This window comes from Strigops habroptila, chromosome 6 (genome assembly GCF_004027225.2).
Source record: "Strigops habroptila isolate Jane chromosome 6, bStrHab1.2.pri, whole genome shotgun sequence".
In the NCBI taxonomy this organism is placed as follows: Eukaryota; Metazoa; Chordata; class Aves; order Psittaciformes; family Psittacidae; genus Strigops; species Strigops habroptila.
Genome location: NC_044282.2, coordinates 67211482 through 67314618, shown reverse-complemented (window position 1 = coordinate 67314618; position 103137 = coordinate 67211482). Strand labels below are relative to the sequence as shown.

The window sequence follows — 103137 nt, the reverse complement described above, 5'->3', positions numbered from 1 at the left end:
GGCTTCCAAGTGATGTGCAATGACCGCATCCAGCAGCAGGGAACAAGGACGGGTTCCAAAGGTGAAAAGCTACAATGGCCTTCCATAGCGAGTGCAATGATGGGCGTCACAATGATCACGATGTCTGGATACCACGGTGACGAGCGACGGGGAGCTCAACGGCGGGCAGCAATAAGGAGCTCCCATGGCGACTGAGATGAGAGGATTGCACGGCAATGGCCAGGAGGGACTGCAACCGTGATGCGCGATGAGAGGATCCCACTACAATTGCAAAGAGGGACTCCCACAGGGAGGTGCGACGAGTTCTCCAAGGCAAGAAGTGACTGTTGGCCCCCATGATGACTGCAACGACAGACTTCCACGGTGATTGCCATCAGGGAATCCGATAGCAAGGAGCAATGGTGAGGTACTCAGAAACATGCAATGAGGGCCTCCAATAGCGACTGCAGTAAGAGGCTTCCAAAGTGATGTGCAATGACTGCATCCATCAGCGGGGCACAAGGACGGGCTCCAAAGGCAAAGAGCTAAAATGGGCTTCCATAGCGACTGCAATGACAGGCTTCACAATGATTACGATGTCTGGATTCCATGCTGAGGAGCGACGGGGAGCTGAACGGCAGCAGCAATAAGGAGCTCCCATGGCGACTGAGATGAGAGGATTGCACGGCAATTGCCAGGAGGGACTGCAACCGTCATGCGCGATGAGAGGATCCCACTGCAATTGCAAAGAGGGACTCCCACAGGGAGGTGCGATGACATACTCCACGGCAAGAAGCGATGATGGGCCCCCATGACGACTGCAATGACAAGACTTCCACGGTGATTGCCGTCAGGGGATATCATGGCAAGGAGCAATGGCGAGCATCTTCAAAAGATGCAATGAGGGCCTCCAATGGCGAATGCATTAAGAGGCTTCCAAAGTGATGTGCAGTGACTGTATCCATCAGCCGGGCACAAGGATGGGCTCCAAAGGCGAAGAACTACAATGGGCTTCCATAGCGAGTGAAATGATAGGCTTCACGATGATCACGATGTCTTGATAACATGGTGAGGTGCAATGGGGAGCTCAACGGCAGCTGCAATAAGGAGCTCCCATGGCGACTGAGATGAGACGACTGTAAGGCAATTGCCAGGAGGGACTGCAACAGTCATGCGCGATGAGAGGATCCCACTGCAATTGCAAAGAGGGACTCCCACAGGGAGATGCGATGACGTATTCCACGGCAAGAAGCGATGATGGGCCCCAATGATGACTGCATCGACAGACTTCCACGGTGATTGCCGTCAAGGGATACCATGGCAAGGAGCAACGGCGAGCTCCTCGGAAAGGTCCAATGAGGGCCTGCAATGGCAACAGCATTAAGAGGCTTCCAAAGTGATGTGTAATAACTGCACCCATCAGCCGGGCACAAGGATGGGCTCCGAAGGCAAAGAGCTACAATGGCCTTCCATAGCGAGTGCAATGATAGGCTTCACGATGATCACAATGTCTTGATAACATGGTGAGGAGCAACGGGGAGCTCAACGGCGGGCAGCAATAAGGAGCTCCCATGGCGACTGAGATGAGAGGATTGCACGGCAATTGCCAGGAGGGACTGCAACCGTGATGCGCAATGAGAGGATCCCACTGCAATTGCAAAGAGGGACTCCCACAGGGAGGTGCGATGACGTACTCCACGGCAAGAAGCGATGATGGGCCCCCATGACGACTGCAATGAAAGACTTCCACGGTGATTGCCGTCATGGGATACCATGGCAAGGAACAATGGTGAGCTCCGTCGAAAGATGCAATGAGGTCCTCCAATGGCGACTGCATTAAGAGGCTTCCAAAGTGATGTGCAATGACTGCATCCATCAGCAGGGCACATCTAGGGGTTCCAAAGGCGAAGAGCTGCTATGGCCTTCCATAGCGGCTGCAATGACAGGCTTCACAATGATTACGATATCGGGATCCCATGCTGAGGAGCGACAGGGAGCTCAAAGGCAGGCTGTAATAAGGAGCTCCCATGGCAACTGAGATGAGAGGATTGCACGGCAATTGCCAGGAGGGACTGCAACCGTGATGCGCAATGAGAGGATCCCACTGCAATTGCAAAGAGGGACTCCCACAGGGAGGTGCGATGACGTACTCCACGGCAAGAAACAATGATGGGCCCCCATGACGACTGCAATGAAAGACTTCCACGGTGATTGCCGTCATGGGATACCATGGCAAGGAACAATGGCGAGCTTCTTCGAAAGATGCAATGAGGGCCTCCAATGGCGACTGCATTAAGAGACTTCCAAAGTGATGTGCAATGACTGCATCCATCAGCGGGGCACAACTAGGGCTTCCAAAGGCGAAGAGCTAGGATGGCCTTCCATAGCGGCTGCAATGATGGGCTTCATGATGGTTACGATGTCTTGATCCCACGTTGAGGAGCAATGGGGAGCTCAACAGCAGGCTGCAATAAGGAGCTCCCATGGCGACTGAGATGAGAGGATTGCACGGTAATTACCAGGAGGGGCTGCAACATTGAGGGGTGATGAGAGCATCCCACTGCAATTGCTAAGAGGGACTCCCACAGGGAGGTGCGATGAGGTGCTCCATGCCAAGAAGCCATGATGGGCCCCCATGACGACTGCAACGACAGACTTCCACGGTGATTGTCATCAGGGGATCCCATGGCAAGGAGCAACGGCGACCTCCTCGGAAAGATGTAATGAGGTCCTCCAACGGCGATTGCATTAAGAAGCTTCCAAAGTCATGTGCAATGACTGCATCCATCAGCAGGGCACAACTAGGGGCTCCAAAGGCAAAGAGCTAAAATGGGCTTCCATAGCGACTGCAATGACAGGCTTCACAATGATTACGATGTCTGGATCCCACGGTGACGAGCGACGGGGAGCTCAAAGGCGAGCCGCAATAAGGAGCTCCCATGGCGACTGAGATGAGAGGATTGCACGGCAATGGCCAGGAGGGACTGCAACCGTGATGCGCGATGAGAGGATCCCACTACAATTGCAAAGAGGGACTCCCACAGGGAGGTGCGACGAGTTCTCCAAGGCAAGAAGTGACTGTTGGCCCCCATGATGACTGCAACGACAGTCTTCCACGGTGATTGTCATCAGGGGATCCCATGGCAACGAGCAACGGCGAGCTCCTCGGAGAGCTCCAATGAGGGCCTGATATGGCAACAGCATGAAGAGGCTTCCAAAGTGATGTGCAATGACCGCATCCAGCAGCAGGGAACAAGGACGGGTTCCAAAGGTGAAAAGCTACAATGGCCTTCCATAGCGAGTGCAATGATGGGCGTCACAATGATCACGATGTCTGGATACCACGGTGACGAGCGACGGGGAGCTCAACGGCGGGCAGCAATAAGGAGCTCCCATGGCGACTGAGATGAGAGGATTGCACGGCAATGGCCAGGAGGGACTGCAACCGTGATGCGCGATGAGAGGATCCCACTCCAATTGCAAAGAGGGACTCCCACAGGGAGGTGCGACGAGTTCTCCAAGGCAAGAAGTGACTGTTGGCCCCCATGATGACTGCAACGACAGACTTCCACGGTGATTGCCATCAGGGAATCCCATGGCAAGGAGCAATGGTGAGGTACTCAGAAACATGCAATGAGGGCCTCCAATAGCGACTGCAGTAAGAGGCTTCCAAAGTGATGTGCAATGACTGCATCCATCAGCGGGGCACAAGGACGGGCTCCAAAGGCAAAGAGCTAAAATGGGCTTCCATAGCGACTGCAATGACAGGCTTCACAATGATTACGATGTCTGGATTCCATGCTGAGGAGCGACGGGGAGCTGAACGGCAGCAGCAATAAGGAGCTCCCATGGCGACTGAGATGAGAGGATTGCACGGCAATTGCCAGGAGGGACTGCAACCGTCATGCGCGATGAGAGGATCCCACTGCAATTGCAAAGAGGGACTCCCACAGGGAGGTGCGATGACATACTCCACGGCAAGAAGCGATGATGGGCCCCCATGACGACTGCAATGACAAGACTTCCACGGTGATTGCCGTCAGGGGATATCATGGCAAGGAGCAATGGCGAGCATCTTCAAAAGATGCAATGAGGGCCTCCAATGGCGAATGCATTAAGAGGCTTCCAAAGTGATGTGCAGTGACTGTATCCATCAGCCGGGCACAAGGACGGGCTCCAAAGGCGAAGAACTACAATGGGCTTCCATAGCGAGTGAAATGATAGGCTTCACGATGATCACGATGTCTTGATAACATGGTGAGGTGCAATGGGGAGCTCAACGGCAGCTGCAATAAGGAGCTCCCATGGCGACTGAGATGAGACGACTGTAAGGCAATTGCCAGGAGGGACTGCAACAGTCATGCGCGATGAGAGGATCCCACTGCAATTGCAAAGAGGGACTCCCACAGGGAGGTGCGATGACGTACTCCACGGCAAGAAGCGATGATCGGCCCCCATGACGACTGCAATGAAAGACTTCCACGGTGATTGCCGTCATGGGATACCATGGCAAGGAGCAATGGCGAGCTTCTTCGAAAGATGCAATGAGGTCCTCCAATGGCGACTGCATTAAGAGGCTTCCAAAGTGATGTGCAATGACTGCATCCATCAGCGGGGCACAAGGACGGGCTCCAAAGGCGAAGAGCTACTATGGCCTTCCATAGCGCCTGCAATGATGGGCCTCATGATGATCACAATGTCTGGATCCCATGCTGAGGAGCGATGGGGAGCTCAAAGGCAGGCTGCAATAAGGAGCTCCCATGGCGACTGAGATGAGAGGACTGCACGGTAATTGCCAGGAGGGGCTGCAACTTTGAGGGGCGATGAGAGAATCCCACTGCAATTGCTAAGAGGGACTCCCACAGGGAGGAGTGATGAGGTGCTCCATGCCAAGAAGCGATGATGGGCCCCCATGACAACTGCAACGACAGACTTCCACGGTGATTGCCATCAGGGGATACCATGGCAAGGAGCAATGGTGAGGTACTCGGAAACATGCAATGAGGGCCTCCAATGGCGACTGCATGACGAAGATTCCAAAGTGATGTGCAATGACTACATCCATCAGCGGGGCACAACTAGGGCTTCCAAAGGCGAAGAGCTAGGATGTCCTTCCATAGCGGCTGCAATGATGGGCTTCATGATGGTTACGATGTCTTGATCCCACGTTGAGGAGCAACGGGGAGCTCAACGGCAGGCTGCAATAAGGAGCTCCCATGGCGACTGAGATGAGAGGATTGCACGGTAATTACCAGGAGGGGCTGCAACATTGAGGGGTGATGAGAGCATCCCACTGCAATTGCTAAGAGGGACTCCCACAGGGAGGTGCGATGAGGTGCTCCATGCCAAGAAGCCATGATGGGCCCCCATGACGACTGCAACGACAGACTTCCACGGTGATTGTCATCAGGGGATCCCATGGCAAGGAGCAACGGCGACCTCCTCGGAAAGATGTAATGAGGTCCTCCAACGGCGATTGCATTAAGAAGCTTCCAAAGTCATGTGCAATGCCTGCATCCATCAGCAGGGCACAACTAGGGGCTCCAAAGGCAAAGAGCTAAAATGGGCTTCCATAGCGACTGCAATGACAGGCTTCACAATGATTACGATGTCTGGATCCCACGGTGACGAGCGACGGGGAGCTCAATGGCAGCAGCAATAAGGAGCTCCCATGGCGACTGAGATGAGAGGATTGCACGGCAATTGCCAGGAGGGACTGGACCCGTGATGCGCGATGACAGGATCCCACTGCAATTGCAAAGAGGGACTCCCACAGGGAGGTGCGATGACGTACTCCACGGCAAGAAGCGATGATGGGCCCCCATGACGACTGCAATGACAAGACTTCCACGGTGATTGCCGTCATGGGATACCATGGCAAGGAACAATGGCAAGCTTCTTCGAAAGATGCAATGAGGTCCTCCAATGGCGACTGCATTAAGAGGCTTCCAAAGTGATGTGCAATGACTGCATCCATCAGCGGGGCACAAGGACGGGCTCCAAGCCGAAGAGCTACTATGGCCTTCCATAGCGCCTGCAATGATAGGCTTCACGATGATCACAATGTCTTGATAACATGGTGAGGAGCGACGGGGAGCTCAACGGCGGGCAGCAATAAGGAGCTCCCATGGCGACTGAGATGAGAGGATTGCATGGCAATTGCCAGGAGGGACTGCAACCGTGATGCGCAATGAGAGGATCCCACTGCAATTGCAATGAGGGACTCCCACAGGGAGGTGCGACGAGTTCTCCAAGGCAAGAAGTGACCGTTGGCCCCCCGATGACTGAAACGACAGACTTCCACGGTGATTGCCGTCAAGGGATACCATGGCAAGGAGCAATGGCGAGCTTCTTCGAAAGATGCAATGAGGTCCTCCAATGGCGACTGCATTAAGAGGCTTCCAACGTGATGTGTAATGACTGCAGCCATCAGCGGGGCGCAACTAGGGCTTCCAAAGGCGAAGAGCTACTATGGCCTTCCATTGCGGCTGTAATGATGGCCTTCATGATGATTACGATGTCTCGATCCCATGGTGACGAGCGACAGGGATCTCAACGGAAAGCTGCGATGAGGGGATTCCATGGCGAACGTGATTAGAGGCTCGCACAGCCAGGGAAGATGAGGAGAATCTCATATAGCAGGGTCTGATAATGGGCTCCAGCAGCAAAGCACAATTAGGTGCTCCCACGGCAAGGAGTGATGAGGAGCTCCAACAGCGACTTGTGACAAGAGCCTCCGACTGCAATTGCGGTCACAGGCTCCAACAGCCACACGCCAGGATGTCCTCCCACAGAAAGAAAGGATCTTGCGGGTGGGCAAGGAAAGGCTCCTTGGACAAGGGCGAGGAAAGGCTCCTTCTATCCCGTGCAAAAAAGGGCTACCACACGGCAGGGGAAGGAAGGGCTCCAGGGGGTGGTGCAAATGATCGCTCCGCAGGGGCTTTACAATACAGAAGAATTACAAGAAAGAAAACAAAATACACGCAATTCATACAAAATGCAACACAACAAATACCGTACCAGACAACACAAAGCACGTTACCAAGAAAAAATAGGAAGAATACACAATACAAATTGAAATACAAAATACTATATAATGCAAACAATACATTACGTTAAATACCAGACCACTGACTATGATACAAACAGTAAAATCAATACCATTCCATAAAATACATACAATGCACACTGCAATATCCACAATAAGGCATCACGCCCCACCACAAATAAAGTATGGTAAAGCATAAGAAAATAAAACACACAATATACATAGGCATACAAGGCATAGCAAGACAATACAACACAATGCAAGAGAAAAAAACCATACGTACAATACAAGGAGACCAAACCTTGGAAGACACACCCTAACAGACAAAAGACAACACATGCAATACATACAAGACAATGAAAGGAACAGAACTAGTAAGTATACAAAACATCAATGACAATATACCGTGAAGACCCCTTCCGCTGCTGCAGGATGAACTGGTGCTCCTCCACTGCAGCTCCATGAACTGCTCCTCAGCCACAACATGGCTATGGGCTCCTCCAGTGCAGCGCCATCAGGGGATCCTCTGGTGCTTCTCAATCAAGGGCTCCTCCCGGGCGGTGCAATGAACGATAAGCACCACACCGTACAATACTCTACGGTACCACACCACACGGACAGTACAATACAGAAGAATGCAAAGCAATATATACCATCCAAAACGTAACCCTATACCACACCACATAAGAGGAAACTGTACCATATAATACATACCATAAAATATGGTACAAAATAATATACAAAAGGCAGTAAAATACAATACAGGTAACAAGGGTCACAATACAAAAGGCAATACCTGGAACGCAAAAGACAATACTTACAATAAATACATAAAACCCCATCTACTTCAGTACAAAATACAATCAATACCGGACCAGAAAACACAACGCATATAACAGACAATACAAAGCACGTTACCAAGTATGTTACAATAGAATATCATGCATATGACCAGTGTCAGACTGTACAATACAGTTACACAATACAAAACTACAGCACAATACAAAATCAACATGAACAATACACAATGCAAATTAAAATACAAAATATGAGAGAATGCTAACAGTACCTTATGATAAATATGAGACCACAAAGTATGATTCAAACAATACGACCAATACCGTTCCATAAAATACAAACATTGAACAATACCAAGAACAATACACCATACAAGTGAACAACTAAAGCACAGTAAAGCAGAAGATAATAAAACACAGGATATACAAGACATACAAGACAATGCAAGAAAATATACCAAACTTACCATACAAGAAAAGACTAACCTTGGAAGACATAGCCTACAACAGACACACAGACAAAAGACAACACATACAATACATACAAGACAATGAAAGGAACAACACTACTAAGTATACAAAACACGAATTACGATACACCGTGAAGAGCTCTTCCGGCACTGCAGGATGAACGGCTCCTCCAGGGTAGCACAGTAAAGGCATGCTCAGAGCAGCACAATGAGGGGCTACTCAAGAGCAGCCCAATAAATGGCCCCTCCGGCATGATGCAATAAAGGTCTCCCCTGTTGCTGTGGTATGAGGGGCTCCTCTGGGGAAAGTGCAAGCAAGGCCTTATCCAGTGCAGAACAAAGAAATACGCCTCAGGGCAGGTGCAAAGAATCGCTCCTTAGAGGTGCTCCGCCAGGGCACTGCAAAAAGGAGCTCTTCTGGTCAGGTGAAGAGATCCAACGGCATGGTGCTACAAAGGGCTTCTCCAGTGCACTGCAAAAAAAGGACATTCCCAGGCGGCACGATGACAGGCACTTCCGGCAAGCCACGATGAGGAGCTCCTCCAGCAAGCCACAATAATGGGCTCCTCCTGCGTTGTGCCGAAAATGGCTCCTACTCGGCGGCGTGATGAAGGGCTCCCCCAGGACAATGAAAGGCTCCTGGGGGGCGGTGCTCCTCCACTGCAGCTTCATGGACTGCTCCTCAGCCATGACATGGCTCTGGGCTCCTCCAGCGCAGCGCCGTGAGGGGATCCTCTGGTGCTTCTCGATCAAGGGCTCCTCCCATGTGGTGCAATGAAGTATACAAAACATAAATTACAATACACCGTGAAGAGCTCTTCCAGCGCTGCAGGATGAACGGCTCCTCCAGGGCAGCACAGTAAAGGCCTGCTCACAGCAGCACAATGAGGGGCTACTCAGGAGCAGCCCAATAAATGGCCCCTCCAGCATGATGCAATAAAGGCCTCCTCCAGCGTGATGCAATAAAGGTCTCCCCTGTTGCTGTGGTAGGAGGGGCTCCTCTGGGGAAGGTGCAAGGAGGCCTTATCCGGTGCAGCACAAAGAAATACACCTCAGGGAGGCTGCAAAGAATTGCTCCTCAGAGGCTCTTCTGTGAGGCACTCCTCCAGGGCACTGCAAAAAGGAGCTCCTCTGGCCAGGTGAAGAGATCCAATGGCATGTTTCAAGGAGCGGCTTCTCCAGTGCACAGTGCAAAGAAAGAATTATGATCCACATGAGACCACAGAGTATGATCCAAACAATACGATCAATACCATTCTATAAAATACACACACTGAACACTATAATAAAGAATAATACATCTTACAAGTTCACAACTAAGGCACAGTAAAGCAGAAGACAATAAAATACAGGGTATATAAGACATGCAATACAATGCAAGAAAAAATACCAAACGTGCAACACAAGGAAGACCTCTGATGCCTCTGGAAGAAGGGCTCCTCCATGTAGTTCAATGAACACTAAGCAGCACACCGTACAATACCCTATGGTAACACACCACACAGACAGTACAATACAAAAGAATATAGGGCACACAAAATGACAGATGATACATGATACAAAATGTAGACGAGATGATACTCAATACCATACAATACCTAGAATAATACACAGTAAAGTACATGTGTGACATACCATACAACCTAATACCGTAAAATAAAAAAAAAGACCTCAGAATACATACCATACAACACAACAAAAGGAAACACAAACAGATATCTACAAGACAATCAAAGACAAAACACAAAAGATCGTAAACTGCCATGGAGCTGTGTACAGCTCCTGCACACTGCAACAATGAAGGGCTCTTCAAGCACGTCATGACGATGGACTCCTTCGGAACAGCGCAATGAAGGGCTCCTCCGCTGTGCTGCAATGAACAATACGCAATAAAACCACACCACAGAAGACCGGACCGGACCATACATACAATACAACAGAATACAAACCATACAAAATATAATACCAGACTAGACAGTATCATAATAAATGACAACATACAAAAACACACCGTAAAATACAGTACAAAATACTGTACAAAACCAAATGCACTCAAGTACAATATAGACAAAAGGCACTACATGCAAAGTGCTCCCTCCACGAGGCATGACAAGGCACTCTCACAGCAATTGCCATCATGGGCTCACACAGCAAGGGGCAACAAGGAACTCTCATGGCAACTGCGATCAGAGGCTCGCACGGTGACATAGGAGAAGAGGATCTCATGGCAAGACACAAACCATGGATCTCACAGCAGACCGTAAGGAGGGGCTCCAAGAGCAGAGCGCAACGAAGGGCTCCCATAGCAATTATGATGAGGTCTTCCACAGGAAGGTGCGATGACGTGCTGCCACAGTGTGGAGCGGTGATGGGCTCCCGCGATGACTGCGACAGAAGGCTCCCATGGCTATTGCAATGAGGAGCTCCCACGGTGATTGCAAATAAGAGGCTCCTAAAGTGAGGTGCAATGACGGGGCTCTGGAATCAAGGCAGAAACAGCTGCTCCCACTGTGAGGCGTGAAAAGGCACTCCCATGGCGTTGGTGATGATTGGCTTCATCAGTGAGGGGTGACAAGGGATTACAATGAGAGGTTCCAACGGTGAGACGCGAAAAGATTGCAAGAGACTTCGAACGTGATGTGCAATGACCACATCCAGCAGCAGTGAACAGGGACGGGCTCGAGCAGCGAACAGCTACTATGGGCTTCCATAGCGACTGCAATGATGGGCTTCATGATGATTACGATGTCTGGATACCATGCTGAGGAGCGACAGGGAGCTCAACGGCAAGCTGCAATAAAGAGCTACCATGGCGACTGAGATGAGAGGACTGCACGGCAAATGCCAGGAGGGACTGCAGTGATGCGCGATGAGAGCATCCCACTGCAATTGCAAAGAGGGACTCCCATAGGGAGGTGTGATGAGGTGCTCCACGGCAAGAAGCAATGATGGGCCCCCATGACGACTGCAACGACAGACTTCCACGGTGATCGCCATCAGGGCATCCCATGGCAAGGAGCAATGGCAAGCTCCTCGGAAACGTGCAATGAGGGTCTCCAATGACGACTGCATTAAGAGGCTTCCAACGTGATGTGCAATGACCACTTCCACCAGCAGGGAACAAGGAGGGGCTCAAACGGCCTGGAGCTACTATGGGCTTACATAGCGACTGTGATGACAGGCTTCACGATGATAACGATGTCTCGATCCCATGGGGACGAGTGACAGGGAGCTCAACGCAGAGCTGCGATGAGGGGATTCCATGGCGAACGTGATTAGAGGCTCGCACAGCCAGGGAAGATGAGGAGAATCTCATACAGCAGGGTGTGCTGATGGGCTCCAGCAGCAAAGCACAATTAGGTGCTCCCACGGCAAGGAGTGATGAAGAGCTCCAACGGCGACTTGTGACAAGAGCCTCCGACTGCAATTGCGGTCACAGGCTCCAACAGCCACACGCCAGGATGTCCTCCCACAGAAAGAAAGGATCTTGCGGGTGGGCAAGGAAAGGCTCCTTGGACAAGGGCGAGGAAAGGCTCCTTCTATCCCGTGCAAAAAAGGGCTACCACACGGCAGGGGAAGGAAGGGCTCCAGGGGGTGGTGCAAATGATCGCTCCGCAGGGGCTTTACAATACAGAAGAATTACAAGAAAGAAAACAAAATACACGCAATTCATACAAAATGCAACACAACAAATACCGTACCAGACAACACAAAGCACGTTACCAAGAAAAAATAGGAAGAATACACAATACAAATTGAAATACAAAATACTATATAATGCAAACAATACATTACATTAAATACCAGACCACTGACTACGATACAAACAAAATCAATACCATTCCGTAAAATACATACAATGCACACTGCAATATCCACAATAAGGCATCACGCCCCACCACAAATAAAGTATGGTAAAGCATAAGAAAATAAAACACACAATATACATAGGCATACAAGGCATAGCAAGACAATGCAAGACAAAATACCATATGTGCAATATAAGGAGACCAAACCTTGGAAGACACACCCTAACAGACAAAAGACAACACATGCAATACATACAATGAAAGGAACAGAACTAGTAAGTATACAAAACATCAATGACAATATACCGTGAAGACCCCTTCCGCTGCTGCAGGATGAACTGGTGCTCCTCCACTGCAGCTCCATGAACTGCTCCTCAGCCACAACATGGCTATGGGCTCCTCCAGTGCAGCGCCATCAGGGGATCCTCTGGTGCTTCTCAATCAAGGGCTCCTCCCGGGCGGTGCAATGAACGATAAGCACCACACCGTACAATACTCTACGGTACCACACCACACGGACAGTACAATACAGAAGAATGCAAAGCAATATATACCATCCAAAACGTAACCCTATACCACACCACATAAGATGAAACTGTACCATATAATACATACCATAAAATATGGTACAAAATAATATACAAAAGGCAGTAAAATACAATACAGGTAACAAGGGTCACAATACAAAAGGCAATACCTGGAACGCAAAAGACAATACTTACAATAAATACATAAAACCCCATCTACTTCAGTACAAAATACAATCAATACCGGACCAGAAAACACAACGCATATAACAGACAATACAAAGCTCGTTACCAAGTACGTTACAATAGAATATCATGCATATGACCAGTGTCAGACTGTACAATACAGTTACACAATACAAAACTACAGCACAATACAAAATCAACATGAACAATACACAATGCAAGTTAAAATACAAAATATGAGACAATGCTAACATTACCTTATGATAAATACGAGACCACAAAGTATGATTCAAACAATACGACCAATACCATTCCATAAAATACAAACATTGAACACTGCAATACAAAGAACAATACACCATACAAGTGAACAACTAAAGCACAGTAAAGAAGAAGTCAATAAAACACAGGATACACAAGACATACAAGACAATGCAAGAAAATATACCAAACTTACCATACAAGAAAAGACTAACCTTGGAAGACATAGCCTACAACAGACACACAGACAAAAGACAACACATACAATACATACAAGACAATGAAAGGAACAGCACTACTAAGTATACAAAACATAAATTACAATACTCTGTGAAGAGCTCTTCCGGCGCTGCAGGATGAATGGCTCCTCCAGGGCAGCATGGCCCCTCCGGCATGATGCAATAAAGGCCTCCTCCAGCGTGATGCAATAAAGGTCTCCCCTGTTGCTGTGGTAGGAGGGGCTCCTCTGGGGAAGGTGCAAGGAGGCCTTATCCGGTGCAGCACAAAGAAATACACCTCAGGGAGGCTGCAAAGAATTGCTCCTCAGAGGCTCTTCTGTGAGGCACTCCTCCAGGGCACTGCAAAAAGGAGCTCCTCTGGCCAGGTGAAGAGATCCAATGGCATGTTTCAAGGAGCGGCTTCTCCAGTGCACAGTGCAAAGAAAGAATTATGATCCACATGAGACCACAGAGTATGATCCAAACAATACGATCAATACCATTCTATAAAATACACACACTGAACACTATAATAAAGAATAATACATCTTACAAGTTCACAACTAAGGCACAGTAAAGCAGAAGACAATAAAATACAGGGTATATAAGACATGCAATACAATGCAAGAAAAAATACCAAACGTGCAACACAAGGAAGACCTCTGATGCCTCTGGAAGAAGGGCTCCTCCATGTGGTTCAATGAACACTAAGCAACACACCGTACAATACCCTATGGTAACACACCACACAGACAATACAATACAAAAGAATATAGGGCATACAAAACGACAGATGATACACGATACAAAATGTAGACGAGATGATACTCAATACCATACAATACCTAGCATAATACACAGTAAAGTACATGTGTGACATACCATACAACCTAATACCGTAAAATAAAAAACCAGACCTCAGAATACATAGCATGCAATACAATAAAAGGAAACACAAACAGTAATATACAATACAATAAAAGACAAAACACAAGGGATTATAAACTGTCACGGAGCTGTGTACAGCTCCTGCACACTGCAACAACGAAGGGCTCTTCAAGCATATCATGACAAAGGACTCCTTCGGAACAGAGCAATGAAGGGCTCCTCCGCTGTGCTGCAATGAACAATATGCAGTAAAACCACACCACAGAAGACTGTACCGTACCATACATATAATACTATACAAACCATACAAAATATAATACTTGACTAGACAGTATTATACTATACTACACCACACAAAAACATACTGTAAAATATAGTACAAAATACTGTACAAAATCAAATGCACTCAAGCACAATACATACAAATACATGCAAAAGGCACTACATAAAAAGTGCAATACAAAACACAACATACAAATGACAATACAAAATGCAAAACACTGTACAATACAAATAATATGAGACATGATCACTGTCATACTATCAAGAGAGTACACAATACGGACCAAACAACATTACAATACAAAACAGACAATACGTAAAAACTCAATACAAAATATCAAATAAAATCCAAAATTTTATAATGCAACCAATACAATAAATACCGTACAAACAATAAAAACACTACAAACAGTATACACTATAGTATACATAATATACCACACAACACAACTGAAGTACAATGCATACCACACGTACAGTAAAACACAACACGTACAAGACATTGCAAGCCAAAATACAACACCTACAGTACATACAAGACAATAAAAACTAGAACACATCACACAACATGCAGTACAAACCATACCATATGATACAAACTATGGTACGATACAAAACACATCATAACACCAAGAACTAGACAATACAATGTGCATTCTCATACAAATACAGCCAAATACATGGAATCAAAACAAGACCATACAGGCAATACAGTAAGCACCACACTGCAAATACAATACATATAACCCATAACAAACAGTGCAAGAAAAACTATCAGACCTGCCATAGAATACAAAAGACTAAACATTCCATATGTACAATATGCACAAGGCATCAAATACAAGGCAAAATACAATACAAACACAATAAATACCAAACCATTCAATGCAAAACACCACAAAGCACAATCCAATACAAAATACAAAACACACGAGACGATAAAATACAGACCACAGAATACAATCCATACCCTACAATCCATGCAACACAATGCAACACACAATAGAACAATACAGACAAGACTAAAGAGCACCTGCAGTGTGCAATACAATAAACAATGCCGAAGAAACTATAGGACAACACAGTACAGACCCTGCAATACATACCATACTGACCAGGTAACATAATACACAGAATACACAATACAAGAAAACATGCAATTAAAAAAAAAAAAAAAAAACAAAAACTGAAAACACACACACACACACACAAAAAAACCCCCACAATACATAATACCAAACTCAAGAAACAATGCAACACAAAATACAGTAGAACACACAACAGAATACAACACATAAAATAACAAAACTACAACACAATACAGTGGACTACATACAAGAAATAAAATCCAGTACACCACCTATAGCACAATAAATCCCATATCATACAAGACAAACTGCAATACAATACAAAGTACAAACAACACAACAGAATACATACAATAAATACCATACCACACAGTGAAAGGCAACACATGAATACATATATATACAGTACATAACATACAACACACAAAACTCAAAACATACATCAAAAGATACAAGACACACAACATACCCTTCAGGAACCACAGCACAACACAAGACAAAATAAGAAATACCATACAGCTGGTAGCGCTCCATCCCACGACTCCTCTTGTGGGACTCAGTTCACCAAGTCTCCCTAATATCAAGGAATGCACAAGAGCATACAGCACATATTGGTGATACCCTGGTATAAAAAACTCTATGACACTATAGAACAAGACAAGACAAACTCAAGTACAACACAGCCCTAAACAGTGTCAAAATGAGATGCTACAAGCCTTGATGCTACAAGCTACAAGAGATGCTACAAGCCCTAAACAGTGTCAAAAGTTTACAATACAATTCACAAAATACATCACAATAGAAAAATAAGTTTCCATACAAAACACACAGCTAAACTTTGCAACATGCAAAGCAAAATTAAATACAGTACAAAGAACACAAAATATTCCACAACATTCAATACAATACCATCCCATACAGGACCTGAAATACCATACCATACAGACAACAAAAAAATACCAGCAAGGCAGTCCAATACAGGAAATACAAGCAATGCAACAACTCCCAGACAACAGATACATCAGATACAAAAAAACAAATACCATGACGTCCACTACAGGAGCTACATACAGTACAATACTTTTAACTAACACAATATGCAAACTCCAATAAATACCGTATCAGGCAATACAGATAACATGATACCACAGACACAGTACAGACTAGACAATAAAGCCCAGACCACTTGTACAGTGCACAGTACAATACAAAACAGAATACAATACATAAAATGGAATTCAGTAAAGTCAAAACTTAGAAGACAAAACTAAAAATACAGTATAAACTAGAATACCAAATACAACATGAATGCAATACAAAACACAACACAAAATACTATACGTACAACACATACATAAAAAATTATCCAAACAGTAAAAACAATAAGATACATGATACATATGAAACATAGAACACAAAACTTACCATACAACACATACAATAAATACAAAACCTTTGCATACAAGCCATAAAAGACAACATATACAATACATACTCTAAAAAACACAATTAAACAGAAATATACACAATACAAAATACAATACATACTATACTACAGATACCACACGATACACACCAGACCACATAACATACAACAATGAAGTGCTCCTCTGGCAAGGCACAAGGAAGGGCTCCTAATGTGTGGCATGCTGAACAGCTCCTCCGGGGCAGCACAATGAAGGGCTCCTCTGGTGTGAGGTGATGAAGGCCTTCTCCAGGATGACATGCCAACAGGCTTCTCCGAGCAAAGCAATGAAGGCACCCTCCAAGATGGCCCAATGAAGGCCTCCTTAGTAATGACGTGATGCAGCGCTTGTCCTGCACAGCATGATGATGGGCTCCCATTGGTGCAGTGCAGTAAAAGTCTCCAAGAAGAGATGGGCAGCATGATGAAGAGCTCATCTGGGACAGCACCAGAGTGGGCTCCTCCGGGGCAATGCGATACAATAAATACTATACATTAAAGGCCATGCCACATACACTATGCACAGTACAATACAAAACAGAAAGATTATATAAAATGAAATATACAGGAAATACAAAACATAGAAGACAAGAAATAAAATTGAAAACACAATACTGAAAGATGAAATAAAATGTAACATGCAATACAACACAAAATACTATATATACAATACATATAAACAATACAATACATGCAATGTAAACAGTAAGATACATATGATACATACTATACAATACATACCTTACCATACATACAAGACCAAATTTTAGAACACATACCATACCAGCCCAACACAATGAAGGGCTCCTATGGGGCCACACGCTAATGGACAACTTCAGCACTGGGCAACAAAGGGCTCCAAGAAGACCTGGGCAGCGCAATGAACAGCTCTTCTGGTGCAGCGTAACAATAACTCCTCTGGTGCAGCAAAAGGAAGAGCTATTCCAGCATAGCGTGATGATGGGCTCCTCCAGCAGAGCATGATGAAGGGCTCCTCTATGCTGATGCAATGATAGGTTCCTGCAGGCACTATGGTGAACAGCTCCTCCAAGGTGGTGCAGTGAAGGGCTCCAAATAAAGCCAGGCAGTGAAGCTCTACAGAAAAACGGAACGCAGTGGAACACTTAAGTAATGCTAACCAGGGAATCACCCCAGAAACACCGGGCAGAGGAGGACTTCTCTGGGGCCAAGCAGTGATGCCAGCGTCATGTGATGATACATTCTAACAAAAGCTCGGTGAGAAAGCACTGCTAAAGAGATATACAGTCAAGTTCTCTCAAAAATCCTGGTCATGAATGAGCCACTCCATGAAGCTAGGCAGAAAAAGTCACCTGGTGAAGGACTCTCCAGTAGCTGGGCATTGCAGTGCTCCTCCAGGGCCATGTAGTGATGCAATCCTTAAAATGCTTCCAAACTCTTGTAGGTAGTCCTAGAAAGCAGCAGTGAAATAGTTATTTTTATTCTTATTGAGGAATTCCCAGACAACAACTGTACAACATTCCTGTCAATCTTCTGCAGATAATAATTCCTAACAAGCTGTGTGGAAGTTCTTGAATATATCCACATTCATCATCTCCTAGGGGTTCCTGGGAAATTCCTCATTTCTCAATGCTTTTGCTCTACTAAAGAACCTGCACATTCCCGGCACGGAAACATAGCATGCTGGCGTTTAGCCTAGCTGCACATAGGGACACCTCTTCCCAGATTCCTGGCTATTGCACAGGGATGGGTCAACTCAGTGGGCAACCTCCCGTAATGCTTCCTAGAGCTTTCAGTCTTCACAGGTGGCACTTGTGCAGGTGCACAACCCACTTCTCTGCCTTTGAAGAAACATCCAACCCACAGAAGGACCCTTCTGGCCAAGATACAATGTCGCTCCCAAAATATTCCCCTTAGCCACTTCAAGTGATCACCTGGAGAGCTCCTATTTTGTCCGGGAACTCTGCTCCTGTGGTCACTCTTATCTTGCCCTTGCTGTTTGCCCACTACACAAGAGATGCACAACCAGCACAAACTCCACATCTGTGCCAACTCAGAAGACTACACTGAGCTCTCCAGGCTGAAGCTAGAAGACATCAGACAGAGCTCCCTGTACACAGGCGACACACTCTTTGTAGAACACAGGCACAAGGGTGAGGCAAGATAAGACTTCTTTCTCTCTTGGTGTCTAGAATGCATCCTGATGGGCTAGGGGAAGCAGGGCAGACCTTCTTCATTGGCTGTACCCACATGCAGGGAGCTTCTACCCCTGCCATCTCCTGCCTCCCTTTCCTCCCATTCCCCCACCTATCTTCCAGGCATCCACATGGACACCAAGGACATCAAGCACTATCCAGAGGTAAAAGCCCCAGGCCCTGGTAGTATTCTCCTCAGGAAAATGCAAACAGCAACAAACATCCTGCTGCTTCACACCATCGAGCTGGTGGCACAGTCAAGGCTTCAGCTCCTGTGACCACAGGATCCTTCCTTGAGGAACATGGGCTGCTGGCCCAGAAACAGGGTGCCCTTGACTGAGCAGGCAAGAGAGAACTCTGCTTGCACTGCAGACCAGACTATGCCTGAAGCAGAGAGTGCCACATACACCAACAGGAAAGCAGGAAAGATTACTGAGCTGAAAAGACTTGAGCCAGCCTTGATCACTAAACAATAGATTTCCTAGTGTTGCCAGAGTTTTGGAATTATTTTTATTGTAAGTTCTCCCTTTCAGATGATAAATCATAGATAGAAAAATGAGTATTTCCACATTTTAAAAGCTTGGTCAAACCTTTCCCTTTCATTTTAAAACCATCTCTCTGCAATTTCATCTTGTGTATTTGCATGAATTACCATGGAACAAGAGCCAAATCCTCCTTTGGGGGACTGTACTGAGGTAACAAGCTGGAAGAAAAAGGGGGTGGTTTCTCTATGTTAGTGGTACAAATGATATGGAAAATGAATTCAGAACTACTCACGTTTCTTGTAAGAAGGCTTAATAATTTTGTATGTAAGGGACTGTGCTAGAAAACTGGATTCTTTGAAGTTGAACGTGAGCCGGGTGAGTTGAAGCAAAGGTGAGCCAGCATGGTCAATGCATGTTCTACTAGCTGAACGAGATACACTTTATAGATCTGTATGAGAATGAAGAACCACCCACTATAGGAGATCAGGTCCAAGACCATCTAGGGAACCTGAAGGTGCACAAGTCCACGGAACACAATAAGATGCATTTGTGGGTCCTGAGGGAACTGGCAGATGAAGTGGCCAAGTCATTATTTTCCAATTATAAATCAGATGTGGGTAACTAGAGAATGAAACACCACGAAGTCTTAACATCCCTGGCAGTGTTCAAGTCCAGGCTGGACAGGGCTTTGAACAACCTACTCTAGTGGAAGGTTTCCCTGCCTATGGCAGAGGGGTTGGAACTACATGAGCTTTAAGGTCCCTTCCAACCCAAATCATTCTATGATTCTATGTTTCCCCAGGACAGCACTCTCAGGACCAATCAGGTGCAATATTTCTCTGTGAAGATCCACAACAACTGCAAACCTTGCTACTGGCCTCCCTCGTGGGAACAAATTCTTCTTGCTTGTTTTTCCCCCATTGAGAGATGCTACCACAAGCACCAGATCTAACACTGTACTTATCAAGGAGAAAGGGGAGTCCCTTCACCCTACTAAGTTCATTAATCTTGGGAAGGCAGAGAGGAAGGAAAAAGGAGATTACCCTTCAAGAATGCAATAAACTTTGAGCCATCGACCGATCTAAGAATACAGATGAGATTTTATGAAATACGTCAAGTGGAAGGTGTTATTGTGTTGAACGTTGCTCACTTTTGAGCAAAAAGGAGTGTTTTTCAAATCAAAGGGTATTCTACAATAACCTACAACACTGCTAAATTTCTCCTTTTTTTTGTGGCTGGGTGCAAACAGACCTGTCAGACAGATGGGAAGTGTCAGGGACTGGCACTTGGACAATACGCATCTAGGAAAAGGCAGGTGCAACCGTCATTTCTGCTGAATCTTGCTAAAATCAAGGCTGTTGCACCTGGAAGAGCTGGGTGTGGCTGGTTAAAACCTCCAGACAAGAGAGAAAGAGGCAGAGAGAGGTGCAGAGAGAGGCAGGTTTGGTTCCCTGGCGAAGGGTTTTAGTGCATCAGCATCCCAGTGGGAAGACACCAGTGAGAAAAGACACAACAAAAGCTGCAAGAACCATGAAAACAAATGCTCCTGCATAAGGCCATCACACTGCTTTCTGAAACGGAAAGTGTGTCTGTGGTCCATGAACATGCACCAGCCGCAGAAGCTTCGTATGTTTCAACTGTGTCCCTAGAGCAACATGGATCCTCATGGCAGGATAGTAAGAAGGAAAAGGCAGGAAGTAAGAACTGTTAAGAGGGAAGAGGAGTACAGAAAAATTAAATTCCATTGAAAATTCATTCATTTTAAACTCAATTCACATTAACTAATAATTTAAGTTCCAATTGCCACAAAAATACTAAAAAAAAAAAAAAAAGAAAATCTGAGATTTCATGTGTATTCAAGCAATCACAACAAAAACAACAACAAAGAGGGAATGGTGAGAAAGGAGGTAAACGTCCCCATTTCACACAGCTGGGTACAAACAAACCCATCAGATACACAGACTCCTGACACAGGGAGGTGTCAGGAACTGGTACTTGGAGGATACGCACCTAGGAAAAGCTAGGAGGACGAAAGGCTACACTTGGCTTTCAGTCAGGTAAAGGAACTGAACATCTGGCTTGGACAGGCAAGGCAGCAGCCGCATCACAGCATGAATACAAGGTACCGCTGCACTAGTTTGTGAAATTTGGACTAGGTGTCACCTACACAAGGCATTCATTCCTACCAAGTTTTATTTCAGTTCAACTTTTCACCTTCAGAATACTCCTTTGCAACTTGAGTTTCTTACCCACAGCTGGAAAGTCACCAAAGAACTGGTCCCAGCTGTATACAGCAGAGAAGTGGACTTAGTAAGCAGCCTGCTTCAGTCCCCTTCACTCCAAGCTCAGCAGAAGGTGCTGCAAGAGACAAGCTGCATTACTACAGCCCATTCCAGAAGAAAAATAAAGCAGAGATTCATGTCTGGGCTGTCAAACGTCACGCACCAGCAAACTCTACAAATGGGTACTTAGAGGGAAAATAGTGAGCAAGCCAGTGCACTTTAGTCTAGACCCTCAAGACTTTCACGTGTACAAGGGTGGGGAGACCTCTCTGGAAGTGAGCCACCTCCTCCCCCTGCAAGCAGCAGAGAGGGAAGAGCAAAAGAAACCAGACCACAAGTGGAGGCATATTTGCAACAATGGCTCTGAAATGAAGACTCCACATCAGCTTTTCAGTCAAGCACCCCAAAGGTGGGTGGCAACATAATTAAGCCCACTCAGGCAGCTCCTGCTTGGCTTGGGGTGGAGGATGTACATGGCCATGGCTATTTCCCAAGGCCAGGACCCTTCTCCCCATGCCCAGCACAGGACAACCACAGCTCCCCGAGCACAAAGCTTTGCCTTGGTTCTGCCCCACAAACCCCGCCCCCCTGGTGGAACTGAGTGCACAGGCCAGGCCTCATTTATTCAGCACAAATACTTCACTCTGAAGAACAGGATTTGAACGTGCTTCCACTTCTAAACCTTCCCATCTGCCCCTTCTGTCAATGCTACAGCCATATCAACTCTCCCAGTTTCCCACTGCCAAGGTGGGGCTGCAATGATCTCTGTTCAGGTGGAAACAGGCAGCACCCATGGTCCCAGCTTCTGACTCCAGGGCTTAGCCTCTGAACGGCTGGAACCTCACACTTCACCCAGTGGCACACCCATCCTCCACAGCCTGGAGCACACCTGGCGCCCGTTGCATCGCCGGGTCTTCACTGCAGGGCTGGGCACAGGCTCCACACCTCTAAGCAAGCTGTCTGTCGCCTGTCGCCTGCCGCCTGCTTCCCCGCAAGAAAGCAGCTCTCTCCCCTCGGCAATACCCCGGGACAAGCTGTCCGCCCCTCTCACCCTCCGCCTCTCCCTCCTCCTTCTTCTTCTCTTCCTCCTCCTCCTCCGGGCAGCGCCGCTCCCGCTCGCTGGAAGAGCCACGCGCAGCGCTCTTCCGCCGTTGCCTTCAACGCCCGCCCTCGCCTCGCGCCGGCCGTTATCGACCGAAATTTCTGGAAGGCGCGAGCGCACCCGCCGCTGGGAGAACGGAGGAAGCCCCGAGGGAAGGGGCCGTCGACAGCAACGGCCAGACGCGAGAGGAGCCCGACAGAGCTGCCCAGCAGGCAGCGCCCGCCTCCACCTCTGGCAGCAGCAGGGACAGGGGAGAGAAAGCGGCGCCCGAGACAAAGCCTGCCTGGGGACCGGCCCCGGCGGCAAAGCCTGACAGGTAGGGCCCGGCTGGGCAGGGCCCGGTATGCCGGCACCGCAGCCCTGGCCAAACCTCACCTGAAGCGACGCCCGGGCGAGCCCCAGCTCCGCGCCACAGACCTGCTCCGGCCTCTCCCAGGGAGCGCTCGCTGAGGTACCTTCCCCGGAGAGCAGCTTCCCCCGAGGGGGCTCCGCCACAGCAGCCCCGGCTGCCCGCAGGGATACCCCGACCTCTCCGCTGCGGGGCAGGGCAGGGCAGCACTGGCGTCCCTAGTGACCACGCGGGCCCTCAATTCTGCAACAAAGCATCGCCTCATTGGCTGGCAGCCTTGACGCCTCTGGGCGCAGCCAATGAGAGCGTCCCGGCACCCGATGCTAAGCGACGTGGATAGCAGCCCCCGCTGGGCCCAGCGCCTCGTGCCTGGCCCCGCCCTTCGCCAGCCCCAGCCTGTACCGGTACCGGGGGTTGCGCAGACCCGGGTGCTGGGCCCTGCACTTGGCCCTCTTGGGCCCAAGCTTGTCCAGGTCCCTCTGGATCATCCAGTTCCGACCCCCTGCCACGGGCAGGGACACCTTCCACTAGAGCAGGTTGCTCCAAGCCCCTGTGTCCAACCTGGCCTTGAACACTGCCAGGGATGGGGCAGCCACAGCTTCTCTGGGCACCCTGTGCCAGCACCTCAGCACCCTCACAGGGAAGAACTTCTTCCTCCTTTCTAATCTCAGTCTCCCCTCTGTTAGTTTAAAGCCATTCCCCCTTGTCCTTGTAAAAAGTCCCTCCCCAGATTTCTTGCAGGTCCCTTTTAGGTATTGGAAGGCTACTGTAAGGTCTCCCCAGAACCTTCTCTTCTCCAGGCTGAACAAGCCCAACTCTCTCAGCCTGTCTTCACAGGAGAGGTGCTCCAACCCACTGAGCACATTCCTGATTCACTGATAAAATATTCAGTAACTTGACATATGAAGGTCTGCTGGGTGTCTGGGTAGTCTCATCTGTACCTCAAACAGAGTAGGGTCGATCAACATACCAATATCCTGGAGACACAAGTTCATCCCTCCAGAAGAATAAAAATATATCCTGCTGTTATGGAAATAACAGAACTGGAAAACACACTTTAACAGAGATAGCTTCAACCTACGAGTATAGAGCAGCTCAATTCCAGCTTTGACTGTTCCAGTGTATCAATAATAAAACTTGATCTAATATGCAAAACCAAGAATTACTTCTAAATTTGCTTTTTTGTGATATGTATCTGGGAGCCTCCAGTGATAAAAGAGGCTATTTCAACTTTTAAAAGTAAACACTAGTAGCTCCTAAGAGCAGTTTAAACAGCCATTCACAAAATAATGCTATGATAGAGAGTGCTTCAGCTTGAGGAAGGTTATGGTCACAGAAACCATCAGACACTGTAAAAAACACCTACTAGATTCTTTCTGTATGAAAAAGCTTTAGTATCCAGTATGCTGCTGGCCAACAGAAGCAGATGTTCTGCAAATTTGAAACGGTTGCCCATCATGAATGTTTATATTTTTGATATCTGGAATTTTTGAGTGACACTTCTGACACACAATTGGCAAAGATGATTCAGTATCCTAAAGCAGCCCAGTGCCAGCCTGCAGCATTGGCCATTTAATTTAAACAGAGAACATTTTGCTACCCTACTGAAAAGCTTGAGTATATTTGGATGTCGGTTTGCAACCATGATTGAGCAGATGTTCACAGGGGAACAGAGCCATGCAAGAATGCTTACCCTGCTGAATTTCAGGATTGTGTACAAAAACAAGTGCCAAATTCACATGGCTCCAGACATTTGTCCTGAAACATAGTAGAACTTTTTTAACTTACTCTCCTGAAAGCTCAGGAAAGTTGTAAACGCGCTGAAGGCAAGATCTTCCAACAAAGTCCGTAGAAATCACAGAGACATAGTTACGTGTTTTTCCCACACTATGTTACAAGTTTAATTGTGCAAAAATACAGTCACGAAGACTTTGGATTTGTTGTGAACTGAACATAATTCCAGCGATGTACAGGCACGGTAAATGATACTGCTGTAATGAGAGCAAATACACCATAATTGTTGTGGAGACAACCAAGTGGTTCGATACACTGAGATACTGTTCTCAAGTGATTTAAACAACCTGTATTTTAACTACTGTACACCAAAAGAATCAAAGAAATGACACCTAAAAGGAAAGCTAGGAGCAGAATTAAGACTGCACCAACTTAAAAGAACATTAAAAACTGGTTTAGGCAGATTCCCCAGCAACGGCCAAGTAAGTCTGCGATACTGCAGGTGTGAAGCATAACTCCTCTTCATTCAACACAGTGTATATATATAGCATTTCAGCAAAACAAAAGGCTTTCCTAATGCAAATATTTCTTTTAATGATAGGATGGTGAAGCATTAACAACCTTTAAAATTTTATTTCAAACTATGAGACACCAATGGTGTTGCAAAACAAATAAATGAGGGGGGAAAAAATAAAACAAACTTTCAGAGCTCAGTCCTCTGGCTCCACCACTTAACAACACAGAAAAAAACACCAAAATAATACATATGGAAATGAAAGGCTTTGCTGAATCCCTTTGCCCCCATTAAAATCTTTCTGTAGTGCCTACATCACTGAGGAAAAATCAGTTTTCAAAGCAGTTCCTCTCCTTGCACATCTATGTTTTAACACAACCAGATCAGATGTGTAATGTTGTTCCGTGCAGCTACTTTTTGGTCTTAACAAATCTATGTGCTTCTTGCAAAAGTGTTTCAACATCTTCATTATCCTTGTCTTCTGAACTTGGTTCCCAGTCAGAGTCTTCATCAGTAGGTTCACACTCCTCTTCCTCATCATCTATAAAGCTGTCATCAAGGTCATATTCATTTGGTTCATCATCACTGGCACCGTCTTTCTCCACAGCCCTTTTTCCTGTAAGGACAAAAATGTCACATACTCATGTATCATAAATACAGAGCTACAGACGTTCCAGAGATCATATAGTTAGTCTCTCTCCTCAACAGGAGAAAGAATCAACTAAAGCACTCCACCCAATGCTGATAATTTTGGGTTTGATTTTCAAGATTCTCATGAAAAACTGTACCATTGCTCTCCGACCCCTACTGCAGCACTTACCCATCTGATCACTTAAAGTTTTCCTTACTGGCTTTTCTTCCAGCACTTGGAAAATAGTATCAGGCCTCTTGATAACATCTTCTGATATCAGAGAAAACCAGCATCAGATAATGTCTTCTGATCACTTTCCTTTTCTCAATGAGTGGCGCACACAATTTTCCTAGTTGTCTTCCTGCCACTTCTGTACCTAAACAATTCATCTACCTTGCCATTTATTTTGACCCGAGACTTTCTTCCTTCATCCATCCACACTTACTTAGGGCTATTTTACACTCTTACTCTGGCATAGCTTTTAACTCGCATTCACTTCTTTCCTGAGCTTCAGGTGAGATAAGGGAATCTGCTACATCACTCGCCTCCTATGTTCTCAACTTGGATCCCTGCTGGATAGTCTGTGCTTCCCTTCTGAACACGGGTTAAGGAAACAACAAAAGCAGAACACTTTTTCCTGAGCTGGGTGCAACCTATTTTGCAGTCCAGTCTATTCTATCACACTGCTTTCTAAGCTGTTGTCCATCCAGCTTCTTCACAACTTACATTTTGTGCTCAAATCGGCTTCTCTCTTCACAGAATTTCACAATACTCTGTATTGACACCATCAAAGACTCAGAAACCTCTGTTTACAAGAAATGGATACTGTTCCAGCATGTTCCTAAACTCTTCAGACAGCTTGTCTTGAAGTATTCTTTTAACTGCTCAAATACGTTGGCACATTTAAACCCATTCCCCAAGGCAGGGTAATTCTGCTATTTGAAGAAGTCTTATTTATCTAACTCGTCAGTGTCTATAAAAAGCTGCTGCCATAGCCGCATTGCCTTCCCTTGTTCATCAGTAGCTGTGAACCTTTAACAAGTTTATTTCCACTGCTTCCTGATTTTGGTAGGAGTGCATAACCCTTGCTTTACAAGCCTATGCTATCTCCCTTTTTCTTACATGACCACAATTCCTAACTGGCCAAAGTCTGTTAATACTGCAATAATGTTATTCTGCCCTTAAGTCATACCTCTGAGTAAAACGATTGTCATTCCTCTTCTTCCCAGCCTCCCATTTTTGCATTCTTATCTCATCTAGAGATAAATTATCTGTATGAGCTCACTGACAGGTTATCTGTTGAGCAGTTCTTATCATTCATATGAAACTATAAACATGTTTGGTTTTTTTAACTTAGCTACAGACCCCAGTCCAAATCATCAATGTTTATATTAACCATAAGCATTTCTTAGCAACCTCTTGAAACCTCAGGTCAGAGCTCCAGGCACTCAAGCTATGTGTATCATGCACAAACAAGAACACCAGCACCTTAGACACTCAAATCACATGCTCTACCAGTTATATTTTTCTACTAGTGGGAGTGTTACTATTCCAGACTTATCTTACAGACTGATTAAGACCTTATACTCTATAGCAACTCTCACCCAAAGTTATCAAAAGCACTAGTCAAGTTTCTCAAAGATACACAATTTTATGGGTGAATTGTCTACAGAGGCACTGAAAGACCTCCTAGAATAATGTCAGCCATGTGACACAGCCAATAATGTAACTGAGAAATATCCTATGGCTGGCAACTGATATTCTTGCAAGGACTGACTCTGCACCACCTAGCTCAAGATCCTGAAAATGCCAACTATCAATTTTAGCTGTAATCCACTGTTACGCTTGCTAGCTTATTGTTTACCTGACTTGAGGGGAAATTAATCACGCCTATGCTTACCCATACCAGCAGAGTTTCTTACAAGAACTGCAGACTGTGGTCCTGCAGAATTAATTATGTCTTGGAGGGAAGAGGTCAAAACAAAGATGCTAAATACAATAAGAACAAAATCCCTCTTCTCAAACTAAATTCACGAGAATAATAAGCCCAAGACCTCCTCAGCAAAGCAAAGCTCTTCACTTTCACAGCACTGTGGGTGGTATTTTATAACAGAAGTAGGAATTCTGGCAAAAGACTACTTCCATATTTTTCCTACAAATGTATAAGGAGCATATGATGTTTCTCATCCCTGTACATCAACAGATTTCAGCAGTGAATGATGCACTTCTTTCCATGTCTTCCCACTCCACCTCTTTCCACTATAGTTGAATTCAGCCCCACTGCCCCTAAAGCTGCTCATTAGGCACAACTCTGCCTTTTCCCTATTACTGTATTTATAAAGATGACCTTGAAGCTTTCTCTGAAAGCATCTCCTTCATGTGGGGAGAAAAAGCCTGCCAAATTTCAAAGAGTTGTATTTGCAAGTGAGCTTATCAACTTGTTAGAAAACCTACAAAGTGTGTAGGAGAATCCTCCATAGCTGCAGCAGGTCAATCAGCTAAGTAGCAGCAGTGCAAGTGAAGTCATTCAGTAGTGACAATTTAATACAGCGTAACTGACCTTTTTCTTTTCTTCCTCCCTTACAACTATTCCCCCAGTAATTAGCCTTCTATGATTTCTCAGAACACAGACCACAGTCTCTACAGGCAATCTGTAATCCCTCTGGTAGCAATTAGACTAAATAGGTTAAAACCCAACCATGTCAAATGCCAGGTAGACAGTACCTTTCTTTTCTTGGCTGGTGGAGTTTAAATACACTTGCACAGAATAGTGTACTTAATAGAGCAGTTGTTGCAAACAGCATGAAATAAAGGTTAATGGAGCCCTGACTGTCTGTGACCTTGCATGGCTTGGTGTGACTGCCTCAGACATGATGGTGCTGAGCACAACCTTTTAAAAGCTTTGTCCTCAAGAGAGCTAAGAAACCGGTCAACAAGACCGGTTGGGAGAAAAAAAAAATCCAACCAGTAAACGTGATCAGCACTTTAATAAATTCCCTTCTTTCCCCTGTGTGCAGAATATCAGTTCTTCTCTGGTTCTTACTTAGTATGAGGAGTTGAATTTGACAAACTGAATTTCACTTCCATGTAAAGTTTTACATGCTTACAAGAGAAGCACTTTGCCAATGTAGTCACGTTTGGTTGACACCCTGCGATGAGCTGCACACACAGGATCTATCATTTGGGTAAGGAAGGTGTTCTTATGAAAGGCACAGCTACAATTTAAAACCTTCAAGATTAAAATTAGACTTCAGACATGCACACAGTCCATCTTGCCTCATTATAAAATCTTAACCCCTCACTGTTCTTACAATGCTATTAACAATTCTCACCATGCTGGAATACACATTTCTGCAAGGGAACAGTGATCAGGGTGAGGTTGGTACTTCGCATCATGGGACGTGGCAAAGCATACAGGTAACAAACAAGCTTCAGAATGTGCTAGTTCACAGATACAATCATATCAAGCATTCAGTGATGGCAAAAGTGCACATATACATGACAAGGAAATGAGATGGGAAAGAAATTTCTCAGTGGAAAGTATAAAAGCAACCTCTTAAATCCATCCACAACAGAAATGGAGGCAAAAACACTTTGCCTAAAAAACTAACTACAGCTATTGCACTTTTATTTATTTTCTCTAGAAAGCAGGTATCTCTAATTTGAGGGTTTCTTTAGGAAATGCCCAGCCACACCTTGATGACCTCAAGAAAGACAAGCCAGTTCCCATTTCCATTTGAGATGCAGCCATTCCACTTCCTCATGCGCTGTTCAGGCCAGTGAACATGAAGATGGCATATCATCAGACTTTCAGACTGCTCTAAAAGCTCACTCTTAAATTACTTTAGAAAGATAGGAAGCTTCACATTTGGAAGCTGAGACACAAAAGAAGCCTAGAAACAGACCTAAAGGATATTTAAAACTGGAATTTATGCACCTGCAACACGTAAGTGAACACCGTTGGCAGCAGCAAAGCAACCTTAGGTGCGCCAGTGGTAAATGGGGAGATACTCATCCACAGCATTACAATTTACATTATCGAGACTACAGCTTGCCTGTGCTACTAATAATCCTCACTAACAAGAAGAAACTAAGGACACATCTGTAGTTTAGCATGAAAGCTGCCCTCAACTCAAAGGCATTAACCTTCTTCTACATTTTAGTCCTAACAAGCCAGTATCTTAGCTCACAGTAAGTATATGAAAAGCTCATGACCACATGCACAAATATCACTTGAAAGTTATTTAAAGTTCAGTGCAATGCAGAAGGAATATCTCAATGTTTCAAGAGGAATCAATCTTTATGGGGCAATGAAATACTGGATTCCTTTCATCCTATTACGACCCCTGTGTAAGGAAGGAAGAATTGATTCAGCCACATGCGTGCCTCCTTAAAACATTTGTTTTCTTGTCTGCTTCTAGGGAAGTACAGGTATGCTCATCCAGGAAGCCTGGCACAAATTCAATTTCAACACTCTTTCTTGTAAAAAAGCAGGCAGGGTTTCACTAAAATAACAACTACTTTCTCTTCAGGTAAATATTACCACGCACCTCCAGCACTATTAAATGCCAGAAAACCAATGCAAATCTGTGGTGTCTCATGCTGATGTTCCCGTTTATAACATTAGAACATACTCACCATTTTTCGAAGTTTTTTGTCGGGTTGCTCTTTCAGTTACTAAAGAAAAGAAAGTTATTAGTCAGGACAGAGCACAACCTAGCATATGAGTTATTTATCGAGTTTGATACAACAGAACACTGACCTATTAAAATTAATGCTGCAATGGTTCTGCTGTATCTACAGTATGAAAACTACTCTGCTGCCCAAAAAACCCAGATGAACTGTTCTTACAATTATGAGCCATGCCATCTGCAGACAAATGTCATCAATACTGGTTCAGGGGGTTTTTTAAGCAGAAAATTGACATATCAAAGCATTTAAGTATTTTACATCATTGCTTCCATAGATGCAATTTTTCCTTAGTAATATCATAATCCAGATTCTTTAAAATAAAATACCTTATCATTACATTTCCATAACTGTTCTGCTCTGAACTACTGTTTATTGCATTGGGATTTCAAGTGGAAAAGATCTCCAAGTCCAAATAATCAAGAAAAAGCACAAAAAAATGAAAAGTATCTCTTTGAATTCTTTAAGAACAGACAAAATGTAAACAGTATATTCCCCTGTGTTTTTCAACAAGTCTAATTACTGGAATATAAAAAAGGAGTAGAAAATTCTTTAACAGAAACTCAGATTAATTCTTAATTATATTCCCTCCAAGGCTCAAGAGAACATATATGCAAAACTTTGTTCTCTCAGTAAGAAAACCACTGTTTAAAAATAAATTAAATAAAAAATAATGACAGATATGCTTGTAATGTTTGTTTTAAAGCATCACAAGACTTGAAAAATTGTATGTTACCTGAGTATTTCCTATCAAAAGAAAAATAAGAATAAAAAGTAAGTATAAAATCATAAGATATAAATCTTTATAAAGCATAAAATATTTATGTGTATATATTTTGCTATGGGGAGAAAAGCTACAGAAATAATTTACTGCAGTATCCACTTGAAATGTTGAGAAATACTTCAGTAACACCTAGATACATTCCCTCTTTTCATTGTAATACTTCAGCTCTGAATGGAGGAAGCAGAATACAGACATCAGGTAATACCACACTATACTGTGTTTAATTTTCAATAAAACCTATAACTCATGAAAAAAGCTACTTGCCACATGGCATTTTTGCCAATTCTTAAGATACAAATCATCCAAACTATGTCAGTTGTGTCTGAGCCAGCCTACCTCACTTCAGTTGAAAAACGTGTAAAAGTGAGTGCAAGTCTGCAGTGGCCAAGCAATCCTCCATACCACAGACAAGGGCAAGACCTCACAACTGAGAAAAGAAAGGGTGCAGGGCAATACAGAGTAAGCTGCAAATGCAGTGTTATTCACTTACAGCAGATGAAAGCATTTTATTCCAAGGGTTTTTTTGTATCTGTTGCTGGGGTTTGGGGGTTTTCCCCTTGACTTTGAGCTATACTGAACAAACTTTCTTACCTGGAGGTGCAGAGTGCTTGTATTCTAGCTTGTGCTGAGGATTCTTCCTGCAAAGAAGAAAACCATACAAGCTTGATTCACTGCATTGTTCCACACTTAACAAGACCAAAACTCCTTAGTATTTTGGTCCAAAACTCCTTGGTGTTTTATGGATCATTTTCATTACTTTTTAAAATAAAATTCTGTGATCAGTGCCCTACTGCAGTGTCTCAGCTTATAGACTGTAGAGTGAAAAAAAAAAACCAGGTTAAGAAAGCGTTCCTCTTGTTACAGCATTAAAAAAAATAGATGGCTGATGAAAACCAAGATATGAGATAGTCTCCAAAGTTGTAAAATTAGATGCATTTGTTCAGTGAGATAAGAACTGATCCATGTGACATGCTTGTAAGTTGAGATTAATTTCTGCAACTGCAGAAATTTTTTGTATATTTTACAAAATACCCTTGCTGTGACGACTGCCTCTAGAACTAGTTGCTTATTTACATTCTCTTATTTTTTAAAAACAGAGCATAGTGACTCCTCAGTAGAAAAACCTGGTTTTATCTCAAATAACTTGTGACAAATTCACATACTTCAACTTGATTTACGATTTTATAGCTACTGCTGTCTCTTAGATTATGTGTGCATTATAAGTGATGTTTATCTGAATAAAAAAAAAATGGAAGTACACCTTCCTCTAAATACACTGTACTGAAACAAGAAGAATTGCCTATTTCAGTGGTTTACAACTATCATCAGCATTAGACCATTCAATACCAACCCAAGGCACAACGTCTTGATCATTCAATTATGCTCCCTTCAAGTAGTAGCCAACAGATAAAGACAACAAATGTAACACAAAACCCCTTCAAATTACATCTGTTCTTTTGTTGAAAGAATTATCATTGCTTCGTGGGTGCCTCCTTGCCTCTACCCACCAAAGAATGAAACACAGATTAAGAAATGATCAATTAATACAACACAGAGGTGGTCCTATCTGGAAGGAAACAGTTTTGGTTTTGGACAAAGCATCTCTTGTATTCCTGAAAAGGATGTTGGTGATTTCATTACTGGTATAAAGCCAGATTTCTCATCCCAAGTTGAGAAATTAATCTCATAGATGCTTTTCAGAAGAGAAATACTTTCTCTGCGTTAGCTGAATATAACATGGCTTTTTCTCAAAAGTTACCCTCTTTTGCTACATTTCAGAGAGAACACACTCTTCAGGATCACCACACTCTCCGGGAGACACAGGAGAAAACGTTTCTGCTCAGGCACAATCTTTATTCACAGCAACTCTTAGTTTCAATATACCCCCACGGAAGTGCTGTTGCCTCAAAATATATCCTTTTGTCCATTGCATCAATTACACAGCAGTCATTAAACTCTGCTAAATAAAAGTGTAAACCCTAGATATTTGGAAACAAATGGAATAAAACAATCTTTTGAGGAAAATCTGTAGTGTTTAACAGAAACAGCAGTAAGCCATAAACTGCATTTTATTGCTGTGACTAAATTATGCTAACAAATCAAATATTGATTAAAATAGAGTTTTTGTATAAAATCTCAATACTTTATCAAAATTTAAACTATAAGTTACATATCAAGAACATATAACGATAAATTATTGATTATATAAAAGAAGAACAGTTTACTAGATGTTGACAAGTGAAAAAGTGTTGATCTTTAGGTCACTGAATAGTTTCTAAAAGTCAAGTTTCCATGTTCACCAGCTCACCCAGACTTTGGTGCTTTATAGGCAGCAGTCTGTCTGCAGTAAATTTCAGAAGGCTACAGTCAAGATTTAACATCAAGAATTACTCTTTATTCTATTGTCATTTTGCAGCTCCAGGGGAGAACATTCTTAGCCTGTAAAACAAGATAAGCCATTTTATACAGCATTTCTTACCTGTAACAAGCTGTTCCATATGGACATTCAGGCCGGTTATCGTTGTTATCCTGAGCTACAATCTCTGTTTCATAATAGTCATCATCATTAGGGTGACTGAACTGCTGAAAGTGAATGGGATTCTTCCTGCAAAAAACCAAATATCGAAAACTGACCGTTCCATTTAAACACAAGAAGTGAAGATAAGAAAGGTGTTACTGAATCAGTGACAACTCATTTTTCTGTGGTTACACGAAGAGGAGCTCTTAATGTTTAACTTTATGCAGAATGTAAGACCTACTTTCAGGATAACAGAAGAAAAGTTTTGTCTCAGCATATGTTGCAAAAGAGGGTAAATCACAGATTTTCCTATTTGCCATCAGCTTTAAGTTTCAGACCCCCAACACATACACAATCAACTGATGTAGTCTTAATAGCATGAATCTTACTCAGTGGCCAACTTGCTGAGTCACAACTCCCTCTGGAGCTATTGAAGTGCTATGGAAAACACGAGTGAAGTCTTAACTCAAGCTGGAAGAGCCAATGCACAGCAGATGAACAAGTGCCGTATTTAAAGCCTCCCCACACCCTCGAGTGATTGCCTCTTAGCTCAGGCTCTATTATTTCTGTTCTGTATGGGAGTTAATACCAACCTGAATACTTAAAATGACAGAATATTACTCTAGATGGAGCAGCCTGCTGGACATTACATTGATTATGCTGTCAAGTTTGCCTTGGCTACCATGACATTTGAAATATCAAATTACAATGATGTATCATACAACATAACAAATCTGTATGCAGTTGAGTCACACCAGTGTCGGTGATGACAGCACATTACCAGCATCCACAACTTTTTGCTCTACCACATTTACGCAGCTGAATCCAAGGTGAGCAAGTACTGAATACAAATATACACATCACTGAAAGAACAATTCTTCCGCTTCTAGACAATAGCTTTGATTGCACACCATACCAGACAAAGCAGCTATAAACATCACTTACAGAAGCGTTTGCTTTATAAAAACTTCTGCAAGTGATGTTAAAAAGAACACAGAAAAACACATTAGGACTTCAGGAGAAACTCAGGTGACAGATCAAAACATACTACAAAGAATTCTGTCAAAGTGAACATACTGGTATAGCAAATCTACTTTTTCCCCTATGATTTCTTTTAAGGGCACCTTTTTTCCAAGCATAATATTTAAAAGCAAGAAATATGAGCTATTTTAATAAATTATTTTCCAAAAGACATCCACAAAATACTCTAGTAATTTACCACACTAATTCCCAGAGTACATAACCTTCAGTGTGTACAAATTTTAAAAGTGAACTGCTTGCCTCAAGCAAGAGGAATGACAACTTTGAACTGCAGAGTAATTACTGCTTTAATTTACACTTTTTACAGCGGCATTTAGAAACACAAAGCCAGAAACATTTATGAGGGAGCTACATAACAGCTCCCTCATTGATCACAGACATTCTTTCCTTTAAATTCACAACGACCTCGTAGGAACTTTATAGGCAACAGTAAATACTAATTTCAGCATTTCAGCTACTGCTATAAGAAATAAAAGCTTTTGTTACAGCTTTTGCAAAATGATTACTTAAGCATTGTGAGCAATACTGGTCATTCAGACCTCCTTTTAGGCATTAGAAAAACTTAGGTATTAATACTTTAAATCTCCATTTGCCTGGTATCTTTCACTCAGGAAACTCAGCAAGAAAGCTACAGATAAACTCTTTCATGAGCTACTTATGAAAGATCGAATGTCTCTTGGATCTATTTACACAGGTGACAGACTTACAGTTCCGGTCTCTTCTGTTAATTTCTGCAAACTATTGGGTAAGTAAACACGGTTTCACTAAAAATCATAGAATAGTCTGTGTTGGAAAGGACTTTAAGACCATCTAGTTCCAACCCCCCTGCCATGGGCAGGGACACCTCACACTAGACCATGTCGCTCAAGGCTCTGTCCAACCTGGCCTTGAACACTGCCAGGGATGGAGCATTTACCATTTCTTTGGGCAACCTGTCCCAGTGTCTCACCACCCGCACAGTAAAGAACTTTACTGTAAAGTAAATCATTGCAAGGTTGCATTTACCAGTCTTCTACGACAATTTCTCAGGAAATATCACTTCTTACACCAAATTCAGACTGGCTGCCTACTTTTTTTCCCATTTAAAAATAAATGAGATGAAAACAAGTCATTGTAGAGACTACTTGCTTTGTTTTCTGAATGTATAGAGGTTACTTATTATTAGCAATTCTAGCAAGAATTTTCAGTATTTGAAACACAATCCACCTTCTCAAAGGGATACAGAAGCAACTAATGTTCTGTGAAATTGTGGATGCCCCCTCTCTGGCAGTATTCAAGGCCAGGCTGGACCGGACTTTGAGTAACCTGGTCTAGTGGAAGGTGTCCCTGTCTGTGGCAGGGTGGCTGGAACCAGACAATCCTTAAGGACCCTTCCAACCCAAACCATTCTATGATTGTATTTAATTTATTCCTATAGTAAGATACATGTAGCACCATAGTCACCAAGGAAAGAAGGCCTAACAGCTGTTGATTAGCCAACCTATTGTATTTTAGGAGATATCCATCTCCTTTCAAAAATAAAAAAACAAAAGGATCTTGATGTATGCTCTCTATCACAGGGCTTCAGGATTCTTTGGGCCAGTTGATGATACTCCTCAAATTATACGTCACCTATGAAGTACTTTAAACATGTCCTACTTCAGATGCTCAAGACTATTAGAAACATCATATTTTATCTTACCATTACCTGGAAAATATGTACTTATTCCACTCCTACGTGTTGTCCAACAATAACCATCAAAATAAATAGAAGCAGAGAAGTGTATTGATTATATTAAGCAAACATTTTCCTTCCTTGCAAAAATCTAAAGCCTCTTCCTTTTATTAAGCATTTGGCTTGAGGGTTTTTTATTCTTCTTTTTTGGGCACAAGGGATTTGAGTGGTAAGAGCACATCTATCACGCTGTAAATCGCGCTCCAAAGCTAATTAGTTTCACCACAAAACCTCACTGCACAGGAATATGTTATTTGTTTGATCAAAACAAAATTACACTCACATAAAAATCAACAATTAAATAACTATTTTAACAATAAAGTCTTATGACAATTGCCTTCTCAAACATACTTACTGCAACTTCGCTTTTACAGCAGCTCTGAATTTGTGTACTTACCCTTAATGATGCCAAAAATTATGCAAATAAAAGTTATGCAAATAAAACTTATGAAGTTCTTCAGAATCAATGCAGTTATCTCAAGCAGAAGTTGCATATTGGCCAGTGAAACATTTAAGACAGTTTTAAGGGCTATTTTCTCAGCTGCTAAGGAAACTGGTAGTGAAAATGTAATGAATTACCAGCAGTAGTTATAAAACCATAGAATTCAAACCTGAAGTTATGTCACAACTGCATGTAACATATTTCTAAGGTCTAAATTGTAAGTCTTATTAGAAGACAGGACTCAAAAAAAAGACAGATACAGGTTTTTAGCTGCCAGATTTATGAGCTTAAGGTGAAAGGAAAAAATACTTACCTTCATAAGCAAAGAGCAAAGCATTTAGAAGAATGCACATACAAACCCAAAGGCTGGTTGAGCGTGCCCTGCTTTGACAGTTCTGAGAAAGATTTATACACACTCAGCCAGCAAAGAACAGGTCTACCACACCCCTTCTATGCAGCCCTTGAAAAAGAGGGGCGGGTTTGGATCTATTTTCATTTCTAATTCCCTATTCCTCTAACTTCAAAAAACAAGCAGCAGACAAGAAAATGAACACAAGAGAGTAATGAAAGAGTAAGCACCTTGACGACAAACATAGCCAGATATAACACACACAGAGCACTTTGCCTCCTAAGAGCAGTTTCTTTCAAGGTGGTAAAGCTTCAGGCTATCTCAGAAAGAGAATCTGACACTGAAGGGCAATAGAAAGAAGCATCCCTGGAGTGAGAGGTGTGCATCAAGCTTGAGTCTTTCAAAAGCAGTGTTTTCAAGTTAATAAATTAAGAAACTGAACTATGGGTTACAAAGTTATTTCCTAAATGTTTAAGATGTTAGAGAAATCTAGTAAAATTAACAGAACATTTAATCTTTCAATTTATGCCATTTTATTAAGCATGTACCAAACGTTCCGGAGTTCTATCCAGAAGACATGTATATCTTAATAGGAGCATACAAAATAAAGACTAGAACACTGAAGAGCATTTAGTTATTGGATAAATGACATTTTATGAGTAAGGAACCTCATCTAGAAAAAAAAACAACAACTTTAAGGAAATGTTATGGTTACTAATGCAGTACTCATTTAAGATGTTGACTTGTTAGAATATGTTCTTGTTAGAAGACAACTTTCACAAGGTTGAAGTCATAAAGGAGAAGGAAACCAACTACCTGTCGTACTCAAAAGAGCACTCAAAGCAACTCCTCTCCCTTTGCAACTCTAAAACCAGTTTTTGCCCCAGGAAAACACTATGGAATGGAAAGCTGTGCATATGCTATCAGTGTGTTCCTTCAAAGCACCCACTCACATTACACTTAGGTACATGTTGTTAAAAACATGGATAACTGCAGTGACTTGCTTTAACACAGCTATCCCATCAATGCAGAAAGACTACTTACTTGGTGGTCTTGCATAAAAAGCAAATATTAAGACAGACTACAAAGCATATTTCTTTTGCTGCAAACAAAGAACTCTAGTCTCCTGACATTTCCTGAAGATCAAAGCTGATGGTTTTGGTATTTCCTACTTAGAAATATTCTCTTGACAAAGTACAATTTCGTTATGTGTGATTTCAGAACATTCTTTTTTCTTATAAGGCAACACTTTACAAAAGTATTGCTGCCAAACGTTTTAGAATAAAAACCCAAGAAGAAACGTGCACATGCCAACTCCTATTTCATATTACCTGTAACCAAAAATCTGCCTTCCTAAACATTAGGAATACTTCAGCATATCAGAGCATTAAACCAGCTTAGCCCACACATATAGGGAAAAACTTGTCTGAGCAAAATTAAAGGTAGCTGGAGCAAACTAGAGGCTGCATTTGTACTACTGAATCAGCTTAACTGCCTAATAAAAAAACATGTTCTTAACATAATCATTAAGGGCAAAAATTGAGATATGTGAAACAAAGCTACATGCAAAATGGAAGTCTGATGTGTTCATTAACACAACAGCTTTATGCTATTGATATATACAGTTATCTGCAGCATTAGGCACACCTCATATATACAAGAACCCATCTACTTGTGGTTCTTTGTTTTCTAAACCTCACTGATTTTTCCCATTGCTCAAGCCCTTGGGGGGAAAGAAAAAAAAAGAAAAATAATTGTTAATAACAATAATAATAAATCACAGGACCCCCCTGTTTTCTAGATTAGCCTTATCTTTTGTACTTATAATGAACATGGATTATCTAGAGCTCAAAACCTTCTCCTAAATGCACTTCTCAGGTCACTGGTCATTTGCCAGCACTCAGCGCTAGTGCTTTGGAACTTCACTGGAATATTTGTATCACACAAAACATTTGTGTATTTCACCATAAATTGAGAGGTAATGAGTAGGAGAAGAGAGAGGAAAAAAATATATTGTTCTTCGCTTGAAATATTACCAAAGACATTAAGCAGATAAGGGTTAATATGGAGTTTGTAAGTATTCCTTGTTCTGGTTTTAGCAGGGGGACTGAAAGCTTAAAAAAAATAGGGATGACAAATATTTAAAATATTCAGATCACAAAGCATATAACTTGGAACAAATACAAGCATCTTTCATAGAAGTTTCACAGAAACTCATAGAAGTTTCACCTCCTAATAAAACAAGCCTGCAGGGTCTCTGTTGCTCATTTCAACCACCTACATCTCTTCTCCCCCTCGTACGTGTATCATACACACATGGTTTTTATTTCTTTTCTTTTTAAAATGGACCTTTTCTTGTTATTGTTTCTTATTTCCTACACCACTTCATCTTTTAATTTGCTGAAGTACTTAATCCCGTTTGGGTTGTATTAGCATTACCTGCTAATGCAAGACATCCTGGCTCCTCTCATACTTTAAGAATTCTTGTTACGTCATTTGTTTCTCATCAGTCCTCTGTTTACCAAAAGGTTTTTTTCAAATCAAAGCTTGTAACAACTTTACTGTTTTCTCTTCCATAGCTAATACATTACTTCTTAATAATAAGCCATCTTAAGCTAGTTTTAATTTTGCTTTACCTGTAACAGCCTGATCCATACATGCAAGGTGTCCTCTTACGCTTGATCTGTTTGGAGCTTTCTGAAGCATCTGCACTTCTGGTTGAATCAGAAATCTCAGTCTCGTAATCCAGATTTGCATCAGGCTCAAGAATCCCTTCCTGGGCACCAAAATTTTGGGAAGTCCTGCCCCAGTGAGCTTGTTGGCTTGTAGAACCAGTAATCTGCGCTTTGTTTTCTGCTTCCTCAATTCTATTTTCTTTACTGGAGATCTGACCTACTCTTTTGGACTGTTTACTATGCAGCTGCCTATCATTTTTTTCCAGAGAACTTCCATGGTTTTTTGTTCCAGTGTTGCCATTTCCTTCCATGTTTCTCATGGTATTCTCAAGTGGAAATCCAGATGTATTCTGTGGAACAAGGTTACATTTTGAAGAACCTGAAAATTTACACTCTTCAGAATTAAAAGCTTTAAGGTCAAACTCTGCCTCATCATTTTCAAAATCCGAGAATCATAGAACGGCCTAGGTTGGAAAGGACCTTGAAAGATCATCGGTCCAGCCTTTAAAATCTTCTCCTCCACTTTCCAAACTCCAGTTAGCTGCTAAATGAAAGACTCAAGTGAAGTACACATGCATACTTTGAAGAAAAATTTATCCAAGAGCTCTCATCCTCAGCTTTAGTTCCCTCACACTGGAATCAGGCTCCTCTTTCAGCTCCTCAGTTTGTGAATAATCCAAGGACTTTAGTTTAAATTAATTTTTGATTAAAAGTACTGTTCCTGAAAAATGAATGGGGATTATATGTGTGAAGATATAGTAGAATCTAGAAAAACATACATTCCTATAAAAGATTCAGTTTTAATCCCTTAAGTACCAAGATATATGGAATATATGTATTTATCTACGTATGAGAGATACATGGGAATTCATGATATATGCCTTGAGCTTAATCCCACCCCAATACATCTTAAATGCCTCAGCTTGTGACTCTAAATCATAGAAGCTTGTCAGTAGATACCATCTGAAGGCAAAAACTTCAGTTTTGACAAATACTGTATTTTAAATTTTGGTGCACGTATAAGAGACGTGTGCTTTAAAAAAAGAATATGAGATACATAACGAAGAAAGGAACATTGTCCCAACAACTGAGGCATTACCTGAAAGCATACCTATATTGAAGGCTGAACTACTTTGAAACATTATAGAACTATTCAAAAGTCTCTGCTTTCTACAGTTTATTATCTTAAGTTCCCCTCCAGTAAACTTAGTTTACACAGATGTGTTTGGCAAAGCTTGAAAATCAGCTGGTGGTTTCCTATTTGATTTTGTTCCTTTTAATGCAAGCCCTGTAAAATGGTTAAGCAAAAGCAGAGACAATTAGATTTGAGCTGGAATGTGATTAAGAAAGGGCAAAGTCCACATTAGTATCAAATGATCCTGACAGCAGCATATTCAGTAAGTCAACTGGAGACAAAGATGACTCTTTTACCGAGACTCACAAAATCAGGCTCAGCAAACAACTGCAGCTTCATTCACAAAAGGAGGACTAAATTATTCAAATTTACGACTCCCATTTGCAACTCCTCTACTACATACTTCAATCCACTGCCTCTATTGTATGTAACGAGATCAAGCACTTTCACATTTATTAGGTACTAGCTAAAACCAGGTTGCAATCAAGGAAAACCAAAACTGCCGGCCCCGGTTCTAGCATGTATGTGACTTCATTGCCACCTGGCGGCTGCTGGCGCTTGGAAGAATTAACACACTTTTTTTACTTCGTACCCTACAGAAGATTTTCTCAATCGCCTTAAATATAACAGCAGGAGCGTGATTTTGATATCAAAACTCCAATATTATATAGCTCTCTCTGATTATTACTTTTGTTTGCACTAATCTGTTATTTTTTCTGCAAAGTTCTGAAGGCAATTTCTTACAGTGTGCTTGAGATAAAAATGACTGATTAAATTATTAAGAGAAAATAAGTAAGGCTTTATACTTACAAATTGCAAAATGAAGTAATTCATTATGTAGTCACTCACCTTGTAATTTGACAAAGAGAAAATAGCACTGCAGCTGGTATTAATGTACCTAGTCAACAACGAAGCTCACCACTCTATTCAGATAAAAATACCACTATCTTACATCAAAACCACCCTGGGAGGGTATGCTCTCCATGAGTAGATAATTTCAATTATCCTTAAGATTAATTAAAAAACCAAAACCCCAACAGTGTCAAAATCAATTATGCATATCAAATAATAGTATTTCATCAGATCCTAGAACAGATCCAGGCAATTCTAATGCTAGGGATTAGGAAAACCTCCCAGGTTGTTCACTTAAAGGAAAAGTCAGTGAAAGCCTCAGTCTGCTCTCACCAGAACATGGTTTGTTTGTTTTTGAGAATCATCCTTCTCTTTTCATTACTAGCAGGGTGCTATCATCAAGTCTTTAACTGCCTGTAAACACAGCTGTACTTTGAGGACACACAGGGGTTGACCAGCTGGGCTGAAGTATGTGTTTGCTCATTGCCACAGCTTATTTTGGATTTCAGGTGGGGTTTTTTTTTCCCCACCTCCTTTTTTTCCGCTCAGATTTTAAGATAGTGGCATAAGCACACTCCATGCTACCTTTCTTCAAAACATGGCAGTTTCTGAGCCACATACCCTGATTTTCTGACCATAAAGCTTCACCAACAACAATGGCACTACTTTGGACAAAGTCCAGTGTTGCATTACATCAGTGTCATACCATCACCTATTCCTAAAGGTTTCTCAGAAAGAAGAAACCATGCACCAAGCCACTCCTAGAAACAGTACGTTGGCCTATGTCTTCCAGCCTCTTGCTGTAAAGCTGAAAGTCTGGTATTTCTGTTGGAACATTGTTGGAACATTTGGGTCCTAAGTCCCAGATCCTGAGAAGGGAGTGTTAGAAACCCAAGACTCTGAAGGCTTCCATGATCCTTGCCAAAGAGCTGGCCAATGGATTGGCATTTCAAAACAACTGTTAACGAACAAATCACAAGCAGAACACAGTTCTGCTGTAGACCCAACCTTCAACATGACATTGCCAACTACATTCTCACTTTTTCAAATGCCATGGTTCTGCCCTGAGCCAGTAATTACCTGAGATGAAGGGACAGGGATAGAAAGACAGCTCCTTTTCTTTTGATCTGCCTCTTCACCTTCAAAATCCTCTATAGTTTCTTCAGAAGCTAATCTTTTTTTCTGCTGCACATTTACTTTGGATTCTAATGACTCCATATTACTTTCTCCCCTTCCTTGGCCTTTTTTCATTCTACTACCTTAAAAGAAAAATAAAAGGATACTTTTAGAATGCAATTTTACAGGAAAATCCTGACCATGTTAGAAATCTAAAGCTACAGCAAAACAGAACACTGGACGAAAGCATGAGAAATAGCAGCAGCTGTGCATATGCTGTTTCAACAATGTGTATGTCACTTCCCACTTACAGGAGTAAAAAAAATATGTTTTAGAATAAAACACATGCTTGAGGGGGAAATTTGGAAGAAAACAATAAATGTGTGGTAAAGGATATTTTGGACTGAATTTGGAGGAAAATAATAAATATGTGGCAAAGGATGTTTTGGACTGACTGTATCAGTAACACTGACAATTTAATTTACACAAGGGAAACTCATCAAGTAAACCACATGTCCAAGAACAACATTTACCACAGTACTGTCATGTAAGTATCACTTCACACTACCAGTTTATACACACAAACATCAATTAGGACATGGCAAAATCAGTGTATGCCCACTTGCCTAGTCAACCACATCATGGCTGATTATTTCATCAGCCAGAAACCAACAGAAAGGCAGCAAATGTCATGTCTCTCTGGAAAGCTTCACACTTCAGAAAACTGTAAGATCTATGTACTGAAGCAGTATTTTCTGGATACACAGCTGGGAGACAGCTAAGGCCATTGTCCTGGTTTTCTTATAGCTCCATCTGCTGCAAAACGCATTCAGAAGGAAGATACTTGATGCCATTTTGCAAGACTTCAAAAACTCTTCTCCTTCAAAAAATACTGACATGCCAAAGTCATGTGTATGAAGCAAAGAATTTTTCCAAATTTTAACGACCGATTTCAAAACCACAGATCAGTGTTACCTTTCCAGTAGAAGACAGACAAAAAAACCCAAACAAATAAAAGAGCAGCCTTTTAGTTTTATTCTCTACCTTTCTACCTTCCCATCCAAAACAATCCTAAAAAGATGCAAACCATTTAACAATTTTAAGTAAATATTTTAGATTTGCAGAAGAGATCAGCTGTTTTATTACAGCAGTCCATTCTAAGCTAGAATCATTATTTCACATAATGACTTTTTAAACAGCTCCAATAGTGGTTGTGTGTATCTTTAGCTCCCTCAAGGTCAGGCCTTCAACAGCACACAGCTGTTGCCCTTTCCCTCACAGCTCCAAATCTCCTACATGACCAAAATCTTCAGTCTTTGATACAAACCTTATATGCACATATATAACAAACACCATAGTACCAGTGAAGAAAAAACAAAAGAACAAACAAGCAAAAGAACACAAACCAACCTCCAAAAAAACAACCCAAACATAAAGAAAACAATCACATTAGTGAAGGACTCAGCCAGTGGAAGTCCTCTTGTACATGCAATTTTTACATCTGAGGCACTAAATCAGCAGGGAACAGTCTAGATTTGGCAAGGGAAAGAAAGGAGAAAGGAAAAGAAAATAAAAAAAAAAGTAGTTTCTCAGAATTAGCTTTTGAGGAAAGGAACAGGCGGGGTATGAACTGGCATACAGCAGATCTGTTTAAAGCCACCACTGTCCAGGTCAATCCATCCAGACACCTGAATTAACTAAGAGATAAGAAGCAATTGGTCAGACACTGAATGAAACACTTCTGCAGGGCTGCTTGGGCATCAAGAGCCACATTTCTCCCTTACACCAGCTTAGCAGAAATAGAAGATGGGGAGAGAGGCATTAAAGAACAGCTGTTGGACACAGAAGAGCAGAGAGGCACACACCAACCATAAGTTCATACACTTAGACTGACTACGGAAGGAAAGTCAGCAGCATCTAAACCACCTCATACCTCACCACAGGACCACAAGCAGGGTGGGGCACACAGAGAACGACAGAAACACTGGGGTAGCATTGTTAATGTACATATTCATTTTCCTTCTCTCATTTCTTTAGTCCTCCAGTTCCATCAATAAAAGTCATCAGAGCAATAAATGCCATGTGGCAAGTTTGTGACAGAATGTCTAATGGCAGTTTTAGAAGCCTTAACAAGCTCCCAGGACCAAAAGCAGACATGCTAGAAAGTCTTCTTGGGATTGTGCCAATGCGGCACCCTCGTGCCTCCCATTGATAGTGACTAAACACAGTATTCTGCTGCTGTTACTGCTGATACACAGCAGCAGGAGGTTATCACGCATTCAGCAATTTCCTTTTGTGGGAAGGACAAGAGGGAATGCAATTCTATTTTGGCCTCATATTGGTATGAAACTACTATACTGCTCCTCCTAAGAAGTAACTTTGGACTAAGTGATCAGGTTTGATGCAGTCACAGTTAAAGAACTAACACAGACAATAATAAAATAAACCCCTACTTTTAAAACCTGTGAAATTAGAGGAATCTAAATTTAGAAGAGCAACACATCAGTGACTTAAATATAGAGAAGGCTTGGAATTAAAGCTACAGAAACTACACAGAATTTGCATACTGAACAAATGAAGTGAGTCTATAGGATAGGGCTCCAGAACATCAGGTACTTGGCTGCCCAAAGAGAGTGTATTACCTGACATTAAAAAGAAAATTAAAAAAATAAAAAAGGAACATTAAGAAATCAACTGATCACAAAGAACTCTGTCACGGCTGTAGGACTGATGACAAAGGAGACAACAGAAGTCAGTCTCTGTCAGCTGCCAAGCATGGAGCATGGAAAGAGAAGTAACACATTAATACTCTCTACTGCCACCATTATAACTGAAGAAAATTATATCAAAGCACCTAAATGTATATTGGTATGCCAATGTACGACACCACGAACCTACCTGCTTTCGGTACAGGCTCAGAAATTCTCTGAACCAGGAGATCTTTTTCCAGCATCCAAGATGGAAGCACTCTCTTTCTCCAGGTAGATTTTGACTGTTCACTTGCGTTATCATCAAAAAGAGGAACCTGAAACAATATTTACTATTTAGTAACTTTTTCCAGTTACTGAAGAGAGGGGAAAAAAACCCTAAATCACCAGTTTGTACACAGTTATGTTCTTCAAACACAGCCTGGATAACTACCTGCTTTTTGGATGGTGCTCATTGCCTAATTTTTTAAATTTTTTTCTACTCCACTCAGAAAAATGACATCTGTAGAAACCTTCATGCAAGGGAAAAATAACCTCCTCAGACCTTTGGAATAAATATCTAAAAGGCTACAAACTGAAAGTTTCATAGAAGAGCTTTACCAGCATCTTGCTACAGAGTTTCCATATGCAGGGATAAGAGAAAGAGCAGTTTAACAAACAAATGCCTATTTGTCAAAACAAACAACACCCACCACCCCCCCCAGACTCAAACAACCAAAAAACCTAACCAAACAAACAAGAAAAACGCAACAGAAGAGTCTTGCTAGCATTCTTTCAATTCCTTTCTCCAGAAAAGAAACACACTCTAACTTGTCTGTAAAAACAAAGTAAATACACCAGTCACGTTCAGTACATACTTACTTACTCTAAGTCATTCCATCAGTTTGAATCTCTACTTACTAAAAGGTAAGTGTCTATCCCAGAAATCTCAGCTAAAGTAACTGCTGACATTTCATTTCTTGTATGTAGTTATTGTTATTATCTACTATACAATGATGTTTACCAGTGTGTTCAATCTAGCACTATGTTGGTAGACACACAACAGAAGAACTAAGAAGAATCCCACTGGCTCCATACACTATTTATCAGACTGTCTGAAAGCCATTTGACTTGGCAGTGTTTAAAAGAGGAAGATGCTTGCTCTGACAACTCTGTTTTACTGGACAGCATGCTGGCTGCCAGAGAAAAGCTGGAAGGTTCTTTATCTGTGTGTTTGGTTGGATCTTGACAACATAACTCCATCACAGCTGTACAATTCCAGTGAAATAGGCTGCTCGTACACTACAAACTGATCCTACTTGTAGCCAGCACAAGGCATCACCATGGTCCAGCTACAGGCACTCCATATGTACATTTCAGAGGCTTTTAGACTGGTTGGAAGAACTGGCATCCATTCCTCTAGGCCTTTGCAGGTACAGACACAGACTAGAGCCCAGAAATGGACTTCGTCCTGTAGTACTGAACTCAGCTACAATATTGTTAGGTCAAAATATTCCTGTAGCAGTAGCAATTTTTGTATTTTTGAGAGAACAAATTACTGCAGCATAATTATTGTAAACATAAATACACAATACAAATATATTTATATACTTGTGTAGCACACAATCCTAATCAATAAAACAACAGATATTTTGAATACACAACTTTGTCGTAATTTACTTCTCAGAGAAAAAAGAAGTGGGTTTAGAACACACAACACCTTTTCAATTTTCAACACATGCCTACAAGTGTTAAAATTTAATTTAAAAAATTAAGCACCCACCGAATGTCTGGAAGTAGCAGCATTTTTTGTCATTTTTGCAGCTCCTGTATCTCAAGAGTTGGAACAAGCTGGTTTTATTAACTATGGACTACAAGACGTCTCAACTGGGGGAACACTCGGTGTTTCTTATGCATCGGCCTCCTGTTTTTTTTCTAACAAAGCAAAATAATTTTTAGTTATTCAAACTCATCATAAATATAAACATGTACTTATTACTCAAACACAAAAGTTGGTCTGAACATTGACCACTAATACACTTCTAAACTGAATGTAACATACTCTTACATCAACTTAGAGGGAAAACAAACACACCTGCCTTTTTACCTTCCACTAGAAATATTTTGAACAAAAGATTTTCCAATCCCTGATGACCACCACTCTAGTGGTTTGGGTTTTAAGTACATAATTTATACTAGTCACTGCCACAACAAAACTTTGAGAAAGCTGAAATTACAGCTTAGAATTTGTTTTTCTGTAAATCTCTGCAAGTTCCCAAAATTGGATTCTACACTAAAAGTCAGATAACAACATTAAGACCCAGTTTTCAGGATCAGCCACACAACGAATCCTGCACTTCTTGGCTAGCCCTCACTAAAGGCTACAATTCTGCAGCTCTGAGGTGCCACCACGCACTCAAGTGCTGGTTTTAAAAGTGCACCAAAACTGCAAATGTTTTCCCTTCAACCCTTTACCCTTCCACTAGTCAATTCACATTAAAGCTCATCCAGTTCCAACCCCCTGCCACAGGCAGAGACACCTCCCACTAGAGTAGGTTGCTCCAAGCCCCGTCCAACCTGGCCTTGAACACTGCCAGGGATGGGGCAGCCACAGATTCTCTGGGCACCCTGTGCCAGCGCCTCAGCACCCTTACAGTGAAGGATTTTTTTTCTTAATATCTAATCGATATGTTTAATTACTGCCGTATTCACCGCACGGCACCCCTCGGGAGCCGCTGCCGCCCCTTCCACAGCTTCCTGCGTTACACGGCAGGCACACACTGACCCGCCGAACTGCTCGTTGCCTCCCGAAGAGGTACACACGAGACCAAGCTGTGCCCCACACACAGGCCCCTCGGGGTGCTTCCCGAGAGGTTTCGGTTCTGCACGGGCTCCAACCGCGATGGAGCCGCGGGCCCCGCGGCGTGTGCCCCTCTGAACACGGTGGATCGAGAGACGAAACCACCCTGACCAGGGCAGGGAGAGCACCTCCGCAGGGCCAGGCGCAGCGCCCTACGCCACAGGGCAGGCCGGGGCGGGGGGGGGGCCGCAGCCGGGCCGCCCGGAGCGCAACCCGCGAGGGGATGTACCGGTAGCTGGGTGCGTTCCGGGGCGGGACCGGCCTCACCTCGGGTGTGCCGGGACGGGGCAGGGCCCGGCCACAGCCGCCACCACAGCTCTCCCGAGGGCCGCTGGCGCGCCGGCTGATGACGCAGGGACGCTCCGTCACATGACGCGGAGCGGCGGGGCCGGGAAGCGGAAGGATTAGCTCCAAAGCACCGATACCGGCTCCCCAGGACACACCGAGCCCCCCCCCGCGGCGGCGGGCAGGCGGCAGCGGCATGCCGGCGGGCGCGGAACCGGGCCCGGGGGCCGCGGCTCACCGCAGCCGCCCGTGGTGACGGGGGGTGCCCTCCCCGCCCCGAGCATGGACGGGGAGCGTGCTGCCGCCGGCGGACCCGCGCTCCTCCCCGCCGGCCGAGGAGGAGGAGGAGGAGGCCCGGCTGACTTCGTGGCTGTCCTCCCACCGGAGGTCAGCTCCCGGATTTTCAGCGGCCTGGACGTTGAGAGCTTGTGTCACGCGTCCGTGACATGCAAGGGCTGGCACCGCGTCATCGAGAGCAACGACCGCCTCTGGAGACACCACTGCTTGAGCGTGCGGGCTGTGTGCCAGCGGGAGATCGACTGCGACCGAGGAAACGGGTATTCCTGGAAGGTAAATGTAACGCCAGCGACGTCGTGTCAGCAGCGTCGAGGCTTCTGGGATTGGCAGTATGTAAAGAAATTATTTCAGCACAGCTCTTCTGTCCCAAGGTAATGGGAGAACCGCTGTAATCACAGCGTGGCTCAGTAGTGCATCGCAACAGCTGGACATCTGGTAAAATACACACAGGGATGAGGCCAGGCTGACCTGCTTCCTATTCAGGACCACATCTGGACAGCTCAGCTTGCCTCATTTAGTCCTCATGCTGCCCCACACAGCCTCAGCACTAATATTGTGGATGCCCTATCCCCGAAGTGTTCAGGGCCAGGTTGGGTGGGGCTTTGAGCAACCTGGTCTAGTGGAAGGAGTCCCTGCCCATGGCAGGGGGTTGGAACTGGATGATCTTTAAGGTCCCTTCCAACCCAAACCATTCTATGGTTCACATCAAGGTCTGCACAGTCCTAGCATGGAAGAAAGCCCACATCCCTGTAGGCAGGGCTGGGGGATAGAAGACAACATACCCCCACTTGGCAGTATGTGCTCTCTGGTTGTATTAGATGGAAATAGTCCTGCTGGTGAGGAATGACTTTCCAGAAGTGCATCCTGGGTAGCTCTGCCTCAGTACACCTTAAGCAACATACATCTTGGAGGGAAAAAATTGGGGTAGAGACAAGGGAACAAGCAGAAGCTCCAAGAAGCTGTTTTGAAATTCTCTCCACACATATTCCCAGTTACAGCTGCTCTGAGGAGTTCAGAGCTGAACATGCTGGAAGATCATGGCCCGCAAGCTGAGATAGATGAGGGAGAAGTTTCACTACTCTGGACCACCTCATTTTAGCTGATGTGTTCACAAGCAGCAGGGCCATGGAGGGGTAAAAAGAGAAGTAGCAGCAAAAAGAAAAACCTAAAACCAAACCAACCTAGTTCTGGACTCTCACATGTCAGTAGAGGTGTTTCAGTATGAAGCAAAGCCATGAGCAGGTAGTAGCTGCCTTTTGAATGTACAGATCTTGCTACTTTTGCACAGGAATTTCCAGAACTACCTGCGGTGATTCTCTATGATATCTGGTGGGGATTTGAAGTAGAAGCAACAAACACACTGAGTCAGCATTTTCTTGCACTAAAAGGTTGGCTGAAGAGAAGAAGCCAGCCGGCCTGCATTAAGAGCCCAGACAAGAGTTAAAGGTCACGAGTGACCTAAACAGGAAGAGAAAGGCATCTCTTTTAAGGAGTAAGGAGGAAGCTGAATTCCTGGTTTAGGGTTTTCATCTTGACTCTCAAAAGAATTAAGGCAAGAAGTGATTCTCCACCCAACTTAGAACAGAAAAGTTGGAAATAGACCAAGGTCTACTTCTTGGCAGCAGTGTACCTTCCTGGGCTTAGTCTAGATATCCAAAGACACATTCCAAATCCTTTTTCTAGCATTACTCTTCCAATGCAAAAACTTACTTGCATTGAATGCAGCTGAAATCAGTTCATTTCCAAGACTTGAGCTGTCTGTTTTTCCATCAGATCACATTACTGAGAAACTACTGGAAAAGCAAAGTGAAGCAAGAATGGCTGAGTGGGAAATACAGCAACATTCCTTCACAGAACAGCCTGCCAGAGAAAAGCATGTATCCCATGGACGTCGACACATGGGGAGAAATCCTGGAAGCAGAACTCGAGAGATGAGAAACCAGTGCTGGTTCTAGCAACTTAAGAACCTTCTATCAACAACTCGCAGACTGCCAAACTGTAAATATTTTGCTGTTCAAGATCAGTTGTGTTTGCAAACATATGATGAAAACTTCTTAAAAAAAAAAAATTTTTTTTTTTTTTTATTTGCACTTTATCCGTATTTTATTTTTCTGTAAAATTCTAAGTAAGACTAAATATTCAGTTGTTATATTTGTAAATTTGATGTTCTGCTATATTGTCAAAAAGATGTTGATTGTACTCTCAATTTGCACTTTTTATTTTGGAAAAGATGACTTTTAACAAAAAAAGTGTGTTTGACTTCAAGCGTATTATACCAGCAGCACAACATGAGAGCCCATGAAGGCAGGGTGGGGAAGGGGCAAATTCAGATATTGGAAAGAAAAGGACAAGGCAGCCTCCTCAGGATCGGCTGAACATCCCCAGCGCATAGAGCCCTCACAAGGATCTTCTCTGAATCTGTACCCACTAAAGTATGGAAATGTCATTGCTCAGCAGTGCTGCATTTCCGCTGCCCAGCCGTGGGATTTCTGGATTAGAACTCATAGATCCAGGCAGGACTGAAGCAGCCACATAACTTAGAGCCTCTCTGCACTTCAGTCATTTGCATGAGGAGGAGTAGAGCAGAACTTACTACTTTAAATAAAACAACTCAGATAACCATGAGGGATAACACAACTTCATATATTTTTGCAGTTAGGCTAAAACACATTCAGAAACCTAGTTTTTTCTTCCATCACGTGAACCCTGCTTTACCAGCACTGATTTTTGGTACAGACTTTAGAAACCGCCACTAGTCGAAGACGAGTCGCCTGTCACGTAACACAACATGAAAGTCACCACAAAATCAACTTACTACAATTCCATTTGAATATCACCTTGCCCTACTTACTTTGCACTAAAGAGTAAATTCAGTGGGAAAACGCTTTGAAGGTCCCTATTTGAATTATTCCTACAAAATTCAGTCACCAATCTGGGACCAATTCTCTATAGGAAGATTTCTACCATGCTTATGAAACTTAGCTAATGTGAAGTGATTTCAAATCAACTACTGTGGACTTTGGCAGAGGACCTTCTGGCAACGTAAGGACAGAAATGTCTTGTCATGAGCATGAGGTTCAATGGTGCTAGATCAGGCCCCTACTGGATACTGAGCTTACTTAAATTAGGTCCAGCCCTGACTTTTAATGGCCAAATAACGCTAGATAGAGCAGTAGAGCAGTTCTGCTCTGAAAATACAGATCACTGTCCTCTGGGCTACCATCCAATACCAGGTTTTTTGTGTTCAATGATGCTGGTGGTTAAACAAACCATTAGTTTAAACTTGCTTCCAATTTATCCATTTTTATTTTCTCACCATTATTTAACCATTGCAGAATATCTGGTGAAAATATCTAGTATTTTTTCCTCCCCTTTATTGCAAGTGTGTTGGCTCACAACCTGTTTGTTGTATGTGCCCATCTCTATAGGCCAAGGAAGAAAGAGAACAGCCAGGTGAAACTGGTGGTTCTAAAATGCTTCCAAGAACAGTATGTTATCTGTGTTCCCTTTTCTAGCTTGGAACATTCAACAGATTTCATCAAAACCGATCCACTTCCCTTAGCCTCCTACATTTTCCCCATTAAAACAGACTTTCCGTTCATAAGCACCAGTACCTTTTCTAAATCACCAGTAACATATCTAATTAAGAGAGCTTTCTCAGCCACAATATTGTGTGACATGATGCAATGACTGCATAATGTTTCTTATACATCTTCTGTACTTTATTCCTTATAAGTAAGTGTTAGTCCCAGTATCAAGACCCCATTGCACTAGGTTGTATAAAGATGCATGATATCTCCCTTTACTGCCAGAAGAGTTGATGCTGTTCTTGTGGGATTACTACTACATTAGCCAAAATGGATGCAGCACCCAAAATTCACTGAAGCTTCTGATATCACCCTGCTGCCAAACATGGCTCAAATGCAACACAGAATAAAGAACATTGCCAAGTATAGTGGATGCAGCACAAGTCTCAATGAATTGCAGACACTGCTTCCTTTATTATTAGTAATTCTGCTCAGAGATTATATCTAGTTAGCTCAAATAAAAAAACCCAACACACACCACACCCAAGCACAACAGTTTTTCCACTGAAGGTGCTGCCTCACCCCTGCTCACAGTATCTTTTTACCCTGACTTTGAGAGACAGAAGTGAAAAAAACAGTGCATATAAATTAATATAGAAGAAAATAGTAGTAGCAGTACATTCTCATCACCTCAGGAGTGCCCTATTTCTTAATCACAAGACTGGAAAAGTGCACAAGCATGGATCTAGTTCTTCACCCTTCTCACCCAGCTTCCTGTTACCTCCAGTCTCTAACTTCCAGACATTTATCCCCTCTTCCTGCTCTTTTCCTGCCCCTCAGCTGTCAGTTCTCATGTATTTGTCCCAGGATACAATTTTTAAATAGAATAATTATTCTGGTATAAATCCTAACACAGAGTTGTCTCACTGTGCACTTACACAATCATAGAATGGTTTGGGTTGGAAAGGACCTTAAGATCATCTAGTTCCAACCCCCCTGCCATGGGCAGGGACACCTCGCACTAAACCATGTCACCCAAGGCTCCACCCAACCTGTCCTTGAACACTGCCAGGGATGGAGCATTCACAACTTCCTTGGGCAACCCATCCCAGCGCCTCACCACTCTAACAGTAAAGAACTTCTTCCTTATATCTAACCTAAACTTCCCCTGTTGAAGTTTGAACCCATTACCCCTTATTCTATCACTGCAGTCCCTAATGAAGAGTACGCTTAGCTGTAGCTTTTCCCCCTTCTCGTACAAGCATAGGAACCACCAGTATCTGTCATGCCTCTACCTCTGTCCAGATCAGATGGCTGTACCTCTTTAAACATGCGAGGAATTAAACACTCAGCTATGCAATTAGACAAGGCCTGGATCTTTAAACATGGAGTAGCAGTGGTGTTTCTCATGAAAAATCCATTACTGAAAGAAAAAAACCCAAGTATTTCAGTACAAGTTCTCATTAAAACAAAGCTTGTTTCCCCCTTCCCCACACTGAGCCCCTCCTTTAAGGGATTTCATTTCCCCTGGGAATTTCATTACCTCAGTTCTGGTCTTCTGTTCTACTCCTCTCTGCCCCTGCTCCACCTACTCAGCCTCTCAGCTCTGCTGCAGGCTGGATGTGCTCTCCTCCTCTTAAAGACACCCAACAGCATCCATCACTCCAAACAGTGGCACTTCCTACAACAGCTGGTTTAGGCTCATTCTATCTGTGAACCAAAATCACAGAAATGCCAGCAACAGGAAGATTGTACTGGTCCTAGATTAGCACTAATGCACAGGTATCCTTCCCCAGAGAGCAGTCAAGGCCACGCAAAGCCACAAAGCCCACCTACCACCCCAGGACATACACCAGCTATCCTCACACCTAGGTGGCTGGCAAAACCCTTTTCGTGCTTCAGTGCTCAGCTCTCTTACCCGTAAGTTTTTGAGGAAGTGGCAAGTTCTACTTTAGCAAACCACACTGACCTTCCCACTGCATTCACACACCACTTCTACCCTCCTGCTCAGCAGATGTTAGCTGCAGAAAGGTGCCCAAGGCATCCATCACCCAGGCATCCCATTAGCCACACAGCCTTCCTGCCATTCACCTTCCTACCACCCAGCTTTCCAAAGACAGAGAGGCATTTTGAGAGAGCACATGAAGCTTATGTGGTGCAGAGCCATTAGGATGTCCTCCACTCACACCCCCCAAATGGCTTTAACATGAGCTTAAAACAGCCAGGCTCCTGGGATGAAAAAAAAACTCCCCTGCTGTATAAAATGTCCCAAGCTGCTGCACACAGCTGGACATCAAAATGCCCAGCACTGAAGCTCAACCTGAGTATGTTATTTCTGTATTTCCAAAATCGCACGTGGTGTTAGACCCTTCCTTGCAATTACTCAGTTTTGCAGTGCTCCATTTCTGATGGGAGGAGCTGATAGTATGGTTTGATTGCATCATGGTGCAGGATGTGGCTTTGGGCCATTGCCATTAACAGTCACACTAAACGAAAAAGAAAGCACGGGATGTTTAATCACCACAGAGATTTCTTCATTAGATCACTCAAATTTCAAAGCTAATCTTGTCAAGAGAAGCATTTCTGCCGATAAGCTGGCGCTAATGACTCTGGTCTTTATCATTGTCATCTCTAGAAGGTACCAAGTAGCAGAGTTATCCCAACTGAAGGCAGAGCAGTTGGGCTCAGGACTAGGACTGGTTGCTTCAGTCCACCAGAACTGATGGAAGGGTCATAAAGGCATACAAATGGGAGGATTTGGGTAGTCATGGTGTTATTTTTTTATTTTCTCTCCAAATGAACTTGGATAGAGGCATATCAGATTCCCAAGAGCATCCTGACACTTCGTGGTTGTTTTTCAGCATATTGCTTGGTTGGAAAAGTCTGTCCCTAAAACCCTGGAAGGAATCACCTGCTGCATTTAACACCAAGTTAGCAGCTGCTTCTGATCAGCACAACAATGCTAAAACTTGGTTAGTGGTGTTCTGGTTTGGTTTTTTTTTCAGGCTTCTGCTAAGGGCTAAACCCATTTCAGCTATTCTTGTAAACCAAAAAAAACCCAAGCTGCAACTGTGGCTAGAAGGGGGAGCAGAGAAGAGGTGATGGACAGCAAACTCAGAGGTCCTGGGAGACGTACCAAGATGAAACCCTAGAGGACAATTCTATGTACCAGCAGTTACCTTCAGCCCCTCAGAATCGTCCTGTCCAACACTGCCACCCATGTCCAGCAATCCTGGATCTACAAAGCTGGGGGGGAAGGGGAGAAATAAAAACCAACTTGCTAAAGCATGCAAATTAGGTACAACATTAGGGTTTTTTGCTCCACATTTAAAAATACTGTTAGAATGGCACGTGCTGGTTTTAATGCACAGCCCTTAAAAATCTTAACAGGCAAACGAGCTGCTGCTTGCAGATATGGGAGCATCAATGGCATAAGCCGTTTTGTGGCTGAGATGCCAGACACATGAAGCTCTACGCAAAGACTTCTCCAGATGCCACAGGACACCATTGGCCATCAGATAATGTATTAGCCATAGCACTAAATATTGCCTTTAAATGTCTGAGTGATCTCAGAGCACCAAATAGAAAACACAAGATGCCACCAGCTACCTGTTGGAGGATTCAACTTGAAGGCTGAATTGCAGGTATAGATTGAGCAAGCTGGGAACAGGGGGAAATCTTCAAGCAAACAAATCAGCCACCTCAGGCCTTTAATCCTAACAGGGAAGAAAAGTTGAGAAAGGCAAAATATTTTTCTGTATCAGCAGTATCTTACAGCAATAAATATGACAGTACCCTGTGAGAACTTTACTCATTTGTTCAACTGAAAGACTATTTTCAATAGCTTCTACTATTTTTCTGTCACAATGCTAAAGAACAAGAGTACTGTACAAATTCAGCTGGGAGTTCCCAACACCTCGGTTTCACAAGATACAGTATATACAGCCATTTGACAGCACAGCCAATAATAGAAGCTTGCCTCAAGTTTCATCAAGTGTGGCTGACCAAACTGATCAGCTTTTCTAATGGCACCTTTATTTTTGAACATTGCTAGTCTGTAGACTATTTTATCTTAATTATACTGCTCTTTAAAGCCATTCTAACATGCAACGTTTACCAACACACATACTTAGAGACAATAATGCTGGAGGTTCCTCAAATACTTAAATAAGCAGACTACAACAGCAGTTAATATCAATAATGTAACCAAACATCTATACACAGCATGTAGGTACAAGATGAGAGGAAGCTTTTGCTCTTCTAGAGGGGTGACTAGAGACCACTTGGTATGCTGTAGCACATCTAAAATGTTTATGTATCAGAGCTCCACTTTATGATGCCTAAAAAGCAGAACTACACACTTGTTTTTTATATTAGGAAGCTTGGGTTAAAATAGCTTTAAGAAGAAGGAGGTGTTGTGGAGGGAAGATGTAACGTGAAAAAAAGCCTTCCTTTAAGTAAAAATACTATGTTAAAAAAAGAAAACAAAAAAAAAAAAAAGGGAAAAAAAAAAGAAAAAGCAAACCACAAAGAAACCAACCTTATTTTACTACTTATGTACTAGAATGATTAAATATTTCCCTTTATTAATCAGAAAACTGCATAGGAGGGTTAAAAATCTGATATAAACAAACTTTCCTATTATTAAAAAATATCACATGCATGCGTATTGATTTTGTTACCATACTTTCACCATCACATACTAAGGAGTCACACAGCAATTTAAGCCTTCAAAAGCAGGACACTTGCATACACACATAGCAGAAGCAATGAAGGATAAAAGGGACAGTTTCTTGGTTTTCTTTTTATATACCTTGGTACTCAAGAAAGGATTTTCAGTCTTTTCCCTGTGATATGGAAGCAGGTACATTAAGAGACTGATTATACACTGATTTTTATAACTGAGACTCTTATCAGACTGCAATAGGTTGTTCTAATAAATTTGATAAGGAGAAAGGGGCTAAAGTCAATACATTAAGAAGAAAGTTCTCAATGTCCTTTTAAACTCTGGGTTTGAGGATTTGGGAAAATTGGGTTATCTAGTTTTGGATTTCTTAATTTAATATTTTTTTGTAATTAAACTAGTCAATCCCCAGTTCCTCCTCCTCTCCCTTGATCATTCTGGTTTATTAATATTCAAGATGTTGGCGAAAGACATACCGAAGGCAAATTTTGAAATTTACTAACACATTTTCCCTCCCTTTCAACTGCTGGAAACAAAAATCCACCGGTTTCATGAGCATTTGCCTCCAATTCCCTTCCTCCCTCCTTCTCAGTCCTTTCTCAGGGATGGAAAAAGAGAGAGAAATGTGTTACCATCTTAAAAAAAAAAAAAAAGTCTATGCAGGGAAGATGAAAAGTTTTACTATACTGCAATACACTTACAATGGAAGTCCAATGAAGTATGAAAAGGAGCATTTTCCTCAGCTTTTATACACAGTTTTACTCTCCCTTCAACCAAACTGAAGGGGAAAAAAAAGAAACAAATCATGGAAAGCCACAGTTTTGGTTCTGAATGTGAAGCAGGAAGTTCTTTGTGCTAATCCATGGAGGGGGGAAAAGCTTATTTTGAGGCCAAATGAGAAACTCTATTTCAAGAAGTCTCATGAGTAACAACAAAAGAAGAACCTTGTTTTCAGTCAGAGATTTTTGAAGGGTGTTTTTCGCTTGCTTGGCTTGCAGATCTCCACCCCACCATCACAAGAGGAAAAGCAGTTCCTAAAATACCTTCAAAAAGTGATGAAGTAACCACATTCAAATTATTCTTCATGCATCAGATTCAGACTTCAATTATATCATCATCACACACAATAAAAACAACTCACCAGATATCCATGTCGGCTCCCTGCCACATTGATCTTTCAGATGGGCCTGGAGTAAGTCTTATTCTCATACTGAAGCTACTTCCACTCTCCTCTTTCAGGCTCCAGTCCAGCACTGTTGGAGCCTGGTGGGAGTATTGCAAAGGCTCCACATTGCAACAAGGCTCCTTCAGGCAGCTGAGCCATGTGTGGTGGGCAAGCAAAGTCATCTGGAAAGGCACCAGCGCTTCACCAGCCAGAACACTGATCCAGCCTCCACTGTTTGCTTTTTAAGTCATCTCTGTGTTCCTCAGTGCCACACAAGCAACACAGAAAGATACGGGATACATACTCAGGAACCCCACTCCTGGGTAGCAGAGAAAGGGTTATAAAGCAGGAGAAAGACCCCTTGCTGTCAACCTTGGTCACAAGAAGCAGGACTGAGGTATCCTGATGTTAAAGGGCAAACATCTGACACTTTATACACTGAAAACTGCTCATTTTACAGGCTAAATAATATAACTATGCAATTACTTACTTGTATAATCTGCAAGCAATCCTTCAAACCAGAGGCTGTGCAGACAGCCTTGCATTTTATTTTATCCTAGCTTTTGAAAAGAACCTCTTGCATATCGTGGTGCATCATTAACACCTATATTCCACTTTATTTACTTTAGGACAAACTTAACATTACTTAAAAAATATTCAAGTAGGTAGGCTAAAGGATTTGGCACTATTTATTGCATAGCACACACAGTTTTCTCAGGCTGCCAATGCTATCAAACCCCAAAACTCCTCCACGAAAGGTGGCTGGTGAGAAGACTAGAGCACACACCCCCCTGTTAGCTGGCAGAAAAGTCAAAGAGGAGACAGAAATCTGAAGCCTGTCTACTGCACGCAGAAGTTCACACTGAGCGTGGTAAGGTCTCTATACATTAATGAGAAGACCACAGTTCACAGGCAAATATACAAGCACTTTTCAAAACACAGACTAAAGGCACCCACGACTACCAACAACCAGCAGAGAACTGTCATCTACTCATTTTGCTTTTTAAAATTCCTCCTAGAGTAGTCAGAGTTTTAAAAGGTACAAACTGAAAAACACCACAAAAAAACCCCAACAGCTCACCCCCAATCTACTAAAATGTTTCTGTGTCTCACCAAAAAGGTTATTTAAGGGAAGCTTTCAGGCTTCTTAGTTTTGGTGCTATCCAAGCCTGAACCCAGAACAAATGGAAGCACTTTACAAATAGTAAAAAGCATTTAACCAGAGCCCTGTAAAGCAAGTTGTTTAAACTTAAAATAACTTCCTAAGTATCTGAGAACAAATTAGAAGCAAACGTACAAACAAGGGAATTATTGGTGTTTAACATTTGTAGTAAAGTGAACTCAAAGACAGAAGCAGTATTACTGCACTGAAGAATGATCTGCAATATTACAAGAACAAATACAAATGAAAACTTTGTCTAAAAGAGAGACTTGACAGTACACACTAGATCATACCTCAGAGGCCTTAATAGTTTTTCTCCTCTTTATGAACAAACTTTGATTAAAGACTTCTCAATAAACTGCTCTATTACTAAAAACACATTTTCAGTAGATCTTTAACACTTTCTGTTAACTACTCTCAAATAAAAAGCAAAGACAGCACACTGCAAAGCAAAGAACAGCACCAAAATTTAGCAACAAAATAATACAAACCTTACCATGCAGAAGAAGGCTACAGGGTAGGGAAAGTAAACAGCTCTTGGAAACCACTGCTAGAGATTAATTAAAACACAACTACTTCCATATGAGTGTTTATTTGACTATAAGAAGTAACACCTGTGGCTGAAAGCTTGCTGCATGGTTGCAGTCCTCATGCATGTTAGTTTTTCAGTGTATGTAGTTTGCTTTTTCCTTGTTTTTGTCCATGTTTTCTTTAAAACCATGGAAGAAGGAGCTATGTGCCTACATGAGTGATTTTACAGGTGCATGGTTAATAAACATTCCTGAAAACCTGACTGTAGTAAGTACACAGTCAGTGCTCCAGTAGAGGGAAAACTGCTTAGTGTAAGATGCGGCAAGTTAAACACAAATCCAAGATGATCTTTATAGTAGATTAAATCATACAAGTCTTCCAGTAATTGAATATTATAAATACAGTCCTCACCCACAATGGTTTCTTTTCTTGCCCTTTAGTCTACAAAAAAAAAAGACTAATCCATGTTATGAGTAAAAATGGAACTGATGTTGATGTAGCAATTGCTGAGTGCGTACAAGTGTGATTTAAATAGTTAGAGGGTGAAAACAGATGGAGGAAGCATGAACATGAAGGTCTGCTCTTGTTTTTCCTCTTTCAATTAGTAATGCCTTGTAGTAGGCCTGCTCCCTCTTCTCTTGTGCTAGTACTCGGGATAGATGTCTCTTCCCTTCCATGCCTAACTAGGCTGGCCTCAGGATCTACGATAGACTTACAGTTGCTTTTAAATATTGGATTGGACAACATCTATTTAGTATCTCTAGAAATCATAGTGATGTAAAACTAACCTTTTTTCTTTTCATATACAGACATCTATTACAATAGTCCTCACCACCTTAGCTCCAGTAGCTCTCTCCTTAGCAACCTTCCTGACTCAATTCAAGGGTTGTGACAACTGTCATCATCTCACTTAGAATTCCTAAGGTCAGACTGCTGGTGGTATTCAGGTACTTACTTTGCTTTTTGAAAGCACTGCCATGAGTTAGGAAACCAAACGTCTTTAAAAACTAGCCCCATAATAACTGTCCCACGATTCATCCCTTGTGAAGAGCTTATCAGAGAGAAAAGTCTGTGAAACATATTGATTTCCTTGTCAGGCCCTGAAAATGGACTAGGGCACATTCACCCTAGAATATAGAGCTAATTCTTGATGTCAAGAAATGCATAACAACCTGGCTAAAAAGAGGAATAGTTTGGAGTTACTTCCAGTATGAGTCTTGGCCAAATGAAAACATTTATAGCCAGAAATGTAGGTAGAGTGGCATTAGACATACACTTCCAATCCTCCTGTTTCCACCAAGAAGCAGAGACACCCACAAACCCTTGTGTGTGATCTATCTTCAAAAGAACTACCTATGAGGTTAGAGATCCTATTGCTATAGTGTGGTACAAACATCAGAGCTCTTCCACAAAGACACTGACAAGCATCATCTACCAGAGAAAATACGGTTCATATGTGGGCAGCTGGACCCTTAACTGGGCACAGGGAAAAATGACAAGGTCAAAGACTGGTAAAACTTTTTAGTTTTATTAAAAATTTGGTGTTGCATCCCTCCTTTGCTAAGTTGGGCAAGTTTCTGTTTGGTTGTGTGAGGTTTTTTCTATTTTCCTGTGCCATAGGGTATTTTGGGGTTAGTGAGCTCAGAAAGCAAAAATATGCAGCAACCACAAAGCAATTATCAAGAAAGCAGGATGAGCAAACAGTGTATTTTTTGTCCTTCCTCAGAATGACACACCAGGCTTCAGTAGTTCTGTCAGCTTGTGTGAGATATAGGAAGTGCCTGCCAGAAGCTGATTTCCCCTGGATGTCTTAAATAGACATGACCATGCGGTGGCCTTGTCAGCCTGCTGCCCCTGCAAGGCTGTGTTTCCTTTGTGACAAGCACTACTAAGGCAAAAGACCTTCAGGCTCATTAGCTCAGATACAGGTATAATTAAACAGAATTGAAGAGAAGCTTTAGATCCAGATTTATGAAGAGATCTGAATAAGAATTCTCAAGGATAAGGTACCTTATTAGATCCAGGAACAGACTTTTAAAAGTTTTAAAGTTTACTTGCACTCAGAAACATCAATCTGCATCAGGAACAGCCCACATGCAGAATATGACATCAACTTTAATTTCAACTCCTGCATAAAATTAGACTTAGAAGCTTTATACAGTCAGAAAACAATATAAGGATTGATCAGGTAAACTGATCTTGTCAAATAACATTTATTTCAGTTACAGCAAGCATAAGGTTTCTCTTATACTACTAAGGCACAGAACCAAGGACTTAGTATGTTGCTGAAGGTTTAAAAAGAAAAACCTGAACAAACCCACTTCAATCAGTAGTTCAAGTAGGTAACCCATGGATCCTTTCTTTTCTCCTGGAAGATTCTTAATTCAAATACAGGTCAAATCAGCAGTACCTGACACCCTACTAACTGCTTCTGGAGATCTAAAGGAAACAATGGTCCTAGAGCATATTTTTGTGGAGAAATTTAGCAAAGGTCAAAATCAGGTAAATGAAGAACTTGAACTAAGATTGCTTCATATTTGAAATACTGTGGAAAGAAACTTTTCCTCATACAGCTGTCATCACATCGAGTTGTACTTGCTTTCTACACAGTGTTTCTATAGTTGTCTGCATTCTTCCCTTCCTTAATACTGATGGATTATAAAGGAGTGGATCAGGTTTCCAAGCGAGTTGATTTCCTTCCCTAAATCTATGGCATCTTTTGCATAGGTGAACAAGCAGTAAAAAGATCTAGCAAAGAAGAAAGTGTAAAGTTGTCTTGGGAAGACTTTGAAATATCTGAAGATAATGAAATGCAACAAAGGCTGGATGCTGACTACTTCAGCTCCTCACAGTCAGTGACATGACTCTGTCCCCTGTTAGTGGTGAAATTCTCACTACTAGCTGTGGCAGCACAAAAAGGTAGAAGGTACCACCTTCCCAAGGTGGACTGATTACTCTAAGCAGCACACGCTACTATGGCATGTTCTATGCTATAATTTAGTAAAATATTACCATAACACAAGTGGAAAAATGATACTTTGTTAGTGCCCACTACAACATTGAAACTTACTGCCCACCCTCACCCCAGCCCACAAGCCTTAGGATGCCTTTTTGGATGATATTGCTTTCTTTCAGTGAAATGCTATAATTCCTGTTTTGAGTTATTAATTTCAGTTGTCTGTCTTCTTGGCAGCTCATCTTCATTTTCCAGTCCTAGAAACTGCCTGAATTGCTTTGATCCACTCTGTACGCTCTGCGGATGAGGCTGCTTGCAAGTAATAGTGAATATCATTTGCTGTGATAATTTCAAAGAGGATGTTGTCAACATCATACTTCTTGGCTACAAGGAAGAGAAATAGGGAAGTCAGATATGAAAGAGTACCTTGTGTTTACAGTTTCTTCCTTTACACACCATAAGGGGATTTCCTTCCTTTCTAAGCTGAGCCTGATCAGGCCTTCACAAACCAATTGCAAGATTGGGTCCATGAGATAGGTGTCTCTCTTGGAGAAATAACCCATGAATTCTGCACATTTCACATTCAAGAGTCTCTGGTTAATTGATCTCCAATCATAGAAGGGTCTGCAATCCTGCAGACAGGTCATATTCCCCATTTTCCCCCAATCTTTAAGGTCCCTTCCAACTCTAACCATTCTATGATTTATTAAACCCTTCCGTGCCTTGCCAGCTACAAATCAAGACATTCAAGTTCACGCCACATTCAGAATCTCTGGCTCTTTTCGTATCTGCCACCACAGCCTACACTGGTGCTGAGATGCCAAAAGACTTCCTCGCTGGGTTTGAGTTTGCCACTCCCATGGAGAGCAGAATGCATGGAATGAGTGTTTCTTGTTCCTTGCAGCAATGCTTAGCCATTGCTGTTCCCACAACTTCTAGTTTTGGGAGGGAACAGAATGTGAACAGTAATAATTTGTGGCATAACCATTTCTAACTTAAATGTTCCATCCCAAACTCATCAGCTAAAAAGAGCAAACTCAGCTTACTTTGTCTAAGGCCAGTTATCCTAATATAGGGATGGTGTAATCCTTTTGACAGGTCTTCTCTGAACAACTTACAAAACACAAGACTCCCTCTTGTTACCTTTACCATAATATTATTCTCCAGTAATTAAGACATCAATAGAGAGACTAGTTACTAGACGAATTACTGGATCATTGGACATAGATTGCTTTTGAGTAAAAACCACTTGTGGTTTCAGGCAGATTGAAAGAATGTAACAAAAATGTATTATACAGCTAGTTCAACATGGTTGCTTACAGTCAGGCATATCTTCCACTGCTGTCACCACGCAGCCTCTCAGGTGAATTGCTCCCAGTGGTTCTTCTCCCTGGTGAGGACATGAAATCAAAATGAAATTCAACACTTCCGAAACTGTTCATATGTTAATATGTGGCTACACCACCAGAATGGAAACAAAAACATTTGATGACTTAGTATGTCATGTGGGAAACCAGGGGACCCTCAGCCTATGCATGACATGGAGCGTGGGGGGTATGGTAAAGGGAAATAGGAAATCTCTTTTGGGGTTTGGAATTCAGGATCTGCAGAATATTTAGCATGTCCCGAACAAAGGTATGAAAAGAATATAAGCCTTGTGCCAACTGTAATTTTTTTTTCAATGTTACAGTAAACAGAAAAAGACCTAGTTCATTTTAATCAAATGAGAGCACACATTAATTCTAATTAATTACAGAGAAGAGGTGAGAGCACAGCTCAATGTTGCCTGTTCCCAGGTCTGGGTGGCACGTGCCTCTCTGACTTGGCAGCCCCAGAAACCATCCTCCACTCTGCTTTTCCAGAGGATGGCTAGGCCATGTGAGCACAAACAGCTCCACTGTACTGCTTGGTCTTCCCTATCACAGGTTCCCATGCAAATACTCCATTTGGATATTGCTATAAGGTCTTGGCTTTAAAACAAACAGGGAAATAAAACAAATGTCTCTTACTCCAGCTGGGTCATAGTAGTGAAGATATGCAGGGTCCTCTCTTAAAACAAACTTTCTCACTTTCCAGTTCTTCCTCCGATGTCCCTAGGAAAATTAAAAAAACAGGAATGTTGTGAACTGCTTTACCTGCAAGCACTTACAGTCAGCTTACCCATACATGAGAGAACAGGCAAATACAAAAGGAAAAAAGCTGAATATTTTGGACAGGAAGTATTCACTGCATCCCACTGTTTTGCACAACAACTGGGCTTTCACTCCAGTTTATCTTTTTATGTTTTGTATGAAGCAGAATAGCTTCAACATGGGAGATTCCCCTAAACACATTTCATAGCCTGGTAGTCGTGACATTCACATGAGGTGCCTGAGAACTGGGTTTAAATGCTTGCCAGAAAACATAGCTGCAAAATGTCTTGCAGGAAGGTACTGTGAACTGTTGGCAAGGATGAGCTGAAGGTCCTTCTCTCCCTGCAAAGATAAAACCAACCAACAACAAATAAGGCTTATCTGGCTTAAGAACCCTGGGGAGGGTTCCTGGCTGAGAAGCTCAAGCAGAAATAACACCACCTTCCAATATGGGTGTAAATGCCTCATTGCTGTTTTCAAGACTGAAATGATGGGTGAGGCAAATCTAGATCTGCTGAAAGCATTCTCAGCAGAAGCAGTAACACTTCTAAACAATGATCCACACATCACTGAGGGTGACCGAATCCAGACCAACACTGTGAAAGACTGCCATGAATCACTTTCTCTCAACATTTCAAAATATTAGTTTCTCAATTAGCTATGCCGTTTGCAAGGAAGCTCTTACTAACTAGGCAGTCCTGAATGTGACAGGGTTAAAGCAGAAGATGTGTATCTAATTGCTTCCATTTCTTTTGAGTAATCTGCTTAAGCAAAAGAAATACAAATGAGCACCACCCAAAAGTTCTTAGGCTCCCAATGAATATTTTAACAGTGAAGGTTCAGACTTGATATTAGGAAACATTTCTTTACAGAGAACATGGTCAAACACTGGAACAGGTTTCCTAGAGAGGCTGTCAATGCCCCAAGCCTGTCAGTGTTTAAGAGGCATTTGGATCTATGGTCAACCCTGAGGTGGTCAGCCAGTTGGACTAGATGATCATTGTAGGTCCCTTTCAACTGAACTATTCTCTTCATTGAAGAATCCTGGTCTTGCCTTCCATTCACTAATATCTGCTTGCAATGGCCTCAGAAAGCAAGGATCTTATCATCACATTCACCATATTGCTTAAAGTTTTGCTGGAAAGGAAAGGTATACAGTTACCTGTCATCTTACAGATGGGACAGAATTAAACATTAGTAACTGAAAAGACTCTTTTGCTCAGGTACACTGAAAAAGCCCGTGAAAAGTGGCAACTGAATCCTGTTGTGTATCCAGAGGGACACTGGACTGGCAGCCTTTCTACCCAAGTTCAGTTCTGCATTGTGCCAATGACTGTCACATCTCCTGCTTTAGCACCCTTTCCTAATTAAAACTGTAACCTGTCTTATTTTGTAGTAAGAGCAATAAACCTTGCAAAGTTGGGCAGAAGCCCTGCTGCTATGCTACAGCAAGCATTCTTTGTGCTAAGGCTAGAGGAACAGAGGAGAAATCTATCAAGCGCGGAAATGGCATAGCGTAGTTTCTCCCTTCTCTAAAGCTATTTGTTGTAAAAGCGTAAACCTGTATCCATGCAACATCATCCCAGTGACAAAATGGAATGCATACAATACTGACCTGTTTCAGCAAACATCCTTGTTTGACTACTATGCCTCTGAATTCTTCCTTCAGGACCACGTCATCATCACTAGAATTTCCCTCACAGAAAAACCCGCTGTCTGGCTGCATGACCACAAGAGAAAATTCATAAGTTACACAGCTGCCACATGTCTATGTACATGTAGAAATATGGCTTCTCTTTGGCTTCCTTTGGCTTCCCTCCTCCTTAATGTAGGATGGTAATGATGTAAATGTAGGTAACCATTCATATGGCTTAGAGTAAACATCTGTGCTGCCAACTTGTATGATAAAAAGTCAGACATTGACCTGGTGTAGTCTCCTCACACCATGTTGGTATTGAATCAAACTAGAAACAAGCTGAAAGCAAGCAGAGCACACATGGGCTGCTAGGAGAAGTGTCCCAGGTAGCTAGGAACTGTGATGGCCACAATGCTGCTTTCATTAGCTGTGTCTCTGCTTCCACTGCTGCACAGTTAAAGTGTCCCTACCACAGACACATTCTAGGAAAACAAAGTAATGGAAGAGTCATTTTACTGAAGTCAAGTGATTCTATGTGGTAAATATAAACAGAATTGTAATATTCAAGCATTTTCATGTGACAGAAGGCATACTTTTTGTGAGTATAAGTTCATAAGCCAAACATCTTTAAAACAGTATTTGACTATGATTATGATCTTGCAGGTTCTTCAAATCAATCCACAGAATTTGAAGCAATAGATCAAAAAGGTTGGGTGAACTACCCAGGACAGGTGTTATTGGGGGATATTAAGAACTTTGCTCACAGGCAAGCTGTGTATGCGTGTGTGACACGCTCTGAGTCAGATTTGATGGCTCTGTACAAAAGAAAAAAAAAAAGGGCTTGTAACTTGTGTCATTCCAAGAAGCCCCATGATAATGAATTACTTGCTTGCCTCCCACTGAATCATCAGAGGAACTGATGGTTAAATTCTGGTCACTGCTGAAATTACCAGGAACAAAGCCTAAGTTATAAAGAACACAACTTGAACTCAGCACCCAATTGACACTTAGAAGAATACAAGAAAAAAAAATGTCCTGCTTACAAATATTAAAGTGAGCCAGTCCATTCTGAATATCCTCTAGAGAAATACAATTAACATGGATATCTCTGTTTCTGTCCAGTCTTTCCTCCAGGACTTAAGAAACCCAACAAGAAGCCTGAGAAAAGCAGAGCATCAGTACATCTGAGACAATAAAAAAACCAGAATGCAACACTCACAAAGTAATAGTAGGCATCACTGAGATCTAAGAAGGGGATGTCCGACAGTCCCTCAGCAGCAGCCTTGGACGTATCCCCTGCAGGCTGTAGGTAGCCTTCACTCAAGAGGGAAGAGGCAAGCATGAGCCCTTCTTTGCGATTTCGGATGGAGTTACTAGACACAAGCCAGTCAATCACAGTGGTGCCTGGTTACAAAGGAACAAACGGTATCAGCCACAAACCATTTGACTTGGAGCAAGGCAGAAATTACAATGTGACACTGTTTGTTGATGAATAATTCAGAAAGCAATAATTCTTCTGGAGTTGTTTCATGCAACTTTCTACAAAGATCTGCATCAATCTTTCTGGCACTGGTTAAATTTCCTCCTCCTCTCTTGCTTGCCATGGCCAGACCTGAACACTTTTTCAAGCTTCATCATTAGAGCACCTCCAGTGTTGGTCAGGAAAATATTTGCCAGGCTTTCTTCTCAAACTTCTCTGTGCTCTACAGAGTTTAGAGCTGTTTTATCTATCTATAGCCTCTTGGCCCTGTGCTCCCTTTATTGTATGAAAAAGCAGGACAAGAGCTCCTTACCGGTAAAGCAGTGATTGTACACTTTTTTATCTTTTTCCAGCTTCAACTCCTTTATTCCCTTTTCAGGATCTTTCATGGAGAGGTACAAAGCACTGTGCATAAAAAGAACCACAGAAACTTAGCAAATAAAAAGCTTTAGCCAGTTTGTGCAATAATATCATTGTCATTCACAGGATCTTCATGTTTTGCTGGCCTATTACTCTCTACAGAGCTACAGCATGGCTTAGTTTAATCTCCTGAAAAATTCATCTTGTAAAGCCTGGAGGCCTCTGTCACAGCTAGAGGAGCAGAGGAGCAAGTGCTCAAGTGGTTCACCACACTTCCATATTTTGAGAATGGAACAAATTATGGTGGCTGTAGTGTGAACAGCAGTGAACACCCACTCCTGAGGCACCTTCAAAGGGCCCCACAGCCTTGGTGTCAGTAAGGAGCTCACTGCTTTGCACTATGTTCCCCCAAAGGTCCTTGGCTGAGCACAAAACCTGTCACTGTGACATCTCCAAAGACTGCATGCTTTCAGAGGCCCCAAGTAACCTCAGTGAACCCTGGCTTGACTTCCTTCCTCACATCCGCTTTTCACTTGCTCAGAACTCTAATTCCTTGGAGTTCTGGAATGACAAGAAAGATGAATATTAAATGTCACATGCTAAGTCCTTTGGCCTGTCAGTCAGAGTGATCCTCTGCTGAAGCAGAGAAGTGAGATTTAGTTGGATCTTGGCCCTGTGCAGTTTTACTGTCTTATAAGGAGCACTGCAGGTTCATTTGTATCTTGGTATTTACTGCTCAGAGGCAAGAAGTTGTCCTTAATTTTTCTAGGTACTGACAAACAGATGGCTTCCTGTGTGTGCCCTTTATCTCTTCTTCTCCATTTGCCAGTTCCAAGTTCTCTGGCAAGCACCACTCTACCCTACCATCCAAAAACTAGGTTAACATCAGCGTTCCTCTGGAAAGCAAACAAAAGCTTTAAAATATTTTTACAACAGATTATATATTGTACAAAAATGCCTTTCCTGGCAGAAACACGCTTTGGCTGGGGTCTCCTTTTCCATTGCAGTGTGCTCAGAAATCTCCTTATCAGCAAAATCCTTTGATAAATAAGCATGTTTTGGTAAAAGATGATGTACTGAAAATTATTTTCCCAGTTCTGATCGTTGGCTCATTTCTGCCACGTTCTGAGCTCTGTAAGTGTTAGTCATGCAGAAAGGACTGAGTGAAACCAGAGAGGTAGCATGGACAGACATGCTCATAGCTTGTCCAGACAGAGGTTATGTATCTGGCATGCTGCCTGCAGATGGAAGTAAAAGGGGGAGCAGAGCTATGAGAACAAACCTCAGGTTGATTGTTTCAGGCAGTCTGATAGATTTTCTTGTGGATTTTCTGGCAAACCGCTGGCCTCCATCTATGCAATGAATTGCTTTCTTGATATCCCGTACCCAGGCATCTCTCTCCTCCAGGTAGGCAGCTTGAAAAAAGTGGTCCTGCTGCTTGGCTGCAGTGAGCTTGAAGACGAACTGGAATGATAATGATGGGGTTTTTTAGAAGTCACTTTAGTGTAGCCAGTTGGGTGCAATTAACCCAGTACCACCATGACATACAGCCTACCTGCACCTGAGGGACTACTCAAAGTGCCTTAGAGCTACAGTTATATTTAAAAATCTCTGAAGAAAAGCATGAACAGGCAGTGCAGGAAACTAACTCTTGTTGTTTCCTGCTGAGTGACCCTGACATTGTCAGTACAGCCAACATGAGTGGCACTGATGTAGCAGCCGATTTTAACTTTTGCTGGGAAGTTCAACACAGCTGAGAGGTTGAAGTGCCCAGCCTTGCAGGCTTACAGTGGGCATAAATTTCTGTTACTGTTTCTGAAGATATGGTCAGTCTGAGGGAGGGAAAAACCACCCACATCATGTAGCTCAGCTACTGAGTCACAAGGGGAGAAAAGGTGACAGTCACACTGGAGAGCAGTTGTACACATCTGCAGCCTAGCAAACCTTTAACGGCTTGGTAGGGAGATGGTATCTCCAACCCTTGGCTACATCTTATGATCACTACCTATCTAAACACACTAGCAACAATGAAAAACTATTTCCCAAAATGAGAAAAGATCTTTTAAAGGTAATTCTAATCAGAAAAAAATAACACCAACCTGGGGAAAAATAAATAAATAAGGAAAAAAAACCCCAACACAACAACCAAAAAACACAAACCCAAACCCAAAGTTCACACAGTTTCATCTCATATTCATCCAGTGATCTTTTCAATGGGAAATTAGGATCTAATTTCTCAGGCAAGAGGGTTTCCACTTCCTCTAAAATACAGTTCCCTGTAAGCAGAACTGTAATTTGTTCCATAGTTGTATAAGTACAACAGGTTCTGTCTCACCAGGCATCTAAAAGTGACAGGCTAATCAGCAAGCCAACAGTATGGCTTTATGAGGCCAAGTAAAGCAGAGGCTATCGTCAAAGAGCAGAACACAGTGAATCTACAGCAGTGAACTCAAAACACTGAATGAGTCTACTGAAGCCTGCATCCGTAAATGGCACATTTCTGAACATCCCAAATATGAATCTTCCAGATTGTTGTTCATGTGAAAAATTCTGATCACCTGAATTTGTGTGGAAGTCCCACTGACTTTCATGGAAGACATATCAAACTTACAAAGCAGTGGATCCTCAAAAATCCATTTCAGACAGAAAAGTAACCATTTCTTATCTGGCACCATTCATATTTCCAGCAACACTTACATTTTCTATTATGCAGTAAAGAGCTATATCCTGAAAATCAATGTACAGAGCATGTGAAAAGCAAACAGATCTCTTGAAATCCCAATATCCAAGAGTCATGCTCACACACCAGATTAACAAAATGGAATACCAAATCATTAATGCAAGCTTTTACCAAAGGGAAAATCAGCAATCTCGAAGAGCTGAGAAGCAATGTACAATGAAATGCTAAAGAAGAGTTTATTTCCAGTACACAGAGGAGACTGGGAAAGCTCTTTCTCTTAACTTCAGCTCTTAGAAAGCTAGGCCACTAAGCTATACATCCAAGCTCCCTCTGAAATCGGTGAAGAGGTGGAGTCTCCAATCCTAGAAGTGACCAAGTCTCCCTCTGAAGACCCATTTCTGTTTGTGCTTTGGAGAAAATTAAGCCATTAGACTGGACTAAACACCCATGGTTTAGTTTAAATTTGGTCAAATGTATCTAACTGTAAGCAACCATCCATGATAATGCTATCCACAGGAAAGCCATGGGGAAAACAGAGAAAGCTCAAGTATAGCAGAATTAACATCACATTAAGCAATGATCAAACTTCAGATGAAGAACGGTGGTGAATGCATTTTGAAATAAGATCTCAAAATATGCAGTTGCAGCCTCTTCTGAACAGGTTATCTCTCTGTTTAACAAATCCAAGATTACTTCCTTTCCCCACAAGCACCTGCTTTTGGCAACTGATTTAGTAAAAGTGTGTTGGTGATGTATCCTCAGGTTTCAAGCTAGGCCCTGATACAGATACACAAGCCAATCTAAAAAGCTTATATCTAACCAGATGAATATAAATGTCTACTCATGGCTCAATAGTCCCTGTTCCAAACTGGGCCTAAGTGAGTGAGACTAGACTTAAAACAAACTAATAAGAATTATCCCACTTCTCACCTTCAGAACTCCTGTCCTAAAAATATACATTAATTTCTAGCCACGTGAAGCAAATGTATGCAAGCCAGTAAGAACCAGAATAATTCCCATAAGAGGAAGAACTATATGTTTTGGCATGCAAGCAGTGAGAAGGCAGGATGGAATGCAGAGGCACTGCTTGTGTACAATCCCAGTGACAGTGTCATTCATACGAATGAGCATATTGAAGTTTTGACTGTTTGAACAGCGCAAATCTTAATTAAATATGTCTCCAAGGCTACTGGTCTATGTAATTGCAGAATGATCTCATCAACTCAGTAAGGAGGATCTGATCCAACACCCACTGAAGTTGTTTGGATTGCTTCCACTGACTTCAGCAAACGCTCCATCAGATCTTATGAAAAGGTGGTTTGGGTGCTCCAACCCCCAGGTCTGAGATCCTTCCTTTTTTCTCTATTCTCCTTCAGAAAAAGCCCCAACAACTAAAGTGAAGACTACAGTAAATCTCATTATTTAAACTCATAAAGTAAAATGAAGCATAATGTCCACTGCAGTCTGTCGTGGTTTGAGCCCAGCCGGTAACTCAGAACCACACAGCCGCTCGCTCACTCCCCCCCCCCCCCCTTCTTCCTCCCCCCGCTCCCGGAGGGATGGGGAGGAGAATGGGAAGAATGTAACTCCCACGGGTTGAGATAAGAGCAGTCCCGTAACTAAGGTATAACACAAAACCACTACTGCTACCACCAATGATAATAATGATTAGTGAAATAACAAGGGGAGAGGATACAATTGCTCACCACCCGCCGACCGATACCCAGCCCGACCCGAGCAGTGATCTGGGCCTTCCGGGTAACTCCCCCCGGTTTATATACTGGGCATGACGTGCTGTGGTATGGAATTTGGCTAGTTTGGGTCAGGTGTCCTGTCTCTGCTTCCTCCCGGCTTCCCCTCCTCCCTGGCAAAGCATGAGACTGAGAAAGTCCTTGGTTGGAATAAACATTACTTAGCAACAACTAAAAACATCGGTGTTATCAGCGTTGTTCCCAGGCTGAAAGTTAAAAAACACAGCACTGCACCAGCTACTAAGCAGGAGAAAAATGACTGCTATAGCTGAACCCAGGACACAGTCAAAGGAAGGCTCCTCAAAGACTTCTTCATGCTTTGATACAGATGCAATGCATCTTCTCCTAACTGCTACATCTTCAGCAACCCTTTGGGCAGCAAGGATGTCTCTCACTCTGCCTTCAGAAGACATCAGATACTTCAGACCTCTCTGCCTAACTTGTAGAATGCACCTAGGCTGGTCGATTATCTTTTCATTATTGTTAAATGTGTTACTGTTACTGACATTTTCCTACTATAGACCAATGCTGAAGTCAGTGCCTCGGTAGGAGTTAAAAAAAACCCAAAAAACCCCCAAACCAACCAACCAATCAAAAAAAACCAAAAAAAAAACCCAACAACAACAAAAAAAAACCTACCCAAAAAAACCCAAACAACAAAAACACCCCCACAAAACTGTTTGGAAAGGAATGTTTTGTGAGAAAAACTTAATTTCTACCATTATAATGTAGGATCCGTGATACTCTTGGATACAGTACCCTTCTCCCCATGAATTATACCTCATAAATAGAGCAAGGAGTGCTGTGCTGAGGATTGTTAATTAGGTAATGTAGGAATATGGTTTCAAAACATCAGAATTAGAACCAAATTTGTGCAGATATACTTAGTTTCTGTTCCTTTATTTGGTAATTTCATGTTCCTGCCCTGCGCTCTAGTCCCTAGATGTAATTCTGCTTCACCTTTCTTATTCCTGGTTTACAGAAGATGTAAAGCCAAGTGCTGTAACTAAGGGCTCCCAGCGGTGCCCAGGCAATGCACTGACACACAGCCACACTGGCTGAAGCAGTAGGTCAGGCCTGAAGCTGCAGGGTCAACCAGTAAGGTTTGCCCAGCCATGCCCAAGGGTGGCTCAGGCATGAGTTAGCAATAAGGAAGAGTAAATAGGTTTGACTAGCAGTCAATCTCAAACCCTTCTGAATCAGTTGGACAATCTCCCTCGCCACCTTAGGGATCAAAAAACCTACGATGAGTATGGTGTGGGAACACATGATTGTGCAATTCTCTTCCAGGTATGACGATACAGTCTCCTTCTGTGGACAACTCCCAGTATCTAGAGAGAACTAGGAAAAGCAGGTGGCTCTTGATGATCCTGCTATGGATGGGATTACCAAGGTAACAGCCCTCTAAAACCTTTTGTTCCCAGGAGAAGCAGCCATCTACAACTTTTTTGACCCAGCACAGAATTAACAGCAAACTTTATTCTCTGCCCCATCCTTTTATTGTACTGCCTCAAAGAAGTAGGAGACCCTTTTTCTTAAAGGATATAAGTCTAAAAAGACTTCATAAGAATCAACTTTTTTAATATATAAATATGGAGACTGCAGAAAGAAGAAAAAATAAAAGAAAGTAGAAGAAAAATGAAGGAAAGAAAAAGGAAAGCCAGCAGGTCCAAACCTGACATCAGGGACCCTTACTCCACTTACCACTCCACTCCTGACTCCACTTACCACAAAACCTAAGGACAGGTATAATTCTCTCCACTCATACGAAAAAATGAACCTTTCTCTCTCATGCACTCTCACACTTTCTTTCTTTTTTTCTAATGCTCTCAGACTTCTAACTTCAGTCAGGTATCCTCGTGGTAAATTTCTTTAAACTGTAATAGGACAATCTTCCAGATTCTGGGGAACCCCTTTGTCAAAGGAATTCCTGAGGGTATGATGCCTATTTGACGAAACAGAGTTGCTGAAATAATAAATGACTGACTAAAGATAGGATTCTTTGCTCATACTGGAATCCTGTTTTACCAACAACTATGTCGCATGAACCCCGTAACAAAATATGCATGTTTGTACATTTACCTTCCTCTATCTTTTTTCTGTCAAATAAGACTCTGAATTTGTGAATATAGTCATCTGTGTGTTTTACTGGGAAGCGGGACCTGTCTGTGCACTTGCTACCTTTGACTTTAAGAGATCCCAAATACGTAGGCAACATTTGAACTACTTTCTCTAGATCAGTTTTGGGTTTTACTCTCTCTATCTCTCTCTCTGAGTATAGATGTGACTCTTAGTCACTTGCAAAAGCCCTACCCAGTAACAATGCAGTGTGTGATTAATACAGATTGCACAAATGTGAAGTGTGTGGAGTCAAGTAGTCACCAAATGGTAATAAAATGGTTTGGAATTACAGCTCTACTTGGGCATTTGGGTCACAGCATTTATCTCTTTTCTATATCATGATTTTTTCCTGAGCGGACACACTTTTCAAATACTACACAAGTCCAAGCTTGCTTGCGACTAAGACAAGTGAGAATTGCCACTAGGATGAGTGTAAGGACTTTGTAACCACCATCCTTTTGCCCCTTAAGTGCCTCCAGGAGTGTAAGTATACTGCCAATCATTGTTATTGAAAAAGTACTTACCATTCTTTTGCCAAAATCTTGGCATGGGCTGTTAATAGAGCTTCCCTTTAGTGGGACCATCCCTTTGGGGCTGTTGTCAGCCTTCCGCTTGTAGAATTCAATTCCATCTTCTAAAAGCACGACCCACATTGGCTTCCAGGTATTAAACATGCTGCCCTGCATCAATAAATCACTGTGTATATTATGTTCAATAAATCACTCTCTTCACATTATACCCACTGAAGATATGACCTTCCAGAGAGTGTCTGACTAATGCTAAAATAACTATAGTTAGTGTCTCAAGAGGAACATAGCACCTATCTTACTACACAGATAAAAAGCACTGTTGTTATTCTTCTGACCAGCATTAATTTGTGACCACCTCAGCCATGAGTGTGTCCAAAAAATCACACTGCCTGCCCTAGGAAGTGTTTCTTTTCAATATTAGACACAACCACTGTCTTCAAGATGACACAGTGGCAATATCATGAATAATCCTCAAAATGTCTGGATGTGAACTGGCACATTAGGACTGTCTCATTAACTTGGGCATCCTGTGCTATATTTAGGACCTGGTGCTGCAATACAGTCAGTCGTTGAGGCCTGGCTGTCTGATAAGACAGCACACATCTCTGGATTTCTAGACAAATAGGTACAAACTGTAAGAGTAATCAACAGTTTAAGGGCCAGCACCTGCAGATCTCCAACTGCTGAGGTGAGGAACTGAAGTGCTTCATTTCGTCTTTTAAAGCTCTTAATTCCCATTCCTGAAACACAGCGGTCAGATGCAAGAAAGAAAGAGAAAGATAGGGCCAGAGCCTACATATAGTGAAACACACAGCAGAATTCTCAGGGACTCAGAGAGGAACAACCTGTTTCTCTGTGTTGAGCATTATTAACCACTAGAATTACTAAGACTGTTGCACTTTAGCTAGATGTTCTCTATAGTCCCACCATTTTTGAAGCTGGTTGTGGTCACAATCCCAGATACCCAAGTGACTTACTACTCAGCCAAATGAACATTTAGATATACTGAATACCAACAGTCCCTTTGAAGAGTTACCAAGGCACAACCAACATTTGTAGGCCCCAAATCAGAGGCCATCCTTCAAAAATATTAGCTTCCCTTGCTCTTTCTGTTACAAAGATATACCTAAATTCATCCTCCCCCTCCCACAACTCCATCCACAGCATCCCTGTCCTCAGATGATGGTGGCTGAGCTGTGCTAAAGCTACAGGTAGAAGCAAGGCAGCCACACTTGTGCTGTGAAAATGGCTTGTTTTGATTTGGTAAACCTGAAAGCTGGGCAGAGGCAGTTACATTTGCATTTTGTATTTCTGCAAAAGTGAGTGGGACAGAAACACGCTGAGCCTTTTTTTTTTTTTTTTAATTATTCTCCAGATGAACCCTTTGTCACATCCTTTTTGCTTCCCTACCTTCAAGAAAGGCCTTTGAACTCTGAGTAAAACTTTATGTTCAATTACAGGGTGAGGAGAGAAAACTGTCAGCTGAGATCTTATTAAGAGCAGGACTTGCTTCTAGCCTCTGCAGCCACACTAGGGGCAGAAGGTGCCCCCAAAATGCTAATTATGTACTTTCCTCTTCTTCTTTATGCCTGCAAAGTGAAAACAAGGATTTGACCTCCTAAAGGAGTCATCATGCAGCCACAGGTCCCTTTGCAGAGAGTGAAGGCCATTTGTCACTGACTTTCTCCTCTTGATATTTACGTTAGGGTGGGGAACAGTGCTGTGCTTAGGGGTCGGTGCTTTAGCTTGAACAATGTGACCTCCAAGAGAGAGCTACAAGAGCCTCATCTGCATACCACGTATGGGTTGACTGCTGTTTTCTTTTGATTCTTTTTTTTATTTAACAATCAATAAGAATTCACCATTATTTGAGAGTCCAAATTGACCCACTGGTCTAATTTCTGCTAAGAAATCAATTAAGATGATGGGCCATGGCAAGAACTGTTGCAATTTCCTTTTGTTTGTGGGTTTACCACAGGTTACAGTATTTCTGCTCATAAACAGACAAGTCCAGTACTTCCTAAAGCCCAGACTCCGACATGTTCTACCAATGGAAGCCATTGCAGAGCAGTGTTAAGACTGGCAGTCTCAGATCTACACCATCAGCAAACCCAAACATGGTCACATTGTTCTCATCTAAAACATCTCATGAAAGATAAGCAAACTTTTCCTGGACTGAAAATCAAGCTGTCACACCTACTCCAAAGACTGCAGACACGGTCAGGTTTTCCTTGAATTGCTCTCTGAAATCATTAGCTACTTTAAAAACACACACAATTTCCCTTTGGTAGAACAACTTTTTGTAACATGTGCTGCACTACAATATCAGAAAATTAGCTGTTTCTTATGCTCAGATGACACAAAGTTCCCAAAAATATAGAAACAGAAGTTTAAACTGACCTAAAATCCCTGAAGTGTGAACTTGCACTTCTTGGAGGTCACATTGTCCAAGCTAAAGCACTGACCCCCAAGCACACCACTGTTCCCCACCCTAATGCAAATATCAAGAGGAGAAAGTCAGTGACAAATGGCCTTCACTCTCTGCAAAGGGACCTGTGGCCCCACACACTGCCTCTAGGCCAAAGCGATCTGACCTCTTTAATCCCCCTATGCTTCCTTGATGTTTAACTCGGCAATTAAGTGCAATTGAGTAGCCTATGGCCATTTCAGGCTGTTACCTGTCTCGCCAGGCTTCCACTATGGGCATTAGATTACTTAATAAAAATACAAATCTTTTGATCTAAGGGTACATCTGAGATATGTGCAAAATGCCTTACGTAGTATTCTGACAAGATATAGCTGCTAGCAAGTATTTCTATAATCACTAACACCACATTGGTTTACTGCTCAAGGAATTCTGTTCATTCGCCTTTTCTTTTTGGAAAAAAAGTATCCTTTTTTTAATAACTAAAATCAAAGTATGTTTCCCTACACATCCCCAACCTGTTCAGAGTTAGCTTCCTCCTCCACCCAGTCCAAAGCTGCCCACTTACCTTCTTAACCAAGTACCCCTCCCTTATACGCATTGGTTCTCGCTCCATGTCTCAGGCAATCCTGCTCTCCGGTCTATCAGCGCTGGCAGTTAAGTTCTTCTGGCAGCAAAGTCTGTGGGCTGGCATTTTTACAGTACAGCTGTGTCACTTTCACAAGTTCCTCTGCCTGCTAATCACATGAAAACAAGCCCATTTCCTCTTACAGAGTGAGAGATAGGGAAACGCAGAAGCACGTGTGTATTTATAGTTCGCCTCTGACAGAACAGGCAACAGCCTGACAAAACGCTCAACTGTACAAAATACAGCCAGCCTTGATGACAGAGTCTTGGGAAATTAAATAAGCATTTTAGTGCCCAATCCCAAGAAATCAGACCTGCTCTGCAAATACATGAACTCCAGCAAAACAACAGACAGGTTGGTGTACTGTGCTGCTGCTTGGCGCAAGCCAAAAGGGTCTCATAGACAGGCTTCCAACTCACCAGTTCAGTTATTTCATCCTGCCTTTGAAGTCTGACTCACAGTGAGAGAGCACACGGAGTCTGGCAGCAAGCTGGAGGGCCCTCACTTGGTTAATGATGCTGCACCCTCTGCTGATACAAGAAATTTGTTTATCAGGCTTGATCAGGTTTTGGATTTTGACGCTGAGGCCTCCCAAAGAGGTTAGCTGTCAAGTAGACTAAATGAATTAGACCAGCACACCACATAAAGCACCACAGAATGTCACTTTCTATGAGCATCTTTTACTTGCTGCAGAGCTCATACAGCTATATTTGGTAGAAGATAAGGCAAAACCATAATTTTCCAAAAGCTGATATACACCAGACTCACAATCCCTCTTTCCCAAACAGAAAGAAGGATGGTGGTATAGGGGAAGCAATAAGGAGGCTGCTGCATTGCCAAGAGCCAAATATTCTCCCACGCACAAGACTCCAAATCACTTTTATAGCTAAGCCCATTCAGAGAAGGGTTGGGCCCAGGGTTATGCCATCTGTCACCTCTAAACATCCCCAAACAGGGAGGAATTCTTCCACAGTCAGAAATTCCTGCTCTGCATTTGACTCTGTCTCAGCCTTTACTCAGAAGTATACAGAAATCCGACAAGTTCTGTGACAGAAGATCAGAGGGTTCAAAGAACCCTTAGAGACTTTCTCTAGCTATTCCTCACTGATGCCTATTTAGTGGTTCTCCCACACGAGACTCCATTCCTTCCTTGGTTATATGTATTAGCGCTTCACTATCCCAACTGCTGAATGTTTCTTCACACTTTGAATTGAGATTTTCCTTTCCAGACCTTTCTCAACTAGCTGCTGCTCCAGTCTCATCTTCAGGCAGAGCACCTGTCTGTACCAGCAATCTCAGGTAATACACTTTGCAGTGCATTCTGCCCTAAGCATACCTTTTTTGTGATGATTTTCTGTATTATCAGGTTGCTCAGGTTTTGTTTCTAGAACCTGCAGAGTCTCGGTACCTTGTTCCTTTGTCCATGCAAATCATGCTACCATGAAGATCTGATTGCTATTAAATGCCCTAGTTGCTGACCAAGCAAATCATCCATTAGGCGGTTTGCAAATCAAAGGTTCAATTTATGCTTTCTAATTCTCTGGCTGTCAAGTGTACTTGACATCAGCCAACAGATTCTAAAATTATTAGAGACAGAAACTCACACATTAGCTAATAAAACCATTATGCTTTTTGGAAATAGCTAAAAGTAAAAATTTATCACTAAAAAGTGATCACAGAGCTTTGTCAAAGTTACAGTAAAGAATCTGCCTACCAGTCCCAGGACCTGGAATGAACTGAAGGTGCATTCCAGAGTTGAGATGATCTAACTGAATTTCCCAAGACAAATTTCTGTGAAGGCTCCCTTCATTTCCTATAAGGCTTAAAATGCTTGGTGGACTCAGGAGCTTGTAGGCTCCTACAAAATGGCTTTTTGGTCAGTAATTCCTTTTGCTTTAAGAAGGTGAATTATTTCCTTCTCTGCCCTTTCATTCCAGTGGTTCCATCTTTGGGAAAAGATACCCCCTTCCCCTCTGATAACCCAAAATTACAGGTCATAGACAATGACAACTCAAATTAAATAACTTTCACTGTACCGCTGCAAGCCAAACTATCCCCTTATTAGCTGCCTTGAGGCCATAATACTACAGAGCCTGGGGTGAGCATTAGAGACCAAGAATTGGCTCACAGTTAGCTCTTCCTTATGTCTCTACTTTGCTGACCATTAGACCTGAGGAAAGGAAACCCCTCCCCAAGTGGAATGGCTTGAGTGGAACAAAGACAAAAGAATCTGCCAGCATTTTCCTCCCTGCAGGCAGTCTTTCCATAGGTTTTCGTGCTCCTGCTGGTTCAGTGTTTGTGCTGAGTCAGGATGACAGGGCCCCGCACAATAAATTGATGATATAAAATGTCCAGGGACAGATCCTCTTCAACAGGATATCTAAATGATCTTATACTAAAAAGTGGCTTAATGTAAACAGAAAAGGATGCCGACTCCACAATTTTGCAAAAGCTCAGTTTCTCTTTTACCTGCATAAAAAGCCCTTGGAGGTGTGAAATGCACTTCTAGATGCAGTGGCACCAAGCCAATGACTCCAGAATTTACCATTAGCTACTTAAGCAACCCGGTGTCAAAGCATAAAACTATCTCCATCCAGCATTAGCTGGAAGCAATCAGCTAATTATAGTCTTTATATATATACATATATAGTTTATAGCACTTCTCTATATTGTTGCTATTTCATCTTCAAAGCTCAGCTATTCCTTTTGCCCTTCTACCTTACATGCGTCTGGAACAATGCGTTTCTTTTAACACTGAGGCTTGGTTTCATTTATCACACATCACCACAGGGGAATCCACATTTCATTCTCCCCCAGGCAGAAATGTGCTGACCAGCTAAATCATTCACGTGAAGCAAAACAGTCCTTAACCATACAGTGGCCATGGCAGGTGTGAGGGACAGCCCGGACTGCTGGTGCACATTGTCTTTGTGATGCCACTCCTAAAGAACAGCACCTGGCTGAGAGAGGAAGAGCTGTATGTCTTCTAGCTCTCCACAGGGGGAAGGATAGAGCTTTGTGTGGCAGAAAGTGACCTGCGCTGTGGAAACTTACCCTGTTCTCTCCATTTCTGTCCAGAGTAGGTAAATGACGCTGGATTAGCAACATTTGTCACAACAGCACAATCTGCAACAGAGCTGAGGATCTCAGCTCAGTTTACTGGTAAGTGATCTGTTCTTGTACAGATCTTGCTGCTGTAATTCCTCAGAAAATTCTGTTTGGTTTTTTTTCTGCTACTTCAGGGTCCACTCCTGCAATCATTTATCAACTACATTTATCTGAGCAAGGGATCTGCTTGAGCTGAGAGACTGATGGGTGTTCATACTGAAAACTGGAACCCCACCTGCGCAAATAAAGGTGTCAGCTGCAAGGAAGACAAGTGCTTTCTCAGCTTGTTGCATCAGCTTCACTGCTCTCCCTACTAGCCCTTGCATAGCTGCTCTTCAAACATGTTTGCTGCACTGTAAACGCCATAAGCCCACTCCACATCTAACAGAGCACACAAGTTCTCCATAAATATGCATCTCTCCAGCAAATCAAGCTGCATTTTCAGGGAAATTCAATCAAATGCTGTATGTTCAAAATGATTGATGGGAAAAATAATAGACAAGTGGTTTGCAAAGGTGACAAATACTCAGTCAAGCTTAACAGTCCAGTAAACCCCTTTGTCATTTCTGTGCAGAGGCAGAGGTGTCAAAAGAATTACAGCATTAAACTTAGAGCTGGCAGGTGTAAGTCTCAGCCCAATTCACTCCATATGGAATCACACATATGTGGCTATTTTTAGCAAATGAGAGATCATGGCTTTGCTCTGTGTCTTGAAAAGAAACCCAAACCCAGAACATTTCCAAATTTAGCACTGTGGTAAGAAAGGAATCAAATAGGGGCAAGCATAGAAAGACTATACAGGTATTGTCTATATCACCTTGCAATCTAAATACTGTGGGTTGGCCGTCATAAATAAGTTCTTTACAGTGAGGGTGGTGAAGCACTGGAATGGGTTGCCCAGGGAGGTTGTGGATGCTCCATCCCTGGTGGTGTTCAAGGCCAGGCTGGACAGAGCCCTGGGCCACATGGTTTAGTGTGAGGTGTCCCTGCCCTTGGCAGGGAGGTTGGAACTAGATGATCTTAAGGTCCTTTCCAACCGTTACTATTCTATGATTCTATGATAAATGAACCATCTTGTTCTGACCTCAATGCACATTTTACACATTTAATTATTGTGGAACTATGCAGCAGGATTAGTGCATTAACTCCAAGTAGGAAGGCCTGCATAAATAGTATTACTGAAACTCTTATGCAGTCGACATATTATCATGCCTAGAGAGATCATATTGAGTGGATGCAGTCGAGAGACCAAACAGATTTTTCCAGAATGTTTTCTAGACAAATTAGACCTGCACAAAGCATAAGCCATGCTTTATCTGCATATTAGCTCTGGCTTTTCTTCAGATCCATACACCACCACCTGTGACATGCTCACCTCTCCCCTACAGTAGTGCCCCTCAGTGATACATGCAGGCAATGTGGCTGCAGCAGGGAAGGCTTAGGCACAAGAGAGAGGTCTTGGAGGCTGAAGCTGCACTGTGAAAAGAATTTCCTTGTTCCGGAAAGAAAAAGAGATGAGAATAGCCCAGCACACTGGCTTCAGCTCACTTGAGGGACCCCTTTCGAAAGCACTAAGGGGTTTGCCAGGGCACAGGGGAGTGCTACAACATTCCTGCCCAAGGGAAGGGAATTAGCTTAACATAACTTGCTGACTCCAGACAACAGGCTAGGAAGCCTCAGATACCAGAACAAAAGGTAGATTTTGAAGGCCTGGGGAAAAAAAACCCCAAACACCACATTAAGCAGTTTTGTGCTTTACAAAGACATTAAAGATTCCAACCTCCACCCCTTAAATGTAGGTGTAGGGAATGGAGGGATGGGCACAAATTTATCTTTGTTCCTGGAAGTAAATTACTGCTGTGGCTTAGCAGAAATGCAACCTTGCCCTAAGCTTTTGAGGATCTATTTAGCTTTGAATCTTGTAAACAACAGCGCATTTCCCCTGTGCTCCTGGGGAGCACTGCTTCCATCTTCTTGCAGGTACTTTGCTCCCTACAGAACATCAAGCAATTAATATCAGGTAACCATGCTGCAGCCTTGGGGCTGGAATCCATAGAAAATCGCCATGGGCACTGGAAAGATACAAGTTTCTCCAGCCAAGGCCCATCCCACCACCCTCAGTGAGGGGACAGCCCCCAGCATCAGGCACCTCCATGGGAATGGGCTAAGGTCAAGCCAGGTAGTCAGCCTGCAGGTCAAGATCAACAGCATTCATGGCTGAATACATCTGTAGCAGAGCTGGAAACCAGCACCCCTAAACATAACTCAAGAAAGGACTGAAAGCCTAGGGCCAAGCTGAAATAGGGCCCATGGGCAGAGGTGTGGGTAGAGGCCCCAGGTGAGGCTGGTCATGGCCATTAAGGTGGGAGCAACAAAACTAACCTCCCAGAAAGACTTAGCAAAGCTAATCTGTCCCCTTGATCTACACTAATAAAGAGCATCTGCTAGGATCAAGTAAGTCAATGTGCTGATTCACGCAAAGATATCAGATTGATAAAAAGAAAGGTAATTTTACATTTAAAATTCCTTCTTTGTAAATGTTCTACTCTCACCAGGTTTTGCTTTCACATGGTAAACCAGTTACTCAACCTATGCATATGTAATCCAGACATAGGCTTTTTTAGTTCTCCCTTACGTTTGCTACTTTGTACTATAGTGGTCTGGAATACAGTCACAGCTGCATCCAGAAAGATGACCATTCAGGCAGAAATAATAAGGGCAAAAATACTCGTTATAGATCTGACCTCTTATGTACTTGGGAAACTAATAGCAATCAATGTCTTCAGCTACAAACAATTTACTACAACATGATATGTCTGGACCAAGAGGTGAGTAATACTGATCCCTGGCAATGGCCATTATTCTTCACATGCCACTTTAAGTGATACTATCGGATTCCTCATGTGTAAGGCCTCTGTGATTTCGTACTGAATTACATTTAAACTTACAGAAGTGGGAAGTGCTGCAGGCAAAACTTTCAACAGCCAAAAAATGCAGCACTTTCAGCAGAATGTAATGAAAAATGAGAACTCTCAAAAAAGATAGAGGCACACGTGGTCTTCTTTTGTGGAGCCATACTGTTATGAGATGTGTGTCTCTATACAGCAGCTGCTTTCTCATCTGAAAACCTCTGTCTGATAACTTCCAAGATATTTTCAAGACCATTAATTGTTGACCCTGACAGTGGTTGGAGGGATTCATTTTACTTGATTTTGATGGACCTTTAAAGTCAGAAAAGATCTTTGCAACAAATTGATGGAGTTCAGTGTATGATTCGTGATCAAATGCTGGCCCCCACTGTGGGATGAGTTGTTTCTGCGACTTACTATTTGACTAGATGCCCTTTGACATTACAAGGGTCTTATGTGACTCATCAAACCCAAAAGATTCTTCTCATACATTAATGTTGATAATGCTGCTACCTCATCATACACAGGAATACGCTGGGGGTGTTTTACTAGCATTTGTTTCACTCTTGACTGTTCAGTGGGAGAAGCAATGGCTGCATTTGTGTAACAACTCCCAATAGGGGAGTCCCCGCTGCCAGTGATTGCTATCAACTATTGCTACCTAGTTCGAAACCCCCTGCCATGGGCAGGAACACCTTCCACTAGAGCAGGTTGCTCCAACTCCTGTCCAGCCTGGCCTTGAACACTGCCGGAGATGGGGCAGCCACAGCTTCTCTGGGAAACCACTGCCAGTGCCTCACCACCCTCACAGAAAAGAATGTCTTCCTTATATCTAATCTAAATCTCCCTTCTTTGAGCTTAGAGCCATTTCCCCTTGTCCTGCCACTAAACGCCCTTGTAAAAAGCCCCTCTCTAGATTTCTTGTCTGCCACTTTAGGCACTGGAAGCTGCTGTATGGTCTCCTGGGAGCCTTCTCTTCTTCAGGCTGAACATCCCCAGCTCTCTTAACCTGTCTTCATGGGAGAGGTGCTCCATCCCTCTGATCTATCTTTGTGTCCCTCCTCTGGACTCACTCCAACAGCTCCATGTCCTTCTCATCTTGAAGGCTCTGAGAGCTGAATGCAGGAGCCCAGATGGGGTCTCAGAAGACTTAATTTGGTGGAGCTCATTTCTTGTGGTATACATCCAGCCAGCTACCCAAATTATCTTTAAGAATAATGATCTGTTAATAGTTAAGCTACTAGCAATGCATTTAATTTTGTTAAGTGTTTGATATCAACGTGATTCTAAAAAAAATCCCAATAGAAACACTAGACTAGATGTTAACTGTTAACTTTAGGGAGCAAGGAACTGGCAGTCTAGGCGTGGTGGCTCACAAAAACCTTTTGCCATACGGGGAGAGAGAAGAGCCACAAACCCACGTCTTTGCTCTGCTCCAGCCCGTAAGGGAGCCCCGCGGGGCGCTCCCGGCCCGCGCCGCTGTCCGCGCCCGTGGTGCTGAACGGCGCCGCCCGGCCTTGCCGAGCTCTCCGCGTTCCCTCTGGGAAGACCGGCGGGATTACGGCTGCAGTAATCGGGGCCGGATTAACTCAGTGGAAACCGGCTGCAATCGCAGCAGCTGCAAATGTTCCCCCCAACGTGCGATAGGGAGCGGGGGGGGAGCATCCACCGCCCAGATGCTGCGTCGCGATTAGGGGGAGGGAAAAAACAAATATATATCATCCGTTGCTTTTGGGAAGGGTTGGGCCGGCGGGGATCCGGCAGCCCCTCCTCTTCCTCCTCCCTCCTCCTCTTCCTCTCCCTCGCAGCCTCGCTCTCCTGTTCCCGCCAGCTGCCTTCCGCGGAGGGGGCGAGAGGAGCGCAGATCCCGCACTCCCCCCGCCGGCGACAAGCGATGGGCGACATTCCCGGCCTCGTGAAAATCAGCGTCTCCCTCAAAATCCAGCCCAACGACGGGGCGGTGTATTTCAAGGTGGACGGGCAGCGCTTCGGCCAGAACCGCACCATCAAGCTGCTGACCGGAGCCAAGTACAAGATCGAGGTGGCCCTCCGGCCCGGCACCGTCCAGGCCACGTAAGTCCCTGCTCGGGGCGGCTCCGCCGGCCCTCCCTTCCCCGCTGCTTTATTTTTAGAGGTTTAATATTTTTTCCTGGCACACTGACAGCGCGGGGTTTCCGTGATTTCTCCCTCCCTGCCTTTTTGCTTTGGTGGCCCCGTTCCTCGGTCCCTGGCCAGCTGTTCCTAGCGCTCTGGCTCGGGAGAGAGGCCATGTTTGGGAGTTGCTTCCTCCCCTCTCTCCCTCTCCACCTTCTCCCCAGAGCTCTTTCAAGTCCACCTCCTTTTCTTCCTCATTCCCCATGGTTTGCCCTGGACACAGAGGGAAGAGGCCCCTCTGGACCTGTATGTCGGGATACACCATGCCCAAGCCTCGGTGCAGCATGGCAAAGCAGACACTGGGACCAGGGAGGATGCAGGTAGAGAAGCAGCTCCAGGTGGAGGGGCAGCCCTGAAGAAGAGATTTGACTAACCTCTCCCCAGCTACTCGAGATCCATCCCCTCCTGCCTTTCCTTTTGACATCTTCCCTGGAGGACTGCAAAGCCCTGACATTTTTCAGGAGCCCCAGTGAGTCAGCAGCACCTGCAGGCCTGCTAAAATCCCTGAGGCATCCCCCAGCACAGAGCCTGCCAGGCTGCAAGCCCACATGCTGGCTCCAAGCTGCCAGGGAAGTGGGGGTGCAGGGCTGCTGAAAGGCTGGATCCCGTCTCTTTGCAGGACAATGGGCATCGGTGGTGTCAATGTCCCACTGGAAGAGAAATCAAGGGATGCACAGGTGGTCTCTTACACAGGGATCTACGACACAGAAGGGGTGCCCCATACCAAGAGCGGGGAGAGACAGCCCATCCAGGTCAACATGCAGGTATGTGGTTCCCCAAACATGACATGGGAAGACAAGGGACGGCAGCAGAGGGCTGACTTCCCAGAGAGAGGTGTGGAGGTGAAATTTTCCAGGACGAAGTCTGATCACAGCTGCCGCCTCCTGTTTTCTTTGTGTCAGTAAGACTGCTGGTCAGAATAGAGCTAAAAAACACAAGCCCTCCTTCCCCAGGGGAAGCCGAGAGAGGCCAGGAAGCAGTAGGGGGATTTCTAGAGACCTGCAAAGCTCTTTCGGGTGCTGCAGCAGGAAGCAATGTGAGCTAAACCTCTCGTCTCTTCTGCTGGATGTTACAGACATCACGCAGCTCCCACCAAGATCCCTGCCTAGGAATCCAATCCCAAGCCATTGGCATACAGGGACCTCCCTTTTGCCTGCCAGCACCACCAGGTATTTTGAAGCAGAGCATGCCCCAAGCACAAGGGGTGACTAGCCACCCTTCCACCTACCATCTGCAGGATGCCTGAGGACCTGCCAGAGGCTGAAAGCACATGTGAAAACAACATCCTCCTCCCCAGGGCTGTTTTCTCCCTTTCCCCATATGCTTCCATTATCACATTATCTCTGCATCCACAAACAAGTTCTTATTCAAGTGGCTCCTCACCCTAAGCTTAAAGAGAAGCTCCAAGGGCCAGAATCGGTATATGCCATGGTATCAAAGTGAGATGACAAAAGCTCCAGCTTGTAAGGCAGCAGAGCTGACAGAAGACAGGAAGAGCAGCAGACAGATTTCTGTAGCACTCTGGCTGGTATGCTCGGTGTGCAGAGGGAGGTCTGTTTTGTTCTGGCTTTGGTTTGCTTTGGGTTTTTCCCCCCTCTCCTGATTACAGTTTTGAGGGATTCCTCCTGTTTATTCTTTGCCTTCTGTACCAAAAAAGGGAAATGGGGCAATAAGTTATCTTCATCCAAAGCTCTCTTAAGGGTCTGTTCCAACTCTCATACGCTAGGAGCTTGCCAGGCCCACCAGATTTCAGCTTTTTCTCACATTTGGTCACTGCATGCAAGATCTCATCTCGATCTTTTACCTTCACTATTTTTTTCTGCAGTCATCATTTAGCATGGCAATCCCTCTCTGAATAAGAACTGTAACATCTCCATTTGGTGTTTCTAATAATTACAGCACGCCTAACTTAATTGTGGAGACCCACATCACATTAACAGTTACTACTTTATAATCTTAGGTTAATAAGACTACCCTAAAGTATTTGTCCAGGCTAATCACTTTCCTATACAGTCACGTCCTTTTAACACCCAGGAAAACCAAACGCCCAGTATGACTCCTCAACCAGCAGAACAGGGCTGCTGGATGCCACTGATGAGTACTGCAGTTAAGTTTCACAATGTCCTTATACCAGGAGGTGAAAGGGCAGTGGTCCCCAAAACCCAGCTGCTTTGACTAAGGCATCCCTATTCTGATAGCCGCCTTTACCCTTAAGTGAAACACTCATGTGAATCCTGAAAATCTGGATGTTTAACTTTTCTTATGGAGAAAACCAAGTCAAATCACAAATAAAGCAATTACAAGAAACGCAAGGAGGGTCTGATTTACAGATGCAAGCTCTGAGGTGTTTTGTTCCAGCATCAGAATGAGAAGCCACAATATTTGCCTGAACAGTTGCTTTTATAAATCAAATCCTGGGATATTAACCATGATGCCAATAGGATTTTCAAGCATTAAGCAGGTCCTCAACCCCTTTTAGGATCTGATCTTCATAGATAGGTTCTTCAGTACTTACGCAAGATGTCCACAATTGTTACTTTTATGTCTTAAATATAGGCATCTCAACTGGGATTTACATGTTTAACTCATCATTTAGCTGCTCAGCTAGGCAAAGCTGTAACAGATTTAGGGAACCAGCCTTGGATACTCCAGTCTGAAAACTGCTTCTAATACCCAGTTCCTGAATCTTCAAAACTGGGCTTATTACATATGGCTTTAAAATTTCCTACTTCTTTCAACTATGAGGAACTTCTGCCTCCACTTCTTTTTCTAGAACTGGCAGGATCCTGATACATCCTAGGGAGATAAGGACACTATTTAAGGCATAAAATCTGAATTCACATTAGAAGTAGACTGTGAGGTCAATCCTGTAGTTAAGCACTGGTTTGATACTCCTGAAGGACACAAGGTCCATAAAGGTGCATAAGAATTTATTTTCCAATGCTTTAAAACTTCAAACAAATAATTCTTTGTGCTCCTTCTTCAACTGGCTAGTAGACATCTGACCTGCTACAGCCATAGTTTATACATGAAAAACGACAATTCTGTTTCTGAATTCCAGAATCTGAGGATGCATTTCTGTCACCTGAATGCTCAGTTATGCTCACTATCCAGAAACTGTTAAACTGCCTAGCAAATGGTGTAAACTTATTTAGAAACCTCTCATCTTATTCTTGGCCAGACCAGACTAAGACTGAATAAAGAAGCTAAACCTGTATTCCCAGTAAGAAATAGTCATCATATCATCCTAGCAGGCAAATTCAGAAGGAATGATTAAATAACTGTTCTCACCTATAGTACTGGATGAGAGAGAATAGCAGACAGGGACATAAACCTGACCTACGGGTAGGGCCATCCCTCCTCTCTGAGGAAGCCCATATACAGGCCCAGTGGAGGAGCCAGGATTTAGCCACAGAAGCCATAGGAATTCAGGGGAGCTCTGGGGATGCAGAATGCTCATTATGCCACAGAGCTGCTGCATCTGCTAAGCACTGGGCTGGAGGAGGCACAGGGTAGTAGAAAAGCTCTGCAATTAATTCGTTCCTTCTCCGGGAAATCCAACAGCAGTCAAACTACTCAGGGTAGCTCAGCAAAATTGGGTCATTGGAGGAAGACAGAATTTGTTTCCTTCCTCTATCTTGTTGAAATTCAGATCCTTCACATATTAATGAAATGAAACACTGTTCTTGTATCATACCACCTTCTACAAATGCTACTAGAAATGCCTTTTATTCCTCAGTTTCCACACTGAGGGTGGCTGATGCTCTTCTCTGACCATTTCTCTTTCTGGATTGTGCACAGTAATATCCAAAGTGCTTAACTTTTACTATCTTGCATTATGAGTGTATCAGGATTACTATCAAACATGATTAATTAAAAAACAAACAAACAAACAAAACCCCAAACCTTAATTAAGGTTTTAGTTGCTGGGAGAGATAAAATAGCCTGTACATCTGATTCTGTCTTTGTCAAAAGAAGGAGCAGAAATATTCCAGATATTCCTTTAAGGTAACACATGGAACTGGAGCCAAATAAAAACCTTCCCCTAACAGCACACAGCAATTCCTGCTGTTGTCAAGGCTAAATTTAACTTACCACAGTGGGCTGGGGAAGGTTTAAAGCAATGTCCGTTACGCAGCAGCAGCTTACAAACCACATCTTGAATTTAAAACAACCCAACAAACTACACGTCCTTCTGAGAAAACTGGATAGAGAAGACTGCTTGTAACTCAGGAAGAGTCACTGTGTAAAAGGGCTTTCATACTGACTTTGCAAGTAGGATTGTAATAGGCAGATGATCAAAGGTCAGCTCCGAGGCACATGATAGGAATGGAAAACAGTCAAGTGAAGGAGCTGTCATTAAAGTGAGTGATGGAAATATTTGAAAGGAAAAAATGTTGAAGAACAGTGCCGTTCAGTAGTGCTGAATCCATGTCTAGTATCTAACAACATAACACAATCAAGCCATACTCCTGGGACCAACAGCAGTACATACAGGCTTCACACCCACACTTCAGATTCTCTGTAAGGTCTTGAGGGACAGAAACTCAAATTTTGCATCAGCATTAGAACTGAAATCATAATCTATCCTTGAAATCCTCACTTACAAGGTTTTCCCGATGTTGTAAGGGTGTCTAGCAGTGGCTTAAAATAAAAAGGGGAGATTTTTGTTCTACAGAATTTACTAGAGCCATAGTCTCATTCACTCCAAAGTTGCAAATACAATTAAGACAACTTACAGGCAATGTCTCACTACTCCTTCACTGTACTAGACACTTATCTGCTAAACACGCTGATTATCTCCTTCCTAGCTTCTGTTACTCATACCTCAGTTTGAAAAGTGCACTCTCACAGTACAGCTAGCAATTACAGAAATGCACAAAGAACTTATTTTGCTTGTTTCATGTAAAATGTGGAACAGAATCCCAGGGAAGGAGTAAGTGGTTTAATAGCAGCGTGTCTCAGACAAGACACTGCTAATACAAGGCTACAAAATACAGAGCATTAAAGATTTCAAATCAAGCAAAAGAAGGAGCAGCCTCTAGGTATGGTATAAAGGTGAAGTGATGGCCTGTATCACTACAGATTGCTGCTACATGATGTAGAGTGTATACAAGCCACTTGGAGATCACTGGGCTAACTGCTGCTGAGTCATCCCAAGGATTATAGCTTTGATTCTTGCTGTTAGTAACATTTATCCACGTGGGAACTTGAACATTTTTACTGACTTGCCTTTCCAGATGTAAGCGCAATCAGATACTACCTGGAGAATCTGATCCTTCATTGTTTATTTATGCCTCAGCATAAAAGACTTTACAACTGCTAGAGCAGGCTTTTCAGATCTTTGATTTATTGAGTTGAGGAACAATAACCCTTACATCAGCTGTTTTATGCTCCACAGTTTCGTTAAGAAAAAGAAACCAACAAAACAATCAGCTCACTAACACTGATATTCCCTCTTCCTTGCAGTTTAACGACATTGGCGTTTTTGAAACAGTCTGGCAAGTCAAATTCTACAACTACCACAAGCGGGATCATTGCCAATGGGGTAACAGTTTTGGCTGTATTGAGTACGAATGCAAACCAAATGAAACACGCAGTCTTATGTGGATCAATAAAGAGACCTTCCGCTGAAGAGTCTAGCAGTGGCTTAAAATAAAAAGGGGAGAATTCAGGTTCACACTGAAGAGATGTGAAACCAATACTGCTGGACAATCTCCCTAAAGAGGAATCTACCTTTTTAAACCAGCAAGAAGCCTTAATAAAGGCATACTGTAACATTGCTTTGTTCCATAAGGTTCCAACAACTGTGTTGTATATACAGGTGGTGCCACTAAAATCTTTACCTATTACTGTATATTAAGTTTACCATGGCATCTGCAACATTCTTTACCTGTCATCCTGAGAATACTGAAAAGTTCATGGTAAAGAATATTTGATAGCTGGGTAGAAAGTCATACCATCATAATACTGTCATAAGTATTTGGATTATTCCCACTAAATGGTTCCACTAGACTTAACTTTTGAGAAGTGTTTTGCTTTATTGCTTAGAATTTGAATGCAACATCACCTGGGTGATTTCTGTATTTATATTTGTGTTTGCCCCTAAATCGGTGTGCTCCTTCAAGCATTTTGTCGTACACGTCATCCCAGTGGACAGCACAACGTGCAAACTATGGATATTTGTAGGTTTAGCTAAATGGCAGCTATTGCACTGTTGATATTGTGCTTTCATACCAGGGGATTTGGAAACCCATTCTCCCTTTTGGTAAGTGCTGTTAAGATATTCTGTGAAGTTTGCTAATTGACCAAATCTCTCAAAATAGGATTCTTTGTTAAGTTCCCAGTCTCTGAAATAGTTTCAGGAAACGGTATAAAACATGCTAACCTGAATGAAGGAAAAGCAATAAGCCAGCTGTGGTATCAAAGACTCCTAGCACCATGGCTAATATCTATCTTACTATCATACAGTATATTCTTGAAGGACACAGCAGCCATACTTAATTTAGTTCTTAGAATAAGAGTTCTGATGGTAATCTTCATTTTTGTTTTAAACTCACATTGCTCAAAACAGTTAAATCCTACAAATCAACTTTTTCAAGCCTGGCCACTATTGTACCCAAAATCAACAGGATTTCTGACCAACAAACACTCAGCAGTGTGAGGAGCACAGAGCCCATGCATGTTTCTACATGCACTGCACTCTTTCAACTAAAGGTAAGCATGTAAGCATTTGCATGGTTATGACTAAAGGTGCTACACAAACACTAGATCAGTGTTTAACACATACAGACAACAAAAAACAAACATATCTTTTCTTTCAGTAAATAAAAGCAGGAAACAAGTACACTGTTCCATCCCCAACTTGGGTTGAAGCTGTCAGTTCTCACGTATCTGTGTTTCCCTTTGTGAATAATTTGTAAATTGTGTATGTAAATGGTTACCATGACTTTTGATCTTTGTAATAAAGGACATAAACAATTCCTTCCCTAGTATGACCATCTAAATGAGTTGAAAATACTGTATCAAGAAAGGCACTGGTTTTAGAAAGTCAGAGAGGGTTCATAGTGCTCTCTGAGAATCCAGTCTAAAGTACCTCATGTTCTTTACCCAAAGTTTTTAGGAAATACAGCTTCAATGTGTTAGAATGCAGACTGCTAATGTGGTAACATTCAATAGAGCTTATTGATAAAGTTCAGCTGCATTTTATTGCACTAACATAGTATGGAAAGTACAGATTTAGGACACAAGTGATATATCAAAGAAATATTTTCTTTAATTGAGTTATTAATCAATAAGCTTGACCATTTACAGATTTCTACAGACAGAAGAACCTGACGGTAACACTGTGGTAACACCACTGGATCAGGTTGCTACCCAGCTGCACCCCTGCTCTGAGGCAATATTACACAGGCAAATTTCACTGTGATGAAATTCTAGAAATAATCTTCTGTGTTAATGTCTTTCCTAGGTTTTTCCTAGATTACAGAAAGAATTCTTCAAAATGAAAAAAAATGAACTGAGCAAATTCAAATGAAATCTGTACTTCAGACAGAAGTGTTATTGCCAGCACTTCAGCAGAAGTTCCAGACAACAGGCTTCAATGATACCAAGGTTCCAGCTGTCAATCAATTCTAGCTCTGCACTACTAGAAAGTAATTGTATTCTGCAACAACTGGCATACTTTGGTTTCATAGAATCATAGAATGGTTTGGGTTAGAAGGGACCTTGAAGATAGAATCATAGATCATCCAGTTCCAACCCTCCTGCCATGGGCAGGGACACCTTCCACTAGACCAGGTTGCTCCAAGCCCTGTCCAGCCTGGCCTTGAACACTGCCAGGGATGGGGCAGCCACAGCTTCCCTGAGCAACCTAATTTTGGTTGTACACATGAACTGAAAGCACATCAGCAAGAAATATGTGTGATAATAAATTACCAGAGAAACTTCTATCCTAGTAAATGTAAGACAGACCTTCAATTTGAGTTCAGTTTCTATGAAATCCTTGACCTACACTGCCCTAGCTCTCAGCTAGCTGGAAACACTCTTCCCAGTTACGGGAATTATGGGCTCATGCCCATATTAATGCCAAATAGGGCGGTTCTTTTACATCCTAGCAAGTCCTGTAGCAATTCAGTTCAGCAGGTGGCCAAGAAAGCCTGGAGATGGAGTGAGTTGCTTTCAAAAGGAAGGAAAGAACAGTGAGACCAACTGTGTCTTGCAGGCTCCATATGCTGAGACTGAACACGATTTGTAGCACCCCTTCTACAAACAGCGGCAGTGATAAAAAGGATGAGGACTGGTTAACAGTTTATCTTGGGGCAGGTGAAATGGCATTTACCAGCTGTCAGATCATTCTCCCCTAGATGAGGTTTAAGCATACAGAAATTGATGGCCTTACATGATTCCTAAATAGATTATTCAAGCGGTGTTTGTCGAGTATTCATACCACCAGCACTGATACTTGGCACATGTAAAGCAAAATAGTCCCATCAATTTCCCCTTGCACAACAACTGCTTTGCTAACAAAGCAAACATTTGCTCCTAGTAAAGGTGACGCCAGACTTCAGCAGTTCCCTGGAAAGTAATGTTTTGAATTTCTTTCATGCAGGACAACTCTGGTAAATATTCATAAAGCTTGAGTCACTAAAAAACTGTTGCTGTGACAGTTTGATGCATTATTCAATCAGCAGCGTTTAATCTCCAGACAAGTTTGTTCTTTACACAGCTTTTTCTAAGTAGTATTTCAATTTTAGTATAGAACTCCAAAATTCAGACCAGGACACAATACACTAAGCTTAAATATATATTTATCCATTACAGTGTCAAAAAATGCTGAGAATGTGTCAATCCGCTGAAACCACAAGACACTCATATCTGAAGGTTTTATACATGAGAGACTTCAAGATTTTTCTCATGCAATGTCCCAGCTTTCATTTTCATAAGAAAGATTGAAACAAAGATACCAAATCTTTCAGAGTCACTTTTTCATCTATATTTAGGTAGCAGTTAGCGCTTTCAGACTGCTGAGTAACAGGATCCAAAAGCAAGTTATTAGTCATGATTATTACAGTTGTGATCCTGCACATGGCTTGTATTATATCATTAGAGTTTGCACAAGGCTTTGTGTTTAGTGCAGCTACTACAGGCTTTGGTATCTCGTACCAGCTGACTGCATCTGAAACAGAAATAATACTGCTAAAGTCTCCATGCCCTGCGAACACAAGGTAGGAAGGTTTCACTGACTTCAGCTGATGCTCCATCCATTGGTTTGCAGATGCAGAGTGACCCTTGCTGAATGTCAGACTAGCAGAGTATCAGAAAACCTCATCTGTTACATTCTTCCTATAAAAGATGTGAACAGAACTTCTGTATGACGAACCTGTGAGTTTTATAACGCAAAGCTTTCACAGGCCAGCAGAGTTTGGTTTCTATTTGGTTCAGAGCACCTGCCTCACTTGCTATGTAAAATTTTGATGTGTGCACTATGTTGAACAGTTCTATTCTTCCAGAGTCTCTGTGTGAAGCTTTGATGTGGCATCTTGTAAATGCTAACCTTTTTGAGATCTGAAACAAGTGCTGTGGCTTTCAGAATTCAAAGCATTGAATTAATAGCTGTGTCAACCCTGCAGCACAAAGCAGCAGTATAATGAGTCTTACAACATTCATGTTTTCCCTTAGCTCTACAAAGCTCACAAGCAATGATTGGAAAGTCCCCTTAGTGCAGCTAATCCAGATCTCTGGCTAGGAGAGTCAGGCACTCCTGCCCACGGGCCTTCTCTGCTGCATTCCTGGCAGCTTTTGGCAGCATTCTTTGGACTGCTTCCTTTTCCCCCCTCCCTGAGACCAGCATTTAAAGCTTTAGATGCCTGTGAGCCCTGGCTTTCAGCCTTAGGAACACAAGACTGCATCAACCCAGGAAGAGGGAAACCAGTCCTCTGCATCATTTCTCTATTCCTACTTCAAAATCGTTATTTCTCTTATTAGTCAACACAGTTTAGTTCTGTGCACTCAGGAAGGATAATCCCATGAATGACCTTACATATAATCTTGTCTGCCTCTTCCTGCAGAAGAAATTCACAAGGATTCCAACTGTATCCAAACTATAAATAAGAAGAAAATGAGCAGTTACCAAAAACATAAAGAAGTGAACTCGGACAAAAAGCACTGCTGATGGTCAGCGGTGGAGGTCCTGCAGCGCCTACCAATACAGTGCTGGACAACTCAATCACATAGATTGTTTCCACAGTGCTCTAACACTCACTGAATTTCTCTATATCAGATATGCACAAGTGAAGAACTGTAAGTTCTCTCACTGCAATCATTGGAGTTTGTAATCTTTTGACCTGCAGTGAGTTGTACCACTCAGGTACGAGTATGTAGATACAAACAGATCTCCATCAGAGACAAGGCTTAAAAGTAAGGACAGCTTTTCCATCAATGTTGATGCCCAAAATCTTAAATTAAAAAAAAAAAATTCATAACAGATGCTGTTAGGAATTAGCATTGACAAAATGTAAGGCTTTGATATTCTGTTTTTCCTCATTTGGACAAACTCGAGTCTCAATGCTGCCATATATATTGGCTTCATACACTATCTGTAGTGCCTTTGTTTCCCTCCCCCAGAGAACAGACACTCCTACTCCCTGTATCCCACATAGTAAGGAACAGCCTGGTATTCCATCCAGTAACTTCTGTAGCCTTCAAATCATCCTGAGAGAAGCAACAATAAACTATCAGTTGATGATGATGAAGGCAAGAACCATATGACTGTTGGAGGTAAAATGGACTTTCTGCCCCTTCTCAGCATGGTAACTGCAGGGTTAGGTGCCATCCTGCTGTTATGGGAGTGACTGTTTTAACGTCGTTGGTAGACCTACATCAAGCCACAACGTATGTGCTGCTGGGACCAAATGTGCTCAGAAGCTTGAACTGAATCATTATGAGTTTAATGTGAACCCCAGAGGACCTTGTCTGCAGAGAAGTGGCAGTAGCATGCAATAGTATCACAACATACACTATTTTCTGACTATGATGGCACTCTTCTGCTCGATCTAAGTTGCTATGCCAACAGATTCACCTAAGGTACTTCCACATTTCAGACTTACTGTAACGAACAAGCCCTGGCCAATTCTACGTACAGAATGTATAGTCTGAAGTTGGTGCTTTCTTTTCATTTTGTGTTTTCTGGGGGGTTGGTTGGTTTGTTTTTAATTAACTGATTATTTTAGTCCATCTCCTTCTTACCTTCTGGGCTTTTATTAAAAAGTCACAGAAATGAAAGATTAAATGAGGTAATGGTCCTTAGGATGCTTTGAAAAAGTAGGCTGGCTCTATCATATTTCAGATCAGTTATGAGTTACCTGCTGTGTAGTCCCTTTGATGTGGAATTCCTGGAGGAGAAGGCTGTAGTGCAATCTGCACCAGATAATCCCAACCAGTGCTTTCAATTACTGCAAAAACATCAGACCATTAATCTGCAATTGTTTTATCCATGGTCTACAGATTTTCAAACCAGACTTCATTTGAAGTGAGCAGGTACAAATTATTAGTCATTACAGTCAAGAAGAAATGCCCAGCTCTGGTAAGTTTTCTCTTCTATATTTTTATCATTATTTCAATTCCCACTGCTCCAGTAAAAGAAAATTAACTGCTGAGGACTCAGGGATTTGAAGCAATGTTCTTTCAGCTCACAGTCGTTTCACAAAAATCACTGCCCTGTGAATATGAAAAACATAGTAAAACTTTTACTTCGTTTTTGTTCTCGGTAGTACATCACAGTGAACTGTGGAACTTACAGACTAATTTCCTGTCCATCTCCTGTGGATTTTCTGGTGTTTTAATATTATGGTTCAACACATATTGAAGCCCCTCCCTCATTACGGACACTCTGTTCAGATATGTAATTTCATAAAACTCAAAGCAACTCAATACAGGACCTCAGCCTCTCTTTCAATTTTCATGAAAAATATTTAACATTGAGGGTGGAGGAGTGCAAAGGAGGGAAAAGAGCAAGGCAAAATGTGCTCAACACTAGCTTCAATTTCTTAAGAAACCAGAACAGAACTGCCAGAGGGAAAAAAGCAGCAATCAAAAATACTCCAGGCAATCACTAGATGGTGCTACTAAGAGGAAATACGTAGCATGAAGGAACTTTAAGAACCCAGAAGCCATCTGTAAGCTGGAAGCCACATCAAAAAGACTCCCCTATCCCCTTTGTAACTGCGTAGGCCACTTCTCCTCCCACACAAACACACTACAAACTTGCAGAACCTGGTGAAACTCCTTAAATGCAAAAGCGACTCCCCTTCACTATTGCTGAGTTTCTTTTAATTCAAACTGGCACCTGAAGAGCAGCAGCCACTGAGTACTCTGTGGTCCAAAAGGAGATCAGAGGCAAGCTGAGGTCCAGGGAGCTCACACATTCTGAACCTCTTGAATAGGGCACTTGTACCAGCATCCCTCATCACCCTGACTTGAGCCTTTGTTGCATGCAGCCTCATGAGCAGTTTCTGCTTTCCCTCAAGTTCAGGAGTGTTTCTTAACATGCACTATCATAAGAACTATTCACCCAAGTTACAGCACCTTCACAGTTCTTATAAATGAAGATAGCCAAACCTGACTTCACCATTACTTATCACAAAGAATCTGGCAAATCACATGCTTCTGTAACCAAAGTTACATTCATGTTGCTGCGTGGCACAAGCTAGAACCCAGCTAGCTCTGAACAAGATCGTAATTCAGCATTTTGCCAGTTAACAGGATTCCAACACCCAATCTCATTTTTCTGCAGTGGGTCAGCGCACTCTGTGCTGTCTCAGTCCTCTACCTGGCAATGAATCTGAGCTGGTAAATTTAAATCTCCACTGTAATGCTAAATAATCTGTCTCTTCCCTCCTCTATCCCACCCCTCACACCCCCCAGTGCTTCATTCTTGGGGGAATAATATTAGCATTTATGGAAGTAAATGCCTCAGGGTTTTGCTAATGTGCTAATGAGCTAGAGCCTTCCACCTTCAGATCACAAGCATGAATCATATTTAGCTCAAAGGTAAAAATACTGTTTCTAGCAGAAATTTGATATCAAGATGAATTCTAGTTCCAGCTCCTCGACCACAAATTCATCTTTATGCTTTTTGTGCAGTTGTATTTTCTAAGTCAGACAGGGCTTTGAGCTCAGCTTTGACCCCCAATTGCAGCAATATCTAAAATCATTCTGATACAGATCTTCGAGATATACAGAATAGACTGTTACACTTAGAAAAGAGAAAAATAATTAATTTTTTTTTAAGTTATATAAATTCTATGACTGGAATTCACAAAAGTGCTCAAAATACTGAGTTTTTTCAGCGAAGAGCTACAGAAAGCAAAATCTGTATAAATACAGAGCCATAGAATGGTTTGTGTTGGAGGGGACCCTGAAGATCATCTAGTTCCAAATTCCCTGCCACTGGCAGAGCACCTTCCCCTAGACCACGTTGCTCCAAGCCCCATCCAACCTGGCCTTGAACACTGCCAGGGATGGGGCAGCCACAGCTTCTCTGGGCACCCTTGCCAGTGTCTCACAACCTTCACAGTGAAGAATTTTTTCCCCAAGTCTAATCTAAATCTCCCCTCTGCCAGCTTAAAGCCATTCCCCTTGTTCTGTCACTAAAGAACCCTTGTAGTGCTTTAGACACCTTTGACACTAAAGGTTCTACTGTGGCCACATTATTTAAATGATCCAATTTTGCTTACAGACAGCAAACAGCTATAACTGATACACATTTTTAGAAAGAAGTCATACAAAATCTGAAGAACTTGCTTTGGGAACGATCACAGGGAACATACTTTTGAATTCCAGCCTCTGCAAACCCCTACAGGGCTTCTGCTCTTTTTTCTTGCTAACATAAAATCACAATATTACGCCCTAACGTTGCTCCTAGTCACTGCAGAGGTTCATCTCTTCCACAGGAGGGAGCTTTTCTCTTGCAAAGATGACTGACTCTTTTGTAGTTCTCATTTTGGAAATGTGTAGGAGCTCTAAACAGTTCTGGAGTGCCCCACGCCTGACAGCTTCCACACAGTATTAGCAAAGTAGATTCAGAAAATGAAGAACATCCCCCAAAAAACAGAAGATCAAGCACTTAAAAAATAAACCATTCTTGAACCTTTGTGTTGTATCACACTATTACTCCTCCCCCTCATGCAATTACTTACATAGAAGAAAAAAAATGAGCATGTCAAGTCCAACACCGTTTATATCCAGACATATCTGACATACATAAACTTCATGTGACTGAAGGTATCAGCTAACCAGACAGTACTAGAAAAGAAACAATAAACCATGGCAATTCAAAGAACAGAACATCTTGAGAAGAGATCTGGCCTAATAGCTGAAAGAAGTAACTGAATACAAATTCGAAAATATATTTTAAAGGACACAAATGAAAGCAATCTTCTCTCTGGACAACCATTTATTAATGCATCAAGTGACACCAGCTTTACTAGGGTTAGCCTGGATGGCTGCTTTCTCCTGAAGAAACAGCTCACTTCTATCGTTCAAAATCCTTAAAGGGCCACAGTTGACCTGCAGCTCTGAGCTGCAATTCCTATCAAGGTAGCACTGTGCTATCATCACATTTCAGAGCTGCTACTTCCACTACTGTTTCCTTAGCAAAAAAAAAAAAAAGTCACAAAATGCAGAGGTGACAAGCCAAGTGGGAGCGATGCTTAAGCTGTGCTGTTCTCACCAGCTAATAGCTGGAGGATTTCATGTTCCCTGCTGTCTAAGTTCTAGTCCAGTGGGTATATCCTCCTCCCAATGTGTATAGCTAATTCCCATCATCAACAGTGGGAACAGCACATGCACACAAAGGGGACAATGAGCCCTTGAGGCCTGTTGTGTTAGTAATTTCAAAATATCAGGGTAAACATATTTTGCATGTGACAGCTAATAAGCCTGGGCATCAGTTTCTGTATTTAAGCACACATTATGGGTTTGTACACTCAGAGCGCTACAGATACCCTACTCACCTCATTTCCAGCTTTGTACAAGATTCAAGAACTGGTTCTGCTATGAGTAACTAACTGCTACACATACAGGTTTATACACCCGGATCTAATCACAAATCAAAGCTCTGTAGAGAAAATGAGGTAGAAGGGATTACGCAAAATACATCTTCTGCTCCAAAGGTTTTACAATCTTGATGTATGACTAGCCACATAAAAAATAGCACATGCTGTTCAGAACTCCTTCCTCCTATTAAAGTCATAACTAAAAAAAATATTACAAGCCTTCCCTGTCTTCAATACTTGCTCTATTACTGCAAAGCCAACTATGGTATAAGCATGCGGGCTGTGTTTTGGCTTACATATAATCAACACTAGTAAAGATAGATTCAGCTGCAGGCCATGGTCAGCTAAACAGAAGGCTAAATGTTAAATCAGAGAAGCCAGCTCTGGTCTGATAACTTTGTGGTGGTAA

At 42.7% G+C, this 103137-nt stretch overlaps 4 protein-coding genes across 10 annotated transcripts; 2 read left to right on the top strand and 2 right to left on the bottom strand.

Annotated features, from left to right (window-relative positions):
• Window positions 1-25279: 25279 nt before the first annotated feature.
• Window positions 25280-49510, bottom strand: APLF (aprataxin and PNKP like factor). 3 transcript variants are annotated; one of them, XM_030489024.1, is made up of 9 exons: window positions 49381-49494; window positions 48075-48226; window positions 46503-46629; window positions 43569-43747; window positions 40463-40851; window positions 34242-34367; window positions 32354-32400; window positions 30928-30966; window positions 25280-26274 (listed from the first exon to the last, which is right to left on the bottom strand). In XM_030489024.1, exons 2-9 carry the CDS (start codon window positions 48105-48107, stop codon window positions 26069-26071), a joined length of 1146 nt encoding a protein of 381 aa, XP_030344884.1. In that variant the 5' UTR covers window positions 48108-48226; window positions 49381-49494; the 3' UTR covers window positions 25280-26068. The 3 variants fall into 3 exon arrangements, with proteins under 3 accessions (XP_030344884.1, XP_030344885.1, XP_030344886.1); XM_030489025.1 differs by having other exon boundaries at window positions 25287-26274; window positions 49419-49510; XM_030489026.1 differs by lacking the exons at window positions 46503-46629; window positions 48075-48226; window positions 49381-49494 and adding an exon at window positions 45612-45957 and having other exon boundaries at window positions 25926-26274; window positions 43569-43743.
• A 10-nt stretch (window positions 49511-49520) lies between these two features.
• Window positions 49521-54025, top strand: FBXO48 (F-box protein 48). Its single transcript, XM_030489034.2, has 2 exons — window positions 49521-50006; window positions 51507-54025. Exons 1-2 carry the CDS (start codon window positions 49719-49721, stop codon window positions 51666-51668), a joined length of 450 nt encoding a protein of 149 aa, XP_030344894.1. The 5' UTR covers window positions 49521-49718; the 3' UTR covers window positions 51669-54025.
• Window positions 54026-62308: 8283 nt separating this feature from the next.
• PLEK (pleckstrin) lies at window positions 62309-80166 on the bottom strand. 5 transcript variants are annotated; one of them, XM_030489029.1, is made up of 10 exons: window positions 79921-80166; window positions 79442-79610; window positions 76443-76601; window positions 70649-70830; window positions 69320-69411; window positions 68746-68930; window positions 67506-67610; window positions 65768-65851; window positions 65079-65148; window positions 62309-64142 (listed from the first exon to the last, which is right to left on the bottom strand). In XM_030489029.1, the coding sequence occupies exons 2-10, from the start codon at window positions 79487-79489 to the stop codon at window positions 64003-64005; spliced, it is 1065 nt and encodes a 354-aa protein (XP_030344889.1). In that variant the 5' UTR covers window positions 79490-79610; window positions 79921-80166; the 3' UTR covers window positions 62309-64002. The 5 variants fall into 5 exon arrangements, with proteins under 5 accessions (XP_030344889.1, XP_030344887.1, XP_030344890.1 ...); XM_030489027.1 differs by having other exon boundaries at window positions 79442-79607; XM_030489030.1 differs by having other exon boundaries at window positions 79442-79560.
• Window positions 80167-86964: 6798 nt separating this feature from the next.
• CNRIP1 (cannabinoid receptor interacting protein 1) lies at window positions 86965-94658 on the top strand. The gene is made up of 3 exons (XM_030489033.1): window positions 86965-87591; window positions 88292-88436; window positions 93142-94658. The coding sequence occupies exons 1-3, from the start codon at window positions 87143-87145 to the stop codon at window positions 93304-93306; spliced, it is 759 nt and encodes a 252-aa protein (XP_030344893.1). The 5' UTR covers window positions 86965-87142; the 3' UTR covers window positions 93307-94658.
• The last annotated feature ends 8479 nt before the right edge of the window (window positions 94659-103137 follow it).

Excerpts from the sequence above, each read along its gene's own strand:
- APLF (XM_030489025.1), bottom strand. The coding sequence starts at position 48,107 with ATGACAAAAAATGCTGCTACTTCCAGACATTCG. Across the intron at positions 43,748-46,502 it reads TGAGCCTGTACCGAAAGCAG|GTAGTAGAATGAAAAAAGGC; the intron begins GTAGGTTCGTGG and ends TTTTCTTTTAAG. Across the intron at positions 30,967-32,353 it reads CAAGCACTCTGCACCTCCAG|TAACTGAAAGAGCAACCCGA; the intron begins GTAAGAAAGTTT and ends TCTTTTCTTTAG.
- FBXO48 (XM_030489034.2), top strand. The coding sequence starts at position 49,719 with ATGGACGGGGAGCGTGCTGCCGCCGGCGGACCCGCGCTCCTCCCCGCC. Across the intron at positions 50,007-51,506 it reads GAAACGGGTATTCCTGGAAG|ATCACATTACTGAGAAACTA; the intron begins GTAAATGTAACG and ends TTTTTCCATCAG.
- PLEK (XM_030489029.1), bottom strand. The coding sequence starts at position 79,489 with ATGGAGCGAGAACCAATGCGTATAAGGGAGGGGTACTTGGTTAAGAAG. Across the intron at positions 68,931-69,319 it reads GTACAATCACTGCTTTACCG|GCACCACTGTGATTGACTGG; the intron begins GTAAGGAGCTCT and ends CTTTGTAACCAG. Across the intron at positions 67,611-68,745 it reads GTGATGCCTACTATTACTTT|CCAGACAGCGGGTTTTTCTG; the intron begins GTGAGTGTTGCA and ends GTGGTCATGCAG.
- CNRIP1 (XM_030489033.1), top strand. The coding sequence starts at position 87,143 with ATGTTCCCCCCAACGTGCGATAGGGAGCGGGGGGGGAGCATCCACCGC. Across the intron at positions 87,592-88,291 it reads CCCGGCACCGTCCAGGCCAC|GACAATGGGCATCGGTGGTG; the intron begins GTAAGTCCCTGC and ends GTCTCTTTGCAG. Across the intron at positions 88,437-93,141 it reads CCATCCAGGTCAACATGCAG|TTTAACGACATTGGCGTTTT; the intron begins GTATGTGGTTCC and ends TCTTCCTTGCAG.